Source organism: Schistocerca piceifrons, chromosome 4 (assembly GCF_021461385.2).
Source record: "Schistocerca piceifrons isolate TAMUIC-IGC-003096 chromosome 4, iqSchPice1.1, whole genome shotgun sequence".
Lineage (NCBI taxonomy): Eukaryota > Metazoa > Arthropoda > Insecta > Orthoptera > Acrididae > Schistocerca > Schistocerca piceifrons.
This window is the reverse complement of record NC_060141.1, coordinates 261,449,758-261,593,936: the sequence shown is the minus strand read 5'-3', so window position 1 is coordinate 261,593,936 and position 144,179 is coordinate 261,449,758. Positions and strand designations below refer to the sequence as shown.

The 144,179-nt window shown below is 43.2% G+C and overlaps 1 protein-coding gene across 1 annotated transcript; it reads left to right on the top strand.

Moving 5' to 3' along the window:
• The first annotated feature begins 36,187 nt into the window (after positions 1 to 36,187).
• On the top strand, positions 36,188 to 85,335 carry LOC124795124. Its single transcript, XM_047258987.1, has 5 exons — positions 36,188 to 36,360; positions 38,652 to 39,320; positions 42,936 to 43,101; positions 75,149 to 75,292; positions 85,082 to 85,335. The coding sequence occupies exons 2-5, from the start codon at positions 38,680 to 38,682 to the stop codon at positions 85,175 to 85,177; spliced, it is 1,047 nt and encodes a 348-aa protein (XP_047114943.1). The 5' UTR covers positions 36,188 to 36,360; positions 38,652 to 38,679; the 3' UTR covers positions 85,178 to 85,335.
• Positions 85,336 to 144,179: the final 58,844 nt, after the last annotated feature.

Sequence of the window (144,179 nt, the reverse complement as noted above, 5' to 3'; positions counted from 1 at the left end):
GAAAAATATGGTGCAATATGGGTACTAGAGGATAATATTTTCATTTATTGTTTATGGGTGGTCTGATGAAGTTTATTTATTTGTGAAACCCAATATTTCGATTTCAGCCATATGGCTGTTACCACCTTATTGTGTATATCACACTCTGATTTTTTTTTTTGCAAATATATTGCTCATATTCTGCTGAATTTTCGCTCTCATTCATAATATTGGGTGGGGTAGATGATTCCATATTTGTTTTTGTTTCTTATGAAACAGAAGCTGGTTTCATCACATGGTATTCAGTGGATTCATGTCTGTTACTGCTTACCAATCCGTGTGCAAGATGCTTTGTTTAATTGCATTGTAAGTATATTGCTCATATTCTTCATTACATTTGTTCCCAGCCATTTTTCTTACTCTCACATTTAATGGAGGCAACCAAACGTTTCATTGAATTCTGCTAAAACGTACTGTTTGTAGTACCTATTAATAAAGTGGCAAAACATTTGCATAACTACTCCTGTCTTTTTAGCATTTGCAAGGAAGATTTTTTTGTGGGGTTTGAGAGCGCTTAACTACTGAGGTCATTAGCGCCCAGTCACAAATGTAAGTGCACATAGAATCTGGTAAAACTCAAGGGGGGCGGGAACACCAGAAAGTTCTTACAAAGACGCAGATAAAATAATTAAAAGAGTTAGATGTCTTTGGACAAGTCTGTCAAAGTAATAAAACGAAGAACACGAGCAGCTGCTCGAGCGTCATCAGCTAAAAATTCCTGGAAAACAGATGGCAGAGACAGGACAACACGAGATTGATTAAAACGGGGACACGACAACAAAGCTTTCGAAATGTGGTGCTACAGAAGAATGGTGAAGATAAGGTGGGTAGATCACGTAACTAATGAGGAGGTATTGAATAGGATTGGGGTGAAGAGAGGTTTGTGGCACAACTTGACTAGAAGAAGGGATCGGTTGGTAGGACATGTTTTGAGGCATCAAGGGATCACAAATTTGGCATTGGAGGGCAGCGTGGAGGGTAAAAATAGTAGATGGAGATCAAGAGATCAATACACTAAGCAGATTCAGAAGGATGTAGGTTGCAGTAGGTACTGGCAGATGAAGAAGCTTGCACAGGATAGAGTAGCATGGAGAGCTGCATCAAACCAGTCTCAGGACTGAAGACCACAACAACAACAACAACGACAGTAAAACATGGCGCACTGTCAACACTGACCACAAGGGAACTGCGGTGTGGGGTCACCGGATAGCAGGTAGCAGTGGCTAAACTGGCAATGCCCAATCCGCAACCTGGCCAAAAGGACCTCCTCTCACCGAGATGGTCGAGAGGAGGTTGTCTAAGCTGTTGGGAACGGTTTTATGGCCTGGAGCTCATTTTCTTGAAGTGATCCACCATAATGGCACAAGCCTCTTACAAAGAACCCCACTAATGTCAGATGATGGGACACAAAGGGAGGCTGGCTGAGGCAGGAGGACTGCAGCCTTGGCCACAGCATCAGCAGCATCATTCCCAGGCACTCCTACATGGCCTGGAACCCACATAAAGCTAACAGGAGAGCCATCATCAGCAAAAGAATGGGGGGATTGCTGGATCCGTTACACCAAGGGATGGACCGGATATGGAGCTCCAAGGCTCTGGAGAGCACTGAGTGAATCAGAGCAGAGTACATACAGAGAATGGCGGTGGCGGCGGACATACTGAACGGCCTGATTGAGAGGAAAAAGCTCGGCCATGAAGCTGGAACACTGGTCGAGGAGCCAGTATTTATAGGTGACATCCCCAACGACAAAGGCACAGCCGACACCATCGTCAGTTTTGGAGCCATCAGTGTAAATAAAGGTGTTACTGGCAAGTCGCGCACGAAGTTCGACAAATCGTGAGCAATACACTGCATCCGGAGTACCCTCCTACGGGAGCGAGCTGAGGTAAAGATGAACACTGGTCGAGGAGCCAGTATTTAAAGGTGACATCCCCAATGACAAAGGCACAGCCGACACCATCGTCAGTTTTGGAGCCATCAGTGTAAATAAAGGTGTTACTGGCAAGTCGCGCACGAAGTTCGACAAATCGTGAGCAATACACTGCATCCGGAGTACCCTCCTACGGGAGCGAGCTGAGGTAAAGATGAATGTGAACCAGAGCCTGGAGCCAAGGTGGTGTCGGGATCTCACCATCTCTGAAGGTGGTAGGGAGGGCAAAATCCAATTGTAGAAGCAGGCGACGAAAGCGGACTCCAGGGGGCAGCAGGGCAGACACACACAACCCATACTGATGGTCGAGAGAATCGGCGAAGAAGGACTGATAAGAGGGGTGGTCAGACATTTACAACAGCCGGCAGGCATACCAACAAAGCAGTACATCGCGCCGGTAGGTCAATGGTAATTCGGAAGCTTCAGCATAAAGACTCTCGACGGGACTAGTATAGAATGCTCCAGTCGCAAGACGTAACCCCCGATGATGGATGGAGTTGAGACGGCGTAAGAGAGACGGCCGAGCACACGAGGCTCCCATAATCCAGCTTTGATTGGACTATGGACCGATATAAGCGAAGCAGGACAGTGCGATCCACTCCCCTAGATTAACCGCTAAGAACACGGAGGACATTAAGGGAACGTATACAACGGGCCACCAAATAAGAGACATGTGAAGACCCACAAAGTTTCCTGTCCAGTGTGAGCCCTAGAAACTTCGATGTCTCCATGAATGGGAGAACAACGGGACCGAGATGTAAGGATGGTGGAAGGAATGCTTTAATCACCAAAAGTTGATGCAAACCGTCTTCTCTTCAGAGAACCGGAAGCCATTAGCCACACTCCATGAGTGTAGGCTGTCAAGACAACGCTGAAGGCACCGCTCCAGGAGGCGTATTCTCTGGGCACTGCAGTAGATTGCGAAGTCATCGACGAAAAGAGAGCCTGAGACGTTAGGTGGAATGCAATCCATAACTGGATTGATCGCTATGGCAAAAAGGGCTACGCTCAAAATGGAGCCCTGAGGCACTCCGTTCTCCTGGGGGAAGACGTCTGACAATATGGAACCCACACCTATCCTGAACATTCGATCTCTTAAAAATGAATCAATAAAAAGGGGCAGGCGACCACGTAGGCCCCACCTATGCATAGTGCGGAGGATACCTCCTCTCCAACAGGTATCTTAAGCCTTCTCCAAATCAAAGAACACAGCTACTGTTTGGCGCTTTCGCAAAAAGTTGTTCATGATGAATGTCGAGAAGGTCACAAGGTGGTCAACAGCGGAGCGGCGTCGACGAAAGCCGCATTGAACATTGGTAAGTAACTGTCGAGATTCAAGAATCCAAACCAACCAAGTGTTAACCATGCGTTCCATCACCTTACAGACACAGATTGTAAGAGAAATTGGGCATTAACTAGAAGGAAGGTGTCTATCCTTCCTGGGTTTGGGTATGAGAACAACGACTGCCTCACGCCAACGCATGGGGACCTGACCTTCGGTCCAGGCATGATTATAGGTACGAAGAAGAAAGCATTTTCCTGCCGGAGAAAGGTGTGTCAGCATCTGAACGTGAATGACATCTGGCCCCGGAGCAGAGGACCGGGACAGTGCAAGTGCACGTTCCAGTTCCTGCATGGTAAAGGGGGCATTATAATCTTCCAGATTCAGCGAGTGGAAGGAAGGTCGCCGAGCCTCTTCTGCCTCTTTTCTGGGAAGGAAGGCACGGTGGTAATGGGCGGAGCTTGAAACCTCCGCGAAAAAGCGGCCGAAGGCGTTGGAGACATCCACAGGATCCACAAGTACCTCATTACCTGAAGTCAGGCCAGGTATCAAGGAGTGGGCCTTAATGCCCAACAGCCAGCGCAGGCCACCCCACGACACAAGAGGGAGTAAAACTGTTAAAGGAGCTTGTGAAAGAGGCCCAACAAGCTTTTTTGCTGTCTTTGATGACTCGACGACATTGCGTTCGGAGTCGTTTGTAATCAATACGATTCGCCAGTGTAGGATGGCGGCGAAAGGTGTGTAAAGCGCGTCGTCGAGCACTGATAGCGTCTCTGCAAACCTCATCCCACCAGGGGACTGAAACGCGATGTGAAGAAGAGGTAGTATGAGGAATGGAACGTTTGGCAGCATTGATGATAACAGCCGTGGGTTATCTGACCTGACTGTCACAGCTGAGAAAATCTTGGTCCGGAAAGGTCGCCAGGGAGGAGTAAAGTCCCTAGTCAGCTTTCGGTATGTTCCAGCTCGAGGGACGTGGGGATGGGGTGTGGTGCAGGAGACGAACGACACAGGGGAAATAGTCGCTCGAATAGGTGTCAAAAAGGACATACCACTCGAACCGACGGGCACGAGTGGTAGAAAAGATCGAGAGGTCCAAGTGGGAGTAGGTATGATACGAGTAGAGTCTGAGAGGAAAGTCAGGGCGCCAGTATTGAGTCAGACAAGATTGAGATGGTTGAAAACATCCACCAAGAGGGAGCCTCTCTGACAGGATGCAGGAGAACCCCAAAGGGGATGATGGGCGCCAAACAATAAAAACGGCGGAGGAAGCTGAGCAATGAGGTGCATCATGTCAGCTCAACTAACTGTGGATGACGGAGTGTAGACAGTACAAACAGAAAAAGTAAAGGCAGAAAGACTAATACGGACAGCTCTTGCTTGGAGTGGGGTGAGCAATGGGATGGGATGGTAATAGACATCGTCCTGAACGAGCAACATGACCCCACCATGAGCTGGAATACCGTCCACAGGGGTTAGGTCAGATCGCTCGGAGGTATAGTGGGTAAAAGCAATACAGTCAGTTGGGCGTAACTTCGTTTCCTGGAGACCAATGACAAGTTGACAGTGCAGGTGGAGGAGCAGTTTTAATTCCTCCCGATTAGATCGAATACCTCTTATGTTCCAATGTAACAGAGCCATCGCGAATCAGAGAAAGGGGGAACGAAACAGGTGAAGAGCTGGTCACCTCGATGGCCGCAGAGGGCCAGGTTTTGAGGGAACATCGCTACAACCGTCGGGAGGCGGATCCTGTTCCATCGAGTCGTCGCCAGCTGTGGCCACATTCCTGGGTTGCCCAGGAGGGGCAGCATCGTCCGCCGACGACAGGTCAGCTGAGCGCCTGGCAGCAGAGCGTCCTGGCAAAACTGAGGACGGCCGGGAGCAGCGACTGTCAGATGGAGCATCAGACAAAACGCGCCGGGGTGGAGAGGGGAATAAAGATTCCTTCTTTGAGGCCTTCTTGGAAGACCGATGAGTCACAGGGATGGTGGGCTGTGGGGGCTGGACCCGAAGAAAGTCCTCACGCTCGGGGTCCTTTTTGGAACGCCGGACCTCTGAAGCCGGGGTCCATAACGTTTCCCCGATGGACGCCTGAGAAGAGGATCGCTTCTCAGGTGGCAGCGGAGGAGGAGCAAGGGTGGCCCCTGGGGCAGAGGGGGCATGGGCTGCAAGGGAGGAGGATTTGGAAAGGAGGGATTTGGGAGGCGGAGGCATAGACCCCGGATGGGGTGAGGAGGTGGAGAGGGGACAGGATAGGGTTGAGGATACTGCAGAAGCAGTGGACACGACCGAAGCAAACGACATTGTCAACATCACAGAATGGAGGCGGTCATATTTCTTCCTAGCCTCAGAATAAGACAGACGGTCCAAGGTTTTCATTTGTTGTATCTTCTTCTCCTCCTGGTATGCAAGGTAGTCGAAAGATCTAGGCGAGTGGAGGCCAGGACAATTGACACACTGAGGTGGTGGGGTGCATGTAAGTCCCTCACAAACAGGACGTCCACAATCGCCACAAAGGGGCTCAGCTTCACACCGTGACAACATGTGCCCGAAGTGCAAACATCGAAAGCATCGCATAGGAGGCGGGACGTAAGGTCGCACGTCGCAACATTAGCACATCACCTTTACCTTCTCTGGGAGAACATCCCCCTCGAAGGAGAGGATAAAGGCCCCAGTGTCGACTCGACAGTCTTTGGGGCTGCGCTGGACTCGCCGGACGAAATGCACGCCACGGCGCTCCAGGTTGGCCCTGAGCTCCTCATCAGATTGCAGCAGGAGGTCCAGATGGAAAATAATCACCTGCATCCTATTGAGCGCCAGATGTGGGGCAATGGACACTGGGATGTCCCTTAGCCGGTTGCATGCCTGGAGCGTCGCCAACTGTCTAGCGGAGGTGGTCTTTATGAGAATCGACCCCGAACCCATTTTACTAAGAGCCTCAATTTCTCTGAAGATATCCTCGATATGCTGTATAAAAAACATGGGCTTGGAGGTGGCGAACGTCCCCTCATCGGTCTGAGAACAGACTAAATAATGGGGGAAGTATCTCGCCCAAAGCCAGTGGGCCTGTCCGTCCTCCCAGGGAGTGGCCAAGGGTGAGATGGCAGAAGTACCAGAGACAGAGACAGGACCTTTCCTCTTAGAAGATGCGGCCGCAGAGCAACCTGATGCATGTTGATGTTTCATCTGCCAAACGTCCACCCCGATACCACCCTTTCCAACCAAGGCTCTCCCCACGGGCGCCACCCAGTCTCAGCAAGGGCCACCTGGCAGGATGACCGTTGCCAGGAGTCTTGATGCCCCAGGTAGACGGGTATCTACTCCTTGGCTGACGTGGGGAGGGTGCAGCTCAGGTATCATCAGTACGCTCCCTGTGTTGTCAGGGGCCTACAACCTAGAGGGTACATGACAACCCCACCACAACGGGCTGGCTACCGTGCTGGATTTCGAGTGCCATGGACAGTCCATCATGATCGTAGGTGCAGATGGGGACGCACTATGGGCGGAACTTGTGCAACCCATCAGGTGTTTAGGCCCAAATTGATGAACAGTGGGTGCAGTTACGACGCTGTTACGATGATGAGTACCAAGGTCTTAGTGCACTGAGGACCGGTGATACACCACATAAGGTGTCCTTCCCCAAAAGTCTCTTACTTCTGTAAAATTTTGAAAAATGTAGGTCAAACCCAAATGGGCACCATCACATTGGAGGCCGAAATGGTTGAAACTCCTTTTAGTCGCATCTTACGACAGGCAGGAATACCTCGGGCCTATTCTTACCCCGGACCCGCAGGGGGATTGCAAGGAAGAATGCTCTAGTCACCAAAATTACAAAGCGTACTCATTTAGATCTTGATGCTCGATTCCTGATATACATCCATACTCTGCAAGCCACTGCCAAATGCATGCCACTCCCAGCCTGTAGGAAAACGCAATACTATTCAAAGCAGAATTACATACTCATTCCGTGAAAAGATGTAATCAAGTTGAATAGCAATACTGACAAAACCTGCTAATGTGCAATTCTCCCTTAAATGCGACGAACTATGGAAAACAGATGCATACAAAAATAAAGCAGAATAAAGGCAATATACTAACAATGGGTTTACACTGAGCAGTTGAGAGACATTCGTAAGCAACAACAAATATACGTAAGTCCACAGAACACCACACAATGAAAGCAGCTTCTGTTTTATATGGGGGGAAAAAGCAAATATGGAATTATTTACCCCACCCAATATTACATATTTGAGCAGAACACAACCAGAATACGAGCAACACCTATACAACACAATTTAAAGGGTGAAATATACACGAGAGGTAATTGGAAGCACAATGTGGTAGCACCAACGTTAACTACGAGAGAAAACAAGCATTCAAGGCTGGAAACACAGCCAATAAGAAAGCGAGATGATTGATTGCTAAACTTGCACTGCCAAGTGGCCTGGCAGCAAATCAACGTTGTGTTACCAGAAGTCCTTATATGAGTTTCACCCCACTCTGTGTAGTGGGCTATGCTACTTCCCACTCCAAATCAGAGAGCTCTTGTAGCGTATCTATATAACCTATTAATGTGTGTTTTATTATTTTGATTTAATTTATATTTTATTATTAATTTGATTTTGGTTCCACTGCAGAGATATGCAAGGCACGGATTGTTCTTAGATTTTACTGACAAAAATGTAGCGTTGGATCCTGCACAATTATTGAAATTACTTGGACGAATCCATGTCCAAAAACAGTTAATTATAGGCTATATACTTTTTTGTGTGCGTTTCACCATTTTCAATACGTAAGGACCTACATGTGATTTATCTAAGTCTTAGTGCAGGCCAATCTGTGTCCTATTGCACGTAACAAAAATCGTCTGAATTATTCAATAAGTACTCTGATATGTCAGTTTCCTATATATCATGAACGAAATAAAATCGCCGATCTCTAGCGTCAGCTGTGGAAAGAATGGGATAATAATTACGATAAATTGAAACTGCCTCTTAATGGCGGCCAATTGTCGCCGTCCAGCGATGTTCAATTTGCTACCAGCGCGACCTCTGAAATTCTTTTAAAAATGATGGCACGAGCAAACGGAATATGTGGTGCGATATTTTATGCGTATATTGGAGCTCACTGCTCAAATAATAAAACATGTACACACCTTATTGAGATTGCGCACAATGGCGTCCTTTACGAACAAGAACAAGCAAGAGTGTGTGGCGCTTTTTGTTTTACGCCGATACTAACAAGAAAGATAATACTTACGTTACAGATAATAGTTTATGTTTGTAATCGCATTATTCCTTGAATTTCAGTATAGTTTCTTTTACGCATGACAAATATAATTGCTCAATATCATGGAAAAATATTTAATGATTTATAGTTTGCCTAATCTGGGGCAAGGGACGTCATAAGGCTCCTTGGAATGCCATGGTCACATGTTCTGATGTCTGGGCATGGCATTCCACATTACATCACATGAAGCACTTTCACTAAAGTTTTCACGTCGCATCGCAATATTTAACATAATTCCAGTCAGATTTCTATGACTGAGACCTTTATTTCACATCAATACACTTTACATCGTTCAATAAGGTTACAAAATTTCAACATCTTTGGTTCATATTCATGTATTTAAGCAATATATTTTATCAGAAAGAGTCTTATTAACTGAAGCTGAGGACATTTACTTATCGCTCTCCATTCGGCCGAGGGCCCTAAGGGAAGCCGGAGAAAACCTGGGTGGAGCGAAACAGACTATCCATCTTTCTCTGTTTAGATAATTTGACAGTTGTATGTCGATGCCGCTGGTCGGCGGTGTCGCCAGCTGGTAGGAGCCTTCGTCGGCCGTCCGATGTTCGTGGGACGTTGCAGGTACGGCGTTGCGTACTCGATGCTGAGTCAGCATGGATACACCCGGTGGGAACGTACGTAGCGCCAGCGTGGAGGCAGGCACTACTCCCCACGTTGACATTTAATCACGCTACCGTCCACAAAGGCTGCATCGGCGTCACCTCCTGCGTTGTCTCACCAAACTGCTCATAATGTCAAGGGGTGACCATGAAACAAGTTCGATTATGCAGGATTATTTGTTTAACACGCAGATGGGAATTCACTATGGGAAAAAATGCACACATTATTAGTCACTGCTGTTGTATATGTCAGGGCCAGCTCTGTAACTATCTATTACACCTCACGTGCATAATTCCAGTAATTGCATAGTCCAGCAAACATGGCTGCCTTTTTCACTTTATGATATTCTTAATGTTTCGCGGTATATAAGCGTCCTAAAGTCGTCACACCCTCTACCAAGACCACCTACAATACATCAAACCACAATACAGAAACCAAGATGGCGGAAGTCTTAGGCCAAGTATTTCAGTGGTACCGTAATACGAATTATTTACAACCTTCATACATGGAAACTAGATTCTAAATTGCGTAAGTAATATCGTATTGTTATGTATTTTTCTATATTCAAACTTAAATAAAAAGTTGTCACTAAAGTCACAAACTACGTAATAAGTACTATGACGAAGTAAAATTTGGAGATGCAACTCAAAATCAAATCCAAACAACTACTACACAACACATGTAAATGTCATATTTGGACACTAATAATAATTTGCAAAATAGAAGCTACATAGCAATAATAAGTGAAGCGTGTAACTAAAGCTCAAAATTGTATTAAACAATATGCAGTTGATTCTAGTCACTGTCATTATGTAATATGCTAGAAGTGGTTTGATTTTGAGTACCTATTGGATTTATTTGCTGCTCAGTTTGGCCACTTTTCGTTTTGTTATTTTTGCTGCAATGTCTTCATGAGTGTTCCTCTTTTTTGTTTGACTCATGTTCGAACAATTTCCTTTGAAACACACTTTTCATTCGGCAGTTTTATGTAATTATTAATAAAAATATTTGAAAGCACTTTAATACTTTTCTTGATTATTGTCTTTAAAGGAATGCCACATTTGCACACATCACTGAGGTTACTAACGGCATTTTTACACAATTCAGTTCATGAGGCAAGTACTGCATCTCTTTGATTTTCAAGTTTGAGAAGTTCTGGTTCATATGTGCTGCTAATTGGAACTTGAAAAAGTTTATACATATTACAACACAAGGAAATTATAGAAGAAAGACACCAATCCCCCAAGATTAAGTTGGTTGAAATAGGAAAGGAGTTCTTTGGTTTCAACTGCAACAACATTTCATCCTCTGTCTGTAACATTTCTTCACAGCCTGAACATTTTCCACCTTTTCTCAGCTTTTCAAGCACTGTTTTGCTGGTGAAGCTAGCAATACAAACCAAGACTTTCAAATCTTCATCCATCATTGGAGTGTTTGCTAGTTCCTCTAAGCAGGTTCTAATTTATCTAAATTTTCATACGCTTGGTGTTTTACGCTGTAATTTACTTTTGCTGCAAAATCATTTAATGTAAATTCACCATGTTTAGTAGATCTTACCCTTAGTAGACTTATTACTTTGAGTTTCCTCTCAGATTCCCAGATTTGCTCGACTGAAACATTATATGTGCAGCCACTTAGCCTTGTATAAGCTCCAAATCTTGCTTCTAAAGCATCAGGGTGTAATGTTGCTATAAGAATGTAGGACCAGTTGTAAGTGTTAAAAATGTGTCTGCATAACTGAACTGTTGTTGCAATTGTGTGAGAGAAAGCAGTATATGTTTCATTGGGAAATTTTCCATGAGTAGGCAATGCACATATCAAGACATGTTTTCAAATTTTCAAGAAACAGAAGTTTGGAGTCAGTAGGTCCAGTGATAAGGCTAGAATTATCATCTGATGTGTCCAGATTGAGATTTTCACTCTGCAGCGAGTGTGCACTGATATTAAACTTCATGGCAGAATAAAACTGTGTGCCCGACCGAGACTCGAACTCGGGACCTTTGCCTTTCGCGGGCAAGTGCTCTACCAAGTGAGCTACTGAAGCACTACTCACGCCCGGTACTCACAGCTTTACTTCTGCCAGTACCTCATCTCCTACCTTCCAAACTTTACAGAAGCTCTCCTGCGAACCATGCAGGACTAGCACTCCTGAAAGAAAGGATATTGCGGAGACATGGCTTAGCCACAGCCTGGGGGATGTTTCCAGAATGAGATTTTCACTCTGCAGCGGAGTGTGCGCTGATATGAAACTTCCTGGCGGATTAAAACTGTGTGCCCGACCGAGACTCGAACTCGGGACCTTTGCCTTTCGCGGGCAAGTGCTCTACCAACTGAGCTACTGAAGCATGACTCACGCCCGGTACTCGCAGCTTTACTTCTGCCAGTACCTCGTCTCCTACCTTCCAAACTTTACAGAAGTTTTACTCTGCCAGGAAGTATCTGATGTGTATTTGCCTTTCACGGGATGATGCACATTAGAAACTGTCCACCATTTACTGATTAATTTTAAAAACTGAATAGTGCCATCAGAAATCTCAATCCCCTGACTTTTCAAAATTTCTAGTGCTGCCACATTTTTAGAATCAAAAACACTGAGACAAAGAGTAACATTCTGTCTCTCAATAGAAGTTGGATATACTGCCTTTCTGACTAACTTTGGGGCAAGTTTAAACAGTTTATTTTTCTCAGAATGAAATAGGTTCCTCAAATCTGAAAACTTTGCTTCACTGACCGTATATTCACATGCAGCATTCCCTTATCATTGCGTAGAAAGGTATTGATGAAAGCAAACGTATCCTCAATATTTTGCATTATGAAGGATTCGTTTTTTCCATTCAACCAGATATTTCTGATACACTTAAGCAAGCGCACACTGTCAAACAGAAAAAGAGAAATTTGGATGGGGCGACTGGATATGTATTACACGGCTGTGAAGTTCCACCACACATAAGCTGATACATTTTCCTATTAGTGCCATGGTTATCTGTTACCGGACATATAACATCAAATCCAAGCTCATGCATTAACTTTAATAGATCAATTGCCATTTTCAGCAGTGTATCAGAATTAACATTTTTTACAGGAAAGAGAGCTATTACTTCTTTATAATCAGAATGTAAGGATGATGCCATGAAAACCTGCATTGTACCTGCTGTTGTTGTACCTGAAGTATTCTCAGCAACACCAAGTATCTTTCCTGCGTTATACGAGAATTTTGAGTTAACATGAGCTTCATCTAGCATCACTGAAATTACTTTGTCACTTTCCTGAAGAAATTTATTTTTTTCCCTCAAAAAAGCTACCTGTGATGGGCGATACAAGGTTTATTTGGACCCATTTTCCATATAAACTGCCTTAAATAGACAGGATGAGGTAATGTTAACACATTTGTTTTTCTCAAGTGATGGTAGGCACCAGGAAATTAATAGCAAATGGTTGCTGCCCATATCAAAAGCTCAGGAGAGTATCTACTTTGCTCCAAAACAAATTCTATTTTATGTGTTATTTCAGCGTCAAAATCACTACCAGCTTTCAGTGCTTGTTTGAGAATATTGACTAAAATTACAATCTTTTCAATGGCGCCAATAGAGTTATCGGGTGAAACCATTTAGGTGACTCACTAGAGTGTCATATTTCGTTCACTTGTCACATTTCAAGTTCTCTTCCAGCCCAGACCGTAATATCCATTTCAAGGTTTCTGTAGGCAAACACACATTCTTGTGAAACACTTTTACTTCCAAGGAACTTGATATCTTGAAGCACACTGAAACTAATGGCACATCACTGACTGAATTATCCTTTAATTTAATGAAAGATACGTAATCATCCTTTGCTAAAAGTGTATACAGACAAACATTCCTTTTCTGCACTTCGCTTTTAAAATGCTAAAAGTCGGGTATATTGTCAATTTCGCAACACTTACTGAAACTACATTCATCACGTTCCAGTAGCTGTTGAACACCATCTTCAGGATTCTTCCTTTCCTTAGGAACTGGTACTGTGTGATAAGAAGGTTGATTAGGAAAGATAGTCGGAATTGCATCATTTGTTAGTTACGGTATTTTTCGTGGCATACGTATTCGTTCACTATTTTCCACAGGAAAAGTGTCTCCCCTAACCACAAACTTAGGTTCAAAATACTTAATGCATACCACAGCTTTATCGTTCACTTCAAAATTATCTCTATGAATTAGTTTAATCCATTTGTTCCTCAATGCTGTTTCTTTGGGAAACTTAAATGTTGAGGTATCGTATGTTTTGCTGTAATTGGATTTACATCCTGGTACACAACAGCTACGACATCGCAAGAACAGTTGACACTTTAAATTATGCCGAACTTCCTACAGAATCTACAAAATAAATACTAGATAGCACATTCACAGCACATAGCATAAATAACAGCTAGTAATAAATGCTTTCGCTTCTCTTGAACGTCACATACACAATTTTACACACACACACACACACACACACGCACACACACACACACACACACACACACACACACACCTGCCTTAAGGTCTGATTTATTGTAGGTGGTCTTGGTTCTACAGTTCACCATGTGTTAGAAACGATGACTGTTCACTGTTTATAACCTGTTCTAAAAACATCACTCCAAGCGCAGCATGTCACTCGCCGACCAAGTGTCCGTTTCGCTTTGGAATGTTGATCGTTGTCGTGCGTGAAACGCTGTCTATTCCAAATACATCGTTCGCACGAGATGAAATTACAGTTTTTCCATACTCATCACACTGTGTGCACGTAATAACATTTGTTCATTATGGACGTCCGCCAAAGTCTGTACAAAGTACGGCGATCGTTCACTTAACACTTTCACATAATACAGATTGCGTCTTACACAGTTTCATATAGTTCAAGTTACGGTTTTCATCGTCTCTGTGACTACACTAATTTTCTCCACAGAATAACTTAATCACAGATACTGTCACATTATCTATTCTTTCGTTTTGAGGCAGTTATTACAATTTGTGAATTACACAATTCATTCCTTATATACCTGCACCCCATGTCACGTTTGTCTGACCAATAGATCATCAAGGCTTGTACTCGGACTCTGGCCTGACTTTACAATAATAATGGCTTTACCATATTATACTCAACAAACTGGTTATATTTTTATATTTCCGCAGGACTGCCGTGCATGTTCCTGTGTTACATGGTGTCTACTAAGCGTTTCTCAAGCCGCATCTAAGCTTAGCTATGGATCCAGAAATCTAGCAAAGTCATGCGGTAAAATTGCATGACATTCTTGCTCAACTGATTCTAAAATTGTTTCTTCGAAATCTGCTTTGCTGATAACCAATGATGTTTCTCTTTGACATGGGTTTTATTTATGGTCATCTTTCTTCTTACTCTAGTAGTTTAAATGTTACCAAATAAATGGGTATTATATATTTGAGAAAATTAAACTTACATCTCTACTAAATCTTTCACAAGCTGAATCTTCCAATGATATGATACTCTTACCTTTACATTACAGTGTGGGATTAAATCAAATGTTCATTAAAACAGGTATCACTTTATATCCACTACTCTACTTCAATTTCAGAAACTTGTGTTCCTTCATAACACTGTTCTGTAACTAATGTCTTTCCTATGACTCTTTGAAAAGCAGGTAATATTGTTCTTTTGTCAAGTACACTGACATGGATGAAATTTTCTATTTCCTAAATACAGAAAAATATAGTATGGAAAACATTTCTACACTACTATACACATGAAAAATACACCAAAAACCTAAAGAAATTCTTATATCTACATTGTCATTATGAATCATTTTATATAGTTTGATGATCTGGTGTGACAGAAGGTTTCATGGGGCAACACTATGTTGTGTTTGTAACCCTTTATTACTCCAGGTTTCTCCGAAAAAACATTTAAATGATTTGACAGCAAACAAGTGAGCTTATGTTGCTGGCTACTGTTCAAACAGTCATATTCCTTAACCTTGTTGTAAACCATTTCCTGTGTTTCCGTAGTGTTCTCTATTCCCTGTTCAGGATAGTGGTATTCCTTCCCTTTTAAATCACAGTTAACTTCTACAATCTTTAAACTGCAGCATGTGATTTGAAAACTCTGGCAATACTTGCCATGTACTTACTTCTTTCTGACCATATCCAGTACAATTCTCCTCCCACCATACAGTAAATTAATTTCCCTTGTGGAAAGGTCAGTATTTACCTTCCTGCTCCTCAGGAACTCACAACCCAGGATACAAGGTAGCCGGCTGCGGTGGTCGTGCAGTTCTAGGCGCTCCAGTCCGGAGCCGCGCTGCTGCTACGGTCGCAGGTTCGAATCCTGCCTCGGGCATGGATGAGTGTGATGTCCTTAGGTTGGTTAGTTTTAATTAATTCTACGTTCTAGGGGACTGATGACCACGGCAGTTGAGTGCTGTAGTGCTCAGAGCCATTTGAACCATTTGATACAAGCTACTGACAAAACTTTTACTACTAGGAAAGTGCATTTGATCTCTCCTTCCCTAAATTTCAGGTCAACCTGTACATGGATTTTAACTATTTGTGCCTGTGCCCCAATAGCTTCAGACATCTGACAGTTTTGTACTGGATAAGTCGGTATTTTATTTGTCTTACATAATGCATTATACAGTTCCAAACTCTGAGCACTATTAGTCGCGCCAGTATCAATGTACGCATCGACTGGAATGTCTTCTATCTGTGTTTTAATCACAGCTTGTATCTGTTGTAGATTGTTACTTTTGCACTTACTAGGTTCATTTAATAATTCATCCTGCACTGCGATATCGACATTATACCGCAGCAGGTCAACGTTTGCTCGAGTCTGTTTTGGTGTGCCCCACTTCGCCCGTCGACCAACAATGGGGAGCTTATTGCGGTCGGAACTAATTTGCTGTCTCTGAGAGGTCTGGCACCTCTACTATCCTAACATTGGATTGCTGTGCTACCCAATGTTGTTGATTTACGTTTTCTCCACGAATTTCATTTCTTTGTTGACTGTTCGGTCCTGGTGGGGGACCTCTGTTTTGATTCCACTGTGACGAGAAATTACCCTACCACTGATGTTGGTTGTGACTGTTGCTATTCGCCGCTTCGAATTGCTTAGGTATCCAGTGGTGAGTTTGTTATCCCACTTTCTTTTTCTATTCAGTTGCGGATAATCTTCGCCATTCGCTTGCCTTCCATTACTGGCTGGCTGATCATACCCTTTACCATTGTTATTATTGTGGTCTTGTTTGTTTCTTCTATTGTCATTTTCTGAGAAGGCGAATGATTTGTATCACTTTTTTCTGCCTTCGTCTCCTCTAATGCCAAATCATTCTTGTCTAATACTGATAGGTATTTGTCTAAATCTTCCTCATCAACATTAATTAACTTCTCTTTGATATGTCTGGGCAGCCATAACTTAAGTAGCCAGATCACATCTTTACTAGCCATTGGCTCATCCCAGTACCTGGTGTAACATTATGTGATTGCCTTATCATTTTAAATCATTCACTAATCGAGCAGTCGCTCGGCAACAGCTACAGTTAGCAAATAATGTTGCGAGAATGTAAAAGGTGAACGACCTGTGACGTAACTTGTTTATTGTCGAAGCGCCGTCAGAGATGCTGTGAGTTATTGACTTTGAAAACCGCGGCGCGAAAAACGGACAGAAGAAGAACACTTTTTTACACATTTTTTTTTTTTTTTGATGTACGAGATATTCTCGATGAACAGCTACTCATTCTTCTCTTGTCTCCTGTAACGTGTGTCGGACGCGCGTGTCTTGCCGCCGTATTATTATTGTTAAAAATAATATTGTTCTAGTGTAAAGTAAATGTGTAATACTAAAAGTGCCTAGCAGTAGATTTATTGTGCGACGTGTATGTGAAAACGTCGAAGGAATTGTTTTCATTACGAGAAGTGCCAGTCAAAACGGCATCCATGTTAAATCCTTCATTGCAGTGTAAGTTCGTCTATTAATTGCCATAAATTCAGATTTAAATGGAACTGGTGTATGGACTATTTATTTAATATAGAATCTATGTCTCACTCCTTCATGAAGTTATTTAATTTTCTTTATGTTTCTGCCAAATAGAGAGTTCACAGTCACGAATTCTTTCGTCGAAATCGGACGGAAGTTGTATGCGGCGAAATATTTTCTCCGCGCCATGTTCTATTGGTAAATGCATGATAAACTACGGTCCCTTAGGAAATTCATGTTGAGCTATCAAAAAATAATTATATTTTGAATAGGCATTTACTCTCTTCCGCAATGCAACTTCCGACTGATCAGACGATCCAACAAGAAACAGCCGCACACGGTCGGCGTTCGCAAATATGTTTCCACCGCTGATTATAGCTATATGTTACAGCACAAAAGTAAACATATTGTTATAACTAGCGGCTACGAACGGGGACATTTATAACTGTATGTTTATGTATACACATTACGTAAACATATCGTTATACTGGTCTTATTAATGCATGTCTCAAAATATTTCCTTAGACTACCGTGTCTGGGATTGTACATTTCTGGGCAGTAGACTTCATTTCTTAATCTCTTCTGAACATTCGGTGACCAGTACTTGCCTAAGAAAGCTTTTTCAAATTGCTCAGTATTGTGACACCTATCCATTGTCTCATTTGCCCAAAGTCCAGTATATGATATATAATAAACTGAACTTTTTGCTTTTCTGTCCACATGCTGGGCAAGATATTCCTAAAATTTTTAATGAAAATGATTGGGTGAACCGATTTCATTTCATTATTAAAAATTTGGAATTGCCTATGTTTAAGTTGGCTGTCTTCTACCATCAGGTTCATTGCCAATACCGCCGCCCCGAAATGTAGCAATGTCGGTACACTATTAGGACTGTGGCTGTTACGGCCATTATCATATGGCTCATCATAATTAGTAACCATACTCGGTGCATTAGCATACACTTTACGAGTAGGCATAATACTTTCTCCAATGTTTTGACAGCCAAACGCCTCGCGCTCTACGTTGGCAATACGCTATCACTTCGCGCTGCCAGTGTGGCAGATCTGGGTGTAAGGCTAGGCGCAAATTGAGACGCGTATAGCGCATGTGGCGCGACGCAGCGCAGCGCGCGCTTTTGTAACATCACAGGTTCAAATGGGACCGCGCAAATTGCGACGCGACGCGACTGGGACTCGACACGCGCCTGCGCCAGGTCGCGCGGCGTTGTGGTTGAGGCACAGTTTCTCGCGCCGCACGTCGCGCTTGCCTCGCTAGCACCGTGGGAAATTTGAGGCGGGGAGCGAGAAAGTAGCCCGACCATATGCTCACTTCGGCACGGCGCATATGAGCAGTGAAAACACTGCCCATACGATAAATATTGCCTTATACTCTGTACTGAATTTTAATGCCATTGGGTAGTGTTTCGTTTTTCGCCATTTAAACGCTCCAGCTTTCTTCGTTAGCACGTTATACTTTTCTGTTATTTATATCTGCATAGTTTTGTTTTGTTTTTCTTCTGTCAAGAAAAATGTATGCTTCAGCAACTGATGAGCCATTGGCCACTGGAATTGCACCATATGCCTTTGCGATGTTTTCAGATAGCAAGAAGGGACAGAGGGTAGTGAATAAGGAAGCAAGGAATATTATAAAATCATGTGATTAAGAATCAAGGCAGGAAAGTAAAGCAAGGTTATATTCTCACTGCCTAGTAAGCTAGTGTATCTGTATGATCGGTTACAAAAATTTAGAAAGGGATAATCTCCACAGGTGTGATCCCTTTGTTCTTGTGGTAAAAAGCGTCCAAGATCTGAAGTATAGAAGTTTCACTGTGATTACTCTGATATGGATGTAATAATGTAATACTACACACTGTACTACATGCATGTGAACAACATATTTCCACTGCCAGCTAGAAACAGTCGAAAAGCAGTCACAAATAACAGTGTTTTAATTCGTTCGCCGTGATGAGAAAAAGCATTTCAATTGTTGCATGGACATTATCAGCATTAATAAACTAATTATACAACAACAGGCTACACAAATGAAGAAAATGGTCGGTATTATTACGAAAGTAGGAATATCCTAAAAGAGTGTTATGATTAGATATATTTAATTTGTTGAAATGTGCTGCTGACAAAGGCAGATCTACTTTCATGACAATGTTTTTCGAACTCCATCTCACAAGGCACACATGGCTAGCTTGTGCATTCCTGTCGCGCGCATTATCCTTCGCTGCTGACAATACACTGACCATTGTGTTGTGCGACAGATCAATTGTTTATTTTTCGCAATAACAACTATTTTATTCGCGATCACGCATTGTCAGTTTGGCAAGCCGTAGGTGAGTAACCAGTATCTGGCATGTGCCTATCATTCCGCCTGAAGGAATGCTCGTCTTTATTTTAATACTGTTCAGATCAAGAGAAGGAATAAAATCATTTGGTAATTTTCCATTCTAGTCGCTCAACGTTAAAAATACGATGGGTTACAGGGATTCCACCAAAATTCCAACAGAATTGGCAATCTATTTTTGTGTGAGTTGTTAACCTTTTCTCATTCGAAGAACCATCACCGTTTGTGAGTAAAGGCCACATTTCTCTTGGTGACTGGTTTAACTGCACTTCCTTTGTCACAATGTAATTTGTGAAACTCATCTCGCAGCAGCTATTGAGACAGAATTCCGAAACGGAGAGCCTCATTAAACAAGTAATTGGCAATCACAGAGCTCAATAGCTTACGAAAAACCTCATAGTGTCGGTTTGCAGTAACATAAAGGAAGAAATTTCATATTTATTTTCATACTAGAAAGCTCTTGTTTCGCTAGCTGTCGATGACTCTTAAAAAATTAGTCACTGGAGTGAAATAAATAAAAAAAGATGTATAAGTAGTGATATATCGCCATATAAGTAGTGATATATCGCCATAGAAAAGAAAGTTCCGTGTGATTAATAATTGGCAAAACACTCTCCTCCATTCGCCAAACTTTCGTTTCGATGTCTCGAGCGGTTTAGGAGATACGAGAGATGTTGCGAGTATGTCATTCTCGCGGGCGTAAGTTCGGAAGTGAGTGCGCTACATGGGACCCATTTTCTTGAGATTGGAGGCAGATAGATATCTCCTCCCAAGTCTAATCAAGAATTCAGCATGTTAGCTAAATTTCATATGCAGCAACATATGGTGTAATACGCACCAAACGCAAAATCATAGCGACCCGTAATTTTCGTTGCAAACTTTTTGAGTTTTGCGTAGTGTCTTACTAAAATGGTCATTAGCGAGGTGATGGGCACTTCGCCACGAAGCTGACATATATCGCTACAAGTAAGGCAAAATCATATATTTTCAGAGAATACTTTCTGTAAAATGGTTTGAGAAAGATAATAGGTTGTTCGTGCTTCGGTTCAGTCAGCGCAGAGCTTCGCCAGTCGGCGCGTGCGAAGTATGGTGTACGCGTCGCAATATGCGCTGCACCCGCACGACCAGTGCGGCACGTGCGTGTCGCGCTGTAGTGTCGTGTCACGTCACACGTGCTGTACGCTTCTCAATTTGCGCCTAGCCTAACTTTACTTCGCACGCACCGACAGGCGACGCTCTGCGCTGACAGAACCGAAGCGCGCGCAACCTGTTATCTTTCTCAAACGATTTTACAGAAACTATTCACTGAAAATATACGATTTTTGCCTTACTTGTAGCGTATGTCAGCTTCGTGGCGAAGTGCTCATACCTCGATAATGACCATTCTTATTGTGATGTACACATTTTAGTAAGACACTACGCAAAACTCAAAAAGTTGGCAACGAAAATTAGGGGTCACTATGATTTTGCGTTTGGTGCGTATTACTCCATATGTTGCTGCGTGTGAAATTTAGCTAACATGCTGAATTTTTGTTTAGACTTGGGAGGAGGTCTCTGCGTCCGATATCGAGAAAATGGATCCCACGTAGCGCGCTCACTTCCGATCTCACGCCCGCGAGAATGTAATACTCGTAACTTATCTCATACCTGTATATCCTAAACCGCTCGAGACATCGAAATGAAAGTTTGTCGAATGATAGTACACAAGGAGGAGAGTCTTTTGCCAATTATTAATCACACGGAACTTTCTTTTCTATGGCGATATATCAGTACTTATACTTCGCTTTTTATTTATTTCACTCCAGTGACTAATTTTTTAAGAGTTATCGACAGCTAGCGAAACAAGAGCTTCCGCGTATGAAAATAAACATGAAATTTCTTATTTTATGTTACTGCAAACCGACACTATGAGGTTTGTCATAAGCTGTTGAGCTCGGTGATTGCCAATAACTTGTTTAATAAGGCACTCTGTTTCGGAATCCTGTCTCAATAGCTGCTGTGATATGAGTTTGGCAAAGTACACTGTGAGAAAGAAAGTACAACTAAACCAGTCACCAAGAGAAATGTGGCCGTTACTCACAAACGGTGATGGTTCTTCGAATGAGAAAAGGTTAACAACTCACACAAAAATAGATTGCCAATTCTGTTGGAATTTTGGTGGAATCCCTGTGACCCATCGTATTTTTAACACTGAGCGACTGGAATGGAAACTTACCAAAGGATTTTATTCCTTCTCTTGATCTGAGCAGTATTAAAATAATGACAAGCGTTCCTTCAGGTGGAATGATAGGCACATGCCAGATACTGGTTACTCACCTACAGCTTGCCAAACTGACAATGTGTGATCACGAATAAAATAGTTGTTATTGAGAAAAATAAACAATTGATCTGTCGCACAACACAATGGTCAGTGTATTAACAGTAGTGGAGGATAATGCACGCGACAGCAATGCACAAGCTAACCATGTGTACCCTCTGAGGTGCAGTTCGAAAAACATTGTCACGAAAGTAGATCCGCAGCACATTTCAACAAATTAAATATATCTAATCATAACACTCTTTTAGGATATTCCTACTTTCGTAATAATACCGACCATTTTCTTCATTTGTGTAGCCTGTTGTATAATTAGTTTATTAATGCTGATAATCTGCATACAACAATTGAAATGCTTTTTCTCATCACAGCGAACCAATTAAAACATTGTTATTTGTAACTGCTTTTCGACTGTTTCTAGCTTGCAGTGGAAATGTGATGTTCACATGCATGTAGTACAGTGTGTCGTATTACATTATTACATCCATATCAGAGTAATCACAGTGAGACTTCTATACTTCAGACTCTGACTCTTTTTACCAGGAGTACAAAGAGATCACACCTGTGATTATCCCTTTCTAAATTTTTGTAACAGGTCGTACTAGGCAGCGAGAAGATAACCTTGTTTTACTTTCCTACCTTGATTCTTAATCACATGATTTTATAATGTTTCTTGCTTCCTTATCACTACTGTCTGTCAGTTGTTGCGATCTGAAAACATCGTGGAGGCATATGATGCAATTCCAGCGGCCAATGGATCATCAGTTACTGAAGTATGCATTTTTCTTGACAGAAGAAAAAACAAAACAAAACTATACAGATATTAATAACAGAAAAGTATAATGTACTAACGAAGAGAGCTGGAGCGCTTAAATGGCGAAACACGAAACACTACCCAAAGGCAATAACATTTAGTACACAGTAAGGCAAAATTTATCGTTTGGGCAATACTACCATTGCTCACACGCGCCGTTCCGATGTGAGAATATGGCCGGGCTACTTTTCCGCCCCCCGCCTCAAATTTCCCACGGTGCTAGCGAGGCACGCGCGACGCGCGGCGCGAGAAACTGTGCCTCAACCACAACGCCGCGCCGCGCGGCCTGGCCTAGCCTAGGCTAGGCGCAAATTGAGACGCGTATAGCGCGTGCGGCGCGACGCAGCGCAGCGCGCGTTTTTGTAACATCGCAAGTTCATATGGGGCCGCGCAAAATTGCGACGCGACGCGACTGGGACGCGACACGCGTCTGCGCCAGGTCGCGCGGCGTTGTGATTAGATATATTTAATTTGTTGAAATGTGCTGCTGACAAAGGCAGATCTACTTTCATGACAATGTTTTTCGAACTCCATCTCACAAGGCACACATGGCTAGCTTGTGCATTCCTGTCACGCGCATTATCCTTCGCTGCTGAAAATACAATGACCATTGTGTTGTGCGACAGAGCAATTGTTTATTTTTCTCAATAACAACTATTTTATTCGTGATCACACATTGTCTGTTTGGCAAGCCGTAGGTGAGTAACCAGTATCTGGTATGTGCCTATCATTCCGCCTGAAGGAACGCTTGTCATTATTTTAATACTGCTCAAATCAAAAGAAGGAATGAAATCATTTGGTAAGTTTCCGTTCCAGTCGCTCAGTGTTAAAAATACGATGGTTTATGGGGATTCCACCAAAATTTCAACAGAATTGGCAATCTTTTTTTTGTGCGAGTTATTAACCTTTTGTCATTCGAAGAAACATCACCGTTTTTCAGTAACGGCCACATTCTGTTTAATTGTACTTCCTTTGTCACAGTGTAATTTTCAAACTCATCTCACAGCAGCTATTGAGACAGAATTCCGAAACGGAGAGCCTCATTAAACAAGTGAAATGAAATGATTGAATGGCATTGTTGGCCGGGAGGCCCCATGCGGGGAAGTTCGGCCGCCGTATTGCAAGTCCCTTTTAGTTAACGCCACTTCGGCGACTTGCGAGTCAACGATGATGAAGAACACACAACACCCAGTCATCACGAGCCAGAGAAAAATCCCTGACCCGCCGGGAGACGAACCCGGGACCCCGTGCGCGGGAAGCAACAACACTACCGCAAGACCATGAGCTGCGGACATTAAACAAGTAATTGGCAATCACAGAGCTCAATAGCTTACGAAAAACCTCGTAGTGTCGGTTTGCAGTATCATAAAAGAAGAAATTTCATGTTTATTTTCATACTAGGAAGCTCTTGTTTTGCTAGCTGTCGATAACTCTTAAAAAATTGCAGTCACTGGAGTGAAATAAATAAAAAGGGAAGTGTAAGTTGCGGCTGGTCGCGGCGGAGGTTCAAATCCTCCCTCGGACATGGGTGTGTGTGTTTGTCCTTAGAATAATTTAGGTTAAGTAGTGTGTAAGCTTAGGGACTGATGACCTTAGCAGTTAAGTCCCATTAGATTTCACACACATTTGAACGTTTTGAAGTGTAAGTACTGATATATCGCCATATATAAGAAAGTTCCGTATGTTTAAGAATTGGCAAAACACTCTCCTCCTTGTGTACTATCATTCGCCAAACTTTCGTTTCGATGTCTCGAGTGGTTTAGGAGATATAAGAGATGTTGCGAGTATTCATTCTTGCAGGCGTGAGATCGGAAGTGAGCGCGCTACATGGGATCCATTTTCTCGAGAGCGGAGGCAGACAGAGACCTCCTCCCAAGTCTAATAAAAAATTCAGCATGTTAGCTGAATTTCATACGCGGCAGCATATGGTGTAATACGCACCAAACGCAAAATCATAGCGACCCCTAATTTTCGTTGCAAACTTTTTGAGTTTTGAGTAGTGTCTTACTGAAATGTGTACATCACAATAATAATGGTCATTAGCGAGGTGATGGGCACTTCGCCACGAAGCTGACATACAACGCTGCAAGTAAGGCAAAAATCATATGTTTTCAGTGAATAGTTTCTGTAAAATCGTTTGAGGAGGATAACACGTTTCACGGGCTTCGGTTCTGTCAGCGCAGAGCGTCGCCAGACGGCGCGTGCGAAGTATGGTGTACGCGTCGCAATATGCGCTGCACCCGCGCGACTCGTGCGGCACGTGCGTGTCGCGCTCTAGAGTCGTGTCACATCACACGTGCTATACGAGTCTCAATTTGCGCCTGTGCGACTTCCGTTAGCGGCGCTTCCGTTACTCTGTTGTTAGCAAGGTCAATGCCCCTAGTCACACGCTGTATCGTACTGTTTACTTTTTCGCCTACCTGTTGTACTATTGTTTGTTCTTTCGATTCCACTCATTCCTGGAATTCTTTCTGGATTTGTCAGTCTGATCGGCTATGTTATTTTCAATAAACTCTCGCTATGAAACTTTTAGTTGCTCCATGCGAGTGGTGACAAACTACCTCCTCTAACTCCAAAGCTAAGTTGCTGACTAAATCAGGCAGCCCCTGATAGGAATTCTTTAATTCATTTACCTCCGAGGAAATTTTCTCAAGGTTATCTGATAAAATGTTTTCATTAGTCTGTTCTCGCTCAGTTGTCCGCAGCTCGTGGTCTTGTGGTAGCATTCTCGCTTCCCGCACGGGGGATTCCTGGTTCAGTTCCCGGCGAGGTCAGGGATTTTCCTGCCTCGAGATGACTGGGTGTTGCGTCGTCTGCATCATCAACTTTCATCCCCATTACGGTCGGGGAAGGCAATGGCACACCACCTCCACTAGGACCTCGCCTAGTACAGAGGTGCAGGTCTCCCGCATCGTCCCTTACACTCCTTGGAGTATGAGACCTCGTCATCTCGCTCAGGTAACTGTGATAACAGTTGCCTATCCCTCTCAGCTTTTACTCGATCACGTTCTAATTTTCGTTTTAACTTCTCACCTCTTTCCAACAATCTCTCTCCGTTTGTAACCAACCACGTTCCTTATCACGTTCTTCCAATTTGCGTAGTGGAGCAGCAAATGGATGGGGCAGTGGAGAGCACACAGGTGACATAGAAATTCTCTCCACTAACCTGTTCAGTGTCAAAACATTTTCTATTAAATGTTCTGACATCCGCTACATCCAACATTTTTGTTGGTGTCAGGTGTTCCACCTGACTACTGCCAGCTGCCCCCAGCATCTCACCTACTGAGGCAGTGGCTGTATTATCATCAACAAATCTACTCATGCCCAGCACGTTATCATGCTGAAGAAAATCTTAGTTTGATTTTGCAATTGTAACACGTCTGCACACACTTAGACGCAGTACATATACACTTACTATCACTCAAGTTAAAAGCAAATAGTATTATAAACGCACAATGTTAACCTTCATTGTTGTGGCTAAGTGAAAGTTAAACTCAATAGTATTACATGGTCTTTATATCAGTAATTGTTCGAAAATTGTAACTTGAAATGAATTTCTGCCTTACCATGAGTCACAGTTTAACAGTGCATGTTAAACTTCAGCGCAACAACAGGATAGTATTTATGGTAGTCCTTATCTTTATTAGTGTATTCGGTATTGGTTTATTTTGTCTGCATTTTCAGCTTGGCAGCTCTCTCTCTGTCTCTCTCTCTCTCTCTCTCTCTCTCTCTCTCTTTCTCTCTCTCTCACCTCAGGATCGGTTTTCTTAACCTCCATAAAACATTCATTAGATACTCGTAATTTTCATGTGAAAGAAATCTGGGCTCTGGTTAGTATGCAAATTATGTACACAAATACACACATAAAATCCAAAAAATACAAATATCACTAAGAAATTTTATTTGAAATTATGTCTATTTTCTATTATTCTGGCCCCACAGACAAAGGACGCTAGTAGTTGTGTATCTGCTTAATGTGCATGTTTTATTATTTTATTTAATTTACTTTATATTTCATATTTTACTATTAATTGCCAAGTGGCCTGGCAGCGAATCAAGGTCGTATTACCAGAAGTCCTTATACGAGTTCACCCCAGTGTTGTGTAAAGTGGGCTATGCTTCTTCCCACTCCAAATCAGAGAGCTCTTGTAGCTTATCTATATAACCTACTAATGTGTGTGGTGTTATTTTAATTTAATATATATTTTATATTATTAATTTGACTTTGGTTCATATGTAGGAGGATAAGAGTGGACTAACTTCAGGATAAGGAAATCAGGCACAAGTACATAACAGTGATCTCAGAAAGGTACCAGTTACTTGAATGTAGTCAATTACAGTCATTGGAAAAGGAATGGACAAGGTACAGGGATACAGTACTAGAAGTGGCTAAAGAATGTCTTGGTATAGTAGTGTGTAAAGGTAGGATGAAGCAAACAGCTCGGTGGAATGACACAGTCAAGGCAGCCTGTAAAAGGAAAAAGAAGGCGTATCAAAAATGGCTACATACTAGAACTCAGGTATGTTGAAGAAGAAACAAAGCCAAATAGATAACTGCAGCATCCAAGAAGAAATCTTGGGAAGACTTTGGAAACAGGTTGGAGACTTTGGGTCAAGCTGCTGGAAAACCATTCTGGAGTGTAATTAGCAGTCTTCGAAAGGGAGGTAAGAAGGAAATGACAAGTATTTTGGACAGGTCAGGAAAACTGTTGGTGAATCCTGTGGATTCCTTGGGCAGATGGAGGGAATATTTTGAAGAGTTGCTCAATGTAGGTGAAAATACGATCAGTAATGTTTCAGATTTCGAGGCACAATGGGATAGGAATGATGATGGAAATAGGATCACATTTGGGGAAGTGGAGAAAATGGTCAATAGATTGCAGTGCAATAAAGCAGTTGGGGTGGATGAAATTAAGTCGGAACTCATCAAATACAGTGGAATGTCAGGTCTTAAATGGCTACACAGGATAATTGAAATGGCCTGGGAGTCGGGACAGGTTCCATCAAACTGGACAAAAACAGTAATCACACCAATCTTTAAACATGGAAACATAAAAGAGTGTAACAACTACAGAGGTATCTCTTTTATCAGCATTGTGGGTAAAATCTTCTCAGGTATTGTTGAAAGGAAAGTGCGAGTATTAGTTGAGAACCAATTGGATGAAAATCAGTGTGGGTTTAGGTCTCTTAGAGGATGTCAGGACCAGATCTTTAGCTTATGGTATGGCAAATAATGGAGAAGAGTTATGAATGGAACAGGGAATTGTATCTATGCTTTATAGATCTAGAAAAGGCATATGACCGGGTTCCTAGGAGGAAGTTATTGTCTGTTCTACAAGATTATGGAATAGGAGGCAAACTTTTGCAAGCAATTAAAGGTCTTTACATGGATAGTCAGGCAGCAGTTAGAGTTGACGGTAAATTGAGTTCATGGTTCAAAGTAGTTTCAGGGGTAAGACAAGGCTGCAACCTGTCTCCACTGTTGTTCATATTATTTATGGATCATATGTTGAAAACAATAGACTGGCTGGGTGAGATTAAGATATGTGTACACAAAATAAGCAGTCTTGCATATGCAGATGACTTAATTGTGATGGCAGATTAGATTGAAAGTTTGCAAAGTAATATTTCAGAGCTAGATCAGAAATGTAAGGACTATGGCATGAAGATTAGCATCTTCAAAACAAAAGTAATGTCAGTGGGAAAGAGATATAAACAGATTGAGTGCCAAATGTGAGGAACAAAGTTAGAACAGGTGGACGGTTTCAAATACATAGGATGCATATTCTCACAGGATGGCAACATAGTGAAAGAACTGGAAGCGAGGTGTAGCAAAGCTAATGCAGTGAGTGCTCATCTACGATCTACTCTCTTCTGCAAGAAGGAAGTCAGTACCAAAACTAAGTTATCTGTGCACCGTTCAATCTTTCGACCAACTTTGTTGTATGGGAGCGAAAGCTGGGTGGATTCAGGTTACCTTATCAACAAGGTTGAGGTTACGGATATGAAAGTAGCTAGGATGATTGCAGGTACTAGTAGATGGGAACAATGGCAGGAGGGTGTCCACAATGAGGAAATCAAAGAAAAACTGGGAATGAACTCTAAAGATGTAGTAGTCAGGGCGAACAGGCTTAGATGGTGGGGTCATGTTACACGCATGGGAGAAGCAAGGTTACCCAAGAGACTCATGGGTTCAGCAGCAGAGGGTAGGAGGTGTCGGGGCAGACCAAGGAGAAGGTACCTGGATTCGGTTAAGAATGATTTTGAAATAATAGGCTTAACATCAGAAGGGGGACTATGCTCCAGACTGAACGCTGAAAGGCATAATCAGTCTTAAATGATGATGATGATGATGGTTCCACTGCAAAGATATGCAAGGCAAGAATCGTTTTTAGATTTTCCTGACAAAAATGTAGCTTGGGATGCCGTATAATTACTGAAATTACTTAGACGAATCCATGCTCAAAAACAGTTCATCATTATTAGCTATATACACATACAAAAAAATATTTCATCATTTTCAATACGTAAGGACCTACATGTGATTTAATTACGTCTTAGTGCAGGCCAAATCTGTATCCTATTGCACATAACATAAATCGTCTCACTTATTCGATAAGTACTTTGAAAATGTCAGTTTCCTATATATGAGGAATGAAATAAATAAAATCACCGATCTCCAGCGTCGACTGTGGAAAGAACTGGCTAATAATTATGATAATTTGAAATTGCCACTTATGTAAGGACCTTCATGTGATTTAATTACGTCTTAGTGCAGGCCAAATCTGTATCCTATTGCACGTAACATAAATCGTCTGACTTCTTCGATAAGTACTTTGAAAATGTCAGTTTCCTATATATGATGAATGAGATAAATAAAATCGCCGATCTCTAGCGTCGCCTGTGGAAAGAACTGGCTAATAATTACGATAATTTGAAATTGCCGCTTAATGGCGGTCAATTGTCGCAGTCCAGCGATGTTCAGCTTGCTGCCAGCGCAGCGTCCGAAATTCTTTTAGAAATGATGGCACAAGCAAACAGGATATGTGGCGCAGGTTACAGTTAAAATTTACAACGGAGATATTTTATACGTGTATTGGAGATCACTGCTCAAATAAAACATGTACACACCTTATTAAGCTTGCGCACAATGGCGTCCTAGACGAACAAGAACAAGCAAGAGTGTGTGGAGTTTTCTGTTTCACGTCGTTACCAATAAGAACAAAGATAATAATAATACTTGTATTACAGATAATAGTTTTTCTTTGCAATAGCATTATTCCTTGATTTTCAGTATAGTTTTTTTTGCATATGCCAAATGTAATTGCTTAATATCGTGAAAAAGTAAAGGATTAATAGTTTGCCTAATGTGGGCCATAGGACGTCATACTCTGCGTATGTGTAAATATAGCACCTGGGACGCCCCAGACATCTGTCTGCTTGCTGTTACAGCTCACAATTAAAGCTGTCTGATGCAGGAGAAAGCACTGCTCATGCATGACTTAAGCTCTGAATATGCATGTGAGCCTACTGACAAATGCTCAAACGAATCTTATGAGATATTTTAGAGGGAGGATTCATTGATATACCGAAAGAATTATTGTCCATAACTACAAGTAGTCTGTATTATTTACTAACATCGAAGCTCCACCTGTGCAAACTCGCGATACAGTAAGATAAATTGTAATGCAGCTATTTTCTGCTAAACATGTTCAGCATAAGAACGTGATTTAAAGTATGGTAGCTTCTCCGACATCAACTGAATTGTTGGTGTTATAGTGCGTTTAAAATTAGTTGCCATTTTTGGCGGTTCAGTATGGAGTGAGTGGAAGGAAGCGTAGTTGCCAGTGCGTGCTGAGCGTGTCAGCAGAAGATAGTACCAGGCCCATCTGTCAGGCTATCTTGGCTGTGTAATGCAAGTTGCGCAAGCTGGCCGATCTCCAATCATTTTCAAACGATTTTAAAGAAATTACTAATAAACAGTGATTCTTGAACGTATTATAGCTTAATTCATTAGATTACTGATGAACTGCCCATCATTTCGTTAACGCTCATAGTTATTGTAATACTTCGGTATTCGGCAAACTACTGCAATATATTCTTAAAGTTTGCAGTAAAAAATAGGAGTCGCTATGAATAACGTTTGGTGCATGTTAGGTCATATGTTGCTGTGTGTAAAATGTACGCAACATATTAAATGACTAAACTTGGAACGATATCGCTGTCTCACTTCAGAAAGTATGTGAACTGTTCCACCACAAACTGATGCGCCAGCGAAAACAGTCAGAATGAAATATTCACAAATCCCTCATATCTCACAAATGGTTTGAGATATTTAAACAAAATTTTGCCAAATGACAGCACACAAAGGGAAGCTGTTTTGCCATATGATTAATAAGCGAAACTTCCATATCTACTGCAATAGTCAGGCAACTAAATATTCTTTTCAGAGAAATAATGTAATTTTCAAGGACCATCGATAGCTGGTGAAACGATAAATGCTGTGGGTTTTGCAACAACATAACCGAAGTTGCATGTTTATTTTTATTCTGAGAATGGAGTTTTTCACAAACTGTTGAGCTTTTTGGCCTCAGTTGCTAATACATTAGGTCTAAAACTTTGCTTCCGCCGTTTTGCAATGAACGGCAGTAGTGGAAAGCAGTGAGGCAAGTCGTTTGTCGTGTCATACAGTAAGCTTAGGCATTTGAGAACATAACACCATCAAAATATCAGTCGATTTTTGATTGAATCAAAGGAATTCCCGACTGAATACGTCAACTTATGAGCCCAATTCTTGTCATCTGCGGGATGTTTTCATTTTCTGCTTTGATATGAAGAAATCTGCGGCTGAGGCTCATAAAAAGCTGGGTAAGACCAATGGTGAGACGCCTGTTAGTGACAGAACTTCGCAGAAAATGGTTTCCATGCTTCAAGAATGGTGATTTTGACGTTGAAGTCTGGCATGATTGTGAAAGAGAGAAAGCCTTCGATGATACTGCAACAGACGGGAACAATCGCAGGAGATCGTTATCGAAAGCAATTGATGTGTGTGAGCCAAGCACCGAAAGATAAACGGCCACACTACAGCGACAGAGGTAAAAAAATGATTTTGCAGCATGACCGTGTACGACCCCATGTCGAAAATCCCGTCAAAACATACTTGGAAACGTTGAAATGGTAATTCCTTCCGCACCTGCTGTGTTCTCCAGATATTCCTCCCTCTAACAACCACTTTCCTCGATCTGTGACACACGATCTGCTGACTAGCGCTTGCAGTGGTAAGAACAAGGGCAAAATTGAACCGATTCATGGCTCTCCTCAAAAGATGCCCAGTTTATACACTATGGCATTCATATGCTGCCCTGAAGCTAGAAGAAAGCAGTGGTTAACGATGGCCAATACTTTGAATCTTAAATTTTTTGCTAGTTTTTCACAATAAAGTCTCGAACTTCGAGGAAAAACAGCGGAAGCATCGTTGTCGACCTAGTAATACTATACTGCATTTGAATTGCATTAGAATATTAGTCAGATGATTGTAAAGCATGCTGTATTTTGGCGAAAGAAACAACCTTTAACATTATATTTTGACTAAAGTTCAGTTTTGATCACACCATTTATGTTTTAATGATAATGGTGTGATCAAGACTGAACTTTAGTCAAAATATAATAATTAATTGATCACTGTTTTCCAAAAATGTTTACCAAAATTGTAACCTTTAACATACCTACAAGAGAAGTTACATATTACACAAAACTCGCCACAGTCCTTGAATCCACGTCTCCTCAGCTACCTTCTTGGTATGGTTGACATCTCGAGACCTGACTTATGGTGTAACACTTGCAAATTTTCTATTGTCAGCATTTCAACCTCACTGAGCGAAAACTACTACTAGTTTTTGCCACATTAGTTTTCGCCTAGGCCCCTTATATTTCAGTCGGATTTAAATGAGTGTGGTATGGAGGAATCCTGATTTAAAATTATGCTCTTTAGCGTCAGACAGTTTGTCGACCTCTTAGCTTGGAGTTTTTGGGTTGTAGAGCACTACAAGTTCGATTAACATCGCTGTACTAGGTTGAACATTATTCAGTGGAACATCTCCTTGCAGCCATAAAAAAATATTCGAATCTCATGTACAGGTGTGCTGCACTGTTGTTATTAACCCTAGGATGCATGGTGCCGAAAACACAGATGAATGCATATGCAGGGCCTCCAAGGCCCTGCCCTAATTTAAAATTTTCCTCCTCTCATTTAATCATTCTTTGGAGTTAAATTTATATCTGTCAAATTTATTGTCATATTGAAAGATTCCTAAGATACAGTAAGAGGATCTGGTGGGCCTGATTAACATTTTATGATTTTTTTTAGAAAAACTCTAAGAGTGAATTTTTATTAGTTACACCCATTTACATACAACGTATACAAATAATTTTATTAATTCACTTATAAGTTGCAGTTTACATTTTATAACATTTATTACAACCAATTTCTTCAATTAAAACATACTTATTATTCACAGTATTATGTATATAGGCAATATTTTGACAAAAAATTATTATTCATTGTTCACATAAAATTGCATTTTTCTTAGTTTTTAACATGTGACAAACAAAAAGCACAAAGAACGCCACTATGTTCCTTACAAATGTTGGTTTTACACTTAATAGATGTCATAGCACTTTCCCTGTGTTTATTATATGGACAATAATAGCATCTTCTTCTTTTTCCTGGAACAGGTAGTTGGTTTGGCAATATGACATCTTTTTGAACACCACATCTTTGCATGCCATCAACGATTTTCTTTGGAAGATTAGGGATCTGAATACAAAGTTCCATTAGTGGTCTTACCATTTCCTCCGCTAAATCTCTTAGGAACAAACGCCTTTTATCACTTCTTCAACTATGGTATGTTAGATGTTGGGTGGAAAATAGAATTTCACTGTGCATTGCTGCGACGTCTATCATATTCATTATTCATCCATAATGCAAATGGCCATCTTCTTGTTTGTCTCTTGCAGGTGTAATAACGTATTTTCTGGCCCATTTCATCTACTCCACCCTTCATGGAGTTATAGAACTTTATTATATCTGGTTTCTTTTTTGCATGAGTTTCATCAATGTTTGTTGTGATGCATTGTGCTAATGAGAACTACAGACTTTTTCTTTTTGGGAACATAACTCACCATTGTAATGTCACCTCCAAATGCAAACAAAGAGGAATGAATAGCTCTTGAGGCAGATGGTTTCATCTCATTAGGAATTTCTGGTTTATTTTGTTTGATTGTTCCCACCACTGTAATTTGCTTCTGAAGCATCTCTTCTGCCAGCTGCACACTAGTAAAGAAGTTGTCAACAGTAATATTTTTTGATGATCCTTCAATGCTTTTAGCAAGATATTTCACAACATTCAATCCAAGATTTTTCTGAATAGGTTCATGGGGCTTCCTTCCCGTGTAAAAAATTCCGTCTAAAGCATGTGCAGATGTAGCATCACATAACCAAAATATTTTTATGCCCTACTTGGCTGGTTTACAGGGCATATACTGGGTGAAGCTGCATCTTCCACGGAATGGGACTAGCTGTTCGTCAACTGTGAGGGAATCATTCTGTTTCTACACTTGTCAATAAATAGTTCCCATACATAGTGAACAGCTGCAAGTTTGTCATCTGCAGATCGAGCCTCACGGGTACGCCTGTCATAAAATCTAATCATTCTCCTTATATCCTCGAATCTATTTACTGACATGGTGGCTTATATGTAGGATTTGCCTTTTCATCCAAGAATAATCCTCTAATTGGGACATCCCAACTCTTCTCAACACCAGAAAGCAGTAAAGACCAAGGAAACCCTCCATTTCAGCAAGTGAAACGTTTTTCCACGTTTTACCACGTAAAGCAGCCACGCTTCTGCCTTCAATATTTGTGCAGTTGATGATTTCCTCTAGTATTTCCTTGGAGATGAAATAGTCGCAGGCATCCTTAGGTTTACAGGTTTTCAAACCACGGGCTGGACCAGGTGCCTTCTTTACGATATTATGGACAGGAGAACGAAAAGTTGCAGGAGGATCTAATTTCCAAATCGTTCCATTCCGATTAATGTATGTGTGGTCTTCTATACCTTTTTGTGGTAGTTCTTCATTTTCAGACTCTGATGAAGTAATATTATCGGAAAGACTGTCATCTGCCTCAATATTCACATCTGCGGGTTCATTGGCTGATTCTTCACTACTTGCATCTTCAAAAATATTTCCTTCCTCGCAAGAATCATCTTCTTCAAACCACTGAGGCACAAAACTTTCAAAATTAGCTGCATTTGCACGTACTGATTTGCGTCTCGAAGCCATAGCAAAAGGCGTGTCTCTCGAACAGCAGCTTGTGCAGCACTAAACGAGTCATACTCGTAACAATATGGGCCTTGCAGCAACAAACAAACTACACTAACAATGAGGCTGACAAGAGCAGCACAGGATAACAATACTATGCAATAATAAAACATTTGATAGCAAAAACATCAATAATACACCGAAAGTAGTGTGTATTATTTTTTAGTTATACTATTACTACTACAGCTACTGCTGCTGTTGGCACTCCTGTTGCTGGAAATACCACTACAGTTATAGTTGAATTAATAAGTGCTCCCAAACAAATGTTGAAGACAATATAGGCTACAGAACATTTATAAATGTGTGAGGGCTTCTGAAGCCCTGCTTATGCATTCACGGTGTACGGGTAAGCGTATTGAATTATACAAAAAACTTAAAAAGGTATCTCGATCAGACTTGATAGGAGGAATGTCACAGTGTTAGTGAAAGAGTACTGGAAAGCAGTTTGAAATAAAAAAATTACAAAATGTTTTTAAAAATAAAGACATGCAAGGGCCTCGGAGGCCCTGTATCTGCATCCTAGGGTTAATGCAGCGCCAACACAAAATATTTGTTCACAATACCTGATAACAGCAGCTTACATCAACGCCAGAAAATACTATTTTACAACGAGAGCTGAAAGTCGACGCATCTGTTGGGTGACACCACGTTGTACTGTTTATCCACGGAGTGGCAATAGTAGCGCTTTACCAACCGAACAGCTAGCGGCGCAGTAGGAAAAGCCAGTTCGCCATTGATGTTACCTCGGCAACGGCGTCGCTCTCCGCCGGTGAACCAAACGTCTGCTGTAGCAACTAATTTTAAATGCACTATAGTAGCTTTATTCAGCGGAACATCATTTTTGCATGGATGCTATGCATGTCTAGGTATTATTCTTTTAATAACAACAAAATAATGTAATTCATACATACAGGCATTTTCATACTTTATGTCAAGGATGGGACAACATCCGCTATTTTATCAAGTCTGCCGTCAATCAAAACTTCTGTAAAAAGTGTCTAATATACTGTATGCTGGACAAATGTGTCAAACAAAGCCGCACACGGTCAAATATTTGACAAAAATATTCGTTTCCCGGGGGCGGAGGTGTGAAGGGGGGGTGGGGGAGGCGGCTTTACGATGTTTCATACTTCGGTATCGATAAATGAAACATCGATATTTAGATTCCCAACATCGATATTTGGTAAATCTTCGAACATCCAAAGTGCGGATTTTGGATTGGCGGGTTGTGACAAGAATCATTAGGAATGATACATTTAGTTCGGTGGGACGCAGTTGTCTGTGTAGTGTGTTTGGTCGTATGTCACAGCGCGCAACAGGTTTATAGAAATAGTATACGAAATCTCTCGTGTGTGGAGAGCAACATCACTTGAAAACAGTAAGTGGATAGGGGTACAGTATTGTAAATTATTACGGTACAACATTTCGAATATTTTTGTGATGAAAGTTTGGAGTTGTTTGCCAAAAGGGGGAGGTGACTGTTTTACCCAGACGTTGCATTCGTGTGCTGGCACGGGTGTCGTTAAAGACATATTATCTGTTGTTAGTCGTGAACTTCAAACTCCCTTTAAGCTGTGTATAAAACTTTTCATATTTTGCTGTAATTATCAATTTTACGATGACGTTAGTTGTAAAATGAACTGACCTTATTTGTTAGGCGAATCCGTATTTGACATGGTCGTCGAATCTAAGCTGTTGGTTTGGTAAGGTTACGAATTGGCGTCAGTAACGGAGAAATCATTTCGCCACCGCTGTGTGCTTCTAATATACTTAAATAGTGTGACTGTTCTAAGACCACCCGTCGCTACATTTACGTGGATTCCAAAATCCTGCAAAATTAGTTTTCTTTGGCCTAATGTCTGGATGGCCCGTGTATCTGCGTGGTTCCTATGTAAACAGTTCTCTAAAAGATCCACTTAGTATTTGTTACCGTAGGCCCTTGCTAGTGAGTACGTCCGATATATGCTAATTTTACCTAAAAACATTTGACTAGACTGTGCCCAAGCCAGAATTCACCTTTCGAGAGTTTTGCTGTCACCAATAGGTCTCTGATTGGACTGACTAGTAAACGAGTTTTTCGGCTTAGCTTCTTTTCATGACATAACGTTTGTAATAGACTGTTCGTTGTAATAATTTGAAAGATTCAGAAATATGTGATTCATAGTGTAAAGTGCTTATGAACACGAGACATGGATAAGCTCTAAGAGACATGATAAAATGTTATTGAGACTCCTAATAATTTTGTACTCTACAAAACTTTGATTAAAAAAAAAGCTTACAGTAAGTCACTCCCCAGTGACACTCTTCACTAAGCACCAAAATACGTTATTCAAATAGTAAGATACCTACTTTTGATACCACATTCCCCTCTTGAAATCGCATTCAGAGGTAGTTTCGCACAGGAACATATATGCTAGTGAACAAAGAAAATGATAATTTGTAGAATTTTATAATTGATCCTTTTCAGTGAACGTTGGGGTGATTAATAATTTGTTGCAATGAAATAAGATTTTTCTGTCTACACTGAATAATGTACTGGAGTTCTCATATGGTAGGGCACATTATGTGGAATGCCGGTTATTAAATTGGCAAAGTTTCCAGTTAGTTGTGAATGGGTGTGAGTAAAATAAATAAATAAATAAATAGTTAAATAACACTTGGTAGCACATTACATGCAGAGGAGACTGGTGTCTGTGTTACCTTCAAGGTGTCTTTGTATTCATCCCTGCAGGAAGTTATCCAGATGGCATCGAACCTATTTTGACAGATCGCACAACAATCTCAAACTGGTTCCCCAGATGTAGAGGGATTGCATCCTTCAGAATGTACGTACGAACTAAATTTTGGTTTACCAGTCCTGATGGAAAGCTAGCTACTGTCCTTGTGGATGATGGTTAACCAAGTTACATTGTAGGAGCGATGAAAGATCCTGTCATAGATAATGTGTTGGTTCACAAAACAGTTTTCAAATAGTTGAATGTTATGTTAGATACGAAAGTACTTTGGATTTAGTGCAGACATCGTGCATGACTCCTGGAGAAGCAGTTTCCAGATTTTTGTTTCTGTAGTTTGGTGTTTCGTTCCAGATTTCGTCACACCTTTGAGACTAAATATGTAGATAAAGTTAAAGCATTAGTTTAAAATGTTTAGCTCAACAGATTTCAGTAGGCCATAAAGTGTGGCTGACAGTTTGTGTAAAAGTTTCTTGAATAAAGGGTTGTAATATAAAATATGTAAGAGGATAAACAAATAAGAATTAAGGATACATAAGACATAACAAAATAGTTGTACCAGCGAACTGTTCTATGTGGACTGATAATGAGTTCAGTCTTGCTGGGGGAAGCATATCATTAGCAGACTATATGGCATGGTACTAGATTATCTGCCTGTCAGAGTTCTTGTTGTCAGTAAAGGTTTGTCTAGGGAGTTACCACCCACAGCAGCATGAGGGACGCCTACAAGGAACGTTCCTTACAAAACTGCATTAACACCTTCATCACTAATATTTATCTATGTATGACAGTTTCTAGATAAATTAGAAATAAGAGTGATTAAAGATAGAAAGTTCAGTGAAGAGTTGTGAAATATATTGTGTGTAATGTAGAAACATGTTTCCCATTGCTAACATTATAAAAGATTCTTTCTGAACTTTTCCTTTTTTGTTTTCAGGTGAAAGGAATTCTTAATCTACAGAAAAATGGCATGGCCTGTTGAGTCAGGTGCAGAAACCGACTCACCAGAGTCTCTAGATGGAAATGTGACTAGCAGCACAGGTCACTTAAATGAACTACCATATGGCTTACAAAATTATGCACGAGGCGCTGTAGGCTTTGTGCCCTCAAATGAAAGAAGACTAAGCCAGGTTGATATGAGGGACCTAAGGATTTCAAATCCATATATCAACAGGATAAGGAATGGTCGTAGGCATTCAATAAGTGACTGTAATCCAAGTAACGCTCAACAATCATCTGGAATTAACAATAACAACATTGCTCAAAGGCATTCTGTGCCATGCTGTCACATTAATCCTAATGTGAGGCATAGTTGTTGCTTCCATCTTAATAGACGCCTTTCACTCCAAAATTTGAATATAAACAGAAGAAATTCGTTTCCTCAGAACTATATTCGTGACTATCATAACCCAGAGAGCGGCACATTTGGTTACACCAATGCTCGTCCAACGTCCTTAAGTTTTAGCCATTTGTTTCTGTTTTGGAATGAAAATTTCCGGGCAGATAGGTACTTGCAACAAGCTGTGTCTGCTGCGGGACCTGAATTTTTCATGAGATTTTTGGCATCTGAGATCGATCGCCAAGGCCTGCAATTTCCTGATGACATGTAAGTTGCTCATTTGATATATTAAGAGACAGTTGATTTTTGATAACTGGAAAGCTGAGTACTATTTGTGCATGAAACTTAATGCATACTGCACTACCTAACAAATAATATGAACCCTTTTATTTCTGTGAAATGTCCAAAATGTTTTATGGCACCTAACTTAAGTATTTTTATTTTTGTGGAGGACATACCGAAATGTCAGATATTGGTAACATAGGTTGTACAAAGTACTTTTTATCTTTTTCTTGAATAGGCAGAAAAATTATTTATTGGCTTTCTGAAAAACCAGACTTCCTGCTAATGTTGTGAACCTGTGGTGCAATTGTATCATGACTGCAGTCTGCAGATTGCAATATAGAAGTCTAAATGTATGACCGAGAGGTGGCGCAGTGGTTAGCACACTGGACTCTCATTCGGGAGGATGATGGTTCAAACCCATGTCTGGCCATCCTGATTTAGATTTTCCATGATTTCCCTAAATCGCTCCAGGCAAATGCCGGGATGGTTCCTTTGAAAGGGCACGGTCGATTTCCTTCCCTGTCCTCCCCTAATCCGATGAGACGGATGACCTCTGTGTGGTCTCCTCCCCCAAACTACCCAATCTAAATGTGCGATCCATTTAAAATGGAACATTTTTTGGAAAGACATGATCCTATTACCACAATCTGTGAACAATGATGAAATCACTCGTCCCATACTCATGTACACCTATTGGATATCTATGTTCTCTTAGTAGTCCATATAGTTATCAGTAAATGTTATCCATTAAGGACAGTCAAAAATTTGTGATTTGAATCTGTGTAATTATTTTCAGCATGAGGACTAATTTTGTGCAGCTCTGACACTGTCTTGTACAAGCCTCTTCAGCTATCATTCACTATACACCACAGTGAATCCTATAATGCCCCATTTACAGAGTGGGACTTCCTCAGTGCCCTAGCACGCTGCCCCGACACAGCTCCTGGGCCAGATCAGATCCATAATCAGATGATTAAACACCTCTCATCTGACTAAAAGCGTCATCTCCTCGCCATCTTCAACTGGGTCTGGTGTGATGGCGTCTTTCCATCGTAATGGTGGGAGGGCGCCATCATTCCAGTGCTCAAACTCGCTCACAACCCGCTTGATGTGGACAGCTACTGGCCCATCAGCCTCACGAACTTTCTTTGTAAGCTGCTGGAACATAGTGTGTCTGCGATTGGGTTGGGTTCTGGAATGACATGGCCCATTGGTTCCAAGTCGGTGTGGCTTCCGCCATGGTTGCTCTGCCACTGATAATCTTATGTCCATGGAGTCTGCCATCCAAACAGCAATTTCCAGATGCTAACATCTGGTTGCCGTCTTCTTTGATTCACTAAAAGCGTATGACAAGACCTGGTGACATCATATCCTTGCCACATTATACGAGTGGGGTCTCCGAGGCCCACTCCAGATTTTTGTCCAACATTTCTTGTTGCTTCGTACTTCCCGTGTCCAAGTTGGCTGGTGGCTAAATCCCGTGCTCTTGGGCACATCTGTTCATGCACTGGGGAGTCGTTTCTTTTGTGGACAGACTCCTTGAGCAGCCTGCAGGCTATTGGCCAGTGCTAATCTCGTCATCCTTTAGTAGCGACCATCCAGGAGTCCATCTATGCCCTGGAACAGTCCAGTTGTTGAGTGGTGTTTGTGAGACCCAGGTCATGTTGGCATCCCAGGAAATGAACTTGCCAACAGGCTACACGGAAACTGCTGATGGAGATTGGCTTCTCTGCAACTGACCTGTGTTCAGTACTACGCTGCAAGGTTTTGTGGTTTTGGGAGACGAAATGGCATAATCTCAGTACACACAACAAACTGCATGTCATTAAGGAGACAACGAATGTATGGAAGACCTCCATGCAGGTGCCTCGCCAGGAATCTGTGGGTTCTGTGTCGGCTTCGCATTGGCCATGTTTGGGTGACACAGAGCTACCTCCTGTGCTCGGATGACTCTCCTCAGTGTTGGTGCAGTGCCCGGCTGACAATGGCTCGTATCTTGGTGATCTGTACTTCTTTGGCTGTCCAGGGATGTACTTCTCAGTTAGTGGACTTGTTGCCATTTATTTTAGCTGACAACACCTCATCGGTTAATTTAGTTTTATGTTTTGTACTTGAGAGTGGGTTTTATCATTCTATATCAGTTTTAGCACGTGTCCTTTGTCCCTTTGTGTTCTCCACTCTTAATGCTTTTAGGGTGGATGATTTAATGTGTTGCAGAGTGGCTGGCTTTTCCTTTTATTCTTGTGGTCAGCCAGCCATGGTCATCTGCTCTTTTGTTTTTATCCCTACTACCTGTTTCTTGCTTCTCCCTGTGGTTCTCTTTTCCTGTTTTGTCTATAGTGGTGTTGGTTGCCCTTCTGGTTCTTCCTTTCCTCTGTTATTGTGCTGTACATGTCCTTTCTTTCCTTCTTTCTCTTGTGTAATGTTACTGGGAACAAGGGACCGATGACCTCGCATTTCCCCCTCCCTACACACACACACACACACACACACACACACACACACACACACACACACACACACACTTGCTCTTTTAAACCAACAAACAAACCTCTTCAGCTATGCATTACTGTTGGCAGAGTACATCCAATTGAATCTGCTTCCAATAGTCAGAACTTGGACAGTCTCTACACGTTTTACCTCTCGGGCTTCCCTTCATTTCCAAAGTGACAGTTCCTTGATGCATCAGGTTGTGTTGTATCAACTTCTTTGGCCAAGCTTTCCATTTCTCATTTATTCATGCCTACTTTACTGTTTAGCACAACATGAATTAATGACTTTGTCATAGCTTCTTGAGTGGCTTAATTTAGGAATAAACATACATTATCACTGAACCTCTAACCTCCAACCTCAAACATTCTATAGTACTTTTGTTTTGCAATTTTTCCTGATTAGTGCCTTCCTGAAGTTTTTCCTGTACCCTTCAGGTGCATTTCATTAATCAAAGTAGCATCTGTACTCCAAAACAGTAGCCACCAGTCATTTGTTATCCAGGTAAAGAATACCGTAGACTACTGTTGGCTGTTGTAAAATGTTTAGTGACTGAGAGTGTAACAAACCAGCTGTACACATCGTCACAGTTTTATGCAAGTCTTGTTGGATAAGGAAATCTCTACATGTGTTTACCAAAGGTAACAGGCCCTGCATGATGTCTGTTCATTATAGATGTTGTTGTAGACAGGTGCATATTATACCAGTTTCACAAATGTTAATCAAGTGTGCTCCTATGTCTTCATTTATTTAAGAAAAAAAGGTATTTGAGGTAGGAAAATTGCATATGAAAGAAAATTAAATTTTTTTGTAAAGAACCCATTCCATAAAATAAATGCTAACTGAAAAATTGATACATTCAATATTGTGAACTTTATTGGCGACATTGTACTATGTGAGGCATTCTGTGATAAGTTTTTTTGTGAAGCAGATGATAAATAAAAAAAATACACAATGCACATATATTCGCGTGAATTTCAGAATACAATAAATTCAGCTCCGCCTCCTTCCTCCTTTTACTTCATACAAATTCCCACCTACCATGATCAGTTAACATAGCAATTACGCAGAATATATGCATTAATGATCCATTTTTATACTTCACAGGTACAGGGACATAGACCAAAGTGGTGACTTGCCGCCATCACTCATATACTTAATTGAACGGTTTTCATCATCGTTGGAGCGAGACATGATTTCGTATCTAGTGCTGAGGGTTCAGTTTCCTCTTGATTGGAGGTCTTTTTTCGCAATTGTTGATGGATGGAATAAAGTAAGTTTCAGAACTTCAATTATAGTAAAAAGTTAGTCACCAAAATCGGGTTACACACGTTACCAATGTGTGTCTCACATTGGTATTGAACTGTAGCCTTCATCAGAGCAGCAGTTAGAGGGCAGCATTTTGTGATCTTTGTATGCTAGTCTAGATCCGTAACTTTTATTTCATATTGTGTCCATTATGTCTATATTTGATTTTCTATGAAAATTCTTCATAATTATAAGTTCTAGTGACTAAATAGAAAGATTACCTTTTAACAAATTAGATAACAGGACATCTGGAACATAATTCAAATGAACTGCACAGTTTTCAATGGAAAACACATTGAATTTTTAGCTTTCCTAACTTGCATTATACTTCAGTGATACCAACAAAATATGATACAAAATCATGTGATTCAAATTAGAATGGGAGATAAAGGCAAGAGGCAGAACAAAGAGGAAACATAAAAAAGATAAAAGGTGAAGGAAATAAAATGCAGACAGATGTAAGGATCCTCTGTTTAGTCAAAAATAAAGGGAGAAGAAATTAGACGTCCAGATTGCCAGTAAGAAAGAAATAGACTTGATAAACAGACTATTCTAATTGGTTTCTTATTTTCAGAGACATAATGTGTGGATAGTACGTATCTTCAGGAGGTAAAATTCCAATACTGTCATGTGCATTTAAAATCCAGATAAGTGCAAGTGGGAGCTGCACATCAAGGGTCTCGTGCACACTTCATTCAGCATAGTCTGTATAACTTTGGGCAGGGGGGTAACCTTCTTCGTATCAGATGTTATTGAATTTAGCATATGTTAAATTCCAGGAGTAAGGAAGAGACATCTATTTTTTTTTCTCTCCAAAAAAATTCGTGCCTAGAGATACAGGCCTCCAAACATGACACTGCGAACACCATTTTGAAGATCGGAATTACGGAAAGTTTTTTAAATGCTGTATTTCTGTAAAAGTTGTAGATATTTTGCTAGTTTTGTGATTTGAAAGATAATTGCTTTATGATTAGAATGCTATTCTCTGTTTGGACATGTCACTTCTTTTACTGCTGCCTTGTAAATTTTTTATAATTTACTGATTTTTTTTTTGTTTCAAAGATGCCAATCCAGAAACGTTAAGACTTCTTATCTGTTGATTAGTACCATGTACTATATCCTCTGTTAAGGAGAGCTTCCACTTTGAAGTTCGACAGGTTTTATTTTAAATTATTTTTTAACTTTCAGGGGTAATGTATGTCTTCAAATGAAGCTGTTTCTTTCTAATTCCTTTGTTACAGTGTTTATTTCTATTCTCTTTGTTGCAGTTTTCTTTCCACTTTCATTATTGCAGATATTTTATAAACTTTGTTGTTTCTTGTCAGTTTCTTTGTTGTGGTTGATTGCAGGTTTCTGTATTGTAGTTGTTCAGTGCTAATTTGTTTACTGAAGAGACTTCTATGAAATCTGAGACCTTCCAGTGAGTTCTGTGTTCTTGAGGAATTTGCTAATTACACAGTTGCAGTGTGTTTTGTGAAAAGGATTGTTTGAAATGTCTTCTGACTGAGGCCAAAGAAGTGTGAAGTGGCTGACTATTTGCAAATCCATAACAGTGATATATAAGACAAACAAAAGACTTGTTCAGTTGGGAATAAGTGCTCTCATTTGAAGACTGTTTCAAAGTTAAGATGTTTCCAGTGATGACGTTTTGTGTTCTAAATGTTTTGACAGAATAACAACAGATAGTATCTGGACAAGGTGAAGCCTTCCATAGTGCAGATTTTGCATCGATAGAGGAAGAATTAAATACCCTGAATCAGTCACCTACAGAGGTAGGTGTTAGTCCTGTTACGAAACCGTGGTCAGTGAAGTAGAGTTATAAGCTCTATGCATCAAGAAAGTGCAGAGAAATTACTAAAGCTACGGATAAATACACTACAGCAAAACTGACCACACTCTTGAATGTAGAAATTCCACCTTCAGAAGAAAATGAACTAAAGCGCCTCTTGACAGAAATTTATCAGAAATATCAATTCAGCTGTTGAATATTGTGCATCCTACAGTGAAAAGGTGCAAGTTTTAACTATTATTCCAGAGACATTTTCAAAGAAAACAATTTTGAACCACATTCTCTCCAGTATTGAAGTACATGGTAGACAAATCAAGAAATGTGAGGTCTGTAAATGGAGTCTTTGGTAGACCAGAGCCCTCTTATGGTCATCCTGTAGAAGCAGCTAAAGTTCAAATAGAGCAGTCATTTTATCTGGAAGATAAGTGGGACTGTTGCCACCAGAGTGCCAACAAAAAATACACTATAACTGTAACAATTTAAGGTCAAAAAGTTGTGAAAGTGAAGAGGCACATAGCTCGCAGTATTAAAGAAACTGTTGCATTAATAAGAGCAACTATACAACTTTAAATATTGGAAGCTCAAAATTTTATGCACTACGACCTAAGTGGGTAGTTCCACACCCACCTAGAGATGTCTGTGTGTACTGTGCGAATTTTGACTTTGTATGGTAACTTTGAAGAACCTACTGGAGCATGTGACACATGGCACCTTTGTTGGGTGTGTGGAGTCATTAGTAGTCTGTTATGTAAAGTGAGACTTGTTTGTTTTAAGAATGTGGTGACTGCCCTGGAAAGTGAGGACTGTCTTGGCCTGGAAGATGAAGCAGATAACTGCAGAAATTACATATGCGACAAGGGAGGCAAATAAACTGGTAAAGAAAACTGTTGCCTTTGACAGTTCCATTGATGGACTTCGGAAGTGGTCAGTGAAAGCAGTAACACACCAGCCTCTGAAGAAATTGCAACACCGCCACATTTCAGAAGTGAAAGGGTGTGTACAGGCTGAAGAACTATTTGGGTCTGCACTGTGATTTTATTGAGAACTGGTCTGTAATTCTCCCACAAGAGATACAAGGTTATTATTGGAGTAATGACCAGGTTTGTTTTTACAGGAGTGACATATTTTCAAAATAAGACCACAAGTGTTGCAGTTATAAATGATGACACAGGACATGACTTGGCACATGATTTGCTAACAGTGCGCAAAATTCAACTGCAAACAGGGACAGAGTAGATCAATATTTCAGATGGTGCTCCTAATCATTTTAAAAATCATTAGCAGCTGTTTGAATTAAGTCGCATGCACCAGTTGACTGGATGTACAGTGCTACTGGTCACGGGAAGGGACCTCGTGATGGTGCAGGAGGCCTGCTGAAGTGACACCAGTTAAGAGTTAAACAAAATTCTAATGAACTTTATGCTACTACATGGAGCAGCTGGTGGGTATAGGTTTCCAGCTGAAGGACAGCAAAAATGCCATCAGTGCTCACTTCCTGATCATAATGTTCTGAAAATTGTAAGTGCTCCAGTGCATATTGGTTCAACACAAAGGCATCAATCTATGTCAAAGGAAGAAACTGAAGCAGTGTAACACATTTTTAGTTCATTGGCTGGCTAATTTCAGTACAAAACAGTGTGCACAGAAGTTGTGTAAATTGAAACCTTAAAGTCTTTGGACCTTTCACATTCATTTTGTAACCATTTAAAATACGTCAAAAATGAGTCTCTTGTCTTTCAAAACATAAAATTATGTTAAATAGGGCTAGGGTTTGATTTTTATGAGCCTGTTATGTGATAATGTAGTAATAAAACAGGTTTTATGTATGCAAAAATGTCAATTGTTTATAAAACTTGTTCAACCTAAAAGTGGAAGCTCTAGTTTTTAGGGAATGTGGACCTATAGGGTACTAATCAGTAGTACAAATCGAAGTTCAGAACACTATAGTAAATGAATTTTGACAGATAAATCCAAATGGAGGATGTCTTTGTAATCATAAAGCAATTATCTTGCAAATAAAAAAAAAATCCGAACAAAATATCTAACACTGTTCCAGAGATACAGCATTTTAAAATTTTTCCAAAATTCGCATCTTCAAAATTGTATGCGCAGTGTCATCTTTGGAGAGCTGTATCTCGGAGCACAATTTTTTTTAAAATACATGTTCCTTACTTAGTCCTTCATTTTAACATATGCTACATTCAGTAACATACGAGACTATGAAGGTAAGGTTTTCTCCTAACCTGCCTGAATTGATATGGACTTCACCATTCATATTATTAACTTATTGTGTGCTGCAGGTGGAAAAAGTCTGCAACTTATCTTATAATTGAAATACATGGCTGTAGCTCTGTCATAAGTTGCACTGAAAAGTGCACTTTCTTAGTTTCTGATGGCGACTACTTTTGGACATGTGTTCATTTTCAAACCATCTGTATTGTACATGCGATAATAGGAGGCAGCCTATGTACAAAAACTGCCCCTGCAGTAATGATGAAAGTGGCACTATGGGACAGTTTTCGATTGTAGACTGTCACCTGTATTTATTACACTTACCCCCCCCAGGGGGTCCACAACTCTTTCGTGGATACGTGCGTGGCGAGCACGGGGCCCCGAGTCATTGCAGCCTTCTTTCTCTCCCGGGCTGCATTTCCTTTCCCTTCCCCTCCTTTCCCCTCCATACCCCTTTCCCCTCGCCCTCTCCTCTCCCTCTATTGGTGTCCTTGCTTATGTTGGCCCCCGCTATCCTCCTGGTTCTGTTGGTTTTACACTCTGGCTTTGTTGCGTAATCATCTCCTCCTTTTGGCATTCCTTGGTCCCCCTCTGGGGTTTGACCTCCATTCCAAACTTTCTCTTCCGTAGTGTGAGCCATTTGGGGAAGAGCACCTTACCTAGTGTCTCCGGCGTGTGCCCTCCTAGTATATTCCACCTTTTCTTCTACGTCGTTGTCTGATGCTAGGGTGCATAGCCAGCACGGTAGCCAGCCTGTGTGGTGGGGTCGCTATGTACCCTTTTGGTTGAGCCCCCTGAACACACAGGGATCACACTTCTGATACCTGAGCTGTGACCTCCTCATGCATGCCTTGGAGTGGTTGCTCGTCATCCTGGAGCATCGGAACTCCCGGCAATGGCCGCCGTGCCAGACGGCCCTTGCTGTGGCTGGGTGGCGCCCGTGAGGAGAGCCCCTGATCGGAGTGGGTGGTATCAGGGCGGACGCTATGCAGATGAAACGCATAAGGGTCCAAACCTCTGGCCGCTCTTCTGCGGCCGTCTCTCTGCGTGGTACTGATTCCTCAAGTGCTGCTTCTCTTGCCCCTTCGGCCTTCCCTTCCGTGGCTACCCCCTGGGAAGAGGGTCAGGCCCGTCGGCTAGGGGCAAAACCTTTCCCCCGTTATCTAGTTTGCACCAGGACTGATGGAGATACTTTCACCAGTGTCAAACCTTTATTCTTTGTGGAACACATTGAAGACAAGTTCGGCGAAGTGGACTCCCTGAGCAAGATGCGGTCGGGTTCGTTACTGATAAAAACTGCTTCGGCTGCCCAATCTGCGGCCCTTCGTGCCTGTACCCATCTTGGCACAATTCCCGTGTCCATTACCCCTCACCAGTCTCTAAATATGGTACAAGGTGTGATTTTTCACAGAGACCTCATCCTTCAAACTGATGAGGAACTTCGGGACAATCTCGGACGGCGGGGTGTTCACTTTGTTCGGCGTGTTCAGAAGGGTCCTAAAGATAATCGTATTGATACTGGTGCCTTTATCCTGGCCTTTGAAGGGGATACCCTTCCTGAGAAAGTTAAGATTATGGTCTATCGCTGTGATGTGAAGCCGTACATCCCACCTCCTATGCGGTGTTTCAAGTGCTTGCGTTTTGGCCACATGTCTTCTCGCTGTACCCAGGACCCTCTCTGTGGTGACTGTGGACGTCCACTCCATGAGGGGAGTCCCTGTGTTCCCCCTCCTGTATGTGTAAATTGTCATGGTAGTCATTCTCCACGTTCAGCAGATTGCCCAGTCTATAAGAAAGAAAAAAAGATACAGGAGTATAAGTCTCTTGATCGTTTAAGCTACAGAGGCCCGTAAGAAATATGCACGATTGCACCCTGTGTCCATGACATCTAGTTACGCCTTGGTTACATCTTCATCCCTTCCTCCCCCTTCCTTACCCCCGTCCCGGACCCCTCTCCTTCCCCCTCCCCTGTGGCTCCCACACCTTCTCCTCTGGGCGCCGCTCCCCCTCCCCAGCCGGAGAAGTGTCCCACTCCTTCGGCGTCTGCCGGTCAAGGGCGCCTCTCCCGGGATGCCCCTTCCCGGCACCTTCCAGGTCAAAGGTCTGCTGCAGCGCGGCGACCGCGAGAGCCGCGGTCTATCGGCCCCCAGGTCGCCCGGTCTCTTTCTGTTCCTGATCTTGCTGCAGCTGGCTCCATTATGCCACACAGCCCTCCTCGATCTCAGCCTGAAAAGAAGAAGAAACATAAGTCCCGGGACAAAGAGCCTCTGGTGTTACCGGAGGTCCCTTCCCCGGCTTCACAACCGGATTCTGACCTGTCGTTGATGGATGTCGCCCCCTCCTTGTCGGTGACGGGTGGGGACCCGGCGGTATGACTGGATTTAGCGTGTTCAGCCCTCATTTAAACCATCGTTCTGTGGTTCTCCAATGGAATTGTAATGGCTACTATCGTCACCTTCCGGAATTGAAATCCCTTCTTTCGTCCTACTCAGCAGCTTGTGTGGTTCTCCAGGAATCTCATTTTACTGATGCTCACTCACCGACCCTCCGTGGGTTCCGTGTTTTCTGTCGAAATCGGGTCGGACCCTTGCGGGCTTCTGGTGGCGTTTGTACGTTGGTCCGTACAGACATTGCTAGCACGTGGATTCCTCTCCAAACTACATTGGAAGCAGTTGCTGTTAGGGTCCACTTAGACTCTGCAGTCACAGTATGCAATCTTTATCTCCCTCCTGACAGGACTCTTACACCTGCTGCCTTAACCACCCTTCTTCAGCAACTTCCTCCTCCCTTCCTCCTCCTTGGGGATTTTAATGCTCATCATCCTTTGTGGGGCAGTGCCTTTCCATCTAGACGAGGTCTTCTTATCGACCAATTTATTGCAGACCACGACCTGTGCCTTCTTAATGATGGCTCCCCTACTCATTTCAGTGCTGGTCATGGTACCTTTTCTGCCATTGATCTTTCTCTTTCTTCTCCCTCTCTCCTCCCTTCATTACACTGGTCGCCACACGACGACCTTTGTGATAGTGACCATTTCCCGTTGATTATCACGCTCCCTTCCCGCTACCCGATGGAGAGGTTACCTCGTTGGTCTTTCCACCGCGCCGATTGGCCTCTATATACTGCACAGGTCGAGTTTTCTCCCTCTTTGTCGGGTTGTATTGATGACGTCCTACGTGACGTGTCTGACGCGATTGTTCGCGCTGCTAACCTTGCTGTCCCGCGCTCATCTGGACAATTTCGTCGTCGGCAAGTCCCGTGGTGGAGTACGGCCATTGCCATTGCCATCCGTGATCGCCGTCGAGCTTTGCAACACTTTAAGAGGCACCCATCCGTAGCCAGCCTTTCTACCTTTAAGCGCCTTCGCTCTAAAGCCCGTTATTTAATCAAACAGAGCAAGCGGATATGTTGGGAACGATTCGTTTCTTCCCTTGGTTCCACTGTCCCTCTGTCACGGGTATGGGCTACACTTCGCTCTCTCCAAGGTTGCCATCGGCAGTCCACCCTCCCAGGCCTTCACCTCCCAGATGGCATTTGTACGGACCCATTAGTTCTTGCAGAACATCTTGCGACCCATTTTGCAGTGGCATCAGCGTCGGCCTCCTATCCAGCTGCTTTCCTTCATCAAAAACAGCAGGCTGAAGCTGTCACCTTATGTTTCACCACTTGTGAGTCAGAATCTTACAACGAACCTTTCACTGAATGGGAATTTCTTTCTGCTCTATCTGCTTCTCATGATACGGCTCCTGGCCCAGATTCCATTCATAACCAGCTGCTTCAACATCTCAGTGCTCCACAACGGCACCATCTTCTTCGGGTGTTTAACCGTATCTGGCTCCAGGGTGACTTCCCTTCTCAGTGGAGGGATAGCATTGTGGTTCCTGTCCTTAAGCCTGGTCAGAACCCCCTATCTGTTGACAGCTATCGGCCAATTAGTTTGACCAATGTTGGTTGTAAGTTACTTGAACGGCTGGTAGCCCGTCGGCTCACTTGGGTCCTCGAATCTCGGGATCTATTGTCCCCTTACCAGTGTGGCTTTCGAGAGGGACGATCTCCAATCGATCATTTGCTTCGCTTGGAATCCGCAGTTCGGCAGGCTTTTTCCCAGCGCCGCCATTTGGTTGCAGTGTTTTTTGACCTTCGCAAGGCCTATGACACGGCCTGGCGCCATCACATCTTACTAACCCTTCATCAGTGGGGTCTTCGGGGCCCACTCCCGATTTTTATCCGCCAGTTCCTGATCCATCGGTCATTCAGAGTTCGAGTTGGTACTGCTTTTAGTTCTCCACGGACCCAGGAGACGGGCATCCCACAGGGTTCTGTCTTGAGTGTCCTTCTTTTCCTCATTGCTATCGATGGACTTGTGGCCTCTGTCGGTCCCTTGGTCGCCCCTGCCCTGTATGTGGATGATTTCTGCATTTGGGTTAGTTCCTCCTCGATGCCATCTGCAGAACGGCAGCTCCAGGTGGCTATACGGCGTGCTTCTGCATGGACCCTCTCCCACGGGTTTCAATTCTCTCCTTTAAAATCGCGGGTGGTCCACTTCTGTCGCCGTACTACGGTCCACCCTGATCCAGAGCTCTATCTCGCTGCACAAAGATTGCCTGTGGTTCCACAGTTTCGTTTCCTAGGTCTTCTTTTCGACAACAAGCTCACTTGGCTGCCCCATATCAGACTCCTGAAGGTAGGATGTTTCCGTAAACTCAATGTCCTTCGCTTCCTTGCCCACTCCTCCTGGGGTGCGGACCGTTCCCTCCTCCTCCGTCTTTATCGTGCTCTAGTTCTGTCACGTTTGGACTATGGTTGTCAAGTTTATGGTTCAGCTGCTCCTTCCACGCTGCACGTGCTGGATCCAGTCCACCATCGTGGTATCCGTTTGGCCACCGGTGCCTTCCCTACTAGCCCTGTTGATAGTCTCCTGGTTGAAGCTGGGATCCCCCCCCTTTCTGTTCGGCGGTCCCAGCTTCTGGTGTCTTATGCCCTTACTATCCGTTCTTCTCCCGCTCATCCTTCCTATTCTATCCTATTCCCAGACCATGGACGTCGCCCGCCTGACTCCCGCCCTCGGGCGGGTTTACCGGTTGGGCTGCGCCTTGCGTCTCTTACCCGTGATTTTCGGCTTCCTTCTTTGTCCTGTCTTCCTCGCTCCCTCCCCTCCACCCCTCCTTGGTTAGTTCCTCGGCCTCGAATTCGGATGGATCTCCGCCGCGGTCCGAAAGATTCCATCCCCCCGGTGGTGTTCCGTTCCTTTTTCCGCCAAATTTTATGGGAGTTTCGGGATGCTGTTGTTTTTTACACTGATGGCTCTAAATCTGCTGATCATGTTGGGTATGCCTTCACGTCCTTCGTTGGAACGGAAAATCATCTACTGCCACCCTCATGTGGGGTGTTTACTGCGGAATTGATGGCAATTTCCCGGGCCCTTACCTTTATTAAACAATCCCAACACAACCGCGTTTTGTTATGTACGGACTCGATGAGTGGCCTTCTTGCTATTGACCGGAGTTTTTCGCGCCATCCCTTGGTCTCTGCCATCCATGACCATCTCGCTGATCTTCACCGTGCTGCTTGTTCCATTGACTTCTTATGGGTCCCGGGCCATGTGGGTATCCCGGGTAATGAGCTCGCTGATCGTTTGGCTGGGGGAGCAGTTACTTACCCCCCCGTTTTCTGTAACCCCTCCTGCAGCGGATTTACGGCTTCACATCAAATCCCACTTTGCACAGTCATGGGCCAATTCTTGGGAGGCTACTCCACTGTCTAATAAACTTCGTGCCATTAAGGTGAATACAGGCCCATGGCGTTCTTCCTTTAGCCTCTCCCGCAAGGACTCGACCACACTGTGTCGTCTCCGCATTGGCCATACCAGGCTGACCCATGGTTTCCTTTTGCGTGATGAGCCACCCCCGCTATGTGGTTGTGGAGCCTTCCAGTCAGTGGCCCACATTTTGGTTGAATGCCCCCTTCTTTTGACTCTGCGTGCTAAGTACAGACTCCCCCACACTTTACCTTTGATGTTGGCTGACGATTCCCGGATGGTCTCTCTGGTTCTAGGTTTCCTCCGGGAGAGTGGTTTTTATTCTCAGTTTTAAAGTTTTTAATCTCCCTCTGGTGTTGGGGCAGGGCGGTGAGTGTTTGGGTGTCTCCCACTGTAGGCAGTGTTCAGAGATTCCCGATTCACCTCCCTGACCAGAATCCTCTTTTCTTTCCCTTTTACTCTGTTTTTACCCCTTCTTTTTAAGGCTTGGTTAGTTTTTCTATTCCCATACGTACTTTCTGCATTATAGCAGTTGTACCTTTTAAGTCACAGGTGGTCTTGCCTATGCTGTTTCAGCATAGTGTTGGGTTCGTTCTCTTGCCAACTTCCCTCATTTGTTTTTACTAATGACAACGTGACTGCCCTTTTACGTTTCCCCTTTATCCGTTTTATTTTTCTGACTTTTCTGAGATGTCCCGTTAGCAGAATGGAGTCTATTTGAAACAAGGGACTGATGACCTTGCTGTTTGGTCCCTTTAACCTCAACCAACCAACCAACCAACCAACCATTACACTTACAATATGGAAGGTTTAAAAATACACACAGGTTTCCGAAACTAGGCACCACTGTGAAAAAAGGATTCTTTTCAGTTGAACTTAAGACGGGGCTACAACATTTATTTCAAATTTAATTGTGTTTATAGATAGTTCATCCATTCTGGGAATCGAGAATCTTTATGGTTTTTGCCTTTCCCCGAAATCTGTATGGGAAACACATACAGATGAGCAACAAAATGACCCTATAAGTGTTCAGTTTTTACTGAGAGAGATACGAAACCCTAAAAATAAAGAAGAAATCTTATTTTCTTCTCCAGGGAGGAAAGAAGGGTCAGTTGGGAAGGTCAGAAAGGAGGGTCAGGTTATTCAGACTCCAGGATGTGTGGAACCAACTTACTTTAAGGGTGAGGGGAAACTTTCCAACTCCTATAAGTAAGTACATGTCAACCACATTGCGTCTTCGTAATTTTAGTTTTCTCAAGGGAATAAACCTTTCGATTCAATCCCTAATTATTGTCTGATACTTTGTAAATTTAAGGGCCTCTGTTTTCCAGTTCGATGGTGGTGGTGGTGGTGGTGGTGGTGGTGGTGGTGGTGGTGGTGATGGTGATGATGATGATGCATTAACGTAAAATGCTAGGTTTGTTAATGAAATGTAAAATATCGACTTCATAGGAGGTTGTTGTTGCTGTTGTTGTTGTTGGTTTATTATTATTTCTTTCTTGTCTCAGACGTTATGTCAGGTTAAAAATGGAAGGTGACGCGGACCTTGATCAAGCGTGACTTCCTTTTAACTGTACGGTATATGTTATTTTGCATTTAGGAACTTTCGAGTAATTGAACAAGTGTCAATTACAGATTTCTGTAGTTGTATATATAAGTTTGGATGTAGCTGTATTGCATTGATGTACTGGTGGATATTGTGTGGTATGACTCCTGTAGTTGATAGTATAATTGGTATAATGTCAACTTTATCCTGATGCCACATGTCCTTGACTTCCTCAGCCAGTTGGATGTATTTTTCATTTTTTTCTCCTGTTTTCTTTTGTATATTTGTTGTATTGGGTATGGATATTTCAATTAGTTGTGTTAATTTCGTCTTTTATTGGTGAGTATGATGCCAGGTTTGTTATGTGGTGTTGTTTTATCTGTTATAATGGTTCTGTTCCAGTATAATTTGAATTCATCATTCTCCAGTACACTTTGTGGTGCATACTTGTATGTGGGAACGTGTTGTTTTATAAGTTTGTTGTAATGCAAGCTGTTGATGTATTATTTTTGCTACATTGTCATGTCTTCTGGGGTATTCTGTATTTGCTAGTATTGTACATCCGCTTGTGATGTGATCTACTGTTTCTATTTGTTGTTTACAAAGTCTGCATTTATCCGTTGTGGTATTGGGATCTTTAATAATATGCTTGCTGTAATACCTGGTGTTTATTGTTTGATCCTGTATTGCAATCATGAATCCTTCTGTCTCACTGTATATATTGCCTTTTCTTAGCCATGTGTTGGATGCGTCTTGATCGATGTGTGGCTGTGTTAGATGATACGGGTGCTTGCCATGTAGTGTTTTCATTTTCCAATTTACTTTCTTCATGTCTGTTGATGTTATGTGATCTAAAGGGTTGTAGAAGTGGTTATGAAATTGCAGTGGTGTAGCCGATGTATTTATATGAGTGATTGCCTTATGTATTTTGCTAGTTTCTGCTCGTTCTAGAAAGAATTTTGTTAAATTGTCTACCTGTCCATAATGTAGGTTTTTATGTCGATAAATCCCCTTCCTCCTTCCTTTCTGCTTAATGTGAATCTTTCAGTTGCTGAATGTATGTGATGTATTCTATATTTGTGGCATTGTGATCGTGTTAGTGTATTGAGTGCTTCTAGGTCTGTGTTACTCCATTTCACTACTCCAAATGAGTAGGTCAATATTGGTATGGCATAGGTATTTATAGCTTTTGTCTTGTTTTGTCTTGTTATTATTATTATTATTATTATTATTAGCCAATAGGTAACCCTTGACCGAAAATGTGGCAATGGGTGCCAGCTGCTGCAGTAGCTTCTCTCCATCCCCAAAATTCTCTTGCTATGCAATCCCAAATTCCTGGAACCCTTAACATACATTGCATTTCTTGCTCTCCAAGAACTAGAGCAACATTCACAATGCCACCTCAAAAAGCTCTTTACCCTGCTCACTTCCTACTCTCACCTTGAAGTACCACTGTCCACCTTGTCCCCACGTAGCTGACAAACCCTGTCTTTCAGACCTACTACATTTATCCAACCCACCAAAACTTTCTCCCACCACCACCCAGAATCCAGAACCTAAACAAACCTGATACACAGTCGTGTACCTTTCTTCCAGTAGCCTTAGCCCCACAGAAATATCAGTCCTTCTCAAAGACCTCACCTTCTATCCCACTCCCAAATTCAATCATGCAGGATTTTGTTAGAAACCTTCTATCCTCCTCCAAGTCCCTACAATGGACAATTTTTTTCACCACCAGTCCTACCAGTCAGACTCAACCAAAGACCAATGTTGAACCATGTCTAACTCAATTCGCTCCTGCATCCAACCGTGATCCACCCCCACTGCCTACGAATCACTCCATTAACTTCCCAGAATTTCTTAGCCTCAAACCTTGTCACCATCATTCTCCAAATCCTTCAACATGCAAACTAACCTTCCATCCAGAGAAAAACGCAGTCCACCATCTAAAAACTGATCCCTACCTTGTAATCCTACCTGCAGACAAAGGCTCCACCACTGTTCTTTTGAACCACAAGGATTACCTGGTAGGACAACTCCACCAGCTGTCAAACATCCACCTGCAAACCTTGGCACAGTGACCCCATTCCAGAAATCCGGCAGGATCTCCGCTCACTCTCAAATCCTCGCCTCTCCCCAGAGTCAGTCTCTGCTCACCCCTACCACTTCCCACACTCCTACCTTCTACATGCTTCCTAAATTCCATAAACCCATCATGCAAGATACCCCATTGTGGCATTACTGTGCCCCCACCGAGAAAATCTCTGCATTCTTAGACAAACAGCTTCAAGCTACTACCCAGATCCTACCCTCCTATATAAAGGGCAACAACCATTTCCTCCACTGACTCCCCACAGTTCCTGTCCCTTTACCACACAGTGCCTTGCTTGTTGCTGTTGATGCCATCTCCCTTTACACTAATGTCCTTAATGCCCATGGCATTGCTGATACTGAACACTAGCCTTCCTAATGCCCAACGGATTCCAGACCAACCACCTCCTTCTTAGTCGCTATGACCAACTATATCTTCACCCACAATTACTTCAGGGTGTATACGCCCTGGGAAATCTGGGAAAAACCTGGGAATTTATTAAATTCCTATAATTTTTCATTGTTTTAGTTTTCATATAAATTTTTGTAATTTTGACTGGTAAGAACTGATACTGCAAGAAAGAATGTAACTGTATCCTGCTACTGCAGAGTGATACTGCAGCAGTAAAACAAGAGAAAAAAACTTAAATTGCGAAGGAAATGTGCCATTTACAACAACAAAACACAGTGCACACACAAACGTCTGCCAACATAAAATATGTCAAAGGCTTTAGGACAAAGACTATGCAATACTTCATAACAACCAGCTGTTTGCGATGAGTGTGATGTCACAACTTCACACTAGCATTTGCCAGTGGGCTCATGCAAGCCAGATGATACTCAGGAAAATTTTTCCTGGCATGCTCTAGCTATCATATTCACGCTTAGGCAGAGCCATCTGTGTTGTAGTGGGGAGAGGGAGGGAGGGGGGTAGTCTCCATGTGATCCATGTTTGTGATTTTGTTGCCCGCTTTGTTTACAGCTCTAACATCAAATGAAAACAAAACAGATTTCTAAGGCCGGGAACTATCACGTGAATTAAAATATTCACATAATTAGGGAAGGCTAAAATATGTTAATCAGTTTTCTGATTTTGTTATTTCCATGTTTTTGGCAGTAGAGCATGAATTGCCTTGCAGGACATGGAAGTTACTTTGTTGGTTTGCTAAAGAAAATTGGCTTTTACTAATCTCTTTTGTTGAGGCAGTCAAATTTATTTGAAAGTGTTTCATTGCACAGTATTGGCTAGTTTCAACTGTTTGCTGAATTTCAAATACACGTTTTGATATTCTGGCATGTATGGCATTATGCCAAGATAAAGAACCAAACATGAGCTAATAAAGTACTGGACTCCAAGAAAATGTAAGTCCCGAAAACCACACTGAAAAGCTTATGTTGGGTCCTACTTGATTGTGAATCTTAACATATGAATGTACACTTTAAGCTGAATTATGCATTTAAGTATGCATCACAAAATTGCGATGCTCCTGCAGTATCCTCTAATGTCCTGTTTCTTTTATGGCATAATGTACAATTTTAATGCTTTATATATTCAAACATAAGTGTTTCCTATGTGATTGTAGCTGTGCACGCGCAGTAACGCTCGTTTCCTGGCATGCACTGGCAACGGTTGAAACAAAATTATTTCTGACATGTTGCAGGAAAATTTTGTGAATGGTGGTTTGAAAAGCATTATTTTGAAGGTAAACTTCCTTTCATGCAAGATGAATTATGTGTGAGCATGAGTGATGAATTTCTTAAATCAGAGCATTTGATTTTCATTTACAATTTAGTACTTACAGAACCAGCCACTTAAAAGAATTCTGAGCCCAGAAGACCATACATTTATGTCCTTATTTAAATTTTACTGCCACTTTTGTGTGATCTATCTTTAAGTGTAACAGATGCAAACAAAAAAAAAATGTGAAAGAATAACTTTGCTTGTAGTGACACTATGTTTATTAATTTAAATCATTAACTTTTCCTATTTTTGCATTTCCACTACTAAACAGTGGTGTTGCTACTGGCTTACTACGTCATATGTTGTATGCTCTGAATATCTGCTGTCATCGCCTGGCGAAATGACATGACATCAGCTGTGGTGGACTTACAAAAGCACATCGCAATCTTGGTTTCAATGCTTCGGAAACTAACATGCTGTTTTTGGTGGAATTGAGTTTATATGTTCATAATACGAAAATATGCAGGGTACATGTTGCTGCACATAAACATCTTTCAAAACTTTATTTTTTTTGCCATTTTTCATTTTGTAAAATGTTAAGAGTTTTACATTGCTGTATAAAACCCTAACCATTCAAAGGATTGATAAGTTTCCCACTCCCAAGGGAAAGTATACAGTCACTTAACACCAAAAAAATGTATTTTCACTTGGGAAATCAGAATTTTTTTCCTTGTACGCGTACACACTGCGTACTTCTCCTTTGAAGACATTACCCACAAACAAATCAGAGGTATAGCTGTTGGCACTTTCATGGCACCATCCTATGCCAACCTATTCATGGGCCATCTAGAGGCCTTCTTATACACCCAGAATGCTAAACCCCTTACCTGGTGGTTCAGATTCACTGATGACTTACTCACAATGTGGATCTGTGGATCAATGGTGAGGATACCCTATCCACATCCCTCCAGAACCTCAACTACTTCTCCCCCCATTTGCTTGACCTGGTCCTATTCAGCCCAACGAGCCGCCATTCTGTATGTTGACCTCCACCTCAAAGATGCCTACATCACCACCTCTGTCCATATCAAACATATAGTAACCACCAGCAATACCTCCACTGTGACAGCTGCCACCCATTCTGTACCAAGAAGTTCCTTCCATACAGCCTATCCACCTGTGGTTGTCACATCTGCAGTGATGAGTGGTCCTCCTTGTAACATACAGAGGATCTCACGAAAGCCTTCACAGACGGTAATTATCCTCCCAACCTTGTACAAAAACAAATCTCTAGTGCCTTACCTTCAGAGTCATCAACCAACCCCAAAAGTACCACCGTCCAGCCACAGAGTAGCATTCCCCTCGTAACTCAGCATGACAAATCCACTGAACCTACACAATATACTCGTCCATCTCGACACAACCCTGCTCCCAACCCCTTACCTCATGGCTCATACCCCTGTAATAGACGTAGATGGAAGACATGTCACATACATCCTACCAGCAACACCTACTCCAGTCAAGTCACAAACATGACCTATCTCATAAATCGTCCCATCCTTATTGACGACGACTACTGACCTGATGATATGACCACCTCGTGGCTGCTTCATGTCCATCCTGGACTCTCATCACATGATAATCCAGTGGAATTGCAGTGGAAATAAACTTGTTTTCTCTTGTTCTGCATTTTGACTTTCTCATCAAGAAACTCACTTCTGTGATGACCACTCCCTAATGTTTTGTGGTTATTGGGTGTCTGTCAGAATTGTGCCTGCCCAGAGATAGCATCTGGAGGGGTCTGCGCTTTGATTCGCACTGACGCCATTAGTGACAGGATCCCTCTTTATACCAACCAGTAAGCAACAGCAGTAAGAGTGTGAATGACCCCAGCCATAACCATTTGCTATGTCTACCTCCATCCAGGTAGGCCACATCCTTATTTTGAACTGTGTTGTTGTTGTTGTTGTTGTTGTGGTCTTCAGTCCTGAGACTGGTTTGATGCAGCTCTCCATGCTACTCTATCCTGTGCAAGCTTCATCATCTCCCAGTACCTACTGCAGCCTACATCCTTCTGAATCTGCTTAGTGTATTCATCTCTTGGTCTCCCTCTATGATTTTTACCCTCCATGCTGCCCCCCAATACTAAATTGGTGATCCCTCGATGTCTCAGAACATGTCCTACCAACCGATCGCTTCTCCTAGTCAAGTTGTGCCACAAGCTCCTCTTCTCCCCAATTCTATTCAATACCTCCTCATTAGTTATGTGATCTATCCATCTAATCTTCAGCATTCTTCTGTAGCACCACATTTCGAAAGCTGCTATTCTCTTCTTGTCCAAACTATTTATTGTCCATGTTTCACTTCCATACGTGGCTACACTCCATGCAAATACTTTCAGAAACGACTTCCTGACACTTAAATCTATACTCGATGTTAACAAATTTCTCTTCTTCAGAAACGCTTTCCTTGCCATTGCCAGTCTACATTTTATATCCTCTCTACTTCGACCATCATCAGTTATTTTGCTCCCCAAATAGCAAAACTCCTTTACTGCTTTAAGTCTCTCATTTCCTAATCTAATTCCCTCAACATCACCCGACTTAATTCGACTACATTCCATTATCTTCGTTTCGCTTTTGTTGATGTTCATCTTATACTGAACTGCCAACCTAAAATGGAAACTCTTGCCCTGTACCTTCCCTTTGGGGACTGCAATGCACACCACCCTCTGTTGGTGAGGGGAGTGCCACTTAGTCAGGTAGGGGGGCTTCCAACTTACTACATATGTTTTGTGTCCGTTCAATGACGGTTCTCCTACACACTTCAATGCCGCTCATGGCACATTCTCTGCCATCAATCTCATGATCTTCTCCCCTGCTCTCATGAATCCACTACACTGGTCACCCCATGATGGTCTTTGTGACAGTGACCACTTTCCGGTGATTGTATCATTTGCCTGCCACCGCCAGGCAGATAGGCTCTCACATTGGGTATTCTGCAGAACCAGTTGGCTATTATATAGGTCTGCTGTGTACCTCAACATCTCTCTTGGATTGCATTGATGTGGTCTTGTGAGATGTCACACTATTCTTAATGCTACTGGCACTGCTATGCTACTATTCACAGGTCCCACTCACCATTGACTGGTGCTGTGATGGACCAAGGACATAGCAGTTGCTATCCAGGACCACTGATGAGTGTTGCAATGATGTAAAAGACAGCCTTCACGGACTAACCTTACCGCTTGTCTCCATGCTAAGGGTTGCAACCTTGCTAAGTAGAGTAAAAATGAATGCTGGGGCACTATGTTTACTCCCTGGGGGATGTATGCCATCTCATTGCAGGTTTTGTCAAAGCTCTGTAGCCTTCCGGGCCACCAGCAACAATCAACTGTTCAGGATATTAGCCTACAGGGTGCTCTGCGTACTAATCCATTGGTCTTTGCAACAAAGCCTCGCAACATGCTTTGTGACAGTCGGTGTCCTCTTCCTATCCTACATCATTTCTCTGGCAGAAACATGGAGTTGTCCCCCTGCAGGTCTGGAGTTAGAATAGGCCTAAGGTATTCCTGTCTGTAATAAGAGGCAACTAAAAGGAGTTACACACGTTTCGGCCTTTGTGATGGTCCTGTGTTGGGTTTGACCTCCATCTTTCTAAATTTTCGCAGAGAGAGGGCCAATTGGGTAAGGGTGCCTTACATGGTGCATCGTGTCCATTGTGCATTGAGATCTTTAGTCCACTTTTTTATTTATTTATTTATTTATTTATTTATTGTTCCGTGGGACCACATTTAGGAGAAGTCTCCATGGTCATGGAACGAGTCAATACATGAAATTATAACACGATTGTAGAAACACATAAAATGAAACAAGTCGTTAGTTTAAATAAAGAAAATCAAGAATGTAACACTGGAATTTGCTTAATTTTTTATCTCTTCCAGGAGCTCCTCGACAGAATAGAAGGAGTGAGCCATGAGGAAACTCTTCAGTTTAGACTTAAAAGTGTTTGGGCTACTGCTAAGATTTTTGAGTTCTTGTGGTAGCTTATTGAAAATGGATGCAGCAGAATACTGCACTCCTTTCTGCACAAGAGTCAAGGAAGTGCATTCCACATGCAGATTTGATTTCTGCCTAGTATTAACTGAGTGAAAGCTGCTAACTCTTGGGAATAAGCTAATATTGCTAACAACAAACGACATTAAAGAAAATACATACTGTGAGGGCAATGTCAAAATTCCCAGACTATTGAATAGGGGTCGACAAGAGGTTTTCGAACTTACACCATACATAGCTCGAACAGCCCGTTTTTGAGCCAAAAATACCCTTTTTGAATCAGAAGAATTACCCCAAAAAATAATACCATATGACATAAGCGTATGAAAATATGCGAAGTATACTACTTTTCGTGTTGAAATGTCACTTATTTCAGATACTGTTCTAATGGTAAATAAAGCGGCATTTAGTTTCTGAACAAGATCCTGAACATGGGCTTTCCACAACAGCTTACTATCTATCCGTACGCCTAGGAACTTGAACTGTTCCGTCTCGCTTATAACATGCCCATTCTGTCTGATTAAAATGTCAGTTCTTGTTGAATTGTGGGTTAGAAACTGTAAAAACTGAGTCTTACTGTGATTTAGCATCAAATTATTTTCCACAAGCCACGAACTTACTTCATGAACTACATTATTTGATAATGTTTCAATATTACACACAAGATCCTTCACTACCAAGGTGGTGTCATCAGCAAACAGAAATATTTTTGAATCACCTGTAATACTAGAAGGCATATCATTTACATAAATAAGGAACAGCAGTGGCCCCAGCACCGACCCTTGGGGAACGCCCCATTAACAGTGCCCCATTGGGACTGAACATCATTACCACTCTCAATATTGCGGAGGATTACCTTCTGCTTTCTGTTCTTAAAGTAGGAGGCGAACCAATTGTAAGCTACTCCCCTTACTCCATAATGTTCCAACTTCTGCAGTAATATTTTGTGGTCAACACAGTCAAAAGCCTTCGTTAAATCAAAGAAAACACCTAACGTTCTCAACCTTTTATTTAATCCGTCCAAAACCTCACAGAGAAAAGAGAATATAGCATTTTCAGTTGTTAAGCCATTTCTAAAACCAAACTGTACATTTGACAGCAAATTATGTGAATTTAAATGCTGCAGTAACCTTGTATATACAAGCCTCTCGATAACTTTAGCAAACACCGATGGCATAGAAATAGGTCTATAATTGTCAACATTATCCCTGTCTCCCTTTTTATAAAGTGGCTTCACTACCGAGTACTTTAATCGGTCAGGAAACCGACCACTGCTAAAGGAAAAGTTACAGATATGGCTAAGTACTGAGCTAATATACGTGGAACAATACTTCAGTATTCTGCTAGATACCCCGTCATATCCATGAGAGTTCTTGGTCTTTAGTGATTTAATTATTAACTCAATCTCCCTCTTGTCAGTATCATGGAGGAGCATTTCAGGTAACAGTCTCGGAACACTTTTTTCTAAGAGCGCTATATGATTCCCTGTTGGGACTAGGTTTCTATTTAGTTCACCTGCTATATTCAGAAAGTGATTATTAAGTACTGTACATATATGCGACTTATCAGCAACACGGACATCCCCACTACGCACTGATTCTATATCCTCGACCTGTCTCTGCAGACCAGCCACTTCCTTTACGACTGACCATATGGTTTTAATTTTATCCTGAGACTTAGCTATTCTATCTGCATACCACATACTTTTTGCCTTCCTAATAACTTTTTTAAGCACCTTACAATACTGTTTGTAATGGGCTGCTGCATTTAGATTTTGACTGTTTCTAACGTTTTGATATAATTGCCACTTTGTTCTACAAGATATTCTTATCCCTTTAGTCAGCCACCCAGGCTGCCTGTTTGTGCTAGTACCCTGTTTTAAACGTTCTAACGGAAAGCAACTTTCAAAGAGCACGAGAAAAGTCTTGAGGAAAGCATTATATTTATCGTCTACTGTATCAGCACTATAAACATCTTGCCAATCTTGTTCCTTGATAAGGTTTACAAAAGTCTGTACAGCAACTGGATCAGCTTTCCTAAAAAGTTGGTAACTATATTTAACATGTGTTGAAGCACAAAAATCTTTTAGACTTAAAATTTGTGCATCATGATCTGAAAGGCCATTCACCTTTTTGCTAACAGAATGCCCTTCTAATAATGACGAATGAACAAAAATATTGTCTATGGTTGTTCTACTGTTCCCTTGCACCCTCGTTGGAAAGAATACGGTTTGCATAAGATTGTATGAATTAAGGAGGTCTACCAGCATCCTTTTCCTTGCACAGTCACTTATACAATTAATATTGAAGTCACCACATATAACTAACTTTTTGTATTTCCTATAAAGTGAACCAAGAACCTCCTCTAGCTTTAGCAAAAATGTTGTGAAATCGGAGTCTGGGGATCTATAAATAACAACAGTAAGAAGTTTAGCTCCACTAAATTTAACCACACCTGCACAACATTCAAACACCTTTTCAGTGCAGTACTTTGAAACATCAATTGACTCAAATGGGATACCGTTTCTCACATACATGGCTACTCCCCCACACCGCAAAGAGCTCCTAGAAAAGCTGCCAGCCAACCTGTATCCTGGTAAAGGAAGCCTCTGAATTATCTCCTTATTTAAGAAGTGTTCAGATATACTTTGTCATCGTTGCATTGCAGTCCTGCTAATTCTCCATCTGTTGGGCAAGGACATCTTCCTGGGTGTGTTTGCCACCATGCTCTATTACTTTCTGCAGCAACGATGACCATGGAGTTCTTAGCACCTTATACCCAAACGGTAGCCAGTCCGTTGTGGTGGTGCCACCATGTACCCTGTTGGTTGTAGCCCCCTGGCAACACAGGGATCACTCTGCTGATGTCTCCACTGTTAACTCCCCATATATGCCATGGAGTAGATGCCCATCGCCCTGGGCAATGGCCATCCTGCCAGGTGGCCCTTGCTGAGGCTGGGTGGTGTCTGTGGGAAGGGCTCCTGGTCGTAGTGGGTGGCATCAGGGTGGATGACAGACCATGAAGCGTAGTACATCATCTCTTGCTGATGGTCCACTGCCAGCAGTCTCTAAATGGGCAAAGTCTAACTTCAATGCCAAAAAATGACCCCAATTCGTTCCCCCTCTGGCCACACCATGGGAGGAATGTCAGGCTAAGGATGGCAGTGAAGCTTACTCGCCCTGGTACCTCGTATGTACGAGAGTTGATGGAGAATCTTTAATGTCCACGAAACCTCAGTTTTTTGCGGAGCGTTTGGAGGACAAGTTTGGGGAGCTGGAGGGCTTGTCCAAAATGTGCTCTGGATCGGTCTTGATAAAGACAGCATCCTCTGCCCAGTCAGACATTACTCACTTGTGACAAGTTGGGGGATTTTTCTGTTACCATCATGTCCCAGAAGAGATTAAATATGGTACAGGGTATTGTATTCCACAGGGATCTTCTTTTGCAGTCTGACGATGAGCTGCGTGCCAATTTAGAGTGGTGAGGTGTTAATTTTATCCGGCATGTCCATCAGGATATGAGGGATAATCAGGTTGCCACCGGTGCCTTCATCTTGGCCTTGGAATGTCCTCTCATTCACTAGACTCCACACTGAATCCTATAAAGCCCCATTTACAGAGTGGGAGCTCCTCAGTGCCCTTGCACATTGCCCCAATACAGCTCCTGGGCCAGATCGGATCCACAGTCAGATGATTAAACATCTCTCATCTGACTACTAGCAACACCTTGTCATCTTCAACCGGATCTAGTGGGATGGCTTCTTTCCATCGCAATGGTGGGAGAGTATCATCATTTCGGTGCTCAAACCTAGTCAAAACCTGCTTGATGTGGATAGTTATTGGCCCCTCAGTGTCACCAATGTTCTTTGTAAGCTGCTGGAACGTATGGTGTGTTGGCAGTTGGGCTGGGTCCTGGAGTCAGGTGGCCTACTGGCTCCATGTCACGGCCACTTCTGCCAGGGTTGCTGTACCACTGCTAATTTTGTTTTTAAGAACCTCTATCTTTTTGAATGGACAAGTATTAGCTGCAGAAACTGTGTGGCTGGGGATCAATTTAGTCCCTCGAGTCTGCCATCTGAACAGCATTTTCCAGATGCCACCGCATGGTTACTGTCTTTTTGATTTACGAAAAGCGTGCGACACCACCTTGCGACATAATGTCCTTGTCACATTATAGGAGTGGAGTCTCAGAGGCCCGCTCCTGATTTTTATCCAAAATTTCGTCTCTCATACTTTGTGTCAAAGTTGGTGCCTCCCATAGTTCCCCCATATCCAGGAGAATGGGGTCCCGCAGGGCTCTGTATTGAGTCTCTCTCTATTTCTAGTGACCATTAATGGTCTAGCAGCAGCCGTAAGGCCATTCGTCTCACCATCCCTGTATGCAGATGACTTCAGCTTCTCGTACTGCTTCACCAGTACTGGTGTTGCTGAGCACCGCCTACAGGAAGCCATCCACATGGTGCAGTCATTGGCTGTAGCCCACGGATTCCAGTTTTCGGCTGCAAAGTCGTGTGTTACACACTTCTGTCGGCATTGTACTGTTAATCCGGAACCAGTACTTTGCCTTCATGACCATCCACTCCTTGTAGTGGAGACATATTGATTCTTAGAACTGGATTTCAGTGCCCGGTTGACATGGCTACCTCACCTTCATCAGAAGCGGAAGTGCTGGCAGCACCTCAATGCCCTCCACTGCCGGAGCAACACCAACTGGGGTGCAGATCTCTGTATCTGTTGCAGCTCTACAGAGCCCTTGTTCAATCCCACCTTTACTATGGAAGTCTGGTTTATGGTTCAAAGGTGCCCTCTGCATTGTGTTTATTCGACCCAGTGCACCACTGTGGCATTCGCCTAGCGACAGGAGCTTCTAGGACGAGTCCGGTGACCAGTGTCCTTGTGGAGGCTGGAGTCCCTCTATTGCAGGTTAGAAGTGCACAACTGCTGGCGAGTTATGTTGCACGTGTATGTAGTTCTGCATATCCGAATCAGTCTTCTGTTCCCACCCACGGCAGTTCATCTCCTGCATCGGTGGCCCAGGTGTGGGCTTCCAATTGCAGTTTGTGTCCGATCCCTTCTTTCCTAACTGGAGTCCTTGCCTTTATCGCCTATACTTGAGGTCCATTCACATACACCTCAATAGTGTGCACCTAGGCCATGGCTTCGCCTGGACCTGTCACGTGAACCTAAGGTCTGTTAGCCCCGCAGCTCTCTGCTGCCACTTCCTCTAGATTCTTGACGTGTACCGAGGCCACGAAGTAGTTTACACAGACAGCTCAATGGCTGATGATCACTTCGGCTTCATGTATGTCCGTGGAGGACATATTGAACAGCATTCCTTGCCCATTGGCTGCAGTGCTTTCACTGCTGAGCTGGGGGTTACACTCGTGCTCTTCAGCACATCTGTTCATGCCCTGGGGTGTAATTTCTTCTGTGTACTGACTCCTTGAGCAGCCTACAAGCTATCAACCAGTGCTACCCTTGTCATTCTTTGATAACAACCATCCAGGAGTCATCCTGTATTCTCAAACAGTCCAGTCGTTCAGTAGTGGTTGTCTGGACCCTAGGTTATGTTGGAACCCCAGGCAACAAACTTAGCAACAGGCTACGCGGAAACCGCTTATGGAGACTGGCTTGTTTGCAACTGACCTGTCTTCAGTACTACACTGCAAGGTTTTGTGGTTTTGGGAGACGGAATGGCATAATCTCAGTACACACAACAGACTGCATGCCAGTAAGGAGACGACGAATGTGTGGAAGACCTCCATGCAGACCTCTCGCCTGGAATCTGTGGGTTCTCTGCTTTTTGTGACTTAGGCTACCTCCTGTGCTCGAATGACCTGCTTCAGTGTCGGTGCGGTGCCCGGCTGACAGTGGCCCGTATCTTGGTGATCTGCCCTCCTTTGGCTGCCCTGAGACACTCTTCAGTTACTGGACTTGTTGCCATTTATTTTAGCTGACAACACCTCATCAGCTAATTTAGTTTTACGTTTTATATGTGACGGTGGGTTTTATCATTCTATGTAAGTTGTAGCGCATGTCCTCTGTCCCTTTGTGTTCTCCACTCTTAATGCTTTTTGGATGTTTTTAATGTGTTGTTGCAGAATTGCTGGCTTTGCCTTTTATTCTCGTGGTCGGCCAGCCAGTCATCTGCGCTCTTGTTTTTACCTCTTCTACTTGTTTCTTGCTTCTCTATGTGGTTTTCTTTCCCCGTTTTGTCCATAGTAGTGTTGGTTGTCATTCCGTTATTCTTCTGGTTCTCCCTTTCTCATGTTTTGCTGTGTCTCTTCTTTTCTCTCCCCACCCCCTTATGTAATTATTTTATTGGTACAAGGGACAGATGACCACACAGTTTGTTCCCCCCTCCCCCCTCTCCCTCTTCTAAACCAACCAACAATGAGTTGAAGAAACCACCCTCTGTTTAAACCCCTGCCAAGATGAAGCCTATAATGAACACTTAAGTGAACAGGAATTCTTGGAGGCTCTTACCTCTCACGTGTCTTGGCCCCAGACCCTATTTACATCTGCAACCAGACGATCCACACTTTGGACATTACCCAGAGACATCTACTCAGCCCCCCATGGGGCATGCCACTCGTTAATGGGTTTGTGCTTGGCTACCACCGCCAAGACTTTGCAGTATTTTTCCCTTGCATGCTGAATGTCTATCCTCTTGCTATTCTTTTCCCTCTCCCTTGGGGAACATGTCAGGGGTATTATTAGGAATGTTCTGCGTTCTTTCACTGATGTGTGAACAATCTCACCTTTGGTTTTTCACTCCCTTTTCCTTTCTTTGTTTCTCTTCTCTCGTTCCTCTGCTTCGGCATTTGAGGATCCTCTTTTTTTTCTTCTTCCTCCCAGTGTGCTCCTGAAGGCCGGCCCATGTGTGTGACGCGTAACGGGTGACTGGCTAATGCGTAATTCCCAGCCCTGCGTCGACAGGTAGGGTTCGCACATACCCCCTGGTACAGGCCAGGCCCAAGGAGGATGACTGCCTGAGCTGCAACCTTCCCAAATTGCCGATTGGTCCCTGTCAGGTGTTCGGGGGGTGTGACCTGAGGTGTGAACAATCACCTAAGGCGGGTGTGCACTCTTGTGAAAGGGGCATCCAGATGGAAGGAGCGCACCATTGGAGACGCTGGCAATCATGGGGATTTCCTCACGGTGAGTCAATCATCTTCCCACTCAACAGCTACTAAACGTAATGTAATGAGGCTGATGAGTCACAGACCCCACTGCACCACGGTTCCTCATGGTCTCACATACTGAAGATGGTCAGTCCTTCCACACAGTAAATCTGTTTATTATTCAGAAAGGTGTTGAAGCAATTGCTGGCCCTGTGAAATCGTGCTCTCGTTTATGAAATGGCACTTTTTCTTTTGGAGACCACTTCTGATTCTTAAGCACAATTGCTTGCTGCCTCGCTTCTCCATGGCTACCCGCTTGTGTCGAGGCCCATAGAACTTGGAATTCTTTCTGTGGTGTAATTTACACCAGGCTGCTAGACGGTCTGAGGCCGAAATCTGATCTTACCTCTCTGATCAGGGTGTCATTGGCATCCATCGTGTAATGAAAAAGGTTGATTCCTACGTTGTGCTCACCCGCACTCTTTTCCTCACCTTTGATGTTGGTGCTTCCGTTCAAGCTCAAAGCAGGCTATGAAATAATCATTGTCTGGCTGTACAGTCCAAACCTGATGCGCTGCCAACAGTGTCATCATTTCAACCACACTAAGACGTCTTGTCGACACCACAGCCAAATGTCACCTGTGGTAGGGATGCACACGAGTGTGTGTCCACTTCCTCACTGCTGTGTCAACTGCAATGGCAGCTATGCCACCTCCTCTTGGGGTTGTCCCATGTATGTTGATGAGCAGACTGTTAAAGAGATCTGGGTAAAGGAAAAGGCGCCTTACCCAGTCACTTGCAAGTTACTGGCTAGTCGCATACCCTGTGTTCTCCTGTCTGGTACCTATAGTTCTGTTCTTGTTGCCCCTCGCTCCGTGAAGGACATGGTCATGCAGACAGGCTACCTACATGCAGATCTGAGGTTGTGAAATCGTCCCTTGTGGATTGAGTGTGCGGAGTTCTTCAGTTGACCATCTCGTTACTTTGTCCACCCATGTTATGAACGGTTTTCTGTTGAAATCCCAGACTGTAGCACTGTTTTTTAAATTTGGAGAAAGCCTACGACACATGCTGGAGAACTGGTATCCTCCGTACTCTTTACGTGTGGGGCTTCTGTGGTCTCCTGCCCTGTTTCCTTCAGGCATTTTTAAAAGATAGTTTTCAGGGTGCATGCGGGTTCTGCCTTGTTGGACCCCTTTATCCAGGAAAACGGTATGCCTCAGGGTTCTGTCCTGAGTGTCGTCCTCTTTGCTATTGCCATTAACCCTATAATGGCTTGTCTCCCACTGGGCGTCTCCAGCTCCCTTTTTGTTGAAAAGTTTGCCATCTACTGCAGTTCTCCACGGACCTGTCTCAGTGAGTTGCTTCTTCAGTGGTGTCTTTACCCCTGGAGCATCAGCAATGGCTTTTGCTTTTCCACTGACAAAAGCATCTGTATGAATTTCTGGTGACGCAAGTGGTTTCTCCCACAATCTTTAAATCTTGGGCCTGCTGCTCTTTCGTTTGTTGAAACTACAAAATTTCTTGGCTCTTGCTCAATAGGAAACTCCCTTAGTCCTCCCATGTATCTTAACTGGCAGCCCGCTGTATGTGGTTCCTCAGTGTCCTATGTGTCCTCTATTGCACTTCCTGGGGTGCCGATCGAACCACCCTCCTCAGTTTGTACCAGTCCCATGTCTGTTTGAAACTCAGCTATGGATGCTTTGTTTATGCATCTGCGTGCCCTTCCCTCTTATGCCATCTCAACACTCTCAACACTATCTACCATTGGCCATTCATTTGGCCGTGTGTGCATTTTACACCAGCCTGGTTGAGTGTCTGCATGCTGAAGTTGCTGAACTACCCTTGTCCTACTGCTGTGACTTTCTCCTCAACAGGTATGCATGCCATTTGCCATGTGTGGCCACCCATCCTATGCCTCCTCCTTCGATGATCCCTTTGATCATCAGTATGGGGGTTGGCCTTGTTCTGTTACCTCCTGGAGTTCGCTTTCAGCGCTTACTATGGTGATTTAACTTCACGCTACCTGGAACTCCCTCTGTGGGTGTGAACCCTTCACCACCTTGGCATCATAAAGTGGCCCATGTTAACCTTGGCCTTCATTCACTTCCTAAGGACCCTACTCCCAGCCTTGGTCTATCACATGCAGTTTCATGATCTTCGCATGGTACTTCACGATAGTATCTTTGTATACACTGATGACTCTCGGACTGACTGTGTGGTCAGGTGTGCCTTTCATTGGCGCCCGTGTCTTTAGATACCGGCTTCCGGCACACTCCTTAGTATTCACAGCCGAGCTCTTCCCTTGTATCAGGCCACGGAGTACATCCTGTGACATAGCCATTTCAATTGTCCTCTTCTCCGACTCCCTGAGTGCCCTTCAAAGTATGGGTGCTGTACACGGCCCATCCCTTAGTGGAGTAGGTCTAGGAAAACTGTCAATTGCTCACTTTTGGTTGAGCCAGTGTGATGTTTGTGTGGGTTTCTGGTCATGTTGGTCTGCCAGGAAATGAGGCTGCTGATGCTGCTTCCAAAGCTGCAGTACTAGTACCTCAGCCCACGAGTACCTATGTTCACTCAGATGATGTGTGTCCCGTCTGTCAGGTGGTGGTGTCCTTTTGGCATCACCAATGGTCCTCCCTTCACCAGAATAAGCTCCAGCTTATCAAGCCTCTCCCAGTAGCTTGGACGACCTCCTCTCGGCCCTCCTGGCAGGTGGAGGTTATTTTAACTGTATGTATTGGGCACTGCCTTTTTAGCCATTGTCATTTGCTAAGTGGAGCTGCCCCACCACTTTGTACACATTGCACCCAAGTTTTAACTGTCTGCCACTTCCTGATGGAACATCCATTTTTTAACCTCTTACATTCCTGTTTGGGTTTGCCTTCAGAGTTATCGCCTGTTTTAGCAAATAAAGCACAGGCTATTGACCGCATTTTACTTTTTATCTGCCAAAGCAATATGGTGATGGCCATTTAATTTTTATTTTTGGACCTCGATTTCTGTATGGTGTCTTTCTTAGCCTTTTTTCCACAAGTCTGTTTTTAGCTGTTTTCTATTACATCAGTTGAGACTGATATATAGTCATCTTTAAACTCCTCTCTGTCTTTGTGTTCTATAGTTTTGACTTGGGCATGTATGACCCCAGTTGCTTTTTTGCCTTAAAGCATAACATAACATAACAAAACAAAACATTGACTCAGGGTTTTCAACCACATTTGGCTCATAGGTGTCTTCCACTTGCAATGGTGAGACAGCATAGTTATGCCCATACTTAAGCCCGAGAAGAACCCAATGTCTCTAGACAGCTACCAACCGATTAGCCTGACCAACTTACTTTATAAACTGCTTGAGAGGATGGTTAGCTTCAAATTATGTTGGTTACTCAACTCTTCTTTGACCAAGGCATACGACACGGCTTGGTACCGTCACATTTTAGTTACAGCCCCCCCTCCCGTGACTGTCTTTTGCTGCCCTCTTCAGGTTTTTATCCATGATTTTTTACCCCACCAGCTCTAACCCAAAAGAGTTGGCACTTCTCTCAGCACCTCTAGAGTTCAGGAGAACGGTATCCCACATGGTTCTGTTAGGTGTAATACTGTTCCTCGTCACCATCAATGGGCCTCTGGGTACCCTGGCATTACATATCGACAGTTTTTCTACAAATATGGTGGAGCCCACTCCTGGTTTCTTATGCAATCGCCTTATTGCAAATGATGGGTGTCTCTGCTGATACCGTCCTAGGGTGGGATTGCCGGTTGGAATACGTCTCACTCCCTCCCCCCCCCTCCCCCTCCCAAACACACACACACACACACACACACACACACACACACACACACACACACACACACACACCTCTTCTCCTCAGGTGGTGTATGCTCCATTGATTAGGACCGACCTATCCCAGGATCCTAAGGTTTCTGTCGCTCCTACAGTATTCCAGCATCTGCTATGCTCCATCCTTGAAGAGTTCTGGGGTGCTACCATTTTTTACACAGATGGTTCTAAAATGATGGATAAAATGGGATATTATTTTGTCTCCTACTGGCATGGTACGCAATTTCCTGCTGGGATCATGTAGTGTGTTCACAGTAGAGCTGCTAGCCATTAGCAGGATCCTCCATTTTGTTACTCAGGCCTGCCTCCAGTGTTTTAATGTGTATAGACTCAGGGAGCAGCCTGTAGGTTATAGATTGATGCTACTCTCCTCACTTTGATCTCTGCTATCCATGAACTTCTCTCTACACTGCCTGCTCAGTTGTCTTTTTCTGGGTCTTGAGTCATGTGGGCATCCCAGGGAATGGACTGACTGACAGTTTGGTTAGAGAGGCAGACACTTACCTGCTGTTTCCTTTCATGATTCCAGGTGCAAATATATGGATACACATCAAACTTCTCTTTGCTCAATAGTGGAATGACCTCTGGTGCTCTACTGCTCTCAGTAATAAACTCTTCCTTCCACTCTTTTGGGAAGAAGTCCACTGTCTTATACCGCTGCATAATGGTCGTACTAGGCTCATACACTGTTTTCTCTTGTGTAACAAGCCACCCCCACAGTGTGGCTGTGGAGACAGACTGACAGTATCCCATATATTGGTAGAACGCCCCCAGTCTTTTTGTCCTTCATACTAAGTATAGCCTTCCAGATTCCTTGCCTTTAATATTGACAGACGGTTCACAGATGGTTGCCCTGGTCCTGAGTTTCCTATGTGAAAGTAGATTTTATTTTCAGTTAAGAGATTTTGTTTGTCTTGGAGCAGCAGGGTGGTTGTGGTTGGGGTCTCTTAGTTTCCTGTGTCTAGGACCCATGACCACTCCCCTTGCAAAGACTGCTTTTAGCCCTCTGTTTTTCTAGTTTTTAGATTTGGCCTACCCTGTTATGCCCTCTACTGTGTATTCTTCAGCTTCCTCTCTTTATGGTATGATCCCTCAGACTGGATTTGCCCACTTTCATCAGATACCACTGTCTTATGCAAGTAATTTTTGAATCTGGCGGCTGATGACCTCACCATTTAGTCCCATACTCCACCTCAACCAGTCAGTCAGTCAGTCACTTAACGGTTAAAATTCATATGGAGGTAATGTGTGTGTGAGAATGTCAACATCAGTTTTGATTTAAACTGCGCAAAAAAAAGAACTTGAGCTCATTTAATTTCCATAACATTTTGTGTTGAACAGTGTTGTTGTGTGCAGTCACAGTTTTCCTGGATGTGAGTACTGTCACACGCAATTGCATTGTAGACAAATATTTCCTTGGTAGCATTTTGGGCACTGCTTTACTATCCAGAATGCAATTAATATCCATTAGCAAACTCCCATTTAGATAAACTAAACTTTCTTGTTATTATTGCTATTAAAATAAAGCATCTGCAAATCTTTGACACTACCCTTTTCCTTTTGCTACCACTTTATCACCATTTCGTGAGTTCCTGCTGTTACATTCATATTTTCAAAGTTGTTAATACCCTAATATTAATAATCATTGTCTAATAGTCCTTTAATTGCAAATGATACTGTCACAACATTTGTAAATTTTTTTTGGCAATAAGTGATATGTAAGAGAAGGTTTCCCTGGCTTTATTTTGCTTAAAAATGCACAGATAGATATCAGTAAATTGTTAAATTTTAAATACCTGTTACTACTTTTTACTTCTAGTTGACTGAAATTTTGATTTTCTCAATGTGAACATCACGTAAAAGATTTTAGGTGACATATTGAACTTCTTATTTACAGGGAACTCCAGGTCTCGAAAGAATAGTGACATTGTTCTTTTTTTGTGCCGATTTGGCTATAAGAGCGCTTTGTGAGGGCAATGTTGCGCTCTTTCATGAAATAGTGTCGTGGACCGTATTTTATTTGCGAAGGAGTGATTCTCTGGTAAGTTATTTTTAATGCAGGCAAGCAACCATACAGTTTTGTGCATTTTTTTATCCTTCATTTGTGGTGCTGCTACAGCTGCTGCCATTGACATCACCATTATTATAGTCAATTTGTTATATTTATTGTTTACTCTACATATTCTTTAGGCTTCCAGCTGTGAAGTGTTCTGAACAATTCTACTTAACCTTCAAGGTTTATTCAGCTAATTGTAAAGGTCAGTTCGTGGTATCATGTCAAAGAATAGGGACTGAATTTTTAGATGGGGGTGATATGTGCTTGGCAATATTTTGTCTGCAATAGATGGAAACTTCACAACCTTACTGAAGAATTTGTTATTAGTATGGCAAGCATTTAATTTTTTAAAACTCTCATTTTTAGCATTTTTACTCATTTACAGATTATTTACCATAAGTTTTGCTACTTTGTGCAGGTATTACACTCTTTGGCTTATATATTTTATAAAACGATCTATTAATACTAAAGTTTTGAAGAGAGACTGTAATGTAATTAGTGTCAGACTTACTATAATTATTGTATCTACACAAATGTAAGACAACCCTGAATATAAAATTACCCTTTTTTTTTTTTTTTAGAGGCCCCACGAGCAAAATTTTTTACCATGTTGTGACTAATGAAAATTATAAACTGTTTCACTGACAAAAAGTATCTGCTAAATAGTTAACAAACTTATGGCTTAATTGTCTACCTTTTGATAATACTAAGAAATAAAATAAACAAAAGAAATGGTTTACATTAAGTTTTGGACTGTTTTCTTTTCTGCCATTTTTGCTTAATAGCAGTGTTGCCAGTGGTATCACTGTTCTTAATCATTATCATCCTGCTAGAACAAATGTGATATTTGTCTTTGTAATAAATATTTGGCTGTTCCTTCCAAATATGTTGGAATTTCTGAGGTTGTTGTGGTGGGACCTGAGAGCACACGTTTCTTTTAAATACATATCTGATTTTACTTCTGTACTGATATGAGAATATTACAATCTACATTGATCCCGATCGTATCGTCCACCTGCCTGTCTCTCATTGGCTGTGTAGAACCAGCTGGCCCAAGCCCTTCCATTCTCATCATAAATCTTGGTGAGTGTTGACAAGATTGTAGCAGAAGACACACATGTATGCCACTGGACCCTATCTGGACATGGACCATCTCCTGCAGAAATGAATACTCAACCATAGTATTAGCTAAATTTTCATTTCAGTTTGATTCTGACTACAAAAAGATTCAGACAAACTGCAGTTAAAAGGTGGTAGAAATTCATAAAAAGGCAAAGATATGTGGTATAGATTCTCATGGTTGGTAACACAATGAAATTTACTGCTTGCTTACCGATCCCCTCCCTGCAATCTCCATGGCTCTCAGCCAAGCTGGTGTCACTGTTCCCCTTCCAATCCTTTTGTAGTGCTGGGCTTGAGCAACTGAAAAACGGATCACAATATCTTCTAGTGTGCAGGTCATTTGTAACAACACCAACAAGTGAAAGCTCACAATTCCAAATTCAGTCCCAGTATCTACATGTTCCTTGTTCTGTGATCTAGTGACATCTCTTGGTACTATCTCCATGACGGGTCTTCCTGCTTTAGCTTATTCTCATGATAAAAGTTACTTTAATACGATTTACTTCCTCTGTTAAACATTTAATTCTGGATTTTTTTCGTTCTTGTTTCAACTGAATGTCACTGTTATGTTCTAAAGCTGATTAAATGCTGGCAACTCATTTCTGTTTTTGAAAGCTATTTCCTCCTGTGTTTCACGAAGTTGTCAAATTATAATACATTGTTGTAGTGGCTCGTTTATAGTTCCTCGTGTATCTCTTGTGCTAGTGTTTTGGCACATGAGAATTCGAGTAACTTAGATATTGTATCAGCACTTCTTCGTATCAGGAAATCTCGAGCCTGTTGGAATGCGAATATTGTTTGCTGAGCCCTGCCGTTCAGAATTCTTCTAATAGCCACAACAACCAAAGCTTCATCTCTAAATGTAAGATAACTGCTATAAATGTTAGACTGATATATTCAACTAAACAATGTAAAAATGTTGACCTCAGCAACAATAGTTTCATATGTGAATATGATGACCCTGCAATTTTTTTTAATTGCAAATTTGGGATAAAATCTTGTCTTATAATCAGGTAAATATGGCAACTGTAAAGTGGCAAAAGTCAATGGCTGGTTGGTTCCTATATAGGAAACACATTTCTACACTTGCTGCAGCTTTAGATGAACAAGATAGTGTTTGTATTCTGATGCATCAAGTTCTGCTATGTTACTTTTATCATCAGATTATTCCAAAACTTCTGCTACTTCCAAACTTCAGATCCGCTATCTGTTGTTCCTCCTCATTGAAAAGTACTGTAGAACTGAAAACCTAGAAATACTGAACGTAGTTGCATAGTAAAAAAGATTTGTGTTAGCATTAGAAAAAGACTTAAAAATTACAACATTCAGTAATTACAGTAGATTAGTGGGTGTAATAAAACAAGAACGGTTTCTATTAGCAATGAAATGAACTTTGTACACAGTCCTGTTACATACAACCCAAGTTGTATGTGACTGTTGTCATTACAAACAACATAGAGGTTTCGATTGTAGTGGAAGTAACCTTAACTGTGAAAGAGGGAAGGAAGTGAAGTCACATTACTTTATTTCACAGTTGTTTAAACTGGAGACGGTAAGCTGAAGTAAATCCACATTTCTGACTCCAATGATAGTTGCATTGTCAAGGATACCTCACTGTGTAAAATAAGCTGTTGAACTCTGAACAAAGTAATTTTGTAAACACCAATATCATTCTCTGGGTTAGAGGTATCTGCAAGTGTATTCCTCACTAGAACTGTGTTGACAGTATGGGAAAGTAAAAAGTTAAAACAATAATATTGTCAATTATTAGTACTGTTTTATCTTAAAGTAATATAATATGCTCTCTAGAGAGCTAATAAATCTCAGGTTAATGATGTATGAATGATTGAAGTATGCGCTCTTGCTGTGGGAGTACATCATAATTCTAAACGCACATCAGAAACTACTAACAACATTTATAGATTCTAGGATCCCTACCATTTTTGTGGTGAACTTGAACATTTAAGATCGGTTCTCTGCTCAGTTAAGCCTTCACTGGCTTATGGGTTCAAAACATAATTGCTACTCTTACACGGGCCTTGACTGTGATATTACATCTAAATCTTATTAAAAATCAGCAGGTTGACTTCCTTGGACTTCATCTGATTTTGGCTGATAGGGCACAGCATAGTACCTAATGCAATTGCAACATCAAGCTGAATGTCACCCAGTGTTCATTGTGTACATAGATCAGTTTTTCTCCTCTGCATGGACTCTTGATATGACTGAGAGAATAGAGTTAATTGTACTGGTGATCTTACAGGAGCCTTCCATAATACAAGGGGCAATAATCCTGTAATATGCATGTAATAAAGTAAAATGATTTTAGTCAGATGATTACAAAAATACACCTTGGCAACAGAAAACAAACCAACCATCAAAAAGGAAAACAGAGAGAACATAATGTTGGCAAAGTTTAGTTGCTAGCCCAAAGAACAGTGTTTACACTTTTAATCATTGTCCAGACGTCGCTTTCCGCACAGCCCCTGCTGCGCACCATGGTAGAGTGCAACTCCAGGAATGTGTGGGTATTTGTTATGCATCCCTTAGCCTACTATAGTGGAAACTACTGGTGTGTCGAGTTATTTCTGTGGACTTGTTTACATAGGTGAGGGTAACCCTGAGGTTGTGATTATGCCAACTGCTTGGTTGGTTTGAAGCAGCTGATGTTAAGTCCCAAGTTTCCTGCTTGTGGAAAGGGGCATTTGGTGTCAGCAAATATGATGGTTTGACCAGTTCCAGTGATTCTAGTAGTGGTTTGCTGTTCCATTATTTTCACCATACGTTTATTGTGTTAGAGTATTTGGAAAGAAGCAGATGATGATGGTTTCCTGGTTGTAACTGTGGGTACACTGCATCTGTCCTTAGCATCACATTGCACTTCTGACATGCAACTCGTTCTCAAATGACATTCTTTTTTAATGCTGGGCCACACAAGTTTGTGTCATCAGCTTAATGGTGGCTTTTGTGCTGGGGTGGAAGAGGTTTTGAATACGGTCAAATAGTTTTACATAGCATTTCAGGCACAAATGGTGATTAGAGACAAATCATGTATTGGCATTGTCGGTGGATCACGATAGCATATATCCTTCAACTTTCCCCACAGAAAGAAATTCAGGGACGTCAGATACGGTGAACGTGTGGGCCACGGTAGGTTGCTTAGACAACCAACCAACCAACCTGTCATGAAATACGCTATTCAGTACCGCTTCAACCACACGTGAGCTATGTGCCAGACATCCATCATGATGGAAGTACATCGCTATTCTGTCATGCAGTGAAATATCTTGTTGGTAGGACATTACGTAGGAAATCGACATACATTGCACCATTTAGATTGCCACTAAGGTCGCTGATGTTCCACTTGTTGCAGCCATTGTGGACTTTCCATTGCCCAAATGTGCATATTATGCTGCTGTTGGTGAATGATGCTTCGTCGCTAAATAGAACACGTGTAAAAGTCTGTCATCGTCCCATAATTTCTCTTCTGCCCAGTGGCAGGACTGTAGACGACATTCAAAGTCGTCGCCATGCAATTCCTGGTGCATAGAAATATGGTACAGGTGCAGTCGATGTTGATGTATCATTCTCAACACGGACGTTTCCGAGATTCCCGATTCTCGCGCATTTTGTCTGCTGCTGATGTGCGGATTAGCCGCGACAGCAGCTAGAACACCTACTTCGGCATCATCATTAGTTGCAGGTCGTGGTTGACGTTTCACATGTGGCTGAACACTTCCTGTTTCCTTAAATAAAGTAACTATCCGGCGAATGGTCCGGACATTTGAATGGTATCGTCGAGAACACCGAGCAGCATACATAGCACAGGCCCGTTGAAAATTTTGATCACAATAGCCATACATCAACACGGTATCGACCCTTTCTGCAATTGGTAAATGGTCCATTTTAACACGGGTAATGTATCACGAAGCAAATACCGTCCGCATTGGTGGAATGTTAGGTGATACCACGTACTTATACTTTCTATTACAGTGCCATCTATCACAAAGCGAAAAAGTGGTCCAACTAAAACATTCATATTTTTTTACGTACTACACGAATATGTATTAAAAAATGGGGGTTCCTATTTTAAAAAATGCAGTTGATATCCGTTTGACGTATGGCAGTGCCATGTAGCAGGCCAACCATAGCGCCATCTGGTTTCCCCCTTCAAGCTAGAAGAGTTTCGTTCTTTGTAGTTTCTTCGTTTGATGCTTATTTCGCGAGGTATTTGGTCGAGTCACTATCAATGGACCACCCTGCGTCAAGCCTAGATATTTAATCAATGTGACTGTGTTGGCTAGCACCCTACTAATGCTGTATTTGAATATTATTGGATTACAGGATTATTTTATATACTCATTTGCATTAGCTTACCTTTTTCTGCTTTTAGAGCCAGGTGCCATTCGTGACAAACAAGAAATTTTGTCAGTCATCATGTATCCTCCTGCAGTGACTACAATGACACATTGCCGTATACAACAGCATCATCAGTAAACGACTGAAGAGTGCTGCTCACTGTATCTGCTACATAATTTATGTTCTGTATATAGAAAATAATAGTGGCACTATCACACTTCCCTGGACCACTACTGATAGCACCTTTGTCTCCATTGAACAATCAACGTGGAAGACAACATAAAGGGATCTCTTACTTAAGAAGTCTGTGTGCCACTCACATATGTGGGAACCTATCCCATATGCTCACTTTCATTATGTACACAGTGGGGCACTGTGTCAAATGCTTTTTCAGAAATCTAGGAATAGGATATCGTGAGAGAACTGCAAGTTGTTTACATCTGGTTTGCCGAATTCAGTCATGGTTGAGCAACTGTCAGTGACAAGTTTTGTGTAGCTCCAAAGTAGGTTGTTGTTCCAAATAATACTGATTCTTTGCACAACTTGACTGAAGTGATAGGTTTCTGCCTTGTGGGCGAGATAGCCATATTGTTGATTGCAGTACATTTGATTTTCCTTGAACATTTAGCTATGAATATAGTATTTTTCCAGTGGATTCTGCCCAATTTCACTGAAACTCAAAAGCATGCTCATGTTAGTTGGCGCAAGAAAATGCTAAAAAAAATTTGTCTGAGAAAATGAAAATTGTATATCTACCATATTAAGAGATGAAACTTAACTATTAGGCATATTTGTACGAGCTACAAACCCGGCAGCACTACACTGTGTGGGTATTCAAAGAGGAGCCAAAACCACTAAAACTGGTTCATTTGCAAAGCTCTTCCAAGAAAATCATAGCTCGATTCTTTGGTTATACTAGAGATCACTGTAGGGCAGAGTTACTTCTTTTTTATATGAGGAACCGTTTTTAAAGCTCATTTCGTTTTGGAACCTCTAGTTCGTTTCGGTAGTGTTACAAATGCAACTTTCTGTAAATAGATTATTTGCAACACAAATAATTTATACATATGAGTTTCAAAAAGTAATTTCAAAATTAACTTGTAAGTTGTTAAAATTTGTATATAAAATAGCACAAATGGGGATTGAAAGTTTAATTAGTGGCACTGGTTCTTACTTTCGCAGATGTACTCAATACTAGGTTTAAAGATGAATATTGAATTCTCATGACAAGTTCTTCAGGTTGTAGTACTTACTGCTGTTGACACACATGCTGGGAAATCTGTTGTACATATGTATTATGTACTTGAAAATGGTGAAAGCACCAAATAGACATTTTGCAGCAATAGAGGATATTCATCTTTCAAGCTGCACCAAAATTTCACTAACACACAATGACTCAAATGTCCAATACAATAAAAAATGTTGCGTTCTTCTGCTGACACTGTGGAACTTGTGTTGTGGTAAAGGTTAGAGAAAAACAAGGTTTGTGAAGCATTAGAGTAAATTCACTCTTTGTGACGAGCAACTGAGAGAAAAGGTGGAATAACTTTGATCTAAAATATACTTGGAGTTCTGCTACTCCTTTCCACAATTCCACTGATAAATCAGACATTGCCTGTAAAACTGCATGCCTCTCACCATTAGCATCAGACCTGACAAACAAAACAGATGTTTCAGTTGCGGCTTAGTGAAGGGTACTTATGGACTGTGTGAAGGGTTATGGAAGTAACTCAGATTCTTAGTTAAGATAGCTATAAGGGGCAGTCAAATGAGAAGAAGAAAATGAAACCATATATTTCAAAAGGAAACCCATAAATGTTAATACACTGACATCCTTGTTAGACAAGATGGTTCTGTAAGCAACTATAAACAATTTTGCATGAAGATAGTGACAAAGTGTGCACTTCTTCCAGAGCAAATCGACAGCCACAGATGTTTTTCTTCAGGGCTCCAAAAATATGGAAATCACATGGTGAGAGACATTACCGTATGAAAGATGTGCAAGGGCTTCCCAGTAAAATTTCTGCTATCTACTCGAAACAATGGGTGGCCCCACATGTTGCCTAGGTTTTCAGCTATGCTGCAGAAGTTTTGATGGGGAGCCCTTACAAATTCTCCATGCAGTCATGATTTCTCCTGTCTTCTTCAGGCAGAGGCGCATTCCTAGGTACGGTCGTGGTTTAATGGATAACTTGATAACATTTATCCATGTAGGTATTTCTCACAGTGGTAAGTGTATTAACTGTTATGCCAGTTACATTTTAAATACACTGAGATAATAAATTCATGGGATAGTGATGTGCACATACAAAGATAGTGGTAGTATTGTGTACACAAGGTATAAAAAGTCAGTGCAGTTGTGGAGCTGTCATTTGAGCTAAAGTGATTCATGTGGAAAGGATTCAGACGTGATTGTGGCCACACGACAGGAATTAAGACTTTCAGTGTGGAGTGCTAGTTGGAGTTAGATGCATGGCAGTTCCATTTCAGAAATCATTATGGAATTGTGTTCAGGGATCCACATTGTCAAGAGTGTGCTGAGAAAATCAAATTTCAGGCAGTACCTTTCACCATGGACAACAGTGGCCTTTGGACTTCACTTCACGACCAAGAGCAGTGGCTAATGTGTAGAGTTCAGTTCTAACAGACCAGCAATACTGCATGAAATAACAGAAACCAATGTAGGATGTACAATGAACGTATCTTATCAGGACCGTGTGGCAAAATTTGGCATAATACGCTATGGCAGCAGATTACCACTGCCACTGCCTTTGGTAACGTACAGTGTCACCTGCAGCGCCTGTTCTGTGTCATTGACTATATTGGTTGGATTGTAGACGACTGTGGCCTGGTCAGATGAGTCCAGATTTTAGTTGGTAAGAGCAGATGGTAGAGGAAGTGTTGGGCACAGCCCCCCACGAAGCCATGGGTCCAAGTTCTCAAGGCAATGTGCAAGGTGGTGGTGCTGTCATGGGCTGTGTTTACCTGGAGTGGACAGGGTCCTCTGCTCCAAGTGAAGCAGATTTTTGACTGGAAATGGTTATGTTCAGTTACTTGGAGACTCTTTGCAGCCAGTCATGGGCTTCACATTCCCAAAAAAAAGAAATTTTTATGGATAACAGTGCACTATGTCTCGGGCCACAATTGTTCAGTTACATTGAGAAACATTGTGGACGATAGTAGGAAATAATTTGGCCACTGAGATTGTCTGACACGAATCTCATCAAACATATAGGGAACATAATTGAAAGTTCAGTTTGTGCACAAATCCTGCATCAGTATTTCTGCAGGGGAATCGCAGGAACTTAATGAATCCATGCCACATAATTGCTGCACTGCACGTGGCGAAAGGTAGTTGCTGCACTGCACGTGGCGAAAGGTAGTTGCTGCACTGCACGTGGCGAAAGGTAGTTGCTGCACTGCACGTGGCGAAAGGTAGTTGCTGCACTGCACGTGGCGAAAGGTAGTTGCTGCACTGCACGGGGCGAAAGGTAGTTGCTGCACTGCACGGGGCGAAAGGTAGTTGCTGCACTGCACGGGGCGAAAGGTAGTTGCTGCACTGCACGGGGCGAAAGGTAGTTGCTGCACTGCACGGGGCGAAAGGTAGTTGCTGCACTGCACGGGGCGAAAGGTAGTTGCTGCACTGCACGGGGCGAAAGGTAGTTGCTGCACTGCACGGGGCGAAAGGTAGTTGCTGCACTGCACGGGGCGAAAGGTAGTTGCTGCACTGCACGGGGCGAAAGGTAGTTGCTGCACTGCACGGGGCGAAAGGTAGTTGCTTGGATGTTATTTTATTTCAGTTCTGAAAAAAGATTCTCAAGGTTGTCATGTTTTGTCTGTGTGTATGGAAATGCTAAACCATTTAATATGTTACATTTTTGTAAGTACACCAAAAACTGTGCCACAGCCCCTGTTGACCTGACATCACTGCATTAATTTATTGATCAGTTGATAAGTTTTTTGAACTGTTGTATTTTCAGAGCTTTGTTTAATGAGCTGTTGGGTCATTCACTGGCTTTGTGGTGGTGGAAGTGTGTGTTAATCCATTTAAGATTCAATTAAACTCTGTGCTATCTAGAATGAATCTCTCACCTAAATTATAGATCCTAATTTTGTCATTGGGCTCGGCATTTAGTGTAGTACTATTTAGAAATGGCAAATGAGAACTGGGTTTCTTGTGACCCATGAGCAGATCTGTGTAAAAGTGCTGGCAGTGATGGTTTTCTTCCCTCAAATTTACAACCATCTTTATTTTTTTATTTTTTATTTATATATAATTTTTTTTTTTTGCAGGTTGCAGTTTCTCCGAAAAAATCGTCCTACATTATTACTTTAACAACATGTGTTGTTGGAATAGTAACTCTCATGTTCTTAATGAAAAGGATTTAATTGTGAAAAAATGGAATTATGCAACTTATTTTGTATGTTGATATTTTTGATAATATTTTTCTTAAAAGTAAGCATTTCTTTGCTCAACGAAGTAAATCTACTAAAGGAATTGTTAATTATACAAACACTTTATCACATGTGTTCCGAAATACCTTAGTATGTGAATATAGATCTAAATTTAGCTTGTAAGGAATATACATATTATTATGTAGGTATTATTCTTTCTTGTGTTTTTAAGGCTATTTATTTGTTACATGTGTTCATTAATTTTCTCCATTTGTAGTAACACTTTTTAAAAATTTATTTAAAAATAAATATATTGAGACTTTCAACATTCATCAAATTTTTTGTGGATCTGGTGCATTTATTCAGGAAATGGGTGTGTTTTCTTTTCAGACAGCAGTTCTACTGTTGCATAATAGGTATGGGTTACGTGTAATCATCCTTGTATTGCTTGAGGATTTCCAAAAGATTTTACAATATTTTTTGTTGAATTTCTGTGAGCAGTATATGCTAAATGTTATTTTTAATGCTGAATTATAAATAATTCACTTGTTGGATGATTAAGTCTAACACTTCTATTCACATGTCATAACAACCAGGCTACACCACCCAGTCAGCTTCAGTGGCAATACTTCTTATGAATCTCCTCATCTCATAAATCACACTTTATAAAAACGCAGTTGCCCACAATTCATTATTAAAGTTGTCACAAACATTTTGTGTGGCACTGCTTCTCAGTCCACATCCACTACTTGTAGATGGAGTAAACAGTTACTATTTGCAAGAACCAAAGTAGTTCATTTGACCAGAAAAATTCAGGCAACAAAAGTATAGAGCATAAAAGCTGACAATCCAGACATAAATACCAATTACCTTTTAATTTAGTGTCCAAAAAATTAAAACGTGTTATTGTAAATTCTGAAGTCTTGGCTTTCTAATAGTAGTGTCAGTACAGCCAAAACTACTCATTAGCTCACTCAAAATCTATCATTTAATGTCATTATAAAAGGTTGTTACTCACTACTTTCAATTAACAAGGTTTACAGTAAAACTAAATTCTTTCTTGTAATAGACACGTTGAAAGTTTTCCTATGAATACTAAATTTGCGTGGTATTATGATCTGAATAATTTTTGGACACAACATACTAGACATACAGGACATGGGTAACTAAATTTAGGTGGAAAAAATAGATATTAGTGCAAAAAGTGCAGATGGAAAGTTTCTAGCTTGTGCTGTTTCAACCTGATGATTGTAACCAGGGCCAGTGAAATATTAACTGTGAGAATTCTGAGTACTGTTAATATACCATCAATTAATAACACCAAGAAAAATTCTGAGATTTAATGTAGATGTTTATCCAAATGTACTTAACAAATGGATGTTGCATTGGTGGATCAGGCTTCCCACATTTTAAGTCAGTGGCCTAAAAATATAGGCATAGGAACATGGTTTGCTTCAGAAGTAAAACCTGCAAGTACTACAAATAAAATTAGTGGACCAGTCTTTAAATGAAAGATTTGAGGTAACAGTAGCAAAAGCATTGCTACTGGATCACGAAACTGGAAGAAAAATGCTTTCCAATAACCTTCCATAATCCAGTATATACGTGCCGAAGGATGCCAAAATAATATTTGTATTCCAGGTACATTTCTAAGAAGGAAAACAACATTGAGGTTTAACTTCCTATTGATGTCATTAGAGTAAAAGCTCAGATTGGACAGTGGATGAGATCAGATATGGTCCTTCCTAAGGAACAAACATGTTATTTCCTAATATGATTTAATGAAATGATACAAACCTGAACTTGTTTGGGTGATTAGAAACTTTAAACGGTCAGCTATTTTAGATACACAAATTCTGATTCTACAGTCTGTTGGCTGTGTGTGAAACTTAGTATTCAGCCACAAATGTAATTTGATGTTGAAGGTCGTATGAGGATAAATTATATTGCGATACAATGGAAGTGGCCTGGGGTAACAAGCCACTTCGGTGCAAGGGTGGTTTGCAGCAGTGAATCGTAGAGTGTGGAAGACATTGGTATCTCAGAAAAATATCAAAAAGTTAGTTTTATTGAGATTACTACTACTACTACTACTACTACTACTACTACACTTGTAGTGCTGTGCCACATCCCCTGTAGCACATGGCACAGTTGACTTGGGGTGCACGGCTGTGACCAGCTTTGTCAAGAAGTCTGCCATCACATTGTCTGGGAATGCTGACACCCAGGAGGGCCACTTAGCAGCACATATTCCAGTTGGGTGTGGTGTGGCACTAGTGCTACGGAAGCCTGCCAGAACTCCTTTAGGGGATGAAAGCCCCTAGGAGTGGAACTTGTACCATGAATGAAGGTGTGAGGGCCTGGACACTCCCACCAGCATAGGAGGGCGGTAGCTGTACCACCCGGGTCACAATCTGGTGCTTCCCTGGGCAGAAGTATGGCTGCTGCTGAAGTAGACCTGAAGGTGGCCCTCCAGTTAAAAGGCACCAAATACAGGGAGGATGACTTGGTACTAGAAGATGGCACAGTGGTGGTGAATTACCAACTCCATGGCAGTTACTCGCTGACTCATAGCATTCTGGCATCCATTGTAGTCCTCTCTTCTTAGTACATGCTGTGGGACAGAAAATACATTTGCTAGAAGTGATGGTTATTATTGCTGGTTATTACCTCATTAGTTGTATTAGTTTACTGGTTCCAGCTATATACAGAGTAACAAATCTGTGGCTCATGCTGCAAGAGCCCCATCTTTCTGCTGCATGGACAAGTGTGGTACTCAGGTTGGCTCACCTCAGAATGCATAAACACTCCTGTTGCTGCAACTGCCATACTGATGCCTTGGTGCCTGCTAGCTTCTCAAGGCCTTAACTGCTGTGGCTGAGCTGGCATTTTCCACAGTAATTACAAAAAAGTAGTGGTGTAGTGGTAAATATTTCCCTCCTCCAGGAGACATGGCTCCCTGGACATGAACAAAACTCGCCATACTTGTACAACAATGTACTATATTTAGTTTCCTTCCTCAGTGCTATGGGCTTGAACTACAAGGTTCAAACACTATAAATTTGTCCTGCAGCATTAGCCCTCTGGTTCATTGTTCACATTTACTCAATAACTTCCCTGAAACCTTAACTTACAACCAACATGTGAAAACTTCCACTACCAATTAACTGTTCCTCATAAAATACAGTGCAAGATGGCTAGCATCTTCCACCTCTCACTAGTCGTGCCATCATGGTACTCTCCACATGTTGTTTAATATACGACGTATGTCAACAAAGTAAGTTCCGTTTAGTTATATAAAACAAACTTGTACAGATACAGAAAAATATTTATTGTACAAAAATCTAAAACTGTTAAACTACTTTTCTACATAGCTTCTGAAATTTTGGAGGCACTTGTCACAGTGTGGCACAAGTTTTTGTATGCCTTCTTCATAGAAGGTTGCCACCTGTGTATTCGACCATGTGGTAAAATGTTCTTTCAGCTCATCGTCATCGTGGAAGTGTTGACCACCAAAGACAGATTTTAGGTGTAAGAAGAGATGAGTCACTAGCAGCGAGGTCCAGGCTATACGGAGGATGATCAAATGCATCCCAGTGAAATTACCCGCAGATGGGCGTCCACTTCGTTCTTAATCATGCACTTGATCACGTTCTTCATTGAACAGTCTGACCCATCCTCTAACCATTGAATCATTCATAGCATTTTGTCCGTAAACCTCACAGATTTGCCGATGAATTTCCTTTGGTTTAACTTTCTTAGCATTTAGAAAACTAATCACAAATCTTATTTCACATGCAGTGGCATTTTAAATTACAGCTGATATTAAAAAGAAGCACAACAAAGCACACATCACCAGCAGAGATCTGAAAATGGCGTACACGTCTTCTCCTTGAGTCAGAGTAAGTGCAGCGCATGCTTGGAACTTCGATTGTAGTGCTGCCACAGATAGAAATAGAAATGGAACTTACTTTGTGGATGCCCTTCGTATATAGCTAGCTCATTGCAGCAGATTTCGGAACTCTGTTAGGAGATGACAGCCTTCGGGAGTGGATCTCGTCCCTGTGACAGATGCAAGGCACCAGGTCACTCCCTCCACACGCGCGCCCACACGCGCGCCCACACGCGCGCCCACACGCGCGCCCACACGCGCGCCCACACGCGCGCCCACACGCGCGCCCACACGCGCGCCCACACGCGCGCCCACACGCGCGCCCACACGCGCGCCCACACGCGCGCCCACACGCGCGCCCACACGCGCGCCCACACGCGCGCCCACACGCGCGCCCACACGCGCGCCCACACGCGCGCCCACACGCGCGCCCACACGCGCGCCCACACGCGCGCCCACACGCGCGCCCACACGCGCGCCCACACGCGCGCCCACACGCGCGCCCACACGCGCGCCCACACGCGCGCCCACACGCGCGCCCACACGCGCGCCCACACGCGCGCCCACACGCGCGCCCACACGCGCGCCCACACGCGCGCCCACACGCGCGCCCACACGCGCGCCCACACGCGCGCCCACACGCGCGCCCACACGCGCGCCCACACGCGCGCCCACACGCGCGCCCACACGCGCGCCCACACGCGCGCCCACACGCGCGCCCACACGCGCGCCCACACGCGCGCCCACACGCGCGCCCACACGCGCGCCCACACGCGCGCCCACACGCGCGCCCACACGCGCGCCCACACGCGCGCCCACACGCGCGCCCACACGCGCGCCCACACGCGCGCCCACACGCGCGCCCACACGCGCGCCCACACGCGCGCCCACACGCGCGCCCACACGCGCGCCCACACGCGCGCCCACACGCGCGCCCACACGCGCGCCCACACGCGCGCCCACACGCGCGCCCACACGCGCGCCCACACGCGCGCCCACACGCGCGCCCACACGCGCCAGCCAGGAGGGTGGCAGCTGTACCGCCCCATTTACAGTCTGCTGCCTCAAGGCAGGAGACTGAGAAGACATTACACCACTTCTGCTGAAGTGAGTCTCAAGCCATCCTGCCAGTAGAAATGCCAAGTCCAGGGAAGACAACTCTGTGCTAAAAGGTGGTATGCTGATGGCAGAGGCCCAGTCTTGTGGTGCCTGTGCCTGCTTGCTGACCTATAGTGTTCTGGCACCAGTCTGAGTCCTTTGCTGTGATAGGTGTTGCTGTACTGTGAATACCTCTGCTAGAATTGGTGATAATTGTGGTGTCACCGCCAGACACCACACTTGCTAGGTGGTAGTTTTAAATCGGCCGCGGTCCATTAGTACATGTCGGACCCGCGTGTCGCCACTGTGTGATCGCAGACCGAGCGCCACCACAAGGCAGGTCTCGAGATACGGACTAGCACTCGCCCCAGTTGCACGGACGACGTAGCTAGCGATGCACACTGACGAAGCCTCGCTCATTTGCAGAGCAGATAGTTAGACTAGCCTTCAGCTAAGTCAATGGCTACGACCTAGCAAGGCGCCATTAGTAACATTACATGTATCTAAAGAGTCTCACTTGTATCGCCACAATCTCCAGATGTACCAAAAGGGTGGATTAAAGTTAAGTATTCCAGAAGCTACGTACTTTTCTTTATAGCATTCATTACGTATCCTGTTTCAGACCTCACGCCATCCGGCTTTAGCTTAGCGCGTGCCTTTCGGCTTCCTCTCATTGTGTCTAGGCTGTCTTGTCTAGACATAACAATAATTTATACTGGTTTGAAGCTCTGTTATTTTTGATGTGATGCTTCCACCCATGTACAAATAAGTAATCTGTGACTTGATGGTGTAGAAACTGCTTGGTCCATCTTGCGAGAGGCCTGTCTCCTGCTGCATTGGTAGGACTGCAGTGCTTGGCTTGTCCCACCTTGAAATGCATAAACAGCCCTCTTACTGCAAATGCAGGCCAGTGCCTTGGTGCCCCCTGGCTGCTTATGGCTTATTTAACTGTTTTAATGCTCAAAAAAGTAGTGATAACTCTAAAGTATCAATTTATAGGGAAGAGTAAAAATTCAAAACTGTGATTTATCTTTACAAGGCTGGGACAGAAAACAGAAACACACAGCATACACTGCATCTGAAGTATGAGCATAAAATTGTTTCATTTGCATAAGAATATTTTAGAAGCCTATATTACTTGATTCTGTCAGTTTTGATTTCTCCATTGCCTCTATTTTTCTGCTATGCTTACAGAAGTGGCTTGATGATAGTGCTTTTGTTTGCAACATCACTGCTTTTAGTATAGGATTCGAGGATGTTTCACAAATTTTCAACAGATATAAATCGGGGGATGAGGATAGTTTCAGCTATTTAAAGTGCTATGCAAGAATCGCATTGTTTTCTTAGCAGTTATGATTAGTACCACTGTCGTTTTGGAAGATAGAATTTTCACCGAAATCTGTACTCTGCAAGTGTATATCACAGTATCAAACCCAAAGAAAGTTTTTGGCCATCATGCAGAGTTGCCTTCAGTACATCTGTATATCATGTTGGCCATTTTTTTCTTCAGTGAAATACAGGTTTCTGATTCTGGCCTACCTTTTTATGTACTCCTAAAAATATCCTTTGATAGTACTGAAGATTCTGAATTGGAAAAACTAAAATAAAGCAAATTAAGTAGGCAAAAGGGAATACAGATCTCGAATGGGGATTGATGGAGAGTGCAAAATGTTAAGCAGGAATGGTCAGAGAAAAATTGCAATGCTGTAATAGCATGCATGACTAGGAGAAAGATAGATGCAGCCCATAAGGAAACTGGAGAGACCTTCAGAAAAACAGAAGCTATTTATTTCACAAAACCGCTACTGTTGACATTCAAGAAATGTTCAGAACAAACCATTAACTTGCGCCATGAACACTGAATGAAAAATGGTCCTCCAGTGATCACAAAGGTCTACACTGTCAAGATCGAAGGTGAAGACCTTGAGAGTTACAAACTGTGCAGGATGTTCAGCTAGGTATCCACTCTTAAAGAAAGCGTGTAGAATCATATTGGAGTAACATCGTGACAAGAACTGCTGGAATGTGACGGCATGCAACCTAATGTGAGTCTGTTGTGGAGCTTATCGTGGTACCGGCTATCCTTTAAGGCGTAGCTGCAAATAGTGCAACAATATATCTATAGACACAGAAAAAAAACGTGCAGAGGATGAATTTGTCCAGTGGTTCCAGGTGGTATGAATTTAAACATTAGCCGGCCAGGGTGGCCAATGGTTCAAGGCACTACCGTCTGGAACCGCGCGACCGATACGGTCGCAGGTTCGAATCTTGCCTCGGGCATGGATGTGTATGCTGTCCTTAGGTTGGTTAGGTTTAAGTAATTCCAAGTTCTAGGGACTAATGACCTTAGAAGTTAAGTCCCATAGTGCTCAAAGCCATTTGAACCCATTTGAATTTCAATGTTACACACTTATCAGAAGGAATAGTTTGCTCTGAAGATTAAGATTTTTATACGCAGACCAGGAATTGAGTGAAAGTAAGTTATTTTGACCAGCTATTGGCCAAAAGCAGTGCTCGTACCGTAGTTGTAGTTCTTTGGTTTATTTTCCCACTTTTAGTTTGCTGTGACATAAATTCAGTGGAACCTCAGATAACGACATAATTGATTCCAGAATCTTACTCAGAGTGCAAAACACTAGTTAATTGAAACCATTTATCCCATATAAAGTAATGTAAAATATGATGAAGCATTCCATGCAGGAAGAGTACTGAAAGTTGTATCCTCTTCAGGCCATTTATTCAAAGAAAATTATACAGTGTTATGTACTTTATTATACATGATACATAACTAATTCTGTTTTGTTAAGAAGCTATCTGTAGTAATTTGTTTCTGCCGATGCTTCAACACTTTGCGAAAATGCGACACTGCATTGTCAAATTTGTAGCATGCATAGCCACTGCTTCATTTGGGGTGATTATTTTCAATACAGGATTCGACTGATTCCCATGCTTCCAGCATTTGCGTTACTGCAGCAGAGGATTGCTACTATGCTGTTACCGTCGCTGCCTCTTCCTCCAAGAAACTACTCTCCACAACTTCAGTAAAACACACTGCAACTCAATAAGCTCTTCGGTGGTAGTTTCATGGCTGTGATCTTCCATAAGCTCATCAATATCACTGTTATCCACTTCAAGTCCCTTTCTCTTGCCCAAGACACAGTCTTGTTGACTACCCTCTCCAGAAGTACGGACACAAATGCCTCAGTCGCGTTCGACAACGCACTCAAGCAGAAGTGAGAGTTGTCTTAGTAACCCTCTCCCATGCCTTTTCGATCATCTTCATGCAGGCAATGATGTTGAAGTGGTATTTCCAAAACGCTAGGAGTATGAGATTGGTAGCTTCAATCAACTCAAAGAAAGCAATGCTCAAAGAGTGCTTTAGTGTAGAACTTTTTAAAGTTAGAAATAACCTGCTAATCCATAGGCTGGAGTGGCAGAATGGTGTTGGGAGGCATAAATTGGATCTTGATGAACTGAAATTCTTCAAGGAGGTGGTTTTATAGGCCTGGAGAATGGACAGGAGCACTGTTCATAATAATAAAGACATGAAGTGGCAGATTCATTTTAAGCAAATATTTTTTCACTGAAGGACCAAACACTTCAGTAATCCAATTACAAAAAGATTCACCTGTCACCAAAACCTTGTTATACCTCCACATCACATTTTACCTGCCCTTCTGGACTTAACACTTAGTGACGAAGCAAGTTGGGATCTCTTTACTTCCGATCTTCTTTTGCCATCTGCCTCCTTAAATTAAAATTATTCATTTTTGCCTAATTACCATTAACATGCATGAGTATAATCTGTATTTCCATAAAATAAAGGTTGATTCTCAGTCTTAAGGAATATAGCACCAGGTTTAATTTTGTTTTTAGTTTTGTGTATGTAATTAATTTTGTAATTTATTTTGACTATTTCTGGTTAATACCCTTGTTATAGGGTGAAATCAGTAATTGTTTCGTGACTTAGATTCTATTGTTGACTTATAAACAAATATAAATTGTGTACTAATTACAAACATATGGAAGAAGAACTGCTAGGATTCTTAAAGTATTTATTTGGCTTTAATGGAAAACATATTACAAGGTGTACAACTTTGCTTCTGCCGTTTCTTCCCCAACATTTGAGGCTTTAATGAAACAAATTGGTTACACATGTAGCATTCAAAGTATTTTCCATTGCTGGCCACTACTTCCTCCCACCTTTTGGGCAGTGTACGAACCATGCAAATGCAGGGGTGAGAAAAAATCAAACTTAGTCATTATTCCACCAAAATATATGTAGTCTCAAGAATAAAATAGACCAGTTGCTAATAAAAATAGAAACGAGTGTGAAAGTGAGCCTGATGTACTGTGTTTCTCTGAACATCACGTTATGGGTGGAATCCACATGCTACAAATTGAGAACTTTAGTTTAGCTGCACATTACTGTAGATCTACTATGAGAAAAGATGGAGTTGCAATATTTATATATAAAAAAAAAAAACAAAACAACTTAGTGTATAAATCTCTTGATTTAAGCAAATACTGTGATGGACACATTTTGAGGTGTGTGGCATTGAGTTAACAACAGACAATGCAACAGTTGCTGTACTGGCTGTTTACAGGGCATCTGTTGGAAATCTGAATGTTTCTCTGAGACAAACAGAATCACTTCTGTACCACCTATGTAGGAAAACTAAATCAACCATTGTTATGGGTGACTTCAATGTGGACTTTACAGTAACAGCACAGGTAGCATAGATAATGTATTTGTAGATAAGTATATTTACAATAATTTAACCGTGGAAAATATTATAAATGGTCTCTTTGATCATGAAGGGCAATTCCTCACTCAAAACCAAATAAATCTACAAAGGAAACAAAATTTCATTTGGAAAAACTTTAGTATTATAAACAAATACACCATTGACAGCTTTAGTCCTAGCAATTACAGCTAGTGGACTGGTCTCCTGTGTATGCTGCAAGTGATGTTAATTCAAAATTTAATATATTTATCAATGAAGTTACAAGTCTTTTCGAAGAAAGCATTCCAAAAACCTCAATGAGGGAAAACCTGTTAAAATCTGGAAACAAGCCCTGGATTACTACAGACGTTAAAATTTCCTGTAAAACAAGAGACCTATATGCAGCAGTGAAGATATCAAATGATCCCAGTAGGAGTAAGCACTATAAACTCAACAATAAAATTCTGAATAAGACCATACAAGCAGCAAAGAACATTTGCTTGAAGGCAGAAATTGATTACTTGAGCACTAAAGTAAAAACTATTTGGAATTTTATAGAAAAGGAAACAAGGAAAGATGCAGTTTGTAGTGAAAATAACCAAATAAAAAGTGAGAGCCATCTTGGTAGCAATCCACAAATAGTTTGCAGACACATTAAACATTTAACAGTAACAGAAAAAATTGGTTTACAAGGTTCCATGAACCAAGCCATCAATCTTTTGAAAGCCAGAGTACCTAGCTCAGTGTAGCACATGAAGGTAACAACAATGACCATTCAAGAAATTCAGTTATTAAATCCCTGAAAAGTAAAAACTGTACTGGAATTGACAATATTTCTAACAAATTATTAAAATACTGCTGCAGTCATGTAAGTAAAGTCCTTTGCCACTGTGAGCCACTGCGTCGGGAGGTGGAACGTCGTGCAGTAGCGATTACCTCCATGTCCATTGGAATGCTGGAGTCGGGGGGCATCTGCCAACCCTCGAGCCGGAACCTTCGAATACGGTTAGAAGTGACCCACACAAAGAGGCCCCCGTTGTCCCACACCGGAGCCCGGGACAGAACGGGCGACAAGCTATCGAACTCCGGACACCGTTCCACCTCGGGAGGGGCAAGACCCAGTGGCGGGGACGATGGGGAAGGCACGACCACAGGTGAACCAGCCTCCTGAGAAACCGGGCCTGTGAGGGCACGTTCCCATGCCTCGGTTGCAGGCGGCCATGAAGAGAACGCTGACCTGGGAGACGCCTGTTGGCTCGCACACTGGGAAAATGCAGTCACCAAGTGCTCAATTTCTCTGTCAATACCGGGCCAGTACACATGTCTGCAAGCCAAAGTTTTAGTACGGGAAACACCCCAGTGCCCCCCATGTAATAACGTGAGGGCCTCCCTTCGCAAACTTGCAGGAACAACCACGCGAGGAGCTGTATTATCGGTAGCCAGAAGGAGAACTCCTTCCAAGACTGAGAGGCCGTCTCGTAGAACAAAATAATTACGAAGAGGGTCCGAGGCCCAGCCTGGAGGTCGGGACGACCACCCCTGCTGAACGAGGCGAACTACTTGCCGGAGAACCGGGTCAGCTGCCGTTTCCCTGGCGACTCTAGAACTAGTGATCGGGAAGCCATCAACCGCTTGGCAGGACGCCACATCCAAATGAAAACACACAATCTCCTCCCGATCGAACTTAGGATCTGGGCCCACCGGAAGACAGTAAAGAGCGTCGGCGTTGGCATGCTGTCCGGTAGGGTGAAAATGAATGTCATAATGGTACTTGGAGAGGAACAAGGCTCAGTGCTGCAGTCTGTGGGCCACCCTATCCGGAATCTGAGAGGCGGGGCCAAATAACGATATTAATGGCTTATGGTCAGTGATTAACTGAAACTTCGTGCCGTACACGAAAGGGCGAAACTTGGTAACAGCGTAGACAATGGGCAAAGCCTCTTTTTCCACCTGGGAGTAATGGGTGTGCGCAGGACTAAGAGTTTTAGACGCAAATGCCAGTGGCTGCTCGGAGCCATCCGCGTTGCGATGGGCCAGGACCACCACCACTCCATACTGTGAAGCATCTGTAGCCAGGACCAACGGCTTATTGGGGTCAAAAGTAGCCAAACAAGGCGCTGACGTGAGGAGGCCCTTCAACGAGGTGAACGCTCGCTCACATGCAGGCGACCAATCAAAAGGAACACCCTTGCGCAGAAGGCAGTACAGGGGGCGGGCTATGGCGGAAGCCCTGGGAATGAACTGGTGGTAATAGGCAATCTTACCTAAAAAAGCTTGTAACTCCTTCAGTGAAGCGGGCCGCGGAAGGTCGACGATACCTTGGGCCAAACTTCCTAGCGGCTGGACGCCGTGCCGAGAGATGGTGAGCCCACATACTCAATGGACGGTTGGAAGAAGTTTGACTTACGGAGGCCCACAGACCTGAATTTGAGAAAGAGGGTTTGAAGGTTGTGCAAGTGTTCCTCCGTACTGTGGCCTGTGACAATTACGTCGTCCAGGTAATTAATACAATGAGGGATTGTCGACGTGACATGCTCAAGATAATGCTGAAATATCGCCGGGGCACTGGATATTCCGAAGGCCAACAGCTGGTATTGGTAAAGGCCAAACGGGGTGTTGACAACCGCCAGCCGTTTGGAGTCGTAATCAAGTGGTATCTGATGATAAGCCTCCGAAAGATCGATTTTCGAAAAATATTGGCCTCCCGCCACATCGGAGAACAATTCATCAGAACGAGGCGAGGGATAGGTGTCCACCACCAATTGGGAATTAATGGTAGCCTTGAAATCGCCACAAAGACGTAATTTTCCTGAGGGTTTCTTGACAATAACAAGGGGTAAAGCCCACTCACTAGAAGAAATGGGAAGAACGACCGTGAGGGCTGTCAGCCAGTCTAGCTCTGCTTTTACCTGAGGTCGGAGAGCCAAGGGGATCTGCCTTGTGCGTAGAAAACGCGGGCAAGCCGACGCCTTCAACGTTAAGTGAGCTTCAATGTCTGAAACACGCCACAGGCCCTCCTCAAAGATATCCTTAGAGTCAGGACTCAAAGATTCCGATGATTGATAGGGAACGTCTTCGGAGACCAACTCTATGGTGTCTGCGGTAGAAAAACCGAAAGCTTGAAAGGCATCCAATCCCAAAAGGTTAGCGGAGCTTGCATCACTGACAACGATAAAAGTAAGAGGCCGAGTGACTGATTTGTAAGTAACGTTGGTAGTGAATTGACCCAGTAGGGGAATGAACTGTGTACGATAACCGCGGAGACACCAGTAAACGGGTGCCAACGGGGGCGAGCGAAGGTCGGAGTAAGTTTGTGCATTCACCAAGGAAACTGCTGCACCCATATCTACTTGCAGTTGTAATCAGCATGACCGAAACAACACCTTGATAAAGAGTTTATGTGCTGATGCATCGGGAGCCTGGCCCGATTAATCTTCTTGAATGTCAATGTTCATGTCCTCTGTACCTGCTTCCTTCGATTCTTTTGAGGCTGAGTGGCAAACTTTAGCAATGTGTCCTTTATTATTACATTTGCGGCAAACGGCCCAATGCTGAGGGCACTCTGACCGATTAAGATGTATATAGCACGATGCACAGGACGGTAACAGGGACCGGCAGCCGGAACTCTGTTTACACGCCGTGCGGGAGCGGCCGTAACGGCCGGATTGTACCGCTCGCACATTGTCCACCCCGGACGCAGTGGTTGCGGCCGCACTATCCTGAACCGCTGCGACATCGCACGACGCTTCCAACTGTTGACCTGCGGCGTGAGAGACTTCATACGATTGAGCAATGGACAGGACTTCCTCAAGGGAAGGGTCTGGACCTCCCTATCGGGGGCCGAATGAACAATGACGTCTCGCACCATAACGTGGGCATACGACTCTCGTGACTGCTCCGTGACAACATGACACTTGCGACTAAAGACCGTGCAGGGTAGCGGCCCTTGCCCGGTAAGACTGATGGGGCTGTTTCTTCCATTGATTGAACTCCACCCTAGCCGCCACAACATGCGTGCGGCAGCGATAATATGAAGACAGCAATGAACACAATGCGTCAAAAGACAAGAACGAGGGTTCCTACAACAGCGCTAGCTGCCGCAAAACTTGATACAGCGAGGGAGATATCCAAGACAAGAAAAGAGCACGACATACCTCCGCATCGGCAGCATGAAACGCCTGGAAATGCTGCCGAAGGCTATGTTCGTATGCATCCCAGCCGAAGGCTATGTTCATATGCATCCCAACCCTCCGCTGTCTTGTCATATGGGGGAAAGGGAGGAGGGAATGGCGCTGGAGCAGACCGCGTGGAGAGGAACTCCAGAAGCGTTTGTTTCATTGTTGCCATGAGCTCCGTCTGCTGCTCAACCAAAACCCGCACTAAATTCTCCATGCCGTGAATAAGCTGCTAAACCGGAGCGACGACGCAACATGCGAAAGAACGATCCTACTCGTCGCCAATTGTGTATTAACACAATTCACGTTGTCCGTCGCACTTCACATAGTGTAGACCGGGAACTGTCTGCTAGGCATGCCCGATGTAAAACTGACTGGGCACGGCCCGTGCTGCCTGAGTTGTTGTTGTTGTTCCGCCGGCAGAGGGCGCGGCCAAATTCTCGCGTGCTCTCTGGTGGACGAGACTTTACTTGCAGCAACTACTGTCCGTGACACGCCATGCCGTGCCAATGTTGTGCCTCCCGTGATTTTTCTGGTGGCTACTGCATTAAGTATCTCATGGATCAAAATATCCCCAGTGAAAGTCAGTTTGGATTTCAGAAAGGTTTGTCAGCAGAAGATGCAGTATTTGTATTTGCTGACAAAATCTTGGAATCTATCAATAAAAAGCTGAAGGTGGTTGTGACTTTTTGTGAGCCAACAAAAGTGTTCGCGTCAGTCACCAGGTTCTTTTACAAAAAGCTGTACGTCTCGGTATAAGCGTTTCATCAGGGAAATGGCTTGACTTGTACCTGTCAAACAGGAAAAAAGTTCTAGTGAATAGTCAAAATGGGGTCCCATTATCTTCTGAAAGGGGTACCACCACATGTGGAGTGCCTCAAGGCTCAGTTCTGCGCCTCCTATTTTTTATTATCTTTATAAATGATCTGCCTCTCTGTACGGAATAATGTAGATTCACCATGTTTGCTGACGACACTACACTACTTATTGATAATTCAGTAGATAAACTCGAAGAAACAGCAAATACAGTTTTAAGTGAAACAGTGAACTAGTATAACATTAATGGCCTGTTTTTAAATTACCCTAAAAAAACTATTTTCAGTTCTCACAACATTTACAGCAGTAAAAATACGTGAGCATATTGACAGCAAAATGAACTGTTCAAACCACATCCTGGACCTATGCGAAAGACTGAGTTCAACAACGTACGTATTATGCACTGTTTCTCCTTATAGAGGTATCGAAATCATGAAGTCAGCGTACTATTGTTTTTTTCATGCCATTATGGCATATGGAATTATATTTTGGGGAAATCAGTCACTGGCTGAAAAAGTAGTGTGCGCTCAAGAAAGAGCCATAAGGAGCATGTGCGAAGTCCATGCTAGAGCCACATGCAGGAATCTTTTTAAGAAACTTGGAATCCTTACATCCACTGTGTAATATATATTTTCCAAAGAGAAGGGAAAAAAATCCATTTTTAAGCTGAATAGTATCAAAGTAATAAGATGAGAAGAAATCATGATATCCATTATGAACAGGCAAATCTAAGTATGGTACAGAAAGGAGTACATTTCACTGGGTATAAGATTTTTAACACCCTCCCTTCAAGAATTAAGAGTTTGGTAGAAGATGAGGTCTTGTTAAAAAAAACCAACCTTAAGGCAGTTCCTATTACAAGGATGATTTTATACAATAGGAGAGTACCTGAACTACACTGTTTAGCATTTTTTGTATTGTTAACTGAAAATATATGCCCAACTCTACATTTGCAATCTTGACTATTCTTTATTGTAAACACATGCTTCACAATATTTATTTTCTGTAACACTATTTTTTTATAATATGTATTTATCTCTCAAAACTGATTTTCTGTAGTAGAACCTAAGTTACTGGTTATTGTATTATGAAATCATTTTGTTTGTTTTTATGGGCTACCATAGATTTCTAACAAGTATCCTGCAGTATTGCCACCACATGGACCACTGGAACACGAAATAAATAAATAAATAAAATGTGAGTGGAATAAGAAACTGCTAGAATTTAACCGTGTCTCAGTAAAATAACATAGGCAAAGCAATAACTAATTGTTGCACATATACAATATTGACAGCCTGTATCAAAATTTAGATGGACAGCTGTCGTGACAAGTAACTACATTAGGAAACATCCTGGTGTCATTCTGATTTAGGAAAATGGTAGCAATCCATCTTTTGGCATTCCCTGTGTAGTATTGTAATACAATACTGTAAGTTTTATATGTTGTTGTTGTTGTTGTGGTGGTCTTCAGTCCTGAGACTGGTTTGATGCAGCTCTCCATGCTAATCTATCCTGTGCAAGCTTCTTCATCTCCCAGTACCTACTGCAGCCTACATCCTTCTGAATCTGCTTAGTGTATTGATGTCTTGGTCTCCCTCTACGATTTTTACCCTCCATGCTGCCCTCCAGTACTAAATTGGTGATCCCTTGATGCCTCAGAACATGTCCTACCAACCAATCCCTTCTTCTAGTCAAGTTGTGCCACGAACTCCTCCCCAATTCTATTCAATACCTCCTCACTAGTTATGTGATCTACCCATCTAATCTTCAGCATTCTTCTGTAGCACCACATTTCGAAAGCTTCTATTCTCTTCTTGTCCAAACTATTTATCGTCCATGTTTCACTTCCATACATGGCTACACTCCATACAAATACATTCAGAAACGACTTCCTGACACTTAAATCAATACTCGATGATAAAAAATTTCTCTTCTTCAGAAATGCTTTCCTTGCCATTGCCAGTCTACATTTGATATCCTCTCTACTTCGAACATCATCAGTTATTTTGCTCCCCAAATAGCAAAACTACTTTACTACTTTAAGTGTCTGATTTCCTAATCTAATTCCCTTAGCATCACCCGACTTAATTAGACTACATTCCATTATCCTTGTTTTGCTTTTGTTGATGTTCATCTTATATCCTCCTTTCAAGACACTGTCCATTCCGTTCAACAACTCTTCCAAGTCCTTTGCTGTCTCTGACAGAATTACAATGTCATCGGCGAACATCAAAGTTCTTATTTCTTCTCCCTGGATTTTAATACCTACTCCGAACTTTTCTTTTTTTACCTTTACTGCTTGCTCAATATACAGATTGACTAACATCGGGGAGAGGTTACGACCCTGTCTCACTCCCTTCCCAACCACTGCTTCCCTTTTGTTCGTCAGGATAGAAGTCAGGAGCGGAGGGCGTTGTAAAAAGAAAATTGAGTGGAATGGACCCAGTTTATTCTTGTAATGATGGTACAGTGGTGCCTACGTAGGGCCGAGCAGCCCCAAGAGGGGTTGCCGTCTGCTCATCAGAGAGGCAGAGGCTAGAGGAGCGACTACTCGGGGCCGAGGTCAGAAGCTAAGAGAGCGCGGAGCTGTTTCCAAGCCACCCTTGCCGCTCCCGGCCGCGTCCCCACGTGATCACACGATTAGTCTCTGATTGGAGGATTGATTCCGCCAATGCGCCTTGCTAGTAGCGTATCCCCGTCAGCGCAACCAACCCGTGGGACTTGAGTCTGACCGAGGAGCACGTGGCAGGAATGTGCCGACCATGGTCTTCTGGCCAGGACCTTCCACCACAGTATGCCCAAGCCGGCTACGGCCGAACATTATGCGTGGAAAAATTTAATTTAATAAAATTTTGTCGGCAATGATCCCTCTTGGGGGTCTCCTCCCTGCACATCCTTTCCCCTTCCAAAGAAGGCTCTCTGGATGAAAATGAATGAGCTTATTCTAATTGATTATTCCATTTAAAAAATATATGATCATTATGAAGGGTCCCAGAAATAACACAGTGATATCAATATGTGCAAAAGTTACAAAGTGGCCTGAAGGGCCTGAAGGGCCTGAAGGGCCTGAAGGGCCTGAAGGAAGGCTCTTGAATAACAAACTTGTGAAGTTGGTGCGACGGCAGTGGGGGCGGCACCATGCTGTGAGTGTGTGTCGGCGGTATCAGTGGTGGTGGGTACGCAGGTGATGATGAGGGGCACCGGAGCACAGCACACTGAAACACTCCACCCTCGTGGGGGTGAGAGAATGCTCCCAGGCCTAACAGTCACAAGGGGGTTTTTCCCCGTAATATTACTTTGAGTTCTTAAATCTAGGATTACAATCGTAATTGCCCAAGTGGGTGAATGAGAACATTACAAAATGACAAAAATTTAAAGAGAAAACAAAATGACTTACATGAGGGTTAAAACTCGACAGTTAAATTATGATTCCATAGATTTTACATAGAAATACAAATCCATTACAAAATTAGTTCATTGACCTGACACCTAGACTACAACTTAATTCTAAGGGGGGGGGGGGGGGTCATGCCTCATCACATGCACCAAGGTTGGCAGGTAGTTTCAGGTGTGATATTCACCTTCAGGTTGTGGAGGTGGTACTACTTCTCGGAAGGAAGTGAAACATTTGCAAAACCCTCTTTTACAGAGTATCCAGGATACTATAATCAGAATCATTACAATGATTAATACCAAACCAGCGATGGGTAATACAACGGTGGTTAATCGCTTGGTTTGGTGCCAATCAGCAATATGTGAGGCCACTCGGTCAAGAGCAACTTGGTTGTGTTCCTGGGTAAGGAGATGATTGATCGATTGGAGTAGATCTGAATCATTGGTATTCGGTAAATTCTTTAGCTTATCATGGCGATGGAGTTTAAAAGAGAGTTCAGGAAGGTATAAGGTAAATGTGGGAATGGTGACATGAAAGGTGGAGTGCAATTGAGCTGATATCCTCATACGTCACATCTTGAACTATTATACACTAGGCCACTATTATTTTGTGTTACCCGGTATGATTCAGTCTCTGACATTGAACGGTGGCACACCAGGGTGGCGGTGACGGTCTGTGGAACAGCGAACAGAAAACTGTTGCCAACAGGCTGAATTATTGGTTGACGAAGTGAGACTAGAACACGAGGACATGGAGGTGTAGTAGTTTCAGCTAAAAACAGTGACATCTCGCACTCAGTAGTGTTAGTGTGTAAAATTAGCGTGGAGCATAAGTAATGTGTTGTATGGAAGCAACTGGATAGTTCAGCGCGAGAGAGAGTGGCGTGAGTTTGTCGATCCCGACTAACTATTAGAAATTCTTGAGTCTGCCAAACAACATGGTGGTGAAGGGTAGCCCAAGAGACTGGAAAAGTGTATATTTGATAGGACTCGTATTCGTAATTTGCGCACGTGATTGGCAACCTCTTTCGCATCCGAATACCGTCCGAATTACGGGTAAGTCGGACCTCCAACGCAGCATAGTAAAAGGGGAGGTTGCTTTCCCGCACGGCATAAAGCATTTGTTTAGGGGCCAAAATTTGCGACGACACATTGTGTAGGATGTGCAAGAAGGGCTCTGAGGGTAACAGATGTGGACTGAGCTTTCCTTGCAGTCCGAGTTGAATGGCCGAGTGTAACATGTGCACGTGTAACTGTGCTGTGTGTATATTAAATAAAAGAATCTGCGTGGTCTTCATAATGTCCAATGTGATTGTCAGATTACGTAATCCCGAGCGAAGATGAGTCCACTCTTGGTTAAAGGATTGTTCAAGTGCACCATAGTGTCGTGTTAGTCTGTCGGCTACAACTTGTATTAGTCTAGTTGTGGCTAACAGGTTATTCTCAAGATGTGTCAGGCGCACCTGTTGATGTACCAACACTTCGTGATTAACTTGTATTTCCGAAAGCGCTTGATGTGTGTCCAAATCCCAGCGTTTTGCGTCTGTTTCGTCAGGAGTCCCAAAGACAGATTTTAATAATGTACCTCCAACGGGCAACCAGGCTCGTTTGAAACGAGGCAGTGGTACTGCATCCCTAATACTGTTCAATTGACTTCGAAGGGTTGAAATAATTCTAGTCACTTCCCACAAAGATCGGAGAAACTCATGTTCCTTCGTCTGCGTCAAGAAGGTTTCATATTTTGACAATTGCTGAGCTGTATCATATAAAGCACGGTCTTCCTCTTCTAATAATGTTAAGTTGACGTCAGCTAACACAATAGCATAATGTGGAGTATGCACCAGATTGTGACGACGTCCAAAAAGCACGCCAGATGTGGAAGGGTAGACGTGAAATGGAGGCACCTTAACGGCGACGACGACAACCATTGAGATTAACATGCTTCCCATTGCGGATGATAAATTGACAGCCGTTTGAACGGAGGTTGCTTTCAGCTTCCAATGTTGATAACGGTCGACTGCGAGAGAAAGTATTAGTGACCCTAGAAGTAAAAATTTCCTGGCTTACTTGATGAATAATTCAGAGATGACAGAGGGGGTACAACGTTGTAGCAATAATTACCTGGCAAGTAGCGACGATGGACCCGTTCAGTCACGCTTACTGATGAAGAAGGCCACGAAGTAGAATCACGGCAGGCAACCAACAGTTTGGCAGCCGTGGGGGTAGCAAGGCGGCAAGACAATGGTGTAATTCAACACTGAGTATCCGCTGATCAATCACGCGTCAGCAAAAAAAGACGCTGAACGCGGAGGCAGTACTACGCAGCGCAGACCAAGCGTAACTCGCTGGAAAAATTTTTCAACCTGCTATGGGACGAAGGCCAAGTGTCGTTAATTAATTTGAGATTTTGTACGAAAAATGTTTTTTATATTTTATTTTTTATTTTTTTAATGAATAAAATGAGAAGGAATCCTGTGATCGCGGTGCAAACCTGCACAGCCTAGGCACCTCCCACGCATTGGCCACTACGCAGGGGCACCCACCCCGCTAAGGCTCGACACGGCAAGACAGGTGAAGTACTTCATAAATTTCAGAAATAATACTGAGTGGTTTTTTAGCTGTAGAAAACCCGAATGAGGGTAGGACAACTCAAGTTAACTCAATAATCATAGGATCTTTACTTACAGAAGTGGTCAATAGAGTGATTAACTGTACTGAAGTCGGAAATGAATGTTAACGAGAGCGAGTCTGTTGCTCGTAAATACAGAGGCTGGGCGTGAAGCAGCGGAGGCGGCGCAGCGCAGCTTTATCAGCGCTGAGCCGGCAGAGGGCTGAGCTCAGATAACAGCGTCGGAGAGCGCTAGTGGCTCTGCGTCCGAGACTAAGACATTGTAAGTGCAACTTAAAAGTAACAGTTTATTGAAAAGCAATAATAAACGAATAGCTGATGTCACAAAGACGTTTGATTCCATTTTAACAGAGCAACTTAAGTGTTCAACAGGTAAATTGATTACGTCGTTGATTAAAAGAAACTGCTACTGAACCTAACGTACGTACGTACGTACGTACGTACGTACGTACTTCCCTTTCCCCTTCCGAAGAGCGGAGGGCATAAACGATAAAAGCCTTGTTCATGTACTTAGTATATGACAATAGAGGTCTGGTAACACCAACAAGTTACACCAAAGTAGTGTGGATATGAACAGTGTGAGTGTGTTGAAAGTTGTTATTGGGCGAATGAAGTGTTGTGTAAATGTGTTACTAATGGTAGCTGATGGCGGATACGAATTGAAGGCCAATAGGTGCTATCAGAGATACTTCCAGTCCAGAAACAATGAAAGTTAAAAGGGAATACCGAATATGACACAAAAATAGCGTATAACCATAAAGTATACTACCAGTAATCATAACTATAAATTGATAACAATAAAACATGACATTGAAGTAATAATAATTGACAAGAAATAAAATAAAGAGAATATTTCCCGAACATAAACTTCCGAATCGGATACGAAATCCGTCAGCAGATGTTGTTTTTTTAGTCGGTTGACGAAGTGCATAAGGGACTACGTCATTAGAATCCGACAGTGTGTGTATATAACAACATTGTTCTTAAAAGTGGAGTTTGCACTGTCAGATGGTGAAAAGCAACTAATCCGTTCAGCAACGGAAAAGGCTGCCATCTGGGGAACGGTATCTGAATCTTTGGCAGAATCCGATGATTTTGCAATGGAATTGCCATCTAGAAGAAAGTGGCGTTGTATAAAATGTAATTGTTGTGTCTAGACAAGAAAGCCTAGACACAATGAGAGGAAGCCGAAAGGCACGCGCTAAGCCAAAGCAGGGTGCGTGAGGTCTGAAACAGGACACGTAATGAATGCTATAAAGAAAAATACGTAGCTTCTGGAATACTTAACTTTAATCCATCCTTTTGGTACATCTGGAGATTGTGGCGATACAAGTGAGACTCTTTAGATACATGCAATGTTACTAATGGCGCCTTGCTAGGTCGTAGCCATTGACTCAGCTGAAGGCTATTCTAACTATCGGCTCGGCTAATGAGCAATGCTTCGTCCATGTAGTCGCTAGCAAAGTCGTCCGTACAACTGGGACGAGTGCTAGTCCGTATCTCGAGACCTGCCTTGTGGTGGCGCTCGGTCTGCGATCACACAGTGGCGACACGCGGGTCCGACATGTACTAATGGACTGCGGCCGATTTAAAGCTACCATCTAGCAAGTGTGGTGTCTGGCGGTGACACCACAGTAATAAAAGAGCGTCTGGGGCTCAGTTCATTTGTGGTTGAGTGCCAAAGGCGTAGTGTGAGTGCAAATTGTCTCACGGTAATTGATGTATGAATTGTTTTGTGGTCAACCGAGGAGCCTAGGATTCGGTGACGTGTAAGTACAAGTTCGCGGTGCGTATGAGCTACCTGCGAGTGACTCGACTATTAAGTTCAGCAGTGCATTAGTGCAATCTGCAGACTTGGATTGATGGTTATATAATTTGCAGGACAATGGAGCAACCTGCGGACAGTGCTAAGGCAAGCTGTCTAATAATTGAGGGGTAGGCAGTGCCTTGGAGCTATCTGCGATACCGTGGTTCAGCGGGCCTAAGGGCGTCCGTCTGACTTAATAAGAATTAGTGTAGGCACATGGGTTTCCTGTGATACATGTAATAAAAGTATCAGCGGCGTTATTAGCAACCTGCTGTACTAGGAAAATGTCGACTGTTCAAGCAATAAAAATAGCTCTGAAGCTAGAATAGCATACATGCATAAATAGCGTCACTTTTTGTGCGCGCAGTACATAACACTACATAAAATGAAAATCATGAACTATAAATCACTAGCGCTAGCATAATGACATAATTAAACACAATGACATATATTGACAGGAAAATAAAAACACAATGATGTATAATAATAACGCTGTAAGTAGTCGGAACGCTCAACGTTAACATGTAACACTGGCTACCTGGGGCTGGCTGCTAGGCTGCGTGTGTGTTAGTTTTAAAACTGACGATAACAAATTGAACTGAAAGGACAACTAGGCACAGTTCCCGTAGGCTTACATCACCGGCTAATTAGAGGCAAAGTACGTATCTCACAATGGATCATCGGCTGATATTTTGGGGCAAGACTGCAACAAAGGAGAGCAATATCTCGGTGTAAATGGGTGGTAAGATTAAAAGACCGGTACTGTCGGAAGAGGGTACCTAACATGTTGTAGGGGCCTCCTCATCGACAGAAGAAGGAAAACAGGATAGAACAATGACCACGGCGGTAGAGTAAAATCAATGGGGAGGGCAAAAATAACTGCGTAGCAACCAAGGAACAATCGCCCACCGATATATGGCAGCCCGGACGATTGGTCGTTTGTGCCTCGTCAGTAGCGTGAAAAACCCGTGGCATTGCATTGGTTTGCCCATATCTGGCCTTGCCCAAGGAAGATAACGTTAAATGTCCTCATAGTTCGATGTGTAAGAGGGTTAGGGCTGTAGTTTATAGCTTATACAATGAAAAAAAGCAGTAGTGAAACTTCACTTATAGGATTGGCAGACTAAGGTATGCAGAATAATGTAAATCGTTAAGAACTTCGTGTGATTTATCCAGCTAATGTGAAACAAAACAAGGAAAAGGATTTAAACAATGAATCACATCTACTTAATATTTATGTTAAGATTTATTGGGATGTTTGAATGAATTTTGTTTGTCGTGTCTTCCGGCTGCATGAAAGAAACCAGCCTGGAGCTGTTAGCGAGCGCGCAGCGCACGCGTAGGTGCGGAGTAGGCACCGGCACGTCAGCGGTTATGTGAGACGGCGTGTAGCCGCGAGAGACCGGCCGCTACTGCAGCGACAAATATCACGCGCTTAGTGTGTACCAGAAATATCGATGAATTAGAAATTGCTAATTATCTAGAATAAGAGTTTTTTTAAAAAAGGCTGTTAGTTATATAAAATGATGGTAAATATATTGTAGTCTGTCATACACGGAGGATAGGGCAGTAATTTGCGGTTTGTTTTTGTAACTACTAGGACGCGCCGCGTGTTGAGACGCTGGCGGCAGCAGCGCACGTGGTGATAAGATACGTCATCGCGCGGAGCGCTGTTACTGGCTGAGAAAAAATGATGGCCGCTGGCCAGTTCTTGGCGAGGAGAAGGGACAGCGCTGAAGAGAGGAGGGGAGGCGACAGCTGATGTGTTGCCCCGCCAACAGCTGGTCCCGTAAACAAAGCGTACGAGGCGTATGCATTTCAAGTCCTGGCTTTATCTGTTCCGATTACTTACGATTAGCTGCAGCAAATACAGAACTACGACATGTAGTACAATACACTAGACGTCAACGTAACAAGTATTAAGAAAAGCTCGGAGTAAAAATACTCCACATGTACTGCTTTTGCCAAATAGATGGCAATAGAGGACATTGAAGAATATTATTCGGAGTTAGCAGCCGCGGTTCTGCCAACACCAAGTGTAATGGTTGCATTTGAAGCAAGTCAGTTGCGTGACGTCTAATGCGTGGCATTGCTTGCAAAACATAAAACATAATCATACATATGAAAATGAGCAAAAATACATGACAGGACCGGAAATTGACAATTGAGAATGGCTGGGAACTCCGTGGTGGCCAGGCACGTCTTGCTTCCAAGTCCCTGGAGAAAATGACTTAAACTAAGCTGCAATAAAACATAACATAAAAGTCTAATTAGGCGTGATTAATCACGCGACCTCAACCCATAAGGGTGTCGATTCCGCAAAGGGTATCTACAACCCTGTGGAGGTAATCTCTTCCGTCTTTTCTTTCGTCTTTGTTCTACTTGAGGTGGAGGTGACACAGGCGGATCGGGGGCTGCGACCTGTTGTGGTGACACAGCCCAACCGTGGTAAGGTTGCAGGCGGTCAAAGTGCACTATCACCGTACGATCGGTTAATTGCAGTTCTGCATTGACTGATGAGGTCAACCGTACAATCCGATACGGACCTTCAAAGCGGGGAGAGAACTTTGTAGTTCGTCCCTTTTTGATTGCCGGGTTTCGTAGTAACACTAAATCACCTGTTTGATAAGTCGGTAAAACAGCATTTTTGTTCTGCCTGTGCAACTGTTTATTAGTAGCTTTGATATTATTCCTCTTTACCTTATACCAGATCGCTTTTAGCCGGCGGGCTAAACCTTTTACTTCCTTTATTTCTACACCTTTGTTCTGCCTGTGCAACTGTTTATTAGTAGCTTTGATATTATTCCTCTTTACCTTATACCAGATCGCTTTTAGCCGGCGGGCTAAACCTTTTACTTCCTTTATTTCTACACCTTGAGGTAGTTTGTCTATTTCGAACGGCGAATTCATTGGCTGTCCAAACACAGCTTCGTAAGGGGTATACCCCGTGGATTCATGTATTCGGGTGTTGTATGCAGAAGAAATATACGGTACATATCTGTCCCAATCAGCGTGCGTTTTTGCAACATAATAGGATAACATTTTACAAATTGTACGATGTACGCGTTCAACGCGACCGTTGGCTTTAGGATGGAAGGGAGTTGTACGCCATTTTTTGATTCTTAGCAATTTACAAACTTGTACAAATAAAGCAGACATGAAATTGGTTCCTTGATCCGTTAAAATGGCATCAGGACTTCCAAAAGGTAGTATCACACGATTTACAAACTCTCTCGCCACAGTTTCAGCTGTCATGTCGGGGAGGGGAACCAAAATTAGATAACGTGAAAAGTGATCAATAACAGACAAAATGTGTTTGTTACCTTGTTGCGACTGTGGAAAAGGACCTTGGAAATCTAAAGCAAGAATTTCGAAGGGTGAAGATGCCTGAGGAAGTGTTTGCAGCGGCACTCGCGGATGCCTATTTTGTGCTCGTTGTGCACACGGCAGGCAAGATCTTACATACCTGTGCACGTCACGTTGTCGGTATTGCCACCAATAACGTGTCGCAATTCGAGCATTCGTAGCGCGTTTTCCGCTGTGACAAGCTTGGATCGTATCATGGCATTGCCGTATTATACGTTGCTGCAAGCATTCCGGTATTACCAAACGATTTCCATGGGGAGTTCTTCGATACAAAAGGTCGTCTATTACTTCAAATTCTGGCAAGGTGGCGTATCTTTGACATTGAACGTCCACCTGCTGTGATTCTTTTAACTCTTCAATTGATACCTCATCTGATTGAATGACACGCACTTTTCTACTTAACGTATCAGCATTTTCATGCAACCGACCAGGCTTGTGCCGAACTTCAAAATCATATTCTGACAGTTTCATGGCCCAGCGCATAAGTTTGCTGCTAGGGTCTTTAAGATTCAATAACCACTGCAGAGCAGAGTGATCGGTAAGAACTGTAAACTTGCGACCATAAAGGTAACATCTAAAATAATTAATTCCAAAAAGAAGGGCAAGCAATTCCTTTTCTGTAGTACTGTAATTAGTTTCTGCTTTATTCAGTTGACGAGAGGCATACCCAACGGGTTTTTCCTCACCATCTTGCACTTGGCTTAGGACACATCCTACAGCAAAATCAGATGCGTCACATGATAAAATAAAAGGTTCAGCGAAGTCTGGGTAAACAAGTAGAGGTGAACTAGTTAAAATACAGGGTGATTCAAAAAGAATACCACAACTTTAAAAATGTGTATTTAATGAAAGAAACATAATATAACCTTCTGTTATACATCATTACAAAGAGTATTTAAAAAGGTTTTTTTTCACTCAAAAACAAGTTCAGAGATGTTCAATATGGCCCCCTCCAGACATACGAGCAATATCAACCCGATACTCCAACTCGTTCCACACTCTCTGTAGCATATCAGGCGTAACAGTTTGGATAGCTGCTGTTATTTCTCGTTTCAAATCATCAATGGTGGCTGGGAGAGGTGGCTGAAACACCATATCCTTAACATACCCCCATAAGAAAAAATCGCAGGGGGTAAGATCAGGGCTTCTTGGAGGCCAGTGATGAAGTGCTCTGTCACGGGCTGCCTGGCGGCCGATCCATCGCCTCGGGTAGTTGACGTTCAGGCAGTTACGGACAGATAAGTGCCAATGTGATGGCGCTCCATCCTGCTGAAATATGAATTGTTGTGCTTCTTGTTCGAGCTGAGGGAACAGCCAGTTCTCTAACATCTCCAGATACTGTAGTCCAGTTACAGTAGCACCTTCGAAGAAAAAGGGACCAAAAACTTTATTGGCTGAAATGGCACAGAAAACGTTCACCTTAGGCGAGTCACGTTCATACTGAGTTGTTTCCCGCGGACTCTCAGTGCCCCACTTCTGCCGTACTCAATAACACAAAAAGCTTTCTGTTGAGCGTTCGCCATCTTAGCATCAACTGACGCTGACGCCTAGTCAACAGCGCCTCAAGCAAACAAATGTACAACTAAATGAAACTTTATAGCTCCCTTAATTCGCCGACAGATAGTGCTTAGCTCTGCCTTTTGTCGTTGCAGAGTTTTAAATTCCTAAAGTTGTGGTATTCTTTTTGAATCACCCTGTAGTTTTCACTGTTTGAAAGGCAGTCGAACATTCATCCGTCCAAACAAAAGGAGTATCCTTTTTCAACAATTTAGTAAGTGGTTTGGTAATAGTAGCATAATCTTTAACAAAACGGCGGTAATAATTTGCAAGACCAAGGAAGGATTGTAATTCCTTTAAATTTGTTGGAATAGGAAAAGTGTCTACTGCTTCAGTTAATCGTGGATCTGGCTTGACTCCGCTAGAACTGATGACATGACCTAAATACTGCACTTGTGATTGAGCAAAAGAACATTTTTCTAATTTTAAGCTTAAATTAGCATTTTGCAAGCGCAACAGTACACTGCGTAAATGTTCAGCATGTTCAGCAATGGATTTTGAAAATATAATTATATCATCAAGATACACAAGGCACATAGTAGGTTTCAACCCACGTAATAGCAGATCTGCAAATCACTGAAAGGTTGCTGGTGCGTTGCGAAGCCCGAAAGGCATCCTTAAGAATTCATATAAGCCACCAGGAACTACAAAAGCTGTCTTAGCTCGATCTTGAGGAGCAATTGGAATTTGATGATACCCACTGCGCATGTCTAATGTTGTGAAGTACTGGCAATTGCCCAGACCATCGAGTGTTTCATCGATCCGGGGTAATGGATAATGATCTGGAGTAGTAACTTTGTTTACTGCTCGCATGTCTACACAGAGGCGATAGGATTTTTCTCCGTCTATAGATTTCTTTGGAACGACTACAATTGGGCTAGACCACGCACTAGAAGAGGGTTGTATTATTCCTGCTTCTAGTTGCTGTTGTATAGTTTCCTCTACCACTGACTGAAGATGGTAGGGAATTCGGTACCCTTTTTGAGCTATTGGCCTAGCATTTCTGGTTGGAATCTCATGTTGGATTAGATCTGTTGCTGGTAAATATTTCCTGTCTTCAAACAACCATGAATACTCATTCAATACTTCATTTATTAGCTTTTGTTCATGCAATGGGAGGTGACTAAGCTTAGCTTTAAACTTATCTGTCAGATGTGACGTGATTGTCAAAAGGTGTTGAGAGGCGGCAGCAGTCTTTTTCTTTTTCAGAGTAGGGGTTCTCATTGGCAACTCATCTTCTGTGATAACCTGCAAGCTGGCTAATACTGTACCACACGGTATTAAAGCTTGCTTGTGACTAAAATTGTCTAAACACACGGGTACGCAATTTTCTTTCTGTACTTGCTGCGCTTTGCACAGGCGACGTTTTACGTGGACCTGCATCTGGTCAAGAGTTTCATTCTGGCAGAGTGGATCTACAAAGAAATGAACCTCTTCGGATTCACGTATCCCGACAGGCACCCAAAGGATCTTTCCTGTGCCTTCTGGTATCTCCACGGGATTATCGGCTTTTAGCATCGTTACGGGAGATTCCGAAACTTGGGAAACGGATCCTTTTTTCCCAGCTCCGCTCGCCCGCAACGTGCAGTCACGTCCAAAACGATGCACGTTGTCACCGAATTGGACGGTATTTAACCTATAGTCAATAACCCCCTGAAAATGACGCAGAAAGTCACTTCCCAGGATGATGTCGTAATCCGTGCGCCTGTTTCGTACAACCTCCATCGTAAAAGCATATTCCGTGGAGTCCAACATGAACTCAACGCAACAGCTGCCATCAGGTTTCACTATGCCGGGACCAATACCACCGATATGGTACCGCGGCGGTTGCAATGTTCTTTTATCTCTCTTCGATAAAAATGCCAAGCTGATCTGTGCGCCTGTGCCAATTAGCACGCGTATTGGTTTGCGGCCTCTAACACCATCGACAACCACGCTTGCCACCTGCGTGATTCCCTTATCAACTAGGGGGGTCACTATTTTTAACGGGGGCCGGGAGGGGTGGCACTTCCTGCCCCGCGGCCGTTTCCCGAATTCTGTGGTTGGTTTGCATTTCGCCTGGAATTTGCAGGCGGTTGTGGCCTACTATTTGGACAATGCACGCTTTGGTGACCCATGTTCCTGCACGGATGACAATATGGCACGCGACATTGCTCTGCCACATGTCCTTGTCTATTACAGCGCCCACACTTAGTATCGTTCGAAAAGACACGTCGGGGTTCGCTTTGCCGTGCGGAGACGGCCAAAAATCGGCTCGCCTCCTCTCTCAAGAGTGCTAATCGCACGGCTTCGTGTAAGGTGCGGGGGGAAGCTACCTTGATTTCGCCCCCTATTTGAGGGTTTATGCCGCGAATAAACACGTCTATCGCACGACATTCTGATTCTTCCAACAGAACCTCGTTACGAGCAGAACTGGCACTTAGTGCGTACATGTGGCATGCGACGCTTCTAATCCTGTCCGCGAATGCTTCTAAATCTTCACCCGTTTTTTGCTTCAGGGTGGAAAGCAAATCGCGATAGTAACTAGTACCACGTTTGTCTGTATACCTTTCAATCAACCCTGTTGCAAGGGACTGGAAGGTAGGGGCATTTTTCAAGCTCTCGACCGACTGCACGTAGTTCCGCGCTTCGCCGATGAGTTTCATTTTCATCACGTTTAAGAGAAATTCATCTGGCCAACCGCAAGGCTTTCCAATGTCCTGGATATTCTGGACAAGCGTTTGAATATCCTCGTGCGGATTTCCAGCGAACGCCGGAATAAACGCTACTGCTGGGAAGCTCTGCACCAAAGTGGAGGTGGCTACTGCCACAGGTGATTCTGCACTAGTGAGTGGTGGAATCACCTGCTTCGGCTGTTCTTCCACTAGCACTGGCTTAGCAACATTAGACTGCGGAGAAGCCATTTTAAGATCATCTGTCTGTAGCTTAAGCTCCGCGTTAGTTAGAATTAATTGATTTAACTGGGACTGCAGCGCCAAGAGGGGATCTTCATCCGCTCCGGCTGCTCCTGCCTCCAATTGCTGCCTGGTGTTGCAATAGTATGGGCATCTACACCACCGTAGCGTCGCGAGCGACTTACATTATTTGGTGGCGTGCAGACGACGGACGGCGGCGGTGTCGACGAGCGGCGGCAGGCGCGTTGATCACGCGCGGGCGCAGCAGGCGGCGGGCGACAGCACAGACAGCTGCGACGGCGGGGCGGCGCGAGGGCCGCACCCCGGACCCTGGCGTAGGCGGTGACCCGTGGCAGCTGCGGATAGCGGCGGCGGCGTCGGCGAGCGTGACTGCATCGCGGACCCTGCTCGGCTCGCGTCCAGCGGCGAACTGCGTCACGCTTGTGGCGCGCTAGTGCGCGGCCACGCACATTCTGCAACGCAGGCGACCGGCCGGCACGTGCATGGCGCGCTGCAGCCTCGCCACGTTCGGTCTAGTTTCCTTTACTTGCTCAGCCTCGGCCCCTTTGTAGTACTCATACTCAACTGATGGGTTGATTTTACAACCGTAAGGTGGGTCGCATCCCACTTCTGACACCATTTGTTTGTCAGGATAGAAGTCAGGAGCGGAGGGCGTTGTAAAATGAAAATTAATTGAGTGGAATGGACCCAGTTTATTCTTGTAATGATGGTACAGTGGTGCCTACGTAGGGCCGAGCAGCCCCAAGAGGGGTTGCCGTCTGCTCATCAGAGAGGCAGAGGCTAGAGGAGCGACTACTCGGGGCCGAGGTCAGAAGCTAAGAGAGCGCGGAGCTGTTTCCAAGGCGCCCTCGCCGCTCCCGGCCGCGTCCCCACGTGATCACACGATTAGTCTCTGATTGGAGGATTGATTCCGCCAACGCACCTTGCTAGTAGCGTACCCCCGTCAGCGCAACCAACCCGTGGGACTTGAGTCTGACCGAGGAGCACGTGGCAGGAATGTGCCGACCATGGTCTTACGGCCAGCACCTTCCACCACAGTATGCCCAAGCCGGCTACGGCCGAACATTATGCGTGAAAAAATTTAATTTAATAAAATTTTGTCGGCAATGATCCCTCTTGGGGGGTCTCCTCCCTGCACACTTTCATGCCCCTCGACTCTTATAACTGCCATCTGGTTTCTGTACAAATTGTAAATAGCCCTTCGGTCCCTGTATTTTACCCCTGCCACCTTCAGAATTTGAAAGAGAGTATTCCAGATAACATTGTCAAAAGCTTTATCTAAGTCTACAAATGCTAGAAACGTAGGTTTGCCTTTCCTTAATCTTTCACCTAAGATAAGTCTTAATGTCAGTATCGCCTCACATGTTACAACATTTCCACGGAATCCATACTGATCTTCCCCGCGGCCGGCTACTACCAGTTTTTCCATTCGTCTGTAAATAATTCACGTTAGTATTTTGAAGCTGTGACTTATTAAACTGATAGTTCAGTAATTGTCACATCTGTCAACACCTGCTTTCTTTGGGATTGGAATTATTATGTTCTTCTTGAAGTCTGAGGGAATTTCGCATGTCACATACATTTTTCTCACCAGATAGTAGTGTTTTGTCAGGACTGGCTCTCCCAGGGCTGTCAGTAGTTCTAATGGAATGTTGTCTACTCCCGGGGCCTTGTTTCGACTCAGGTCTTTCAGTGCTCTGTCAAACGCAGTATCATATCTCCCATTTCATCTTCATCTGAATCCTTATCCATTTCCATAATATTGTCCTCAAGTACATCGCCCTTGTATAAACACTCTATATATTCCTTCCACCTTTCTGCTTTCCCCTCTTTGCTTAGAACTGGGTTCCCATCTGAGCTCTTGATATTCATACAAGTGGATCTCTTTTTTCCAAAGGTCTCTTTAATTTTCCTGTAGGCTCTATCTATCTTACCCCTAGTGAGATAAGCCTCTACACCCTTAAATTTGTCCTCTAGCCATCCCTGCTTAGCCATTTTGCACTTCCTGTCGATCTCATTTTTGACACGTTTGTATTCCTTTTTGCCTGCTTCATTTATTGCATTTTTATATTTTCTCCTTTCATCAATTAAATTCAATATTTCTTCTGTTACCCAAGGATTTCTACCAGCCCTCGTCATTTTACCTACTTGATCCTCTGCTGCCTTCACTATTTCATTCCTCAAAGCTACCCATTCTTCTTCTACTGTATTTCTTTCCCCCATTCCTGTAAATTGTTCCCTTATGCTCTCCCTGAAACTCTGTACAACCTCTGGTTCAGTCAGTTTATCCAGGTCCCATCTCCTTAAATTCCCACCTTTTTGCAATTTCTTCAGTTTTAATCTACAGTTCATAACCAATAGATTGTGGTCAGAGTCCACATCTGCCCCTGGAAATGTCCTACAATTTAAAACCTGGTTCCTAAATCTCTGTCTTACCATTATATAATCTATCTGGTACCTTTTAGTATCTCCAGGATTCTTCCATGTATACAACCTTCTTTTATGATTCTTGAACCAAGTGTTAGCTATGATTAAGTTATGCTCTGTGCAAAATTCTACCAGGCGTCTTCTTCTTTCATTTCTTAGCCTCAATCCATATTCACCTACTATGTTTCCTTCTCTCCATTTTCCTACTGTCGAATTCCAGTCACCCATGACTATTAAATTTTCGTCTCCCTTCATTACCTGAATATTTTCTTTTATCTCATCACACATTTCTTCAATTTCTTCGTCATCTGCAGAGCTAGTTGGCATATAAACTTGTACTACTGTAGTAGGCATGGGCTTCGTGTCTATCTTGGCCACTATAATACATTCACTATGCTGTTTGTAGTATCTTACCCGCACTCCTATTTTTTATTCATTATTAAACCTACTCCTGCATTATCCCTATTTGATTTTGTATTTATAACTCTGTATTCACCTGACCAAAAGTCTTGTTCCTCCTGCCACCGAACTTCACTAATTCCCACTATATCTAACTTTAACCTATCCATTTCCCTTTTTAAATTTTCTAACCTACCTGCCCAATTAAGGGATCTGACATTCCACGCTCCGATCCGTAGAATGCCAGTTTTCTTTCTGCTGATAACGACGTCCTCTTGAGTAGTCCCCGCCCGGAGATCCAAATGGGGGACTATTTTATCTCCGGAATATTTTACCCAAGAGGACGCCATCATCATTTAACCATACAGTAAAGCTGCATGCCCTCGGGAAAAATTATGGCTGTAGTTTCCCCTTGCTTTCAGCCGTTCGCAGTACCACAACAGCAAGGCCGTTTTGGTTAGTGTTACAAGGCCAGATCAGTCAATCATCCAGACTGTTGCCCCTGCAACTACTGAAAAGGCTGCTGCCCCTCTTCAGGAACCACACGTTTGTCTGGCCTCTCAACAGATACCCCTCCGTTGTGGTTGCACCTACGATACGGCTATCTGTATCGTTGAGGCACACGAGCCTCCACACCAACGGCAAGGCCCATGGTTCATGGGGGAGTTTTATATGTATGCATATCAAAATAACAACAACCTCTAATTACTTGCATATTTACAATGAACTACATGAGGTTTAATACAGAATTACTTTAACAGATTTCTTCATGTTGAGCAACATAGATTCAACAAACTGAAAGGAAGATATAAATATTTGTGCACAGAATAGCTGGCAGACATAAAGACTTTACTAGGAAAAACTGGCCCAGTTTCAACCTTAGGCCAATATCAAGTGCACTGATGAATGTGTACACAATCTTATAACATTTGATACTGATGAGGTTGAAACTAGCCAGTAGTGCTGGACAAAGCATTTACTTCAGCTGAATAGCCTGCATGGAAACAGTTACGACTTTGTGACATTTGAAAGCAAAGTATCCTAAAACTACAGGCTATATGGACCAAATGACTATTAGTGTGCATTCATTTGAAGGTAGTACACCAATATGGATCATATAAGCTTCCTCTGCTTTCACTGGACCAAACACAGTTTAAATGAATGTGTGACACTTACAAGGGAACCTCCCCATCGCACCCCCCTCAGATTTAGTTATAAGTTGGCACAGTGGATAGGCCTTGAAAAGCTGAACACAGATCAATCGAGAAAACAGGAAGAAGTTGTGTGGAACTACGAAAAATATAAGTAAAATATACGAACTGAGTAGTCCATGCGAAATGTAGGCAACATCAAGGAGAATGGGAAGTTACGAGCGCCGTGGTCCCGTGGTTAGCGTGAGTAGCTGCTGAATGACAGATCCTTGGTTCAAGTCTTCTCTCGAGTGGAATTTTTTTTATTTTCAGACAATTACCAAAGTTCAGGCACTCACACATGATCAACTTCGCTCTCCAAAATTCCAGGACATTTTCAGATTTGCTTGGACATGTGCATGATTTGACGGTCTTCACACGGAAACATTTGAAAACGTAAAAAACATATGTTTTGACAGAGCACAGGGAAAACTGTGCGACTGTGAAACTGTTGCATTCATTTGTTGCAGTTTATGTGACAAACTCTTATGTTTTCATCGGGCAAGGTAGAAGAATCTTTTTACCCATTCGCCAAGTGTGCAAGTTAGGTGGGTCGACAACACATTCCTCTCATGTGACGCACATGCCGTCACCAGTGTTGTATAGAATTTATCAGACGTGCTTTCCTGTGGAGGAATCGGTTGACCTATGACCTTGCGATGAAATGTTTTCGGTTCCTATTGGAGAGGCACGTCCTTTCGTCTACTAATCGCACGGTTTTGCGGTGCGGTCGCAAAACACAGACACTAAACTTATTACAGTGAACAGAGACGTCAATGAATGAACGGACAAATCGTAATTTTGCAAAAATAAAGAAAGTAAAATTTTCGCTCGAGGGAAGACTCGAACCAAGGACCTCTCATTCTGCAGCTGCTCACGCCAACCACGGGACCACGGTGCTACTCGGCTCGATTTGTCCTTGATGTTACCTATGTTGCGCATGGACTACTCAGTTTGCATATTTTGCTTATTTTTTCATATTTCCACACAACTTCTTCCTGTTTTCGCGATTGATCTGTATTCAGTTATTCAAGGCCTATCCACTGTGTCAATTTATAACTAAATCTGAGGGGGGTGCGATGGGGAGGTTCCCTTGTTAGCAGAAATTTCCTGTGACATTTGATAAATGTCTTAGCATGTAAACTGCATGTAAATTAAAATATGCTAAGCTTCCGTTTCTTAAAAGAAGCAGGAAAGGTGTCATTCTTTTTCTTAATATAATTGTTTAATAATGCATTGGTGGATGCTTTAACTAACAACTTCAGTATTTTGTCTGTTGAATGACAGTTACGGCAAACAAAGTCTATTAAGAAGAAACTTTTCTCCAGAACAGCATTTATGGTTACATTGTGAATAAGCATTCTTCGACTGTTGGGTGTTCTGGCGCTGCAGTCCGGAACCGCGGGACTGCTACGGTCGCAGGTTCGAATCCTGCCTCGGGCATGGGTGTGTGTGACGTCCTTAGGTTAGTTAGGTTTAAGTAGTTCTAAGTTCTAGGGGACTTATGACCTAAGATGTTGAGTCCCATAGTGCTCAGAGCCATTTGAAACTGTTGGGTGACAAAAATTTCTTTTCATTATGGACAGATATTAACTTCTGTACAGTAATGTAATTGTAAATAACAACATTCACATCATCAGGCTCAGGGAAAAACAGACCACCCCTGACCAAATTTTTAATTAAAACTAAGATGTAGGTCACTATGCAGGCACATTTCTTTGTCTAGGAGAAGGTATTTGCTGCACAGCTCACACTGCTGTTTCTTCAGTGCACCGCAAACACAATTTCCTGCTAAATATCTTAATTTTCTAAGGTATGTTTCTGCCTGCCTGAAATCTTCTGCCAAATACATAATGTCAACCATAAACTCAGTCTATTTGTATAGTCTCTTTTGTGTCATCATTACAATCAAAGGTAACTCTTCAGCAACAGGCAGTTTACCAAAAAAGTACTTGAATTCAACATGAGTCGTTACGAGTTCTGCATCCTCATCTTGGCTTCCACCTCAAAAATCTGCCTCATAGATACAGGATACTGAGTGATTGATAGGTAACTGCTAAACCTTGCTTCCAGAGAATCAGTTCGATTTTTCCCATGCAAAAAAAGTAGTGAAACCGAGCTCTTTAGTACAGTACCTTGCCACCTCAATCAAACCTTAAGTTGTGTGTGTTTCCTTTGAAAGGGTATTATTTTTCAGGCCTAAGTCCTCCCACCTATCAAGCCACTCAAGAAACTTTTCCAGAAATACTAATTTTTCATCATTATTACTTAAATAGGACACTGGAAAGGATCATTTAGTCGAACACCCTTGTGAACCGTCTTAACATTTACAAATTTGCACCGTATAAGTATAATTTTAATAAATTCTGCAGTTGGTTGGTATCGTAATAAGTTTTTCTGTTCCCATGTAGTTGAAACGGCTTCAGCTGTAAATTCATTGAATACCTGCAAAACGAGGCTCACACTCTGCTTCTCAAGTGAAAATGGATAATGAGACTTCAAAGTAAGGCCACAAGAGTGCTTAAGTAGACCATTACATTCAATGTAGACCATTACATTCAATCTTATGAAACTGACTCAATGCTTCAAACGATGCCATTAGCACCTGACACGTCATCACTGCTTCCATCGAATTGTGGATATTTGAGCAAAGCTTGAGAATCCTATTGATTAACACTTTCTCTGCGGCTGACGCTTATAAGCGTCACAACAAGCCACGAGCCAGTGCGGCTGACGCTGATGAGCGTCCGCACTCACTGTCGGGTTACTCAGTCTAGTTGCAGCGTCTAAGCGAGCATCAAAGCGTGTAAACTTTGTTTTGTGTGGTCAGTTATCGAACGTATACTGTTCGTAATGGCGGCTAATGAACAGACACCTGGACCTTCCAATGTGAAAAGGAGCAGTAAACGTGTTAAATTGACAGAGAAACAGTTACTTAGTGTATTAGACGACAGTGATTTTCTGTGTAGTGAGGACGAGGCATACCACGGAGATTGCCATTTAGAGGCTGCAGAAGACCTGCAGAGTGATGATAGCGTGGAAGCACAGCTTTCGAATGTGTTTCGTGACAGTTCCGAATCTGACGATGCGGATCACGACGATTGTGTGGATAGCGACGACGAAAAAGAACCCGACCTCTCACACGGAGATAATCTAGGTGAGTCCCATCATAAAAAACCACATAATATGCAGTATCACCCATTTACGAAGGTAGAAGTTTTGCAAATTCATCCTGCTGGCAATTCTCCTATAGATTTCTTCAGATTATTGGTAACAGACGAATTGTTGCAACTTGTAGTTGACGAAACGAACGATAACGCAGTCAACATATTGCTGAGCGAAAATACAAAAGAGGAATCGAAGGTCTGTAGATGGAAACCTGTAAGTATAGGCGAATTACTAGTTTTCCTGGGTATTTCGTTACATATGGGTAACGTTAAATATCCGCGATTATAAGACTACTGTTTGAGAATAGAGGAATAGCGATGAGTATAAACAGAGACCGATATTTCATCGTATTACGCTCACTGCAGTTTGCAAAAAACCCACTTCCAGGAAACCAGAAACCAGACGATCGTTTATATAAGATACGACCTATATGGGATTATTTTAACACGAGATTGCCTCAAGTGTACTACCCGGGAAGAGATTTATCAATAGATGAATCAATGATTCTTTGGCGGGGAAGATTGTCATTTATACAATACATAAAAAGCAAACGTAATAAATATGGCATTAAGATGTACATGCTCAACAATTCAGACGGTTTCATAAATAAGTGCGCTGTGTACACGGGAAGTAGTGGAGATATGGGGGGAAAAGGTAACGCTGAAAAGGTCGTTTTGTATTTGATGGCAGAAAAGCTGCATATTGGTCATCACATTTACTTGGACAATTATTATAACAGTTTTCATTTAGCTACAACTCTGTTGAACCTAAAAACACTTTCCACAGGTACTCTGAAATTAAATAGGAAATATACCCCCGAAGACATTGTATCGGCAAAACTTGGGATAGGAGAGACACTTGCGCGGTATTCTAACGGAGTTATGATTGGAAAATGGAAGGATCGACGAGAGGTTTTCTACATTTCCACACAACATCTAAATGTAATGGAGCAAGTGACGAATGCGCGCCAGCAAATAGTCACGAAACCTTTCCATATTATTAGGTACAATGCCTGTATGTCTGGGACTGGTAAACAAGATCAGATGTTATCGTATTATTTATGTGAACGAAAGACTGTCCGCTGACCGGAACAGCTATTCTTTCGTGTAATTGACATGCTAGTTTTCAATTCTCTATATCTGTACAACAAACACTCAGGAAGTAAAATGACGTTGTACCATTCAGAATGATGATTATAAAGGGCTTCCTTCCACCAATGGACGTTCCACGAAATGTGAGCAAGAAACATCACAAACAAAGACACTTCGTGCAAAAGCGGGAAGCTACTGCGGGGAAGAAGCAAGATATGAGGAAGCGGTTTAATTGCGCGGAATAAGACAAGCGCACTGATACACCATACGAATGTACAACCTGCCCAGATAAACCTGGATACTTCTTGAACTGCTGTATAATTTCCCATAAGTAGTAAAAACAAGATAATATCGGGGAAATTCCGATTATCAAAGACAGCTTCTTTTATTTCTTTTGACATTGCATAGTTTCTTTTTATGACGTGAAAGGTTAGAACTTTTTTTTCACGAGTACTCAGAAAACGAGGTTTTCTTTTGTGTTAAGTCGACTTATTTCTTACTGCGTTGTAAAGCATTCACTTCAGTTTTCAGCGAAAGAATTTGTTGTGCTAAATTTGTTTTAATATCACCGCAATTGAAGTGATGGGGGACACGAGAGAAGCCTCCGCGTAGGGTGTGTTTCGCTTACTGATTTCTACACATCCGGGCGTCTCCTGGGCGTCTATGATAAATGTAGACGGCTAATTCTCTCATGCCAGGAGCAAAAATTCTACTAAATTAACGACCTCTATCAGAGTCAATCTTAAAAATGCGCATTTGGAGTAAATGTAATTTCAAATAAATCCCGTTTCCTTTTTCCTTTTTGTCCTTCTTAAGAATTTTGCGTTTTGGAATCCAAATTTTCCCTGAATGCAGTGGATTTGTTGCTTGTTTGAATTGTGTTTTTTGATACATTATCAACAAATCAGGAACATCTGAATGACGCCTGTGACTCCTATAGGTGTCAGACAGCAAACAGACTTTAAAACATGACCATAAACAGTCGAAGCTTATTTGAAGTAATGCATCTAAGGTGTCATCATTAAGTCAGTATAGAACATGATCCTAAAGATCTTACAAGGTCTTGAAGTCAGCCTGTAGATCAGGTATGCTTAGGAGCTTTGGCTCCGAGCGGTACCTGCTATTTCGAAGTGTTACGGGTCCGCACTCGAGCGTTACCGGCCCGCACTCGCACGTTGCCGGGCCGCACTGGAGAGTTGCGCGCCTGCACCGATGCCGTAGCGAAAGTGTTGATCCAGTCATTACATACACACCTAAGGATATGGACAGAATCAGTTATGAAAAATAGTGGCTGAGTTGGATTAGCTGAGTATACTGTAAACTACACTGAGTTTTGGAGGTGAGCTAAAAGGTACCACAGATTTCCTATTTATAGCATTGTTGTCACTTGCTACACAAATAACTGTGAAACCAATGTTATGGAGGCCTCGTAATATTTTCTTCACATACACATATAACTGTTCAGCTACGAGGTTTCTCACTGGAAGGACATGCACTACTTCTTTAAAAGAAGACAGCAATGATTGTATCATAAAGACATGCTGTAGTAGCAGCCTTGTCAGTATCATATGCTGCCCCCACAATGTTTCCTCCCTTGTAATCAAAATAAGGTTTAATATCAATTTCATTTGTTATTACAGAAATGGTACAATCACTTCCCTGCAAAGATTTAAATCTTTACTTAACATACAGGAGCATACCACCTTCATTCTGTTCAATACGAGGACCATTACTGTATAAGGAACATATTTTCTGTAAAGTTCTTGGATGAGGAAGATTTAGATTGCCAGAAGACTTGAAAAATTTGTAGGCATGAGGGGAGATAGAATGCAGAATACAAAAAAATACAGAAAAGTGAGGATTAAACCTATAGTTTTCCTCACTGCTACATAGCAACTTAACATGCTCACGTAAGAACTGAAATTCTTCTGTTTTCCTTCATCTGCAGAAGCAAACACATAATTTAAAATGTCCTGTATGTGAAGGCATTGGATTTTTATTGCATTTTCTTTTGCACTGACTAATTGTTTCACTTTGTCTCATACCGTAAACAAATCATTGATATTCAAAAGTTTGTCTGAACATTTGCTGTTGCCTATCTTTCTTATTTCAGTGTTACTTCGATAGGCAGACAATTGCAACTCGTCACTATAACGGATACAGACACAGTTGGAGCAGGTAATACAGTAAGCAATAGAAATAGGACACAGTCACTTCTTGCAATAATAGTCCACTCTCTGGGAATAGTTTCTCTTTGTAAGCACTGCAGAAATGCTTCAAAAGTAGAAAATAACTTCCTCGAAACATACTCTGCTTTGGTTATTACACTATCTGTAATTGCTTTTAGGAGACGTTCATTGTATAATCTACACTCATAATCATAAACTAAGGATAATGCTGATACATGGTGAAACAACGCTCTGGTGGGCGGTTTCCGGGTTTAAATCACCTTGGGGTATGACCATGCGGTGCATTTGACCTGCGGTCATCGTACGGTGGTGCTGGTAGCAATCCACATACGCAGAGGTGTGTTGGTGCATGTCAGAGTATGGTGCAGCGAGTAAGTGTGCAGGCATGGTAATGGTGCCTGTGTGTTGATAATGGCTCAAAGAACACACATTGATGATGTTACGAGGGGTAGAATACTAGTGCGACTGGAGGCTGGTCAAACACAGCAGGTCGTAGCATGGGCCCTCTGTGTGCCATAAAGTGTGACCTCAAGATTATGGCAACGATTCCAGTAGACAGGAAACGTGTCCAGGAGCTACAGTACTGGACATCCACAGTGTACAACACTACAAGAAGACTGGTATCTCACCATCAGTGCACACAGACGGCCACAGAGTACTGCAAGTAGCCTTGCTCGGGACCTTACCGCAGCCACTGGAACAGTTGTCTCCTGACACACAGTCAACAGACGACTGAACAGACATGGTTTACTCGCCCAGAGACCTGCAAGGTGCATTCCACCGATCCCTGGTCACAGGAGGGCCTGTAAAGCCTGTTGTCAAGTACACGGTACATGGTCATTGGAACAGTGGTCCCACGTTATGTTCACGGACGAGGCCAGGTACAGTCTGAACAGTGATTCTCACTGGTTTTCATCTGGCGTGAACCAGGAATCAGATACCAACCCCATAATGTCCTGGAAAGGGACCTGTATGGAGGTCGTGGTTTGATGGTGTGGGGTGGGATTATGATTGGCGCACGTACACCCACACATGTCTTTGACAGAGGAACAGTAACAGGTTAGGTGTATTGGGATGTCATTTTGTACCAATATGTCCGCCTTTTCAAGGGTGCAGTGGGTCCCACCTTCCTCCTGATAGATGATCATGCGCGGCCCCACCGAGCTGCCATCATTGAGGAGTACCTTGAAACAGCAGATACCGGGTGAATGGAGTGGCCTGTTCTCCAGACCTAAACCCCATTGAGCACGTCTGGGATGCTCTCGGTCGACGTATCGCTGCATGTCTTCAAACCACTACGACATTTCAGAAGCTCCGACAGGCACTGGTGCAAGAATGGGAGGCTGCACTCCAGCAGCTGCTCGAACACCTGATCCAGAGCATGCCAAACCGTTGTGCGGCCTGTGCACATGTGCATGGTGATCATATCCCATATTGATGTTGGGGTATATGCACAGGAAACAGTGGCGTTTTGTAGCATGTGTTTCGGGACAGTTTTCTCAATTTATCACGAATACTGTGGACTTACTGATCTGTGTCGTGTGTGTTCCCTATGTGCCTATGCTATTAGCGCCAGTTTTGTGTAGTGCCATGTTGTGTGGCACCACATTCTGCAGTTTTTCTTAATTTATGAACATGGGTGTAGCTTGCCTTTCCTCTGCGCTTTCTCTAGAGCTGGTGGATGGAGTAGACAAATAGCTGGGGCAGCCTGGTAACACTGATGGAACAGCACCCTCTCTAAGTCTTGATCTTGAAAGCGTGACTGCAAGGTTTGTGCCTTTCACTTTATCATAACATTCCATATGCTGGCAGATGTCAAATTCGGTGAAGTGAAGTTCAGAAACAGACAACAAAGTAGTGTGAGTCAGTACAGTATACAGCATAATCTAGAAATTTGTCTCTGTATGTGAAAGTAAAAAACACTGGACACTCATTCATTTTCCACCAATGGGTCACGGGGATCAGAGGTTTTCTTTGTGGAGATGGTGGGGGCGGGGTCAAAGTTAGGGCGTTTAGCAGGTTTCTTGGACAGGGCAGGGTGGGGAGGGGGATGGGAGATGGGTTGCAGGGGGAGGTGGTGGGGGGCAGGTCCTCTCTGAGGGGCAGGTGATGCAGGGGTTGGGGGCATGGGTGTCACAGAGACTGTGGTGTGGTGGGCAGAAATCTGTGCCAGCTGGGAGCCTATCTTAGGAGGTGCTGTGAGAGTGGGAAGTCTGAAGATGGCAATGGGGCGACAGCTAAGGGTGAGGGAGAGTCGGGGGAAGTGACGGCCGAGAACAGCGCAGGAGTGGGGTGGACAGGGAGGGAAGGGAGGACAGGGATGGGGGCAGCAGATGAGCTCCATGTGATGATGGTTGGAGCAGCCATGGGGGAAGTGAAAATGATGGAGGTGGTGGGTTGGGACATGGTGGTGGTGTGCAAATGGGGGGTGAGGACGGTGACGGTGGTGACGGCGACAGCGGCAAGGGCGAGAAACGGCAGCGGCAGCGAGGATAGTGGCGGTGGCGAAGGCTGGCGGTGGTGGGGATGGCAACGTTGTCGGCGGCGATGAGGGAGCTTTCAGTGAGAGGGAGCGGCAGCCCCTGGACAATGACAGCAAAAGGGGGTGGCCCAGGAGCCTCGGGTGGTGGTGGTGGCGGCGGCGGCGGCGAGCCCCAGACGGCGGCGGCTAACAGGCAGGTAGGTACAGACGTACAACAGTAACAGCCGCGGCCGACAGACGGACTGTAGACTGTAGACTTTGAAGGATGTGGTCTGACAGCTGTCACATTCAATTTTACCCTCGCTTGCTCCAATAGAGAATAACTAGCTTTCATCCTATCGGTCGGTGCCCAGAAACTAAAGGCGGACACCACGATTTACGCGCGCGGACGTACCACATAATAAACTTTGCCTACTTACTTTTCGATTAATACTATACTCACATTTATATCACTTCCCTCCAAAAGGCACACAAAAATACAAGCAAATGCAGCAGCGTTAACTTAATATGAAATACAGTTTAACTGAGAGAAAACTGCTTATAAATAATGGCACGTCAACGATACCTACAATGAAAGCTAACAGTTCAATAAAAGTAGTTTTATTACCATAAGCCAAGTTAAACAAAATTATGGTTTTTAAATGGAAATAAGTGAATTCTCAAGTTCATCCGCTGAATTACTGTTTAGTCTTTCAGTAGGGAGAGCGCAAAGCACTGCGTCTTATCTTTTTGTTGCTGATGTGTTGAGATGATGACAGTGTGTTGTGATGTTGAAGATGATGTTACAGTAACTCTTCGGAGCAGGTGGCGTGTTGGATCAGCTTTGTTAATTGACTAAAGACTGCTGATGATCTACTCATGTAGCAAAGTATCTCATCCAGCAAAGCTGATGTCAGTGGCGTATTATAGGCCACTGGCAGACTGTACATTGTTGTTGTTACTAACACTCAGACTGACGTGTCCACATGATTTCACGTCTATCAAACACAAGATTTGCAGTAGCACTGTTCGTTACACAGTTTCAAAGTTTTCTGATCGCGGAAATACAATTAATTAGTTACGCGAAAACCACAACCGCAAAATCACCACGCTTGGCCCCCCCAGGGGGTCCACAACTCTTTTGTGGATATATGTGTAGCGAGCACGGGACCCCGAGCTAATGTGGCCCTCCTTCCTTTCCGGGCTGCATACCTTCCTTTTCCGCATCATTCCCTATCCCCCATCTTCGCCCCCCCCTCCCCTCACCTTTGGCTCTTTCCTTCCCTTTCTCCCCCTCTGGGAGTATGGTTTGTGCCTACGTTCAGAGACGGACGCTCGTAAACGTAACGCATTCTTCACCTTCTCTGCTTGTATGTCTTCATCCTTCCTTTGTCCTTCCCTTTTCCTTTTCCTTACCTCTTCTCTTTACCCTTTTCTCCACTGCGGCGTTTGAGACCTCTCTTCTTTCCTTTCCCTTTCTTTGGTTTTCCCTTTCTCTTTCTTCCTACTTGCGCGTGTCTGAAGGCCGATCAACGCATTTTCGCGTGTAGCCGGTGACGGGGTAATGCGAAATTCCCCGCCCCGGGTAGACAAGTAGGACACGTACGTACCCCCTGGTAATGGCCAGGCCCAGGGAGTGGTGATTACCCGAGCTGATACCTTCCGAAAGTGCCGATTGGTCCCTCCGTCCGTTTGTCGGGAGGTGTGACCTGAGGTGTGAACAATCACCTAAGGCGGGAGTGCCCTCAGAGAGGGCCCCCACAAGGGAGGAGCGCGCCATCAGAGACGCCGGTAATCATGAGGGATTCTTCCGCAATGGTTTCCTCATTTTCCACTACGTCTGCTCACAAGCGTAAGTTCACTGAGTCTCAGCCACAGACAGTTCTTCCATCGTTGCCACAGTTCCTTGTTGTTTCTCGGTCTGACGAAGGTCACGACTTCTCCACGGACAACCCTTTCATTATTCAGAAAGGTGTCGACGCAATTGCAGATCCTGTAAAGTCTTGTTCCAGATTACGGGACCGAGCGAGGTGGTGCAGTGGTTAGACACTGGACTCGCATCCGGGAGGACGACGGTTCAATCCCGCGTCCGGCCATCCTGATTTAGGTTTTCCGTGATTTCCCGAAATCGCTCCAGGCAAATGCCGGGATGGTCCTTTTCAAAGGGCATGGCCGACTTCCTTCCCCGTCCTTCCCTAATCCAATGAGACCGATGACCTTGCTGTCTGGTCTCCTTCCCCAAACCAACCAACCAACCAGATTACGGAATGGCACCTTGTTGTTAGAAACAGTCAGTGCCCTCCAGGCACAAAAATTGCTGCGTACTTCACTGCTCCACACTTTCCCTGTCCGGTTTGAAGCGCACTGCACTTTAAATTCCTCACGTGGAGTCGTTTATACACGCTCCCTCGACGGATTGTCTGACGAAGAAATTCAGCACTACCTGTCTGACCAGGGCATAACGGTTGTTCATAGAGTTATGAAAAAGGTTGACACGAACATCATTCCAACCCGCACTGTCTTCTTGACATTTGACAAAGTTCAACTCCCATCGAAAATCAAAGCAGGGTATGAAATAATTTCCGTTTGCCCTTACATCCCAAACTCTATGCGTTGCTATGGGTGTCAGCGGTTCAATCACACCAGCCAGTCCTGTTCCAATCCAGCCAAATGTCTTACGTGTGGCAAGTATGCCCATGAGGGTGCTTGTCCACCTCCATCCCCTCGTTGCATCAACTGTATGGGTGACCACGCTGCTTCCTCTCGAGATTGCCCCATTTTATAAGACGAAAAGCTCATTCAGGAAATCAGAGTGAGGAAAAGGTGTCGACCTTTACTGCTCGAAAATTATTCGCCAGTCGACAGCTCACCGTGCCTCAGACAGGAAAATACAGCACTGTCCTTGCTTCTCCTCAGCCAACAAAGGAGGCGGCCACGCAGACTTGCGACTTCACCTTTAGTGCCACGGCCGTCAGATCGGCCAGCGCAAAGATCGCCCGTTCAACCTCACCACTTTCGCCTGCCCACTCTATGGCCCACCCTTCATCGGGTTCTGCTAAATCTCGAGCCCAAAAGTCAGACACCAGGACTTCGAAAAAAGAGCATACTCGTGAAGATTTTTTACGTACCCCAACTTCACAACCATCGGTTCCTCCTTCATCTAAACATCATGTTTCCAAGAAGGCTAACAAGAAACCCAGTTCATCTCCTTCTCCGCCAAGGCGTGTCTCATCTAGAGCACCACCTGGGGGAAATCGCCCTCGGCCGTCTTCTGTGTCGCCGAGGCGCACTGCTGGCGGCTGATCAACGGGCCGATCGCTGGTGGCAGGAGCTGCTCCTGACCAACCTATGGATCAGGATCTTCTGCCTTCGGCTAAATGCCGTTCCATGCTGTCGGTCGCAAGCTCTGAGCAGTCGTTGAGTTGACGGCAACCTTGGTCACATTCCTCCATTTTCTGTTCACCCTATGTCCATTATCCACTGGAATATCTTCGGCATTCGAGCCAATGGGGATGAATTGTCGATCCTCTTACGATCCTACTCGCCGGTCATCTTCTGTCTTCAGGAAACAAAGCTGCGTCCCCATGACCACTTTGTTCTCCCTCATTTTCATTCCGTCCGATTTGATCTCCCCTCTGTTGAAGGCACTCCAGCCCATGGAGGACTCATGATTCTTCTCCATGATACTCTCCATTATCACCCAATCCCCTTACACTTCCTTCCAAGCTGTCGCTATCCGTCTTTCCCTTTCTGGATATACATTTTCTCTTGTACTGTATACATTCCATCGTCCACACCAATGGCACGAGCTGATCTCCTTCATCTTCTTGGTCAGTTTCCACACCCCTATTTGCTGGTTGGGGACGTCAATGCCCACTACCCGCTTTGGGGATCTCCACATCCTTGTCCACGTGGCTCACTATTGCTAGACGTCTTCCACCAAGCGGATCTAGTTTGCCTCAACACTGGGGTCCCTACATTTTTGTCTGCCTCCACGACAAATTTCTCTCATTTGGACCTTTCGGTAGGTACTGTTCCGCTAGCTCGGCGCTTCGTATGGTTCGCCCTTGATGATACACACTCGAGCGACCACTTTCCATGTGTCCTTAGAGTGCAGTCTCAACTGCCATATATGCGCCCGCGACGCTGGAAGTTTGCCCAAGCCGAATGGACACTTTTTTCGTCTCTAGCGACATTCGATGACCGTCACTTTCCTAGCGTCGACGATGAGGTCACACATATTACAGACATTATTCTTACAGCTGCGGAACGTTCAATACCACGCACCTCCGAATTGCGCCGGCGTCCCCCTCAGTTCCTTGGTGGAACGAGGCATGCCGTGACGCAATACGTGAGCGGCGACGTGCTTCTTCGCGTTTTCCGCCACCATCCTACTTCGGCCAACTGTATCCGCTATGAGCAGTTTCGTGCGCGATGCCGTCGCGTCATCCGCGATAGCAAGAAGGCAAGCCGGAAATTCTTTATTAGCTCATTTACCACCTTCACTCCCTCCTCGGAAGTTTGGAGTCGGATTCAACGGTTATCAGGCGCGTCTAGCTTCTCCCCGGTCTCTGGGCTCACTGTCGCGCGTGATACGTTAGTGGACCCCGTCGCAATTTCTAACTTATTGGGTCAACACTTTGCTGGGATTTCGAGCTCTTCAAATTACCCGCCAGCGTTTCTCCCTACGAAACGTGCAGCGGAAGTGCAACCTCTTGCTTTCTTCTCTCAAAGTCGCGAAAGCTATAATACTGTTTTCTCCATGCGGGAACTCCAACATGCACTCTCTTCTTCTCGCTCCTCCGCCCCAGGACCGGATGGTATCCACATCCCAATGTTGCTGCATTTATCAACCCATAGTCTGCGTTACCTCTTTCGCCTTTATAATCGAATTTGGACCGACAGTACTTTTCCCAGACGATGGCGGGAAGCTATCGTCGTTCCTGTTCCGAAACCTGGAAAGGACAAACATCTCCCCTCCAGCTATCGCCCCATTTCTCTCACGAGTAGTGTATGTAAGGTTCTGGAGCGTACGGTGAATTGCCGTTTAGCTTAGTTGCTGGAGTCCCACAGTCTTTTAACATCTGCCCAATGCGGTTTCCGAAAGCATCGTTCTGCAGTTGACCATCTTGTTGCTCTCTCCCGCTTATATCATGAACAATTTTCTCCGGAAACGCCAAACAGTAGCAATATTTTTTGATCTGGAGAGAGCATACGATACCCGTTGGAGGACGGGCATCCTCCGCACCCTGTTCTCTTGGGGCTTTCGAGGTCGGCTGCCCCTTTTTCTTCGCGAATTTATGGCAGAGCGCACATTTAGAGTGCGGGTGAACACTACTCTCTCCCGTACTTTCTCCCAAGAAAACGGGGTACCCCAGGGCTCCGTTCTAAGTGTTGTACTGTTTGCCATTGCCATAAATCCAACTATGGATTGTCTCCTTCCTGATGTCTCGGGCTCCCTCTTTGTGGACGATTTTGCGATCTACTACAGCTCTCAACGGACCAGCCTTCTTGAACGACGTCTTCAAGGATGTCTCGATCGCCTCCACTCTTGGAGCTTCGAAACCGGCTTCCGTTTTTCTCCCAGTAAGACCGTTTGTGTAATTTTTGGCGACGTAAGGAGTTTCTTCCACCCTCCTTACATCTGGGACCTGTCAACCTTCCGTTTTCGGACGTCGCTAAATTCTTGGGTCTCATGTTTGACAGGAAACTGTGCTGGTCCTCCCACGTTTCTTATCTTTCGGCTCACTGTCTGCGATCCCTCAACACCCTCCGTGTCCTGAATGGCACCTCCTGGGGAGCGGACCGAGTGGTCCTTCTCCGCCTCTATCGCGCCTTAGTGCGCTCGAAATTGGACTATGGAAGCATAGTCTACTCCTCTGCTCGGCCGTCTATTCTTCGGCGTCTCGACTCTATCCACCACCGTGGATTACGTTTAGTGTCTGGAGCTTTTTACACCAGCCCTGTGGAAAGCCTTTATGCTGAGACTGCTGAACCTCTGCTGTCCAATCGGCGAGGAGTCCTTCTGAGTCGTTATGTTAGCCATCTGTCTTCCATGCCTGCTAATCCAGCCCATGACATTTTTTTCGACGCCTCCTTGGATGTAGGGTATGCAGGCCGCCCTTCCTCCCTACTACCACCGGGAGTCCGCTTCCGTCAACTGCTCCATTCTCTTTCCTTCCGCTTTCCTAAAACCTTCCTGACAACTTGGGGTACGCCTTGGCTCCGTCCCCGGATCTGCCTGCTCCGTGACCGTTGTCAATTTCCCAAGGATGGTACCCCTTCACTTGTTTATCGTCGGGCATTTCAAAAAAATGGCTCTGAGCACTATGGGACTTAACATCTCTGGTCATCAGTCCCCTAGAACTTAGAACTACTTAAACCTAACTAACCTAAAGACATCACACACATCCATGCCCGAGGCAGGATTCGAACCTGCGACCGTAGCAGTCGCGCGGTTCCGGACTGAGCGCCTGAACCGCTAGACCACCGCGGCCGGCGTCGGGCATTTGCTGCTCTATGTGCACAAATGAAGGAAGCCACATTTATTTACACTGATGGCTCGAAAACATCGTTAGGTGTAGGGAGTGCCTATATTGTTGGCGACACCCCAAATCGATTTCGGCTTCCCGAGCAGTGTTCGGTTTATACTGCGGAGCTTTACGCTGTTCTCCAGGCTGTCCAATACATCCGCCGCCATCAGCGGATACAGTATGTTATCTGTTCAGGTTCTCTCAGCTCTCTCCTCAGTCTCCAAGCTCTCTACCCTGTCCACCCTCTGGTCCACCGTATTCAGGACTGTCTGCGCTTGCTCCACCTGGGGGGCGTCTCGGTGGCGTTCCTCTGGCTCCCAGGACACGTTGGTATCTGTGGAAATGAGGCGGCCGATATAGCGGCCAAGGCTGCAGTCTCTCTTCTTCGGCCAGCTATTCGATCGATTCCCTTCGCCGATCTACGGAACGTTTTATGTCGTCGTGTTGTTATTTTATGGCACGCACATTGGTCGACACTTCCCCATAATAAATTGCGGGACGTGAAAGCTCTTCCCTGTGCTTGGACCTCTTCCTCCCGAACGCGTCGTCGGGAGGAGGTAATTTTAACTAGACTCCGGATAGGGCACTGTCTTTCTAGCCATCGACATCTTTTAAGCGGCGATCCTTCCCCACTCTGTCCCCACTGCTCTCAGCCGTGGACGGTAAGACACCTTTTAATTGAGTGCCCCTATTTTACTCCGTTACGCGCCCGTCTACAGCTGTCGCCTGATATATCGTCCATTTTAGCAGATGACACGCGCTCGGCCGATCGCGTTCTCGAGTTTATTAGTGCCAGTGAGATGACGTCAGTCATTTGAAGCTTTTTTTGGGGACAACCAACCCCTTTCTGTAGTGGATTTTTAAGCTTTCCTTCTGCTTTTAGTTTCTCCAATTTTTTGAGTTTCGTTCCCATTGCTGCTGGTTTCCATTTTCGTTTTTTACTGTTTCCTAAGCCACGGACCGGGCGCTAATGACCATAGCAGTTTTGCGCCCTAAAACCAAAACAAAAAAAAAAAAAAAAACACGCTTGGCAAGAATTAGCACGTTCATAGTACACAGTTTTTAACATGCCTGTGGCATAATTAATAACTATTTACTCTGTTCTCAGCCACAACGCAAACATGTATCGAAGTTCTGAAACTTGCAAAGTGCATGCAATACAGTAAAAGCAAACACGGTTCACCTCAAAACCTTTAACTACAATGTCGTCTGTACACGGCTGTATTGCCGTAGTTATGTGACCCAGTTCAGTTGGCGATTTTACACAGACCAACTTCTATGTCCACAATCAACATTTTCAGAATATGGTAAAGAAATAACAGAAACATATATCACCATTAAAGACTTTCCTTTGCACCGATTAGAAAGAAAGCAAAAACAGGCATAACACCATATGTGTTTGCGTCTCCTCCATCCACCACAGACCCTCTAGTAGAGACCCTACACTAGAGGTGGCAAAAAATAACGTAACTGATAGAAATAATCAGGTACTCGAAAGTAACGGTTACTGTGATAACCACTCACTTGATACTGGCAGTTGTAGCTGCCATCAGTGTCTCGCACCTTATGTTTTCCTAGATCGTACTACCCTTTCACGTCAACTCATCGGAGATCTGGCTATGAAGGAGAGGATTGGACTATTGGGGGCGTTCTATAGGTCGTGGAAATAACTGTGAGACTGCACGCCATCTGTTGATAGAACTGTGTACTATTTCTTGTGCCTTCGTTACTTTCAGCACAAACAGTTAAATAAAGTTAATGTCAGAGCGGTGGCTGATAGCAGCTTCAGTACAGGCATTGACACGTACGGTCGTTCTCTTGAACCATTGCCTTATCTGTCCGTTTAGTTTGGGGGGTAGTACAAATAAAGTTACCATAAGGAATTCGAGCAACTATGGAAATAACTGTCAGAGGTCAGTATTTTTCTCTGACATATCTGCATCCCTTACACTCTCTGCAGGCTTGATCCCCCCCCCCCCCGCCTCCCCATCCCCTGGTGTCCTCCTTCCTCTCCACCCCCCGCCCCACCAATTGCCACGCCTCTATCACTGTAGCCCTCCCTCTCTCCACCTCCACACCCACTGTCTCCTTCATCAGAGCAATTTCCAGAACCTCCCCCTCCCCTCTCGGATAATGATCTTCGCCGTTACATCTGCCCTTCCTACCAACTATATCCTGGCCTTGTTCCCCCCCCCCCCCCGCCCCCCTCACCAGGGTCCCCTGTTTTCCTGTCCCCTCCTTCCTCCAGAGCAGTTTTTCCTCCTCACCCTGAGTCTCTGCAACCCTTCCTCGGCTGTTTCCCTCTCCTGTCCTTCCCTCCCCAGCCCCCTTCTACGTATCCCCTGCCCATCTCCCCTTCTCTTCCCCCCTCTCACACCACCTATCCCTCTTCCTTACCTTCTCCCTTGTCTCTGTACCCCTGGCAGATCCTCTCAGATTGTTCCTCATTGTCACTGTGCTACATCAGTGTTCTGTTCGGTGCTGTTCTACAGTGACGTCAAGTGTTGTGATTCATCGCGTGATGGACTTGTACATAGTGTTGCTGTCTGTGATTGTTGTGTGCTATGCCATCCATTGCAACCTTTATGCTCTGGTCGTACTTTGACTTGTGTTCTTTTATTTGTCATAGTGTGTGTGTTTTTTTGTGTACACCTTTTAGATGTTTATCTCCATTTTTACAGTCACCCCATTTTGTTTGATACCTCCCATTATGTTCCCCCCTTTTTTATATGTCTGTGTCACTGTATTTTCTCCTTTATGTTGTTTTAAATATCTCCCTGTTATGTACTGTCTCTCGGCTGAAGAGCGACGCCTATGCTGCTGTAGCCCATCCTGGATGGGGATGGGGGGGAGGGAATGACAGATAACATGTCAGAAGGTATAACATAAAACATTTGAATATAATACTTATTATCCTCATCATTTGTCAAGAGATTGTTGATATATGTGTATATATTATAGCAAATTGGAGCTGCTCATTTTTACAGAATTAATATACTGCCAGAATAAAACATAGTCATGCACTGTTAATAAATTTATCATATACAGGTCTGCCGCTTGTGGTCTCACAGTAGCGTTATCACTTCCCAAGCATGGGGTCCAGGGTTCGTTTCCCGGTGCGATCAGGGATTTTCACCTGCCCCGAGAACACTGGATGTTGCTGTGTCATCTTAATCATCATCATTCATCCCTATTACGGTCAGAGGAAGGCAATGGCAAACCACCTCCGTTAGGACTTTGCCTAGTACGGCAGTGCGGGTCTCTCGCATCATTCCCCTACACTCTGTCAAGCAGTGTAGGACTGCATTTTCACTATACACAGAATACCTGATCTTGACTGTTGTGACGAGTGCTGTCTAAGCTGAAATATAGCAGAATTTTTACTTAAGTTGGTCTAACAGTCCCTGCTAAGATATTAATCTATAGAGTAGAAGGAGTTGCCTATCAAAATGTCTTTCAAACTCTCTGTAAACTGTGCTTTATCCGAAACAAAGTTTTTAATGGTTACTGACTTGCTGGCAATTTATTGAAAACGTGTGTTCCTGAATGCTGGACACCTTTTTGACCAAGGTAAGTGATTTTATGTCCTTATGTAGATTGTTGTTATTATCCCTAGTATTGATATTATATATTGGCGTTCTACGGATCGGAGTGTGGAATGTCAGATCCCTTAATCGGGCAGGTAGATTAGAAAATTTAAAAAGGGAAATGGATACGTTAAAGTTAGATATAGTGGGAATTAGCGAAGTTCGGTGGCAGGAGGAACAAGACTTTTGGTCAGGTGAATACAGGGTTATAAATACAAAATCAAATAGGGGTAATGCATGAGTAGATTTAATAATGAATAAAAAAATTGGAGTGCGGGTAAGATACTACAAACAGCATAGTGAACGCATTATTGTGGCCAAGATAGACATGAAGCCCATGCCTACTACAGTAGTACAAGTTTATATGCCAACTAGCTCTGCAGATGACGAAGAAATTGAAGAAATGTATGATGAGATAAAAGAAATTATTCAGATAGTGAAGGGAGACGAAAATTTAATAGTCATGGGTGACTGGAATTCGATAGTAGGAAAAGGAAGAGACGGAAACGTAGTAGGTGAATATGGATTGGGGATAAGAAATAAAAGAGGAAGCCACCTGGTAGAATTTTGCACAGAGCACAACTTAATCATAGCTAACACTTGGTTCAAGAATCATAAAAGAAGGTTGTATACATGGAAGAAGCCTGGAGATACTGACAGGTTTCAGATAGATTATATAATGGTAAGACAGAGATTTAGGAACCAGGTTTTAAATTGTAAGACATTCCCAGGGGCAGATGTTGACTCTGACCACAATCTGTTGGTTATGAACTGTAGATTAAAACTGAAAAAACTGCAAAAAGGTGGGAATTTAAGGAGATGGGACCTGGATAAACTGACTAAACCAGTGGTTGTATAGAGCTTCAGGGAGAGCATAAGGGAACCATTGACAAGAATGGGGGAAAGAAATACAGTAGAAGAAGAATGGGTAGCTTCCAGGGATGAAGTAGTGAAGGCAGCAGAGGATCAAGTAGGTAAAAAGACGAAGGCTAGTAGAAATCCTTGGGTGACAGAAGAAATACTGGATTTAATTGATGAAAGGAGGAAATATAAAAATGCAGTAAATGAAGCGGGCAAAAAGGAATAAAACGTCTCAAAAATGAGATCGACAGGAAGTGCAAAATGGCTAAGCAGGCATGGCTAGAGGACAAATGTAAGGATGTAGAGGCTTATCTCACTAGAGGTAAGATAGATACTGCCTACAGGAAAATTAAAGAGACCTTCGGAGAAAAGAGAACCACTTGTATGAATATCAAGAGCTCAGATGGAAACCCAGTTCTAAGCAAAGAAGTGAAAGCAGAAAGGTGGAAGGAGTATATAGAGTGTTTATACAAGGACGATGTACTTGAGGACAATACTATGAAAATGGAAGAGGATGTAGATGAAGATGAAATGGGAGATATGATACTGCGTGAAGAGTTTGACAGAGCACTGAAAGACCTGAGTCGAAACAAGACCCCGGGAGCAGACAACATTCCATTAGAACTACTCACGGCCTTGGGAGAGCCAGTCCTGACAAAACTCTACCATCTGGTGAGCAAGATGTATGAGACAGGCGAAATACCCTCAGACTTCAAAAAGAATGTAGTAATTCCAATCCCAAAGAAGGCAGGTGTTGACAGATGTGAAAATTACCGAACTATCAGTTTAATAAGTCACAGCTGCAAAATACTAACGCGAATTCTTTACAGACGAATGGAAAAACTGTTAGAAGCCGACCTCAGGGAAGATCAGTTTGGATTCCGTAGAAATATGGGAACACGTGAGGCAATACCGACCCCACGACTTATCGTAGAAGCTATATTAAGGAAAGGCAAACCTAGTTTTCTAGCATTTGTAGACTTGGAGAAAGCTTTTGACAATGTTGACTGGAATACTCTCTTTCAAATTCTAAAGGTGGCAGGGGTAAAATACAGGGAGCGAAAAGCTATTTACAATTTTTACAGAAACCAGATGGCAGTTATAAGAGTCAAGGGGCATGAATGGGAAGCAGTGGTTGGGAAAGGAGTCAGACAGGGTTGTAGCCTCTCCACGATGTTATTCAATCTGTATGTCGAGCAAGCAGTAAAGGAAACAAAAGAAAAATTCGGAGTAGGTATTAAAATCCATGGAGAAAATATAAAAACTTTACGGTTCGCCGATGACATTGTAAATCTGTCAGAGATAGCAATGGACTTGCAAGAACAGCTGAACCGAATGGAAAGTGTCTTGAAGGGAGGATATAAGATGAACATCAACAAAAGCAAAACGAGGATAATGGAATGTAGTCGAATTAAGTCGGGTGATGCTGAGGGAATTAAATTAGGAAATGAGACAATTAAAGTAGTAAAGGAGTTTTGCTATTTGGGGAGCAAAATAACTGATGATAGTCGAAGTAGAGAGGATATAAAATGTAGACTGGCAAGGAAAGAGTCTCTGAAGAAGAGAAATTTGTTAACATCGAGTATAGATTTAAGTGCCAGGAAGTCGTTTCTGAAAGTATTTGTATGGAATGTAGCCATGTATGGACGTGAAAGATGGACGATAAATAGTTCGGACAAGAAGAGAATAGAAGCTTTCGAAATGTGGTGCTACAGAAGAATGCTGAAGATTAGATGGGTAGATCACATAACTAATGCGGAGGTATTGAATAGGATTGGGGAGAAGAGGAGTTTGTGGCACAACTTGACTAGAAGAAGCGATCGGTTGGTAGGACATGTTCTGAGGCATCAAGGGATCACCAGTTTAGTATTGGAGGGCAGCGTGGAGGGTAATAATCGTAGAGGGAGACCAAGAGGTGAATACACTAAGCAGATTCAGAGGGATGTAGGCTGCAGTAGGTACTGGGAGGTGAAGAAGCTTGCACAGGATAGAGTAGCATGGAGAGCTGCATCAAACCAGTCTCAGGACTGAAGACCACAACAACAACAACATTGAGATATTGGTTGGAAATACTTGCAACAAATTTCATTAAGTAATGAATATACTAGCAAGCACTGGTTAGAATATGAAGTTCCTTGAACAGGTTTCTACATGATGTTTTGGTCAACTACAGCTTATCTCCATCTGCTGAAGAGATACAATGTAGTACTCAGGCAATAACCTTTTTATTTTCTAAAGCTCGAATACCAATCAACTGAAAAATGTAAGACAATACGAAGAATACTAATAAAAATCAAACAGTAAAGCAGATTGTCTGTGCGCTCATCGCCACAGAATAATGCTGTGTTTCATTGTGAATTCATAGATGTTCTTCGGGCGACTCTCACACAGACCACCCCATGGTATAGCAGAGCTCCGTAATGTAGGGGTATTTATATTTCACCCAACGTCCAGCTCTCGTGTGTACTGAAGGCACTGCTTGAACTTCTTAAGCCTCTGGTCCTGGCAGTGACTGTTCTACTTCCTCTTGTGGTGCCGAGACAGTGTGACCCATGTCCAGTAGTGTGCAAGGTGACACATTGTGTTCAGCATATACATCTTCTTCATGGTAACATATGTGCAGGTTTGACATGTGGTATGATGATGGTGGAAACCACAGAGGTTGGCCAGTTCTGAGAACAGCGTTGATTCGAATTGATGCCCCTGGTCTATGGTGACATGTAAAGGGTGGCCGAAATGTGCGATCAGTGTCAAAAGAAATCCACTGCAGTGAGGAGGTAATGGTATCATTCTGATGGCAAAAGAGGTCGCACGATGTCCAGGTGCACATGTGTGAAACGTTGTGTCATAAGTGGGAAGTCTCCTACCGTTTTGTGCACATGTCGTCCAACCGCGGCCCTCTGACAATCTAAGCATGTTTTGCCCAACTACGGCAGTCTTTCTTTATATTGGGCCACACGAATCTATCCGTCATCAGTTTGACGCTGGCATTTATTCTTGTTATGAGCCAGTCCATGGATGCTGTCAAATAATTGCTGTCCCATTTTCTTAGGTACAAAAGGTCGTGGTTTTCCTTGTGATACGTCGCACTAAACTTGCAACGTTTACCAGGAAGTAGTATTTATCACAGACGTAACCCGGATGTACTGTCGCAAAGGAATTCGGCGGGTTATTGGTCTGTCCCTTGCGCAGCAGCTAGCTCGTTGTAGTCAATAGCCTGAGAGACTGATTCCAAGCGACACAGGAAATTCGCCATGACTTTCTCAGCTCCTTTTATATGCTGCATGTCTGTCATGAATTGGGCTATGAATTCAATTTGTCTAAACTGTTGTGGCTAGCAGCCATCCTTGTTTCTACTGAAGGCGAAAGTAATCGGCTTGTGGAATGTGAAAACCATGAATGGTCTGGCTTCCACTTGTGGCTGGAAATATCTGACAGCTTCATAAATTGCCAGCAACTCCCTATTATAAGCGCTCCATTTCACTTGTGATGACGTAAGCTTAAGAGAGAAGAAACCCAGGGTCTGCCAGTGGCCTTCGACATGCTGGTGTAGAGCTGCACCAATGACTTGCTGGCTAGAATCCACAACAGTTGCCAGTCACGCCTGAGGAACTGGGTTTGTGAACATGATTGCCTGATGTAGACATACCTTGGTCTTATCGAATGCCATCAACATCTCTGGTATCCACTGCAAAGGTCGTTTGCCCACTGCGTCCTTGCCGGCTAGTGCTTACATCGAATGTGCTTGGATGGCTGCCGCATTAGGTAGATGTTGTCTGTAGAAATTAACTGCTCCAAGGAACTGGCATAGTTGATGATAATCAATCTCTTCGATAATGGCAAGTTTATCTTGCAGTGGGCTGATGCCAGCTGCTGTCACTGAGTATTCCAAGAATACTTTGAGACATTGGCCGAAATGCCATATGCTTTAATGCATTGGTAAATCGTCTTTAGATGCAATTCGTGCAATTTCTCGGGTGCCGAAAAGACCAGGATATTGTTGAGGTATGCAAAGCACTATGGTACACCTCTTAGTACTTCATTGACTAACCGTTGCCAAGTTTGTGCTACATTTTTCAAACCAAACGACATACAAAGATATCTGAATAAGCCGAATGCTGACATGACAGCCATCTTCGGTATATCAGCAGGCGCTACCGGTATCTGGGATATGCTTCCTGGCAATCACTTACACTAAAAATGTTGCACCTGCGAGCTTGTGCGTATAATGCTTAATGTGTGGTATCGGATAACGATCGGGAATAGTACGGGTATTGCGTGCTCGGTAGTCTCCACACGGTCTCCTAGTCCTGCCTTTCTTCTTTACTAGATGAAGTGGTGATGACCATGGGCTGTCGGATCTACGGACGACTTCCGAGCGCAAGGTTCTTCGAATTCTGCCTTCGCTGCAGCGATACAATCAGGAGTTAACCAGCGTGTGTGCTGAGGTGCTGGTTGACTGGGTGTAGTCCTGCTGTGATGGACCATGTTGTGCGCACACGGCATGGATTCGCTGTGTGATACTTGTGGCGTCACGTCCTGTCTATCATCGAACATAGGCAGAGAACCTCGTTCTGGGGTGCCTCTAATGCTCTGCTTACCCCAGCGGATGCTCGACGAGCCAATATCTACTTCAACTGCATAATGAAGCAAGACATCCGCACCATACCGCGTCTGACACATCGGCAATCACGAAAGTCCATGGTAAACGATCT

Excerpts from the sequence above, each read along its gene's own strand:
- LOC124795124 (XM_047258987.1), top strand. The coding sequence starts at position 38,680 with ATGGCATGGCCTGTTGAGTCAGGTGCAGAAACCGACTCACCAGAGTCT. Across the intron at positions 43,102-75,148 it reads TTGTTGATGGATGGAATAAA|GGAACTCCAGGTCTCGAAAG; the intron begins GTAAGTTTCAGA and ends TCTTATTTACAG. Across the intron at positions 75,293-85,081 it reads TGCGAAGGAGTGATTCTCTG|GTTGCAGTTTCTCCGAAAAA; the intron begins GTAAGTTATTTT and ends TTTTTTTTGCAG.